At 32.1% G+C, this 144,179-nt stretch overlaps 2 protein-coding genes and 1 long non-coding RNA gene across 7 annotated transcripts; 2 read left to right on the forward strand and 1 right to left on the reverse strand.

The window, feature by feature from the left end:
• Positions 1-1,317: 1,317 nt before the first annotated feature.
• LOC127724480 (spondin-1-like) lies at positions 1,318-83,034 on the forward strand. Of its 4 annotated transcripts, none has more exons than XM_052231460.1 (14): positions 1,318-1,757; positions 37,505-37,608; positions 44,109-44,245; positions 54,423-54,496; positions 56,408-56,560; positions 64,223-64,377; positions 70,814-70,967; positions 73,919-74,025; positions 74,568-74,805; positions 76,321-76,755; positions 77,713-77,883; positions 78,570-78,929; positions 79,396-79,603; positions 80,243-83,034. In XM_052231460.1, the coding sequence occupies exons 1-13, from the start codon at positions 1,562-1,564 to the stop codon at positions 79,584-79,586; spliced, it is 2,475 nt and encodes an 824-aa protein (XP_052087420.1). In that variant the 5' UTR covers positions 1,318-1,561; the 3' UTR covers positions 79,587-79,603; positions 80,243-83,034. The 4 variants fall into 4 exon arrangements, with proteins under 4 accessions (XP_052087420.1, XP_052087418.1, XP_052087421.1 ...); XM_052231458.1 differs by having other exon boundaries at positions 79,396-79,574; XM_052231461.1 differs by having other exon boundaries at positions 1,321-1,757; positions 78,606-78,929.
• A 9,276-nt stretch (positions 83,035-92,310) lies between these two features.
• LOC127724502 (ankyrin-1-like) lies at positions 92,311-112,145 on the reverse strand. Of its 2 annotated transcripts, none has more exons than XM_052231481.1 (4): positions 112,061-112,145; positions 104,964-105,181; positions 102,151-102,295; positions 92,311-100,587 (listed from the first exon to the last, which is right to left on the reverse strand). In XM_052231481.1, exon 4 carries the CDS (start codon positions 98,190-98,192, stop codon positions 96,978-96,980), a length of 1,215 nt encoding a protein of 404 aa, XP_052087441.1. In that variant the 5' UTR covers positions 98,193-100,587; positions 102,151-102,295; positions 104,964-105,181; positions 112,061-112,145; the 3' UTR covers positions 92,311-96,977. The 2 variants fall into 2 exon arrangements, with proteins under 2 accessions (XP_052087441.1, XP_052087442.1); XM_052231482.1 differs by lacking the exon at positions 112,061-112,145 and adding an exon at positions 108,452-108,689.
• Positions 112,146-125,819: 13,674 nt separating this feature from the next.
• LOC127724860 (uncharacterized) lies at positions 125,820-128,352 on the forward strand. The gene is made up of 3 exons (XR_007992762.1): positions 125,820-125,964; positions 127,024-127,143; positions 128,154-128,352. It is a non-coding gene; the product is annotated as an uncharacterized LOC127724860 (long non-coding RNA).
• Positions 128,353-144,179: the final 15,827 nt, after the last annotated feature.

Genomic DNA, 144,179 nt, shown 5'->3' on the forward strand with positions numbered 1-144,179 from the left:
GGCCGCACGGTAACCTATATATTAATGTGTATATCTACGATATTTTAACTCCGGTGGATGGTCACGGCGTCTCGTTGGCAATCAAACCACATCTCCTTATTTTTCCTCTGACAACATCATGCCCAAAAGGTCCATGTCGGATATAAAAAATGGCATACATTAATTTAAAAAGAAGTCAACACTTTTTATTTTATTAATAGAAACGGGATTGAATGTTGACTAGGTATAAAGCGCCAACGAATAAGATGATAAATCTGTGATACCTTTAAACCAAACTCCTAAAATTGATCGATTCCGTGCCGGAACTACTTTCTTACGTGTAGAGAGGCATGCACATCGAAGCTGGAACTGCCGGAGAGTTTGACTTTAAGTAAGTCATCTTAATAACCCGCCATGTACTAGTGACTGGTACAGCTAAATACAAGAAGCATTCGGAATATGAACTGCTTTCCTTTTCGATTACCTAGGGTTACATTTACTGCTTACTTATAAGTTTTCTGTAAAGTGTTTAAAGACCAATGTTTGTTTGTTTATCTATATTTCTGGGTGTTTGTTATTATGTTGCATGGACTACTTCGATTTCTATTCTGTTACCTGTATCGGACCCTTCCATGGTTGCGTTCTACTTTTTTGTATGACGTTAAAATTGATAATTTCAAATTGCATGACTTCTTATCATATTTATTTACTATTGTAAAGGCTAATGAGTTACAAATTGTATAAAACTGAATAGTAAAATATTTCTTTCAAACATTTTTATAAAATTTCACGTTATCACAAAAGCATAATCAAGGAAATAATGTTAGAATGTTGAATATTTAAAGAGGCTAGTTGTGAATGACTTCTTTATCATACACTTACCGAAGATGTGAATGACTTCTTTAATATTTTTATTTTTGTAGTTTTTTATATGCCGTATTAAGTTGTCATCTTGAAATACGCGGAGATCACGTTTATTGAATTATGATATCTGACAAACAAATTGAATAGGAGAGTGTCAAAATATTGTATAAGAAATCACGTTAACGATCGAAATATTATTTTAATTCTTATTGATTTAATAAATATACTTATCCCCTAAACCGTTGGATTTATATTTACAATAGTTTCGGTAAACTAACCCGTTTTGGAATTTAAGTGGTCAATTTGACAGGAGCGGCTTGTCCATATGGTATATTATTTATTTTTAAAGCTCTGACTACAAAAATATATCTCGTTACGATATGTAGATAAAACATGTGATACCATTTATCAAAAACATAGAGATACCTCTGGAGGCGGAGACTAACGTTTGATTGACATCAAGTTTTGCTACCTTGAGTTTTAAACACCAACTTACTATTTTCTTCATGAAACATTCGTTTACTTTTTATAGTAGTGGGAAATAAATATTGACGATGTTTTTATGGTATCGGACATATATATGTACATTGTGGGATTACTTTGATAGAGATACTGAGACTTAATTAAAATACACATTTCGGATTCTTATATTAATCAGCATAAAATAATATACATTATTGTAGTTTAGATTGTATATTTAATTTTCATCATTTTCGTCATGGATTTTAATATTATTTCGAGATTATTATTTTTTGTTGCATTCTTAACTTTTCAAAGTGTACAGTGCTATAGTATATGTAATAGAACCCCAATTCATACAACTGCAACACAAAAACCCGGGGACAATGGATTTACAATAAGGATTTTAGACCTTCCTAAAAACGAGAAATACGTTCCGGGCGAGACATACACAGGTGAGTGTTCTTATCTTTGAAATTCTTATAAAGTTTAATTTGATTCAATTGTTTCTTAGTTCCTCTGACAGAAAAAATGATGTATTAGTACAAATGAAGTTAATAACCCATTGAATTATTGCATATCCGAACGTAATAATTATGTGTGTACCTATATATGGCATGTGTAAATATGTTTTGGATAAAAGTGATATAAATTAGCTTACTATGATGCTATAATCAAGCAAATAGAATTTTGAAGGTTTAACTATCTTCAGAATATACCAGTGGCAGCTTATAAAATTCTAATGGCTTCATATGTTAGAATTCAAGAAATTGTTTGGCAGTTTAAGTAGTTTTCATTGTTGTTGAATAGATTTTGACAAAATTCCATTTTATGTTAGATAGATCTTCCATAACCATGATCCCCTCCACCTTATATTTTTTTTTCAATAGACACTCCCGAATAAATACACGTTATATAAGTTTTAACGGGACAAAGTTTATTGAAAAAAATGAAGGATTAAGTGAAATTTCAGACTAGGAATTCATATATGTGATATCTATTTCTATTAATTCAGTTAAGCGAACATTTCTTAATAACATCAAGTAAAAGGAACAAAAACAATTTCTCTCATATAGTGATTTTAAAACCACAAACTTTACATAAATATATTTCAGGTGAAAGACTTTCTTCTACACGCTTGTTAAAGTATCTGACAAGGTTATGCACTGCTCAGAACATGTTGACACAATAAAAGATTTCATTATTGTCAACTTACGTAAATTCCTGCACCACTTATCTGCGACATTTATAAAAACACGTATTGCTTCAGTTTTATGTACATACTTTCATTTTATTAACTTTAGTTAGTCGTGTTTTATACACTAAGTAATTTTAATTTGATCGTTTCCGAACACTTAAATTTCACAAGAAGCATGTAATGAATCAGGTATACATTTGCTAGCCGTTTATACACATATACTATAGTAGTCTGATTCGTAAGGAAAGTTAATCTTGAATTAAATAATTTTTTGATGAAAAATTGCTATGATAATCTTGAACTTCATCAAACGATCTAAAAGATTACAGCATCTCAAAATTTTAAATGCAAACCAACTGGTTGAATTATACTAATTATTCGATGATTAATTGAAAAGTGACAATGGTGTGAACGATTCTAAATTAAATATATTTTATAAACCTTGCATAATGATTTATTTATCATCAACGTGGATTGCATATTATAGGGTTATGACTCAAGCTACGAATAGTTTATTTAGTAGTATACAAATCACAGTTGGATCATGTTGAAATTATCTACATATATTGTTTTAATATGCCTTCGAAGTGGGAGGAAACACACTAATCGAATAATTATATCCATTAAGAAGATATACTTTACTTGCAAGTAGGCATTTCGCTGCTTTTTTAACACGATTTATCATTGCATCAAGTTAATTAGATAGAGTATAAAGGATGATTTTATCAATATCAAAATGACCCGACTTAAGAAATAGGATAGCATATTATTCTTTGATAAAGTTTAAGTGCTTGTTTCTTAAATGTGTTGATTTAAAGTATATGCTAGGTAGATTAAAGTGTTGATTTAATGTGCATGTTAGGCAGATAAAATAAAATTCATTACGATACTAAAAACATTAGTCTTCTCGGAAATAAATAAGAAAACAATAAAGTAAGATTTATAGATAGCCTATACCCCTGCAGTCAAAAGTTTTTCAAACCCTTTTTACGGAATTGTCGAATATTTATAAAAGAAACTAACATTATGAATAGAAATGCAGGTTAACAGGCAAAGATAGCTATGACTTTTCATGCCTTTAACACTTTTTATAGGTTTCAACGTCATGATTTTCTAACAGCATTTTAAAAAAGGAAGATATAAATGATAAATTATGGCCATATTTTAACCCACAATAGTTTATTTATTGAATTTTAATGGTTTTCATTTTAAAATTTTAAGTCCGTACTGTTGGAAGAATTTATAGTCTTTTGATAACAGAATTATAGAGAAGAACATCTTGTATCTGTATTTATCACAGTATACATATAAAATAATTTATACCTGGAAAGCAAACATTTGATGTTTTAAAAGATGGTAATAGAATTGAATGCTTTTATTTAATTTAATTTTTACATTAAAATTTTTATGGTTGAAACATGATAGATTTTTTACACCACCTACACACTAGGAAAGGAAATAAAACACATTAAAAGAAAAAAACTTTTATTTATTCTTTTTAAACAAAGGTTAGCATAGTTTGTATTTAAAGTTGTACAAACTACGGATAAAGAGTAATGAGCTTATTTCCTATGATTATTGTGCACCAAGTGATTATGAGTTTGAATTCATTTTTATTCAAACACACAAGTCGAAGACAAACTGACAACATCATGGCAAAAACACGAAAAAAACGACAAAAAGACGATCAACAGTCTACAAAACACAACATAGAAGTCTAAAGACTGAGAACCGGGGGTGATCTCAGGTGCTCCGGAAGGATAAGCAGATCCTGCTCCACATGTGGCACCCGTTATTCAATTAGTTCGTGTGTTTTAGAATGTTGAGTACAATTAAAACACATTTCATGATATAAAGCAACAAGAAATTAAATTTGTTAATTTTCTCTTGAAGCAAGACAAACTTTTCTGATTTGGTACGGTACACGAATATATAAATAAAAGCAAAAATTTTCTTTCAGCGAGTTGACAATAATTTGAATAAGGGGCTCATTGATTTTGTCACATCAAGAACTGTATACACTTAAAAACTGCTAAGATGAACACTTTATTGTAAAATATAGCACACAGACGACAACATAAACAAACATCAAAGAAATTTAAGGTCAAACGTATGCATGTGGTCATAAATTATATCGCACAGACTATTGTTACGCAATACGAGGACAAGAAAACTGTTAAACGTATCATTAACGAATTACATGACTTGCATCTCCCTTTTGTTTGAACATTGAACTATGACCTTATATGCTCTGCTTACAGTACCGCTCATGTGAATGAAAACTTTCTCAAATAATTTAAACTGTACTTGTCAGAACGGCAATTAAAAATAGGAGATATACTTCATTCATCATTTACCTGTTGTTCAGTGGCTAATATTTCATTCATGTTAATCGCCAAGAAACCGTGAGATGGTTAAAAACGTATATCTGTGTTTTTAAATTTAGTATAATCTTGTTTATTTATATTGAACGAAATTTAAAACATGTTTCTTATGAATGCAGTGATGATACAATGAATGGATATATGAATTACATGCAAAATTTCACTGTAAGAGCGAAAGTTCAACGCATATAAAATGTACAAAACACGCATATACAAATACACATAACGTCTCGGGAAATGTCTACCAAATAATTTCTTATACAAGAAACCTGATTTTTTTTGGAATGTTAAATACCAAACATATTAATCCATAAAGTAGTAATTTAGTGTATCACTTTTACTCTAGGAAATAAATTATGCATACATGATGTGTATCTTAATATTATGTAGGTTTATAGACGATAATTGATTCAGGAATAACTTCTATTTGAATAATCCCAATGTTTTAACTACAAATAGGCGTCAAAAATATAAACATTTGATGAATTTGTATATTTTTCTGCATTTGTAATAGGTTTTCACGCTTCAGACGGAATTAATGATTTAAACATTCACACAGCCCCAAGCAATGAAGTATCAATACGATCTAGGTAACGATGACAATATGAAAAATAGATGTCTTCTGTTGTCATATGTTTTCTTGTTGTGTCAATTGATGATCTATTTCAATATTACGTGTATAACTTTGTCGACATACTACGTGATAAATGCACGAAATCGTCTTTCCTTTTTGCCATTGCGTTCTAAAAGTCATTACGAACGAGTCCTGTGATTATATTTTGATTTTTTGATCGAACGCGACTGTATAGATTTAAACACCCTGCAGAGAAACTCGAACGCACCGCCGATTAAGTAAGATTTGTTGTGATAGGCTCTTATTGTACTTGCAGAGAGTATGGTGTACTTCGACATATATATTGTATTTAAGGTCCGCAATTAGAACGATGTAACTTTCCATTAATGAAATATTCTTCCCATGGCGAGGGGAGCAGTTTGTGTTCAATATTTTCAAACAAAATAACACCATTTTGTTAACAACAAATGCAAAATACAGGTGACCAAAGTTAATTTGCACCCCCCCCCCCCTAATAAATATTCTAATCGTCATTTCTAATGTAAGGTACAAGATAAAAGATAAGAATTCTGGAAAGATATACATTTTACAATAGCGAATGAAAACTACCCAATGTACAAGATAAAAGATATTAAATCTGGAAAGTTATACATTTTACAATAGCGAATGATAACTATACCCAATGTAAGAAGAAATTAAATGTTTCTTCAACTTTTTGAGTGAAATAAGTACAGAGGAAAAGGCCATACGGTTCGGTATGTAAAGTATATAATATTGAGAAAAAAATTGGTAATCCTTAAAAGGATACAATAAAACATTACATCAGCCCATATTAGTGAAAGGTTACGCCATAAATTCCTGTCATTGAAAGACGATGATTTATCTCCCTTTCGTGTTTAATTCAGATGTAATAAAAACCTGAAATCTTTTGGAATGCAGTAAAGCAGACATAAAAGCAAAAACCTTCAAAAACCTCGATACTTTTAAACGATCATTACAAGCCTTTGATAAATTAGTCTCTCTGGTTTAACAATCCAAGACAAGATTTATTTTTATAAACTTGCGGTTTAATTCACAAGGGATTTGTAGTTCTAAAATATTTATTGTTCAACAATGCTTTCATTGTTAGATATGCATTTTAGCCGATTATTAATGATAAGAATATTATAAGATTTTAAGGAAGTACAGATTAACCTTCTTTATCTTGAGCTAGAGAAAATCCTCATGTAATCACGTGCTTAAAGAAAGTACTTATTCAACCTTTCTGCACATTATATGTATTCCTAATTACTCACGAAACATGTTTAACCCCGCCGTATTCATGTGCCTGTCCCAAGTCAGGAATCTCTAGCCTTTGTTAGACCTGTGTGTTTTTTTAATTTCAGTTCATGGTAATTTTCTGGCCTTGCATATCCATGGAATATATAATCATTTTCCAGTGGCAGTCGAAATTTTCGCTCTTCATCCCCATCGACCCACATTAATGGTAAATTTGTTCTCGTCCACAAAATGTATAAAATATTTGCCGCTTGACGTGAAACAAACATCAATCAATCAATCAATCAGACACAATTTGTCGTGTATATGTATTCATCCATGCAGGACCATGAACTAATGTGTTTTACTCTTTTTACTAATATAAACGTATCATACTTACGCTTTTTTCATTGGTCAGATCTAAAAAATCAATTTCACACTACAAAGTAGACAATTGCGTGATATTTAACCTCAGGTGATAATAAAACCTTGTTTAACCCACAAATAGTATTTTATAAATGATTTTACTTTGTAATGATAAAATATTATAATGTTTTGCAAACAACAGTTTTTATAATGGATTTAAATAAAATTTGGCAGGTATATTAATGTAAATTCACGTGACCTTGTGACAAGATAACTGATGACAGTTTTCTGACAGATTTATTTGATGTTATTTGTACATAGTAATATTGAAAATCATGTCGTACAAGCAATGAATAAACATATTAGACGTTGTGGTTTCTTAATAAAAGTCTTTTTAAAATTTTGTAAACAAATGTAAAAGTCTCGTTTAACGTGAATATCTGGAACAATAAACGACACGTGCTATGCAAACTGAAATATCTTTTTCTGTCCCAATATAGTTTTCAAAATACAATTACTGGTGAAAATGAAAGAGGATTTTAAAAAGTTACCTTATATGTTGAAGAACAGAGACAAATAAGAGAAAGTAATATAACTTCGGCAAACGGTTTACCTTAAATAGAGGGAATGTTGGGAAATCTTTTTTATGCACTCGATATGCTCGATGCTTTATAAAGTTGCATAAGAACTTCCACATTTCATAAATGCACTGTGTAAATAATTGTGATGGTTTATGCAATTCTGCAATTTCCCTGAAACAAAAACACTGTCAAGAATGTTGTGTATTTACCACATATCATGGCCGGTAGCAACAAAGGCCAAGTCGGCAAGTAAATTACAAAAGAAAAGTGACAATCGAATGGATTAAGACGTCCATTATCCCCCAGTATGACAAATTTCTTCCACCTCAATTGAGTATTACACCCTGTTGATAAACGACTATATATATACGTACCTATTCAAATTATAGGCTTGTTGTCGTTACGATCTTTTAAGGGATGGTCCATTTATCTTTTTTACAGTTTTTAGTTTAAGCCACTCCTTATGTATAAAAGTTTAATCGGTTTCCAAAACTAGTAGTATTTCTTAAAATTTATACCTTATAAAATTCGTCGGTGGGTTTATATTTGCATGTTGATAGATTTGAGTAGAATGTCGCAGAAAAAAACAACATGATGAAACTCAAAGTGTCGTAAAGAAGTAAGACATTGCAAGACTAAGGATGATGCATGCATTTTGTATTCGATATACTTGTTAAGTTTGATTTATCGTTGATTGACGTCTAGTAGCAAGTATTACATGCATATTTATGACGATAATATGTTAATGAGTATGAATATACTGCTGTGTAAGAACGGCACACTGAGTAGAAAATGAGTGACAGAGCACAGTCTACAGGAAGACATACACATTGTTCTGACCCCGGACACACTAGTCTTGCATTTACATATAAAGGACGCGTATTATTCATGTTTTCTTTTGTCGTTCTTGAGTAGGCAACCTGTTTCACAAAAAAGGTATTTTCTCTCGGGAATAGGGTCCTAGGTGGCCGAATGGTCAAAGTAGTTCAACTATTGTATCACTAGACTGTGAACACTGCGGTTGTGAGTTCGAACCCAGCACGTGCGTTCGACTCCAATCTTAATTAACAAGGATTGCCAGTTTTTCGGCCGAAGGTTAGTGGTCCTCCTCGGCCGGGCACTCCAACAATAAAAGAATTGGCCGCCACGAAATAGCCAATAGTGATGAAAGTGGCGTAAAACACCAAGAAATCAATCAAGAAATCAATCAATCAATCAATCAATCAATCAATCGTTCTTGCGTAGGTAACATGTTCTAGAAAGAGGTATTTTCTCTCGAGAAAGACTAAATTATATCATTTCATTTAAGAAAACATTCCACATTCTTTGTGACGCAAGTGATATGCAGAAAAAATTCCAAAATAATGCAGTTAAAAACTATAATAACTATTTCAAATGGTGATGAAAATTATTTAAACTTTTGATTATATGTTTATTTCTTCTCATAAAACATAAATAGTCGCGCTAAGCGGAAAATTTTCCGTTTCATTAGTAAGTTTTAAAAGATATATTTTCTTTGAAGTTGAGTGGTTACAACCGCTGTATGAGGTCATTAGGCAAATTATCATAGAAAATTCATAAAATGACTTTGCAGAAATATACGGTTTTTAAGTTTTCAATAATTTACAAAAAGTGCTTTTTAGCCTAACACAAATTCTTAAGATATTTGAGGTGAGAAGCCGTGAAAATTTCTCCAATCATTTAAAACAAATCTATAGAAAAATGACTTTTACCACACAGTTGGTTTGTTAACAAGGGTGGTTCCCCTGAAGTAAAGGGAGTATTATGCAAGTGGGACGGTTTGTTTGTTCGCAAGTCTATTATGTGTGAAAAGAAGTGAGATGTCCCACCGAGGATATATTGACACAGTTAATGCATCTCTCTACAGGACACAGTATGAGGGTCTGGATGAGGGGTTTACAGAATAGAGAATATTGGGCAAAAAATAAAAATAAAATAAAGATTAGAGAATAATGGGTGCTAAAATATATAAGAATAGAGAATAATGGGCAAAAAATATAAAATATAGAGAAAAAACGGCCTAAAAACTAAAGAATAAAGAAATGAAAGACCCTCGTCCTCCACATCCGCACCCTCGTATATTGATGATACTCCATCTTTAATTTCCCTCCTAGTTGGAAATTTGAAAAATAAACCTTATATTTATCGGTTGAAAATAAATCATGATTGTGACTTTGCAACAAATATTTGAAAATGGCTTTGTAGATGTGTTTTTAAACCGCGGGACATTTGACAACAAAACTACAAAGAACTACCTGTTTTTGTTGATAGTTTATAATTTTCACAGTTAGTAAAAAGATAAATAATGTTACAAAATTAAAGATTTGGATTTAAAATGAAGAATACGGTGATCCATCATATTATGCAATAAATTACTTTCCTAAAATATCTTTGCCATACAGAGAGAGCTTTATTATTGTTCCTCGTCCGGTAGCTTGTCATAATGATAAATATACGTTTTATTTAAGAGTGCAGCGCATACTATAAACATGAGAACGCGGATCGAGTGTTTTATGTTCATAGTTCGACCTAGTACCACGTGTACTAAACAACCGTTTTTAGTATTGGGTCATTGCCTGATGTTTATTAGTTATTTTGACGTTTTAATGATGACTTATCGAACTATAGGTAACAGATCTTTGGTGTGATTTTGTGTAGCGCTGTATTAAGTTAATATAGATTTATTAATAATTGTTTGCTTTATGTCCATTGGCAAATATTTCACGCATATTCAGGATGAGAACAAACTAATAATAAAAAACAAGTACGTTCTGTTCAGTTGGTTTACCTTGATTTGAGGAAGGTCCAAAATTGCGACTGCCACCCGAAACTGAGGGTATGTCGGAAAGGGTCGGAAAAGTTTGCCTTGAAGCAGGCCCCTTGGAAAGTTCTGGTAAGGGTTCTTAAAGGTACAATGAACACTGTAGATTGGACACTGAAATTAACTCCCCCATTCTACTAGACGTGGATGTGCATGTGTACATCCCGCACAGCCAACGGCCTGACGCCAATTTTTAAACATGGGTGTTTTACAGCCGGATGTGAGAAGTCTATAGGGAAGATATTTCTATATACCCAAGTCAATCTTCGTTACTGAATGTTAAGGATAGTAGGGGCTCGTAATTTATCATTTATAAATAGCATTTTTGTTTTCTAATGTATTTTATTCTAAAGTTATATTTGCTTTGGTTTTATAACAATTACATGGCAACTTATATGCATATATGTATTTATATATTTGAGTCGAAATTGAACAGAATTGGAATACCTATTGATATATACAGCATATAACCTCTACCAAAACCAGAGGACTATTAAAAAAAGTTATAGGGACAATCACCTGCATAAATTTAAATTTAAGAATAATATTTTTTTCTGTCCAGATTTTAACGGTCGTTTCTAAGATCCTCTTGGGCTTACTGAATCAGAAAATTATAATTATCAAAGTGCATATTTGATACTGAAATAAAACAGATAAATATTACAATATTTAATGTTCATTTAATGATAATGATATGTTTTTTGTGAAAAGATCAAAAACTTTAAATTCCCAACAGCAGAATAAATCATCTTTTAATATTTCGTGTATAACATAAATTTCTTAAATGTTGCAGATATCTTTATAGTAGGCGGTTTAATGTGTCACTTTTTGCCCCATTTGACAAAAATGTCAACAACATACTTAACCTTTTTTGCATTTTCAAGGCAAGATTACAGTCATGTACTGTAGTTCACTATTAAGCGAAGAAAACAAAAGTTTCAGCTGATAAAACTCACAAGACTAGATTGTTAAAGTATAACTTGCAATCTATATATACACACGAGTTAAATGAGCTAACGAAAATGACTTATACAGAGCATTGATCTACATGGACCACTCAGAATCTAGAAAAGTAAGACCCGTTCCTGTCCATTCTTAGTCTGAGTTAGCCAAGCGTTGACAGAGAACCAATATTTTAATCTGTTTGTGTCCACTAAAGAAGAAGGTTCACGAAGGGTCAATATAGGCCAAAAATATTCCACTAATTTTCAGTTTGGTAATTAAGCAAAACACTGTTGAAATATCTGAAAAAAATTATGTTGACAATACAATGAGTATGAATTTGACTGATCTATGCAAAAGTCTTGTGAGTATATGCTTCGGTCAAAAACGGCCGTATATATAGACCATATTTTCCAGATTACATCTAGTTTTTGGAGGGATTCGTGTTGCTCAGTCTTTTAGTTTTCTATGTAGTATTTTGTGAAATTGTTTATCTTTTTGTCGTCTTTCGTTTTTTTTTTTGCCATGGGGTTGTCAGTTTCTCTCGATTTATGCGTTTTGGATGTCCCTATGAATCTTCCGCCTCTGTTTTCCCAGGAGACATCTTATCGTAACATCTGATTCATTCTTATTTATCATATAGTTTCCCTTCCGGTTTTAAATTGATTTGTTGACAATAGCAGTTTCACAATATTTGTTTATATTTATCAATACTTGTACTAATTTGTCATTAAGTATCGGTTTCCTTTTATACATTTCTTTCTGTTTCGTCACCTTTCGAACGTGATCTAGTCAAATTGTCATAACTTCTCTGAAGGTGTCATGCAAACGGTCTTCTCGATTACAACGAACATGTGCATTATTTATTTATGAAAGAAAACTAGACAAAACACATAGGTTTATTTATCTAGAGTGAAAGAAATAAAGCCAATAATTGGCAAATGAATGTGGCTTTTGAGGTGTTTAATTGATGTCATATGTGTTTCATCATTATATATTTATTTTCAATATGTAATAATATGTTTTGTATGCAATTATTGACGTAAAATTAATAGCTGCTTTGCGATAGTCGATCATTGATGGTGTGAAAAAACGCGTCTTTGAAGTTGAATTTTGCCGAATTTAAAACACATCGAAGACATTCTAAATGCAATTCTAGCTGTTTTTCAATTTAAACAAATGTATTCTCATCGACGCATCTGCATCAAGCATTTAATAAAACATAATTCAACTTCTTCATTGGAATATAACTATAATCTGATCATAACACTCATGGCACAATTATAATCCTGTTTGAACTTCGCAACAGTGTGTAATTATAATGGTGTTCATTGTTGTTCTTTTCTCTCACCTGTTATGATTTACAAACTGATATACAGTTTCTTTATGCTTTACCATTAACAAGTTTATGTCTTAACAAAGGCGTTTTTACAACACATACTTATTAGCACTTTTTACAGGCCAAAAAACTTTGATTTATCTCTCGCCTATCCAAGTATCCTCAAGTTTAATGCAAAGTTCATTGATACACCGAGCATCTACTTTATTTAATCTTTTCTTTGATTGATGAAATTATTGTAGAGTAGCTACAGAAGCGGTTAAGGTTAATCTATCAACAAGTGAACGGTGAACGGTGATGAAATATTTATGTTTGATTACGTCATTATTATATGGTCCGTCGAAATTGATAGAAAATCGTTTTTCTAAGATTTGCGGCAGAAGATTCTTTATATTAAGCGTACAAAGTTGAAACATGTATATGTTCATGTTGTCAATATTATCCGAGAGTGGTAAGGACCAGTTTGCGATCCGAGATGTGTTCAGGACCAGTTTGCGGTCCGAGATGTGGTCAGGGTCAGTTTGCGGTCCGAGATGTGGTCAGGACCAGTGTGCGGAAGGACTAGCCTGGGATCCTTGGTCACTTCTTGACAGTCTGAATGGGGTCATCCTACTGATGCAAATCAGATACTAGTATTTGGTCAAGTTCTAAGGCTAGACAGTATTAAACACAACTCCTTTAAATGTTACATGATTTTTGTTGTACTTTGTTTGCAGTTTAGTAATACGAGATAAAACGATGAACTCATATAACGCTATGATATACTCGTTTATTGATAACCGTAATAAAAGTTGAAATTAATTTACACATTGTCGGGGTAAATTTACCGCCAAATAGTAACACTCACATTCTAAGAGCATATTTTTCTCCTAAATGTCAAAAAATTAATATAAAATGTTAAACCGAACGAAAGGTAACCGCAATATAGGTAATAAAATACAATTGCAAGTTTATAAAAGAATTTTACCAGAGGCAATTTGATTTAAGTCCTTTGATGCACGATGCGTTATATAGCTGAAGCCTGGGTTTTTGTATACTCATCTCAATTTAAACACAACGCGACTTTAGGCGCCACAAAATTTACTGTATGCCTGATCTAACTTAAGTTTTTTCCTAATGTATTTGTGATTTACTTAAGTGGGAGCAATAATTGTTCAAATTTATCATAAAAGAAAAAAATATCGCTACTTATTATTGCAGAGCAATAGCTGTTTTTATCTTTGAAATAAAGACTTCGTAATGTATTATGACCCTCTTCCCCATATTTCATACATTACATATCCTCCTTCCTGACAAGTTTAAAACGCATCTGTTACTTCCTTGCAATAGTAATTACTGTAATCTCTGCTGAAATATAACATATCATAAAAACATAAACTTTGCCTTTCTTCTTTCTATACTTAAAACAAAGAAAGGCATTCTCCTGTGATTAAATAAAGGTAGATATCTTTTAAAGCTAAGATCAGTAGTCATTAATTCGGTACTAACATGATTTAGAACAAACTTTTCATTAATTCTCCGTTGATAGATTAAGAAGTATTTAAGAAACTAAGGTTCCAACTACCTCAGACAGAGTTGACCTTAGATGAATTTGGCTTTTTTTTCGGTCCCTTTTGGTCATGTTAGCTCTTCACGTGTGTCGTGGGCCTCAATCCTTTTGTTGTCTGGGGGGACTATAAGATTGAAGTCACGCTTTATCGATTCTATCTCAAATGTATTCTACTGCCATTGACAAACCACGTGTAAGGCAGACGACACCAACTGTTCGCCGCCGACAAGCATAAGACAAAACAGGCTAAATTTTGTTCTACATTTCCGGTAACCAGAAATACCAAATAAGGTATACAACACGTGTTTAGGTCTTATACATTTTTTGCTTTCAAATGTTTGAGTTTGAGGTTCCCGATTAAGATGAATCAAGAAAAGCGCTTAGGATGTATGAATTTAATAAATTGTTTTTCATCAACTCATGTGACTTTTTATATATATCATTGAACAACTCAAAAGATATAATTACGCCATGAATTATCATTCTACTTGCTATTACTGCGATCATCAAATAGTTATCAAAGAAAGGTACCAGGATTATAATTTAATACGCCAGACGCGCGTTTCGTCTACTTAAGACTCATCAGTGACGCTCAGATCAAAATAGTTATAAAGCCAAACAAGTACAAAGTTGAAGAGCATTGAGAACCCAAAATTCCAAAAAGTTGTGCCAAATACGGCTAAGGTAATCTATTCCTGGGATAAGAAAATCCTTAGTTTTCCGAAAAATTTAAAGTTTTGTAACAGGAAATTTATAAAAATGACCATATAATTGATATTCGTGTCAACACCGAAGTGCTGACTACTGGGCTGGTGATACCCTCGGGGACGAAACGAGTGGGACGAAATCAAAAATATCATTGCAACTTTATACAGTCAAAACATATTAAATCGATGTTTTTACTGGAGTGGTGAAAAAATAAACAACATTTCAATAAATTATTAACATTTAATCCTCTTTGAAAGGATAGTTTCTTAAATGAAGTTGACTGCCTGCTCCAAGCTTTATCTATTCGACGCCATTTTGCTAAAGCATTCCTTTTATAGTTAATAAGTCACTTGAATACAAATTTAACATTATTTCTGCTGAATTAGCTCTCTAAATAACACCAACTGGAGTCTTTATATCAAAAGGGATATTTTTGTAATACGATATAAGATTTTAGCAAATTTGGTCTAAAGATTGACATCCCGTATGGAGTTAATGGGGCGAGAATATATGTCAGCTTTATATTGAAGAAATTTGAACTTATATGAACGATATGGAATTTTTAAAAAGTTCCAAATATTTGAAAAAGGTTAGTATTGGTGACTTGCACAATTTCTTAACGAATTAATAATTTTACTTCGTGTTTAAAGATACCACTACTAAATTGCATTCTTGAACACACGTTCTTATATGATTAGGTTTATTGTTTAAAAGTTTGACTGTTTAATTGAAAGGATTTTAAAAGTTTACACGTTTTAAGAGATAGAAGCATAGAAAATCATGCGGCTGAGCTCCATGCAAAAGTTGTTTCGAATCTTGCAATCGTATCGCTCAACACTTTAAACTTATACAGAGGACATTCAATACTAAAGTGAACAAAATATGGCGGAAAGTAAATCACCTGCGCTGATCCTGTAACAGATTATGAACTATCAATTGTATTTTTAGACGCATTTTATTGAAGGCAAAAAAAAAGGATATTGTTAGAGATAAAATATTGTTCAACAAAATGCAGGACGAATTCGAGATGGTTGAAATAAAGTCCAAACGAAACTTTATACTAAACGTTAATGGTTTAAGTGACCACTTAAAAATTAAAAGCTTTTCACGAAATACAAATATTGTCCCATAATTTGTTATATCTTGACGGTCAGTAAACCTGTCAGCGAATAATTGACCGAAACAAAAAATGACTGCCCATTCATGCGAAAGGTCATGAGGTCATGTCTTTTGAATGGACCACCTCTGGTGGATATAATATGGACAAATTGCGATATTTAAGAAGTTATTATGAATACCAATATCAATATGAGATATTTTAATGAACTCATTTAACATTTTTGGTAGAAAAATAAACAGGCGGTAGCTCGTTATCTTCCGGTATTTTGGCAAAATAGGGGATATAATTACTAAATGTGTTATTAATTGGGGGACATTTAATACATTAAATAATATTAGATGTTTTTATGCTTTAGAAAACACCCTAAATTGAACGGATGTTTTTCTTGGAAGGTGATATATCTCTAATCAATGGTATCAATGCAAAAGCGCATTTCAAGAGAATTTCGTTATTTAAAAAAAGAAACAGTTTGGTCAACTCTGCCGAACTCAAAATTTTGTGTTTTATCTGGTTTAGTTTCCATTGTATATATGTGTTCATAATTTTCCCTGCTTTGTACTAGACCGAAACGCCGAGCCGGATTTTTAACGTGCTAGTTCACAAGGTAAACAGTCCACAGGAAGACGTTATATGTTATATGTATAACTGGACTCTTTTAAATAAAAATTGTTCACGAGGGCATCGATACAAAAACAATAGAATATGTTGCTGATTTTCAGATTAATTTTGAATTTTTTTGTCGGTTTTAAAGAGCACACTTTAGCCAATGGTTAACTGGTTAACCACTTAACAATGAGATGTATACAAATCTGAGAAACAGACCTAAAATTAATCAATGTTGTTTTTGCAATTTAGCAGTATTAGGGTTGATCTGCTTTTAGCACAATCCGTCTTAAACAATTCAAAAATTACTCTTAGTTTAATAGCACTCGTTTAAATGTAAAGTTAGCATTTTACCGACACAATAAGTAAGCCTAATATAAAATGTAAATTTAGTGCACCTTAAATAGAAATTTAAAAGTCAAATAATATATACGTGTAAACTTCTTGAGAAATCATAAAACCCGTGGTTTAGTTAGGTAACTATTGTCGCCTTACTTTCAATCTTATCATTTTAATTGAAAACTTTTTAGATAAATACAGTTTTAATGTGACAGGTGAGCTTGAGTTTTAAAACTTCGATTTCAATACGAGGTATTATTAGCGGCACTTAAAAGTTAAAGTTTCCGCCTATTTTCATCAACGGACGTCCGTCATCGATTCATATTTTACACATCTTTAGGTTAGACTTTTCAACAATTAACGTGTATGAGAGTTTTATATCAAAGATTTAAATATGTTATAACCATCTTCTGGCGGTCTCTTCAGTAGACATTTTATTAATAAGTATAAAATAACATTATTTATGAGGATTAAAATATGACACATTTATTTAACAGAATACTGAATTTCACTTTTGTTATACGATCTTTTCGTTTTTATAGTGAAAAACCCAACCGCTAACCTGACGCAAAATTCAAAAGAGGTAACGCAAACTCTTGAATAGAAAATATAGTGACAAGTGTATCCAGCTGATTTTCGAACAGGTGCTTGGCAAAAGCCGTACAACGCTTAGCGTCTCATTAAATCTTACAGGGTACATGTTTCCCCTAATCATCTGTTTAAATAGCTTCACTTTCTCTTATATCCATTTCTTCTAAACCCGCCTCTCGCTGTTTCATTCTTTCAATTTTTGTCGGTGGGAATATAAACTGAGAATGTCAAAATGTTAAGAATCATCACTACCTTTTCCACGACCTTAATTAAAAAAATAGAATAGAATAAATTGAATGCCGATTTTTTAAAATGAGTAGAATATTATATCTATATATATATATATATATATCATCGTTCGTTTATTGCTTCCTTAGGATCTTTCGCTTTGATTAAACGAATTTGGAGGCTATCTTATAGTCAATTAACTTTTCTAGCATTAATATCAGTTTCCTTTATTGTGACTATTCCTATTTTGTAGTGGGTCATTGGTCTTCCGAAATTATCTGCAAGGTACAACCTGATGTTAACTTATCCCAAAAGGACCATATGACTGTCAATATCCTTCGGATCACCATGGAGACTGTAATTCTATAAGGGTGCAGCGAAGGACAATTTGTCACATGGTCTCTACTTAGGGAGCTACCATTTGATTTTAGGGGGGAGGCTAGGATGAAATTTGAAAAAAAGGCAGGATGAGCAACTTGGCAAAAAAAAAAAGAAAAAAAGGCAGGATGACAATTTATGTAAAAAAAGTCAGGATAAACTAATATAAAAAAAAAGCCAGGACCGAATAGAGTGTAAAATAAAAAAAATAAAAATCAAATGGCACCTCCATCAGCATATTATAGAGTCAATGGAAAACGAAACGAATCTGTTGCGTTCAAAACGTTTTTGTATATATAGTAAATCTTTATGAATGTTGAAACCCATAATTTTTGAAAATAAAATCTGTATAAATATAGATACGCAGCAATACAACTAATTGAGCCTAAAGAAAAAGTAAAAACCGTGAAGCATTAGCTATCTGATGAAAATGTAATAAGCTCTTTGTAAAAACAATTAAATTAATTAGTTAAGGATTTGTAAAATTGAATGATATAAACCACATGACTACCTGACGGAAAGACGTTTATAGAAATAAATCTGAGTGTATCTTTCGAAATTTTGAAGAAATAAAAAACATATTGTTCGTATGAAAATATTGTATTTAATGATCTGCCATATCTTCTAGTTCAGTGAAACTTCCAGTAATCAATATTAGAGCCGTATTCCCCATAACAAGTAAACCAAGTGCTAGGTTTAGACTAGCAACATGGTTAAAATTTGTGACTGAGACTATAGTAGACAAGTGTTAGCAATAAAGCAGGCATTCGATATACCCATGTTTATAAAGTTCATGCGTCCGCAGCGCTTTTTTTTATTTAAAGCTCAAACTTTAAACATTTGAAAGCCATGGATGTATAAATACGTGGAAATATTTGGGGCTACATGACCAAACGAGAATTAGATATATGTAGTATGTAATTCTTAGGATTTAAACCGCAAGAAACTTTCATTGAATTATATATGAATGCACTTTCTGAACTATCAAAAGTATTTCTATGGAAAAGATCTGACATAAAATTAATATGATTTCTTAAATCATCAATTGCTACTGCTTGGGTACTGATAACCTGGAGTATGAAAAGGGATAATGGTGCTAAAAGTCGTATATCATTGTCCTTAGCATTTTAAAACTGCAATTGCCGGTAATTTTGCTTGATTCAATTCTATTTATAACCCAAGCTTCCCTCTTTCTTAGTATTTTTTTAATATTAAAGCATTCCTGATATACACGGTTCGCCAACACCATTTTTCTTTTTAATACTTTTATGTGTGCTCCGTACATTTTCATGACCGTAATACAAAGCGTTTTAAATATGTGTACTAACATTGCCTTTTTATTCACATCGCATATTAATTTATGAAATCAAAAACTTTTGATTTATGTTGTATTTACAGCTACTTAATTACATACATTTGAATTTTATAAGAAGTAAAAGTTGTAATGGGACGAATAATGATTACAATGTCCAAACACTGAGACTTTTTTTTTCAAAAGTTGTGTTTTGATTCTTGAAGCATGTATGGCTAACATTTATTTTTATGGTTAGAATATTTTGAAACGTTTTCTGTTTATTGTGTAACGTTTTAAGTAAAACTTTTGGTATATTATTTTGGTCACAGATGATATAGTTTAGATTTTTTTAAACTGTTTTTGTAAGTTTCTAATGGTTAACGCTTCAAAGAAAATAGAACAAAATGACGGCCACCCTAATATGATAATTTGAAAATGAATTACGTGATATAGTTATGTCTCGATCATCCTCAACGAACATGTTTTCAACGAACATGTTTGGAATAATTGCTAGATTGCCTAAAAGAATGGTTGCTCGATTTTTTCAGCTTGTAGAATGATTTTTCAATTTCTTGGTCAGCTATAAAATAACTGTCCAATTGCTTTGTTGATTTCTTGATCAGCTATAAGGGTGATTGTTCGATTCAATGACCAGATTTACGAATGATTGGTCGATTTACTGGTCATCCAGAAAAATAATTGATTTATTTCCTGGACATCTGAAAGTATGGTTGCTCGACTCCATTGTCAGTTATTAGAATGATTTCTCGACTCCATTGTCAGTTATTAGAATGATTCTCAACTCCATTGTCAGTTATTAGAATGATTTCTCGATTTCCTGATCAGCTATAAGAATGTTTGCTCGATTACTCTGTGAGCTACAGGGGTGATTGCTCGCAATATTAGCAGCTATAAGACTCGAACAGCTTTGTCGTCAGTGCCTGCATTCTAATACATTTCTCAAATAAATTAGATAGCAACAATTTTCATTTTTATTGACTTAACTGTTCTCCTCGGAGATAACACCATGGACGATGTTAAAATAAATCAGGTAAAAAGATATGTATATAAACATTAGAAATTGAAATAAAAAGAACGTGAAACCCGAATAAATGTGATGGGGAACGATAAATAAGTTTTAGTAAAAATACCCCTGGTTAAATGGTTAAACGACAAGTTGTTTCATCTCGTCACTAATTGATGGCCAAGTTCAACTCACATATGATAAATTGTAATTTTCAGTTACTTGTCTTTATCTTTGGTGTTTGTAAAGAAGGGATAAAAGTGAAAGGTGAGAGCTAATTGAACATCGAAAAGAACGTTCAAAGTGACGGTATGACATGTTGATGAATTGCGCTCGTTTGTGTTTTGTTTTTAGGGAAATACTTCGTTTTGTTAGCTAGATAATGTTTACAAATAGGATTTTTGATAGATTTTTTTACATTAATAACAAGGGTTGGGGGAAAGGAGCGGGTGGAGAACTTGCTAGGTCAAAAAATAATTGACCTTAAATGATGCTTTTACAGGCACTTTCACACTCAAATAAATCCAGTATACCCACCTATATTGCATATCTGATTAGATACACGAACTATGCTTGAACAGCCAATCTTGTTACTCTGTCGCCGAAGAACCCTGCTTTAACCTTTACTGCGTTTAATTAAACAATGGCGACTGTATGTTTTTGTAGTGATCTGTATTTTACATTTGATAATTCTGCTTTATCATTTGTACTTATGTCTGTATTGTGTTTTTTTAATCGATATCATTTTAATCTGGTTTAGTCCTTTCAACTGCATGAATCTAGTGTTGCTCGGTTTAGACTTCACGGCAAGGTAATATCTTACGGATGAACGTATATTCTTATACATCAACATACAGGGGTTGAAAAAAACCTAATGACGATTTCTCCGGGATATGTATGAAAAAATATTTTATCTTTGATCATATTACTAAGAGATATGATCAGGATTATATTTTCATACACTGATTTATACATGATAAATGTTTAAAAGTGCAAATTGTAAACCTTCAAAGGAATAAAGAGGAATAAATATTAATGTTGATGTAAACAAACCGCAAAGGGGTGGTAACTAAAACTTAATTTCTACTTGGGTGATTTAAAATACCGAGACATAGACATAGGTGCTTAGTGTTAAATGTGAAACAAAATTAATAAAATGTAAAGTAACAAATCACATAATTTGAAATCTGGCGTTTCCGGAGATTAAACTATTTCCACTTCGACACCATCTAACTTTTACTCGTTTGTATATCCTGGGGACTGCTCTAGGTTTTTTTTTCATGCAAGACTTGCTAAATATTTCGTTTTATTATTTTTTATTGTCTGTTTGAAAGCTAATGAAAACAAAATAATAAAGGATAATATATTTCATATCTAATATCTTACATTCTTAAATATTTGACCAAATTCCACGTATAGTACAAATATTCGACTGAAATTCAAATTGTCTGTCAAATTCATGTCGCTATCTGAGCTTAAAGTTCCCTAATTTGGGATTTCTCTAACCGACCAATCAATTCCAGTCTTTTATTCTTATCACGGGTAGATCAAGGATTTGAGATTAAAACAAGGAGAGCGGCCTTAATAAAGTGTCCGAGCGGACCCGCCTGTCAAAATTTTTGGGGACTTTTTTATGCCAAAAAATGATATTTTGCCGATTTCAGGGGGTCCCCCTTGAATCCATTGTATTTCATCCTACTTAACTGAAAATTATTTCCAATTGCGGACATTGATTTAATTTACAGAGTTAATCGGATAATCGAAATGACTTTCGTGCAAGTGACTTGCTTGACGCGATAGTTTCAACACATCGTTTGAAAGTTCCATGTCAGAATTATACCAGGCGATTTTTTAAAATAAGAATAATACGAAGAACACCCTCCACCCCCCCCCCCCCCCCCCCCCCAAAAAAAAAAAGAAAAGAAAAAAAAGCAAGTATAAGTGTACATTTACGTTTTTAGAATGTACCTTAAATTTTGAATTAGTACATTTGGTTTCTCTATTCCATTAACATTTTACCTGTTTAATATCTGTCTTGAATGATATTTCTTTTGATCTTTTACAAATGTTTCACCTAAAGTAAAACAATGAACCATCTGTCATTTCCAAATGCATTTAAGAATCCCTTTTCATTCGTTTTACATGTATTTGTATTTGATAAAGAGCTATTATTCAGCATTTAATCCCTAAAATCACATACTCCTAAGGTTGATTGGCATTTTACCCGTTTTGTGTAAAACCTTGTAAATAAAGATTCACTTTTACCCATCCTTGATTTAAAGTGAAGGCCATTGATAAGAATTTGACATTCTCTCGATCCCGTCATAAGAGGTTTTGTTGCAGGGACATGCTAAATTAAATATTTATCTCGTGTCAGTTTTGTTTGGTCGAGTGTTTGTTACTACATTTCCTATTTGGTTATATACCTATATTCACCACATGTCAAATGTGTGACCCTATATATTGTAATATGATATGTAGGTCTTCAACTGTTTCTTATTTTACCTATTATACAGTAATATTTTATTTTTACCGAACTGAAATAGATGTTTTATTCACGCAAGTCCGACCCAGTGAGAAAAATACGTGTTAGCTTGTTATGATTGCACTTAGTCTTGAGTTTTTGCGATTGCAGAGAATTATAATACCATGGTCCTGACGAAAATGAAAAACAGGAAAATCTTCGTCGATTTGATTAGTTTTGCCACTTACAAATTTTGTACACATAAACATGCCGAAAGATAGACTGGGGTAAAGATCATTAGGCCTTGCGTTCATAAAAATTTCGAGCACGATCACCGTACTTAGAGTCAGAAATCAACCAATCATAGTACTATATTTGGTGTTTCGAGCACAAATTTTGTTTTTTGAGTAATGAGTGAAATTTTATGAACGAGAGCCCTGGATTTCTCCTATCCGACAGTGCAGCCAAAACTAAAGAAGGGCGTCCGTTGGCAGTGCGGGATGTTATACATACGCAGCTTTATCCGGTCGGAATTGAAACGTTGAAAATGACACCTCACTTATTACATAGAGTGTCACGCTCTCTGCCGGTTAAACTGTAAGGCAACATTTCTGTCTCAATCTTACATTCCCTTTTACTGGTGGCAGTATAATTTCCAACCCTTATTACCGGTCGAAAGACCGAAACATGAAGAATCAGATTATTGCATGTATTGTTAATTTGCTTTCGCCCTAAATATGCAGCAGAACCATTACGAAATTTCTGATTAAAGAGTGTTATATATATAAGAGGAAATATAAGACTCTACCCTGGAAGAAGGATTAATCAATCGATTGCTGCTTCCTAACATTCAATTACAAATATTCCATTTATAAGACTGAAACATTGAAATAATTTGTTGGTTTCAATTCGGTTCATACTGTAAACCATTTTATTTTTCGCGACTTCCGCGTAAAAAAACGCGAATATGAATCATCGCGAATATGCCAAACTTGGATCTTTTTTAATATGAATACACCGGCAAATTTAGAAAATCGCGAAATTAAATTTTCTGTTTAATTTGGAAGAAAGGGCTAAACGCAAAAAAAAAAAATCCGCGAAAATAAATTTGCTTTCAGCATTTTAGTTTTTCAATCAGGGATTTTAGGGGTTTTTCTCAAGCTTAATATTCTATAACAATAAGTCGTAAGTTTATCAAGTCTGTTGGTTTTTCGGTAACTGAACTTGTGTAAAAATAATCCATGACACCTCAACTTTTCCAGTAACACTATCACTGACACGTTTAAAAGGTCACGCAACTGAGAAAAAATAGAGTTGCAAATGTCGTGTTAAAACTTTTTTCCCAGTGTTCATTCTTAAAAAAAACTTTTCATTAGAACGCTGACCCATTATATTTTCCAGATCTTATGAGGTTAGTGTCTTAAGATAAAACAACAGAATTTTAGCACATTTTTATTGACCGGAGACAAATCTATCGTAAAGAGATGATCAGAGGGTACTTTAACCTTTTACACGATTTAAATAAAAATCGAAGATTCGCTCCAAAGCAGAATCACGCGATGTACTGATGTATCCAAAAATCAGGTCTAAAGAGACAGTCATTTTGTACTTAAGATGAATCTGGTAAAAAAATAATGGGTAACATGGCGGGTGCCTGTACCTAATCTATCCTTTAAAGTAGCTGAGTTCATACTCGTTTGTTTTGGCGGGAATCTTTAATTTTTTCTTGTTGCCTGTCTTACGACTTTCGATTTTTCAATTTTCCTTATAGTATTTACTTGTATTCTTTTTTTTCTCTTTCAATTTAAAAATTCAAATCTCGTTTTGAAAAGAAATAATCTTGTATCTCAATCGCTTATCAAGATATCATTTAGATTATTAAATTTTCTATAAGTACTTAGTTTATGTCCTTCTCACAAACACTCAAATGACAAAAAGACACAACTATCATACAAAGTCATCTTGACACTTTAAAAACTAGAGATACCTGAAATTTATAATTTTGTTTTCGTGATTGGGGAAAACATCCGATTATTTACTTATTCGGTTTGAAATCTACACCACGATTTGACAGCATAAACGCTAGTTTAACATAAAAACGATAGGACGTTTACATAAGAATGTATTATAAGCCTTCCCGACATGGAGATGCAAAAATTAAACAGTTGAAATGTTCACATCCTAGGGCGATTTAGATAAATAGAAGATTTTAATGAAGTTATACCATCACTGTTTGTCACTTGCACAGTGTGCAAAAATACCGACGCTAAGACCAACTGTGTGATGTAATATTTAATATTCACAATGCAATCGTTCCTTTATTCAGAAGTTGTTCGCAAGAATGTTTTCTTTTATCGAAGACACAAGTCAAGACGACCCGTCCTATCCTTCTCATGTAAACGAATTATAAATACACAAGAGTTAATATTAAATTATATTTACAAACTTAAGTTATATGACACTAATCTTTTATCAACAAAAAAGTCTGTAATTGGAGAACGAATCGATCAGTTGTCGTAGGGTACGATATTATCTGCCCTTCAAGCTGAAAATGATAAAACCATGGGAGTTTACGCATAGCTGCCCGTATATTTGCATTAAGGAGTAAATGCCTTTGCACCTATTTTCTCAAGCAAATTTCAAATCAACGAGAATCTAATTGTGTCTTTCAAAACTTTCGTATCTTTAATATACTTTCCATATTATATAGGAGGGTCTGGATAGGAAAGGGGGGGATCCTTCAATTCTGTATTCGTTAATTGTTTTTTTTTTTTTATTGTTTTAGCCATTTTTCTTTATTCTTTATACATTTTGCCCATTATTCTCCATTCTTAATATTTTCGCACCCAATTATTCTCTGTTCTTTATTTTTTTGCCATTTATACTGCATTGTATGCCCATTATTCTCTATTCTGTTAACCCAATCCAGACCCTCATATAGCATAATCCCAACGCTTAATAAAAAGGCTAAACATATTCCTAAGGAGGACTAAACAAATTTTCAGAATTTAAAACGGGAAAGAAGTTTATTTATGCTATATCCTTATGCTCAATCTTATTCGTTATTTGCTATTTCAGCGTTTATGAGAATGGGATACCTTAACTTTTCATTTCTGTTATGAAAAAAAAAAACGTTTTGTACTAAAATTAAACTATATTTAGACCGTGCTGAAAGAACATCTTATTAAAAGAGGCACACATTCTATCAACGATATTATGCATTGTTTATTTATGGAAATGATATATCAGCATATATAAGTATACAGTAAGAAGTCTATGTATATGTTTATATGAATAAACAATATTAATACAAGATTCTTAGAGGGTCAACATGGTGTCAATGTAAGAGTACATATAACAAAAGCTTAAAGTGAAAATTGAGCGAACCTTTTTTAAACAGAAGGCGGTACAACCATTTGGGATAAACAAAAACTGTGAAAGACAAATAAGGAGCATAATAAAACCCACTGTAAGCAAATGAATTAATGTTTTAATATGTATAAAGTATGTGGCAATTGCAATGTAAAGTTTATGTGGTGCATAACAAATTTTAAAACTACTACCAGCAAGCGGTCCATTATTGCATAATGTGGATTTTCAAAATAAATAATTGCATTTGAAAATATAGAATCTTTGTATTGACTTTTATATGGCCTTGTTCCTTATGTAAATATTACATATCATCTAGATAAATATATTCATAATTATAAGGTTTACCACAATTTTTTTCCACCACACCCTTTATTATTAACAGCTGAAAAGAAAAATTTAACATTTACACTTCAAACAAAGTTATTCTGTTATTAGCATTCCAAAACACTTCTCAGCAGTACACTATGTTATTAGTTCATGACACAATACACATGACTTTGCTACGTCTAAAATAGTTGTTATACAAAACGACCAGCGATGTTGCAAGATATGCACAAAAACTGCTTTATGATAATTTCAAGAATAAAATGAATAGTAGAGTTATTCTAAGTTTCTTTTTGATCTTTTTTCTCTTATTAAAAGAAGTTGTACTTGCAAGTGGGTCTTTGTTAGCGACGTTATTCTTGTATACCAGCAAGGAGGTTTACAAGTAAATACAATCATCTTCTTATTTTACATCTTCTCTTCTTGGAAATCTTTGTTTTGTGTTGAACGCAAACATCAGAAGACCTAAATGAATTGACAAGGATTTTTGCTGTATTTTGAAAAACCTTTCGGAATTTTGGGCACTCAATGCTCTTCAACTTCGTACTTTATTTTATCTTTTAACTTTTTCGAGCGTCACTGAGTCTTTTGTAGACGAAACGCGCGTTTGGCGTACACAATTTTCTGCCTAGTATCTATGATGAGCTTATAGATAAAACAGTACAGCAATGTTTTATATCACAGTTGTGAATTTGTTTCAATAAATGCTATGCCGGTTTTATAGAATTTTTTAACTGATTGTGTTACTGCTCATTAAGAACACTTTAGCAATGACTGTTTTTCTGTTTATAAAACAGAAATGATGGGATGATTGTATTACTACAAAAAGGACTATTGTTTACTATGTGTATGTAAAAACCATTCTTTTATTGACTGTGTTATTATAAGCCGGATATCTTAGATGAGTTTATACAACCACTGGATCCATGAAACTACATACTTTCGTCGCTGAGGGTATCTAAAGCCCAGTAGTCAACAATTGTGTGCTGACATCGAATATTACTGAGAGGTTCAGTTCTGTAAATTTTCTGTTTATAAATCAATTAATTATATTCAAGACATTAAGGTTTTTCTAGGAACCCGTCATAGTTTGCCTTAGCTGTGTTTGGCATAACTTTTCGGAGTTATCGGTTTTTAATGCTCTTCAACTTCGTATTTGATTTGGCATTTGATTTGGCCTCTCAATTGCATGTTTTGATTCGAGCGCCAATAACGAGTCTTATGTAGAGGAACCTCGGGACTTGCGTAGGGCGTTATAATTATAATAGCTTTCATGATTTATTTACTACTGTTTAAGACCAATTGGCAATGACTGTTTTATTTGTAAAGAATACGTTTGTAAGCTGATCACGCATATTCTAAAATGTCAGTAAGACAACAACCTAAATAATCAAATGAAACCAACAAAAAACATCAAAAGGGCAACACACATTTTCTTCACCAATTCACAATCTGTCAAGCTTTAAATCGCCCGTGTGTAGTTAAATTTTGAATAAATTTAACCGAGACTTCGAGTAAAAATACCAGTAAAAGTATATATTATAATGTACATTAAAGTATACTAATAGCATGATGTCCACATTAACCAATGACATGCACGCACTGGATCAGTATTAAAGTATTATATCGAATTAAACGTTATTATAATTATTCTTTGTTATTTTGTGAATTTTCACTGCCCGTTCCTTTGGATTATATTGCTGTCGATAATAACGTCCTTCGCCAGGTGTAATACGTGGTATTCGACTGGTATTAAGACAGATTAAAAAAAGATTAAATCCAAATTACTTCAGATTTAATGAACTGGTAGTCAGGTGTGTGATTGTTCTTAACGCTTGACGCTGATCACGCGAAATTAATTAACCGTATGGTTAGAAAACAGGACAGTCTAATCCGATATCACGGAATTCCTTTGTAAAAACCTTTATTTAAAAAAATAATCTTATTACATAAGACATGAAAACCAGTCTATTATATCAAGTAAAAGGAATGTCAAGTGGGATTTGGGGTACTTTTAGAATCAAGGATCATAGAGTAAGAATGACCAGCTGTCGTCATTCTTCTAACGTTTTTTTTCACTTTCTCATAAGCATGTCAATAAACCCTGTTTAACGTCCAGTGACAAATATCACATACTATGAATACAGTTGCCTACAGTTTTATGTGTATTCTGGTAGATCTGAACAGTAACTATACAATTGGAACAACATTATTAGATACTAGGAAATGACCAGCACAACCCATATCTTTTTTATCACGCCAAAGGATGTTTTTGCAAATATACATACTGATGAAAAGGTCAGAGTTTACATCGAGATTAACATGTTCATTGCCTTCGACCTAAACGAACCATTTCTTCCTCGAATTTTCTATGAAAAGGTCACTTTAACCTAGAAAAACATAAGAATTGTTTTCCGTCTGAACGTGAGTGGATTATCCCAAAAACCAACCGAGAATGCCCAAGAACTCACCGAAACTTGTTCATATCTATAACCGGCTGTGTGCCTATAATTATCAGTTATAACCACAACAGATTGTATTTTGCACGCAGTTGCACTGAATTATACAAAACATAACTTATAATTATTTGATTAAATATAAATTGGGTGTGACCTCTCGAAAATGAAATTGAGTTTTGTTATACAAAGAATCGCGGTGTCGGATCCAAATGTGGAACATAATTATATTTACTTATATCAAAGTTGTTATCGTTTTTGAGAAAATGTCATTTTCTGCAGATGTATATTTATGTGTTGAATAATACAAACATGCTTAGATTTTTTTTTTATAATTTTCGATAATTGTCATGATTCGAGACTGACACTTAAAAATTAATTGAATGAAAATAGATTGAGAAATATTTATATATTATCTCATAAATTTACATGGCATATCGCAATTTGTTTGTTCTGTTTAGGGCATACTTTATGGAGAAAAGTTGAAACTAGCACCACTTAAAGAAAAAATATATTTTCATGTTTGAGTATTAAAAATAACTCAATAATAACTTAAAAGAGAATTTTGATTGTTTAAAATGTCTATTTCTGATATCGTTTTGAAGTATTAATTATCAAACCCATTCTTTATGTGCCTGCCCCAATTCAGTATAGCATTACATTCAGTGGTTGACGTTTGATGAAGCCTGTCGTGTTTGTTTTTTTCGGGTATTGTTTTGTCGTTTTCTCGTTTAGGATATCGAACACATTTTTTTCATGTCGGGGCCTTTTACATAGGCGACTATACAGTATGGTTTTTGTTTATTGTTTACATCAACGTCACTTTGGATATGATGGGTAGCTGTCTCATTGTCAATCATTGTCAATCATACTACATCTCCATATTTTTATAAATGCTATTTGATTGATATATACCACTAAATGATTTTCGAATTCAATGGACAAAGAAAATGGCCTCATCATACCTTCTAATTTAGGAGTCGTACTTAGCTGACTTCTGTCAAACTTACGTCAATTTAATGTGTACTTTGCAACCCAGCTCTTTGAAAGTATTTTATAATTATACCTTTTACGCTTACAAAGTACTCTGAACATATCATCGTGTTTCTGAAAAGATGAGTAAATCATAACTTTTAGAAATTATATAATTTCTATAAAAATACATCACTAGATATAATAAACAAAAAATTGTGATCTATAATCGACAAGAAACATACAACCTATGTAAATAATAAAACTACGATTTCAAATAATGTCATCAGTTGTAAATCTTTCAAGACGAAACCTTTTATCATTTAGTCATACATTCAATTTATAACTGATATGCAGGTAAAGAAGAGGGTGGAAAAGGTCTGCATCGTGAAACGTCAAGCGCCCCCCGTTTCGCTACCGTTGCGGTAAAATGAACCTTCTGATTTTATCGAAGGTGATCACATGCTATTTTTGAGCTACCGTTAGCGTCAAACGCACTAATATATTTATCGTTTACGCTTTTTTTTATAAACTATTTACCGTTGATTGTCAGATGAGGTACCCCGTTCACACACTCATAGAAGTGTCACAAAAAAACTGGACCAGATTAGGACTGAAATATTCTGCGGGGGAAACGATATCTTTCACTTCTTCGTCCCATATTTAGAGGGATTATCAGATATTTGCGAGACATGATACTTCTGTTTGATCCGAATACATTCTTTTATTTTCACCGAGTCACTTTAACAATGCACAATTTATACAGGAAAGCAAACATACGTCTAGAACAATTTATTTTCAACGTTTATCATTTGATTTTCACGGCAATTTGAAGGAATTTCTTTGAGATCGGCACGCTGCACTTGTAGACTACTTGTGAAATGCTACGGAGAAAGAAGGAAAAATTTTAATGACTCAATTAATACTAAACTTTGTCCTAGTTGTTTGTTTAAAAAAAACGCTTAATGATGAGAATACGCATATTTAAACAAAATGATGTAAAAATAGATGTTCAAATATGTAAACACAGCGGTTTTGCTTTAATTCGAGCAATTAAATCAATTAGTTCTTTTATTTCTGAATACTTCGTACTACATTTTATTCGTGTCTTTCAACAAATAAAAACAAATCGATTTTTAAAAGTATGAAATTTTGTTTTATTATAGGCGTAGCTGTTAAGGAATCTAACAAAATATATATAATCGATTCGATCTCGCGTTTTTTTGGTCGCGCTATTTCTAATCTGGAACATTTGTACTATAAAGATTGATAGGTACAACGAAAACTAAACTGACTGATTTACCAATTAGCTTGATTGGTTTAAAAGTACACAAGAAAGGATTTTAGGTGCTTATTTGTACGTGAGACAACAATCTGATTAAGAAATACAACGAAATAATCATGTCATGAAGAAAGTGATGTTTCTAAAACATTGTTGAAACACTTGCATGTGTTCAAGTTAAAGAAGATATGTTTACGTGTAAAATTTAAAGTTTTAAAATCTAGTTGAGGATCATTATGATTAAACATATCAACATTGTACTCTTAGTCTACTACGGGGGTGTTTAACGACCTTCACTACCCATTGGGGCCTCTCACTTATTCAAAGTTTGTATCCATGCTTTATAAACATTAATTAAATCATGAGAGACATGGGTTTTATGTCTACCTATCACAAAAAAGGCTTACGACTAAAACGAATCGTTAGTTTTGAAAAAAAATCAGTATACTAGACGATAGAAGTAGTTTGACTAACAGAATTTAAAGATAAACAAAGTTTGATTCATAGAAAAATGAAAACAACACATTATAAATTTCATGTGTCCGAAGCGTCCGAAGCGCTTTTCTTGATTTTCCCCTATTAGGAACGTTCAAAGCCGAATATTTGAAAGCCAAGGGTGTATACGAACCGAAACAGTTGAAGACCTATACGGTATGACCAAAAAGGGCCTTAAAAGACCAAATCCATTTAAGGTCAACTTTGCCTGAGCGTGGAGTTGAAACCTTAGCTGATGATCTTCATAATCGTTAACCATCTAGTGACATAATCATTATTTTCCATAATTGAGAACATACTCCAGTTTACACCAACAGTAACAGTTAACGGTTTCGGTTAGCATTTTATCAGTTAATTGTCCTAACATAGGACTTCATCTTTAACATATGACTATACCCCTTGGTGAAGTTCAGTAAACCATTTTCTTAAATTATAGCAGCGTATTTAAAACAGAAAAAAACAAAATCAGATTACGAAATGACATTTTGAATTCTATATTTAGACAATATATAATTATATAAGATTTACACTGTACACACACTAAAGGATTTATCACGGGTCACCCAGACCACGAGGACATAATATGTTCATTGTGAAGTGCTGTCTGAAGACCACAATCAGGTTTTCACCCATATAGACGACTACAAAGAACCCTAGTTATTTTATTGTATTGACACGCGTCGTAAATTATTTTTATAGAACGATATGTTTTGATAACACTTGTTTTGAACATAGAAACTTGAGACAGATTTTTGTTGATTTGTTTTAGTATAGTCAACTATATATCGTAACATGCCTATTTTATAATGACAGTATTGTAAATATAAATTTAATAGTACCAATAAAAGTACGAATATGGTCTCATTACAAAATATTTCCATAAATAAAACTAACATTAAAACAGTATGGTGGTAAAACAACTTAACCTGTGCTTTTTACGTTATGATGTTTTACATTGTCCAACATTAATTTGAATATATTCCCATAAAAAAAAGAGGGGAGGCTCTCTAAGCCCAAAATGATTCCGTAACTGAATGTAGCGGTTATCGATAAATAAAGCAGAAAGTACCATTAAGTCGACGATAAGGGTCTTCTATTTCTTCTTGTTAGGTATATTATGAACTATTCAAATCACCGCGAAGACCTAGATTTCCTGCTACTATAAAGTTGACGAAAGCATTTCCAAATATTTTGAAATTTTATCCCATTAACCTGTCTTTTTCTATAGATATATCGGAGACAACTTTAATAAACTAATTCGAAATGAATTCCTGACCAAGCAAATCAATTGCTTTACTTAATGTTTTTTATGCATTATTCATAGGACCACGAAGCAACGAGGCATAGCCAGAAATCGTATATTAGTTAAATTTTGTAGCTACGAGCATGCTATATATGGATCCTTTAAAGTTTGTTCGAATCGCGCTCGTAATTAACTGCATAGGACGCATTGTTGCGAAGATTTAAGATAAGAGGACAGTTTCAAAATGGTCGATTTGAAATTTTATAATTATAAAGCCCAAAATGATTCCGTAACTGAATGTAGCGGTTATCGATAAATAAAGCAGAAAGTATCATTAAGTCGACGATAAGGGTCTTCTATTTCTTCTTGTTAGGTATATTATGAACTATTCAAATCACCGCGAAGACCTAGATTTCCTGCTACTATAAAGTTGACGAAAATCTATGGGAAAATACACCAAAAGAGAATGCACTTCGATACCTCTTTTACATCGTAATCAATTAATATATCATAAGTACATTTATTAGAGTAAGACATTCACATGAATTATATTAGTTTAAAATGTTTTCATGCAAAAGTTCATATAACTATATATTGATAATGTTTCGTTTGATTTATATTCTCAAAAACGTCAGTCTTGAATATAATAAATATTTAACCCTGAGCATATAAATATTATTAGTTTTTTAATGTATTTTTAAATGATTAAATCGAAATACAACACATCTCTCATTCTTCAAAGACTTTTTAAATTTCATTGCAAATTATTCACTTAGAGTTGATAAATAATGAATTTCAAATGATGCGCTATTCAGTTAAGATATATATTACATAAAATATGTTCGTCGAAATATAAAAGCAATTAAATTTGAAAAATTAAGTGAAACCAGACAGCGTAATGAATTGTTCACATTTTATCAAAACTTTGGCTTTGAGTAAGACATAAGCACAGATTTATATTTTAGATATGGAGTACTTCTTATACTTAAATTATTAAATGGAGCGTTAGTTGTTTGTACGTAACGACAACACTTCCTGTAAGTGAAGGTCAAAAAGATACTCCAGTGATCGCATATAAGAGTCGAGATGACTATTACAGCTATAATGTCTTTAAAAATATATAAAAACAAAGAGATGTGGTATGATTGCCAATGAGGCAACTATCCACCAAAGTTCAAATGAAGTGGATGTATGTTTCCTTTCGGTGAATTTTACCAGATTAAAAGGAAACCCAGTTACAGTATGGCATAATGTCAGGTTTTCGCTGTATTTCATATAGTTTGAATTGAAAAATAAGTCATATGGGGTTGATTACATGTGACGATATCTCAGGAAATACTGTGATACGGCTTAACAAAGAGGACATTGATGTTCTTCTTTGTAACGTCAGTGTTATGTCTTGACGTATTGGCATTGAATTTTTACTTATTTTACTAATTGAAAATAAACAGTAGAGGACACCGCAAAGGATATATAACTTGACTTAATAATACGCATTTTAAATAGGGCTCAACGAATTTTCCGGGTCCCTAAAACCTCGGAACAGTAATAGTAATGATATACAGCTAACATTTGATTTTAATAGGGGGGGGGGGGGGGGGGGGCTAGGATGAAAAATTGTGTCCTGCCTTTTTTTTAAGTTGTAATCTCTGTCCTGCCTTTTTATTTTTCACTCTATTCGGTCCTGTCTATTTTTTATTAGTTTAATAGGGGCTAGGATGAAATTTGAAAAAAAAGACAGGACAGGAATTTTGAGTAAAAAAAAAAGGCAGGATGAGAAATCTTGCAAAAAAAAGGCAGGATGACAATTTATGTAAACAAAAGTCAGGATAAACTAATAAAAAAAAGACAGGACCGAATAGAGTGAAAAATAAAAAGGCAGGAGAGAGAGAGGGAAAAGGGGGGGGGGGGGGGGGGAGGGGGCTAGGCTAAATTTGAAAAAAAAAGACAGGACAGGAGTTTTGAGTAAAAAAAAGGCAGGATGAGCAACTTTGCAAAAAAAAAAGGCAGGATGACAATTTATGTAAAAAAAAGTCTGGATAAACTAATAAAAATTGACAGGACCGAATAGAGTGAAAAATAAAAAGGCAGGACAGAGATTACAACTAAAAAAAAGGCAGGACACAATTTTTCATCCTAGCCCCCCACTAAAAATCAAATGGTAGTTCCCTTATTTCCTACTGTTAAAAATATTTTCATTCATATAAAACTTTTATATATTATATTTTTCATGTAACACACTAGATAAACTTCTGTTTTTTTTATAAGCTATATCTGTTTTATTCATGAAGAAGTTTCAGTAACAGGCTCTTGATGCTTAATGACATGTACCATCAGAAAGTGAAGAGCGTGTTATGAGGAGAAAATTAAGTTTACACAAATTCCTTTCTAATATATTTGATGATGAACGACAACAACAGATATTTGATTAATGAAACGGAACGAATTTGTAGAATGATTTAACTTTCATATGTGAATTGACAATTGCCCGTCAAGAATATTTTTTGTTAGTATACAATGCGTTTAAAAATACAATTGAAATTATATTATCAGAAAACAGTTTAGAAAATGTTTCGCTTTTTTCGCTATTTGTTTCCCAAGTAAGTTTGATAAGGTTTTTGATGTCTAATAGTTTCACAGATAATTCGGAAACCGATTTAACCGCGAGAATGGTAGTTTAATTTCACTTTGAGAACGATTACCTAAAGTCATAGCGATCGTTTATCATGTAATAATTCAGATGCGGATCCTGGATTTTGAAAAGGGGTGGGCGTGCCCCCAAAATAGACAAAGTTTTAATGGAATGGGTAAAAAGTCTAGATTAATTATAAATATGGCTCCATAATGAGGGCCTTGCACCCCCTAAATCCGCCTCTGAAATTTCAAATGCAGTTTGTCTTTTCTTATATGTTTTTATTTTTCAATTGTTTTGCCTTATTCGGTTATTGTTCCCTTAATTTCGTTTTCTCATTTTCTTTTAAAATCTTTACATTCGGTATTTTCTTCCTATTGTCTGTAGTTCACTTAACGTCATTGCATGCGCAATTCATTAATTTTGGTCAGAATAGATACTTTGACATTAAAGACCTTTATTAAAAGATCCGTTTTATATTTACAAGATTATTTACAAAAACAAAACTCTCAAATATATAAACTATTTTCTTAATATGCAATTCAAGCATTATAACGAAATATCAGATTACGCAATGTTTGCGTTCAAACATGCTATTAATGTAAGTAATAGTGTGTTGAAAAAAACTTGAAAGTATGTTTTTCTAATTGTGTCTTCCTATATTCTAACTTCGCTCGTTTTAGGCACAAGACCTACAGTAATGTGACCGAATAAAAAGATGTAACTTGTAGCATATTTACACGTAATTTTATACATTTATTAATGTGACAACACGAGTTTCATTAAAAATCACTTTCATTTTAATTTTTTAATCGTTTAAAATCTCACCTCATTCATAAGATATGATGAAGATGTACACCCATATCATTTCGTTGTTGTTACATGAATTCGGTTTAACGTTTTGTTACAAGTATCATCCGTAAATGTTCTCTTTGTTTGTTATTCGTCTACACGAAACTTAAAAATGTAAAATGTATTTGTGTGTGGGCTAGATTTGTCTCCGTGATGATTTTTAATATAGGAGTGGTTCCATAATAAAATTTATATCTGTAGCTTAGAACTGTATTTGAATAAGATATGCATGCGAAATTAGCTTGTGTAACAATTTTTGACAATTTTCAATATTTTTTATGAGTTTGTGTAACAATTTTGGATATATTTGTTAACACCCTAATTATACTTAGAACTCAACTGTTATACTACGCAGCACTCAGTACTCAGTATTCACTTTGTTGAAATGTTAAACTTATTCGGTCTTAGAATCGGCGGTGCTCCGATTTTAAAAGTGTAATTTATTGTTTGTGATTTCCTATGCATCTCTTGTCATATCTTTTCTCAAAGGCATACACTTTATAACTGTTATAGTTCTACAAAAAGCACTTTTCCTCGTATAAGTATGTGTGGAAACTTTAACATGACCAACCTTATTACAAATGTCGGGAGGCAACTTATGTTGCATGAAAAAAGGATATAAAAACTATCGTGAAACAACACAAGTTCTATCAGAATAGAAGAGACGTGTTTCCTTTATATAAAAAGAAACACAAATCTTCAAGTATAAAAATTGTAAGAGCACTTTTAATAAAACTACTGAATGCAATTTATCAGTATGCAGAATAAGAACGGATATTTTTTTTATTTTTAGTGAAAATTAATGGAAGTTACGATGACCAAATGTTAATGGGTTTGATGTTAGTAGTAGTACCAAAAGGGGCCAAAGACGAGAAGATAACGTTAGGAGCACCTAAGGTAAGACTCTATTCTTATGATGGGTAACAGGCATCTATGGTACCATATGAAAATCGAAAATACATTCAAGATTAGGTATCACCAGGAAAGCTCCAAATCGAGCTTTGATTGAAAATCGGTCGATCCTTAAATAACAAAAATATAGAAACTCCTTCAATTTAGTGTTTTATGAACTGTCGTTTCTTTTCTTTTTTGTTGTCATCGACCAGTGTTGTCTGTTTTCTTCTCCCTGTACGCCTTGCTCTATAATTGAATATGCACTTTAATGGTATCTTAAAACGCACGACTAATACAAAGATTTAATGTTGTCCATTTAAGCTATATTAATTAATGTCAAAGGAACGTATCCCTTTAATGACGTGAAAGTCAATTTACATAGTTAGATTTACTATAAACTTTGGGATTAATAGGCGTTTTGTATTTTTCAAAGTATAAATCTCCTTGTTGCTTTTTTGAAAAGCAAGGTGGCTGAATATTTTTGTGACAAAAGGAATGTAACCTTTTCTTTTAAAAACTACATGCTTTATGATTTATAAAAGTCCAAATCCCTTTGTTGATTTATTTCAAAGTTGCTGTGTTAGGGAAGCTTTTGCGACCAAAGGAATGTTATTTTCTTTAGTGACAACTACTACCAAAACAGGATTATTCAATAAAAACAACCAGAGTGTTGTTTTTGACAACATTGTTATGTCTTAATAAACAAATTAGTATCATTTTATAACAATAAATGTCTATTTATAAGATATGATTGTCAATATTAGTGTACCATACATAATTTACGACCACACCAAATCCTAGTACGGTACACACTGCCCGGAAGCTGTTATTTTGTCAAAATCAATTGTGGTATAAAGTAATGATTAATTTTGACAGTTCTTGTAATACTGTGACATCTTAACATCTAATTAATTAACTCGACTGTGAAATGATTAATTTATGACAATTATTACACTATAAAATCAAATCAAAATTAATAATTAGTCTTACAATTGAAAAAAAAGAGGCATACTAGTAATCAATATTGAGTTATAGACGGTCAGGAACCTGTTCCAGTGGTTGTCGTTTGTTGATGTGGTTCTTAAGTGTTTCTCGTTTCTCGTTTTTTTATATAGATTAGACCGTTGGTTTTCCTGTTTGAATTGTTATACGCTAGTCATTTTGGTGCTCTTTATAGCTTGCTGTTCGGTGTGAGCCAAGGCTCCGTGTTGAAGGCCTTACTTTGACCTATAATTGGTTATTTTATACGCCCGTCAAAATTTTGACGGGACGTATTATGGTATACAAATGTCGTCTGTCCGTCTATCCGTCTGTCCGTCTGTCTGTCCGGCGTAAACATGTCGCACCGTAACTTGAGAACGACTTATCCAAATTTCATGAAACTTAACATAGTTGTTTCTTATGATGGTCAAACGATCTGTATACTTTTTGGTGAAAATAAGATTAAAACTTTTTGAGTAACGGGACTTAGTAACTAAAACAGGTGTGTGTTTTTTTTTCACATGTCGCGCCGTATCTCAAAAACAGTTTATGATTATTGCTTAAAACTTTACACACTTCTTAGTTATATTAATCGTAAGATCTGTATACTTTTTGGTGATGATTCAAAATTTCATTTTAGAGATATTGAGTATTTTGTTAAAAAAGGGGGAGGTTTTTTTTTTTGACATGTCGCGCCGTATCTCAAAAACGATTTATGATTATTGCTTAAAATTTTACACACTTTTTAGTTATATTAATCTTAAGATCTGTATACTTTTTGGTTTTGATTCAAAATTTTATTTTAGAGATATTAAGTTTTTTGTAAAAAAAGGGGGTTTTCGCATGTCAGGCCGTATGTCAGAAACTATTTATGATTATTGCATAAAAATTCACACACAAGACGACGGGCGTATCATGCGCTCATGGCGCAGCTGTTTATTATACATTGTGACTTGGATGGAGAGTTGTCTCATTGGGACTCATACCACATCTTCTTATTTATATTAACGATATCTCATTTAGTTATTATAAAAACTAGAAAATAGATAATGCTATTGACAGTCATCCACCAGATACCAAATGACGTAGATGAAATCAAATATAGGTCACCGTACGACCTTCGACAATGAGCAAAACCTTGCATATCGTTTCAACTTGGAGATATATTCTCCAAATGCAGACACTGCTGAGATGTTGCTACACATAATTGGAAAGTTCCCGATGAGAAAATTGAAATCTCTTCTTTCACATTGGCAATCTCAGCGTCATTTGTTTCTGTGTTCAGAATACTGAGCATTAGTATTAACCTAAAACTTTCTTTGAGAATTGCGGTGGACGAAAGTACATTTCTTAAACAATTACCGCGCATGGACGAAGGTCGAATTATAAATTGAGCGAAAACAGGGTGCTCTAGAAGGGTAAACAGTTCCTTCTTAACAAGTGACACGTATTAAAGGTAAAATTTGACACGGTACACAAATGTATATACTTAAGTACACTACAAAGGATCTGATTAAAAAAATAAGAATAACACAATGTAAATTAGGTGCGTCCGAAGCGCCTTTTTTCTGGATTTACCCTCATCAAGAACGTTAAAAAAATGGAAGCCACGTATGTAGAAGTACTTGAGGTGCTACTTGGCCAAAAAGTCCTAAACAGAATAACCAGTCATCTAAAGTCAACTTTACCTTTGAGAGTTGGAACCTTACTTTCTTAGCAATTTCTTGATTTATCAAAGGAAAATTTAAGAAACGTAATAGATCATGTCAGTGCCGTAGCACTGACTACTGGACTAATGCAACTAGCAGTGTTGCCGACACTGTTGTAAGAACAACACTTTGCAAACTTGTAATTTAAGTGATAAAGAAGTATACTAAACGAATGTCCCCGCCCGTGCATTAACAAAATCTTAAATAAAGACAAAATCTCTACTAATAGCTCCTAGAAATGTTATGAAATAAGAATTAATGGCATAAGAAACCGTTTAAAGGAACAGATTGAAGAGTTCCAAGCTGACACAACAATTGTGATCATAGCTTTGATGAAATAGTTCTTTCTTATTACGTCTTTTTGAGAGAAGTGTCTGTGTTAAAAGTGTTTCCTAGGTGACAATGTTATTAATGTTCCCTTCGTTAATGCACCAAATCAAAGCGTTAAATGGGAAGACAATCTAGGAAACGACTGCCTTCGCCGTCAAGTAATAGAATAATCTTATAAAAGAGGCACTTTATTCGAAGTGATTTACTTAAAGAGGGTTGATAAGTTCAGAATAAGCTATTATATTATTTCGATTTATATAGATAAATCATTTTACTCATCATCTTCAAGCAAGAACATTGTTGAAATATTTTCAATGTAGTACAAGTAGTCTTGAATAATTTATCATATGCAGCTATCCCTTCAAACTATTTTTGGTGTTCTTGGTCTTTAAGATGCAACTGCGTGATGCAACGCAACCTACTCTAGCAATCAACATGTTCTAACAAAAGATAAAAAAAAAATTAAAAAAAGAATATCCTGACTGAAAATCACTATTGTTCACCTATTATAAAGTCCCCCTCCTTGTGCAATATTATAAAAAAATACATTTGACGTCTCCATACTTTTCACAAGTTTCCTCATTCTAAACGTAAAAACGGATTGATAGAATAAGTCGAACTTTATTTTGTTTTAGGAAGGGATAAATACCTCAGATTTACACAAAAGTTAACTAAAAATGACATCATTATAGGATAGCTTGTTTTATTGAAAACATATATGTTACGTTTATGAGAACCAATGTGACCCTCTGCTTTCCGACGTAGTTATTTATTTCTATGAGGCAAACTTCTTACAGGAGCTTTTCCTGCCAAAAGTCGGTTGTTCTCTCCGGGCACTCCAACTTCCTCCACCAACCACTTTGACCTCCATGATAAATCCAATAGTGATGAAAGTGGCGTTAAACAACAACACTCAATCATAAATCAATCATCAACCGGAGCTTCTTAAGTAACTGTCATTAGCCATTATATTCAGGTTCCTTTACAAGTTGAAGACCTTTCTCTTAGATGGCATGCTTGGTTACTATGCTGGCTGCATATCTCCCATAAAGGATATCATACATACAGTTAAAGTATGCTTCATGTCTTAACTCACAGCTAGAAATTGACAATAAGGGTCGGTTGCGAACTAAACTTAACGACACAATAAATGATTTTAATTTCTCATTGTGAACTCTCCATTTCTGTGTAGCAACATTCTAACGTATTGAGCATATACATCTTTCTTGTCGTAATCCATCTGTTTTTCCTCGATTGTAACATTACCGAAAGCAACTTGCCGTCGTATTTTTCGACCCACTCGAACTACCTATACAATTAATTGTTCTTACCCTGAATATGCATGAAGTATTTGAAATTTGACAGTAAGCAAACAATAACAATCATTCATTTAATTCCATTTAAAAAATTTTTATTGAAAATCTGGAAAAAAACAACAAATTTCTGATTCATTTATTAATTTATTCGATTGTTTCGAGATCGAAAAGAACGCCTGTCAATTACATACCAGAAATAATATATGGAAGGAAGTGTCATTGTATCTACACAAGTTTTATTTTAACAATGCAAATGATGCAGCACTTATTAACTTGGAAATCATTTCTAAAGCGTCTCCTTTGATATGCCCAGTTTAAAGTGGAATCTGTTTCTGAAACATACACCCTTTATTATTTATCATAATACTTATTGTCAAGTGTTATTTCTTTCATGATATTAGATATTTTTTTACGATTATATCACTCAAACATATATGTGCAGTTATATGCATTTACAATATAAATTGCGCGTGTTGCTATGACAAAAGAAATTCATGCACGTGACTCCTGGAGTTGCATTTCACATCGCTTTCTAGCAGTGATTAAAACATTTACTTTGGGGGTAATTAATAGTAAGTCCTATGAGGTTATATATTACCTTTGCAATATTCGGAGGAAATATAAACTGTATAGATGTCTGAATAGATGGCATTCATTCTTTCCGACACATTTTTACTATTCTGCGTAGTAATTTGTAGACTTACAGGAGGGATTGTGCCTGATATTCATATGACCAAGACATAATCTTTCAATCAGTTTAATTGAGGTCTGGAGCTGGCATGTCAGTAACTGCTAGTAGTCTGTTGTTATTTATGTATTATTGTCATTTTGTTTATTTTCTTTTGTTTCCTATTCTGACATCGGACTCGGACTTCTCTTAAACTGAGTTTTACTGTGCGTACTTTGTACGTTTGTTTTTTCTACATTGGCTAGAGGTATAGGGGGAGGGTTGAGGTCTCAAAAAACATGTTTAACCCCGCCGCATTTTTGCGCCTGTCCCAAGTCAGGAGCCTCTGGCCTTTGTTAGTCTTGTATCATTTTTAATTTTAGTTTCTTGTGTATAATTTGGAGTTTAGTATGACGTCCATTATCACTGAACTAGTATACATATTTGTTCAGGGGTAGCTGAAGGACGCCTCCTGGTGCGAGAGTTTCCCGCTGCATTGAAGACCCATTGGTGGCCTTCGGCTGTTGTCTGCTCTATGGTCGGGTTGTTGTCTCTTTGACACATTCCCCATTTCTATTCTCAATTTTATTGATTGTCTTTTTAACGTTTTTTTCTTTTTGGCTATGGTGTTGAATATTTTCTTCTTTTTTTCCATTGTCCCCTAGGTATCTTTAAACTTTAATTCTATAAGCGAATCGATTTATTCAAATTCCTTCATAATTTCTAGCTATTTAAATTAAAAATAACTCGCCGATTGCATGCTACTATTGGGATATTTTATAGAACTCAGTTTCAGTTTTAATTTTTGTTCTTAAATGGTTTTTAGATGCCATCTAAACTCTTCTTTTCTGACTTTGTTTGCTTCTCCCGATGGACAACATTTGGAGAAAAGACAAAACCATTTATTCATTGATATAATATAAATGTTATGAACGTTCTGATTGGCCCATACCTCAGTCGAGAGCCATACCCCAATACAGTTTATATACACAACGTGCTCTGTATTTGTTCTTTACCTTAGCTTATCATTACAGCAACTCGTCTGTGAAGTAAGTCTTGCTCGACTGCTTAGGCGAATAGTTTCGCAGCTACCCTGGTGTCTGAAAATAAGTTAAAGATATGGACTTAAAATTTAGGCGAGAGAAACACCTATTTTTATAGACCATACCCATATTTATTCCAATGACCTGCAAACGTGCAGTATATATCCTTGTGAAATTAAGCAAGCCATTGATGCCATATACTTTTGCCATAGTTAGAAGAACCATTTCAAACGTTTCAATGTTATTGTGCCTAGAAATTGCTCTCCACAGTAGATCATGTAGGACTCAAATACATGTATTTGTGTACAAAAGATTTATCAACTAATCGTATGTTTTTTTTCGTCCTGAACATGCATGACATATTTGCAACTTGACGCTAAGCAACCCACAATCATTATATTTGTATTTGACTTTATCCTTCCGGAATTTAAATTTATTTTGTCCTTTTTAATTTCAGATTTCTTGGGAATCTCAAGTGAAAACTGACTCAGATTGTGACCATACAGTTATCACCCATCACTACCTCATGCGTAAGAAGGGATTAGAATTCAAATGGCAGGCACCAGAAAAAGGTGCCGGATGTGTAGAATTCAGGTATGTCTGTTGTTCTATAGTGAAATTTAAATGAATTAAAAAAAGTCGAATAATTTCAAAATATATGTGTCATTGTCTAAATGTGTTGCCAGTTTAGTTTTTTTAACAGGATTGCAGTGAAGGAAAATAAAAAAAACCTCGATGTATGATATCTACTTCTTCTTAGTTTACGTTAACTGGTGTAAAATTTGTTTAAGTCGTTATAGTGTGATATGGCAATAGAAATTGGCAGTTTGATTTTCAAATAAGATGCCTTATACACACGCCAGTGCCTATTCCTGATCCTAAATCATCCGGAGGATAAGCTCATTAGCCGAAGTCTTAGACATGGGCTAACTTCGATGGTACATTTGATTTTATAATTTCCGTAAATACATAACGTAATTGTACTGCAACGAAGGTTGAAAATAGTTGAATAAAGATGATTGTTGCATTCTCTTTTGGGTCTTTCGTGGTATTTACGCCCTTTAATGTACCATTTTATTGACATCCAATCCAATTGCACTTAGAATTGTTTTTTTCAATTTAAGAAAGGAAAATACTCTGAATTGCAAAATGGAAAATATAATATAACTAGGCGTGTGTGGATATATCAAATATTGAAACAGAAGTAAATAATGTTTTGAGTTTCAATGATAAATATACTAAGAAAGAAAAGTTTCATAAAATCTGAGACTATTTGTAGTAATTTAGTACAAATAAATCTGTATAATCATTCCATATATATATTTCGTTATTTCTTTACTTTTTTTTGTAAAAAAACAAAACAAATACATTTCAACACGCGTACGGAATTACATCTCATAACTTGATAAATTGGTATCAGTCAAATTTATACCCACATTTTGACTTCTTTTATATCAGTAGCACAAAAGACTTGAAAATTTATTTGAAAATTATGCATCGTGAACATACATTTCCATACATTAACGAGTATTCGATATGGCGGTATATTGCAGACGATAGAAATAGCACGGCATGATAAACAGTTTTAAAAGTACAAAATTGTGATATGTAATTCGCCACTGGAACCCATGACTTAAAAGTAGTCCGTTACATTAATCAAAGATCATATAGGTCATTTTCAACTTTAAAAATTATTTTTACGTTTTCACATAATTCATTAAAACTTTATGTTATTATTGATGTCTCGTTTCCGGTTTAGCTAAAACACGACGATATGACCATGATTCATCACATTTTTATATTCCGTCTGTCTGATTAGACCCTTTCGTGGTAAAATTAGTCTTTCTCAGAAACTACGATTGAAGGTAAAATGCAACGTGTTTCCCGAAATATTTCCAGTAAAATGCAGCACTCCATAGCAGGGACTATATTGCACTATTGCCATAAACAGTTTATGATTCTCTAGAATCATCACCAGAAATGCATGTCATTTAGTGGGCTCTGGTGGAGAGTTGTCTCATTGACAATCATACCACATCTTCTTATTTTCATATGAAGTGTACCATTTACTCGTTACATATAAGACATTGCAAGTTGGTAAACAAGAGATACAAATATCTTTTACAATTATTTGTCGCATTGGATTGTTGCCTCATTGGCAAAACCAAATTTCTTTTTATATTCAAAAATATTGTTTTTTTGTATAGTTTTTGAATTTTCAAGAAAATAAAAATACAACTGAAGATTTGAGCTGAAATATTTTGCATAGCCTATTTTTTGTCATATTTCGGAACATTGCAATTAGTCACCAGTCCTGTCAATTACTTAGCGCACATTGTTACTGATCTTTTCCCATTTTTCCTTTCATTGTTTTCTATGCAATTGAATTCCTAATTTATATTGTATTTTTCATCAAACAAACAAGTGATTATTTAACGGCACGATGGCAAATAATCTCGGTAAAACTGTTAAATACAATGTTAGATCTACAAATATATTGTAAAAGAAACTTAATTTTCAATCTTATAGTAGGTATTTCAACTGACGTCGTCGTTGATATGTATGTAACACTTTGTATTTTGCTTCATTTGCAGTCGAGTTATTCGTCATCGCCGAACCATATCACACACTGTTTAGTCTTTAATTTTATACATGAAACACGTTTGTTTATTATGACAGAGTAATTAGATGATTATCCTACAAGTTGGACATTGTCTTTGATGATGGTTTTAAAATTTAGGGGAAAAAACCCGAAAGCTTCCTTTTTTCACTAATTAGTAAGAAGCATCATAGAAACTGTTGAAAGTGCAAGTTTGGCTTACGCATTCATCACTTTGCTCGTCAATGCAAAACAAATATTACATTCATGTTTCTTTCTATGATGGTTTCAATTACGTTGCCGTGCAGCCTAAACTAAGTAGATAAATAAACACAAATCAACTGTTTATAGAGTTGAAAAGAAAAGGTCTTTTTTGTTGTTTTGAGATAATAAGCTTTTCAGAGAGGATAGTTTTTTTTTTTATAAAACTCTTTAACAACCTTTTAATTGATGCAACAATCCCGTCCCCCTTTTCTTGATTGTGCAACGCCGAATGAGACTTTTCACCGAATGTGTACTTTCCATAAGGAACAAGACAGGTGCTATCTGATGACATGTGGAGATCAACTTGCTTGCCTTTATTTACCCTTCCAGATCACCTGAGATAATTTCAGTTCGTGTTGCACAGTCTCCCGGGGGGGGGGGGGTTACTTCCTATATTTTAGTGGTATGAGTGTGCCGCAAAACAGGGTCGATTTTTCATGGCCTGCTGGTTAGAACAGGGTCCCTTTTTAATGTCCTGCTGGTTAGAACAGGGTCGCTTTTTCATGCCCTGCTTATGAGAACAGGGTTGCTTTTTCATGCCCTGCTGGTGAGAACAGGATCCCTTTTTAATGTCCTGCTGGTTAGAACAGGGTCGCTTTTTCATGCCCTGCTGGTTAGAACAGGGTTGCTTTTTCATACCCTGCTGGTTAGAACAGGGTTGCTTTTTCATGCCCTGCTGGTGAGAAAAGGGTCTTTTTTTAAACAAAGTATTTGTCTACGGGAAATTGACACAAGTATGTTTTTTCTTACATTAATGAATTGTTTGGTGACAGGGTATATATTTCTGAACTAGTCTAGAACATATAGGTCTCTGTCTAGAACAAGGTATACATTTTCTGAGCGTGTCTAGAACAGGGTATACATTTTCTGAGCGTGTCTAGAACAGGGTATGTTTTCAATATTTCTGTTTAGAATAGGGTATGTTTTTCAATGTTTTCTGGTTAGAACGGGTATGATTTGGCAAGTGCTGTCGGCACAGTTATACCCGAAAGGATAGTCGTTTTTTTGGCCATAATAATGTCTTATTTTTAAGTATCTTTTTCTAATTTCTCTAAATTTCATGAATTTCAAATAAAGTGTAAAATCAAAATTGCGGTAGGCTTGCATTATGTTACAAACGAATGCAACATTATTTCTTTAGATTTCAATTTTCTGTCAATAGAAACCGATTTTTTTTAATTTATATTCAATAAATCTTTCAGGAATGCTTCACATGCAACATTAATTGGAAATAGACCAATGAAATAAGAGTTTTCAAACGTGGTCGGCTTAGAATAATATATATGCAAATGAAGCCAAATATTTTTAAGATTCCAATTTTGTTTCATAAAGACTCATAAACTATATCATCACACATGAACTCCTTTTGCTATTCTAAGGACGTACCAGGTTGGAATATTTCAAATTTAACGCTACGTTTACGTACAATAATATTGCTTGGGAGGAAGTGACGTCTTTTGATGCCTTCGTCACGCTTACACTGAATCACAACAGCAAACCGTTAGGATTTCTGTAATTAGACACAAAAATAGAGCCGAAGTTTGAATTCCTGCTGTGAAAATCTGCATTTAAATAAGTGTCAACTTAGTATGTATATTGAAACGCCCTAGTCAATAAGCATACTAATTTAGTAAGCATGATATTGCAATTTTGTAATCATATTAATTCGAAGTCTTCCAGTACCCTATGATAACAGATTTATAAAGAACCAGCAGAGAAGAATTTCGGCTCAACTGAACGTTTCTCGCAAAACATGATTCTAATGATTTTATTTTTATACATCATGGAAAGTAAAATTGAATAATTCTTTTATGATTTGCATACTAGGGAAAACGTTGATATGATTGGTCGAGAGGACTTCCGGTAGTTGATCCTGACGTTGTTTATTTTTCGATAGACGACGTTCACCGAACTACTTTTCGTAACGAATGTAAACAAGATGGCGGCGATAATAACACTTTATTTTCACTGTACGTTAATCGTTAAATTAAAATAAAAAATACACAAAAACATTCGTTTGAATGATAAAAAGAGTTTTTGTAGTTTATTTTTTATCAGATAGCAAATTTCATGGAGTACATTTTTTTGCGTTAACCAACAAATATATTCATACGCCAGGCCTATTCAATGACACAAATATACAACTTACGTGTGATAGAGGTTACGAGTGTGGAAAAATATATTCCCTATCTCTAATTTTAAAGAATTATCATAAAAGTCCGAAAAAGTCCTTCGGACTTTTATTTGTTTGTGAGTGAATCGGTCGAGTTTATACACCAATAAATTCCTTTAAAAAGGCGTTAAATCCTATAATAACTGGCATATATTTGGCAAAACCGGATGATGGTGAAATTTGGAACTTAGTATGAAACGATAAAGTGGGCAACAATCAGTTATCGTTACGCCCCTGGCTGTCTTTGTTTATATCATTGTCCCTTGGTCTTTGTGTAATGCTTGTTTCATAGTCAATTATTCCACATCTCCTATTTTGATTTATTTATTTTGAACATATGTATGTGCTGTACAAATGTGTTTTATTCCTATAACTAAACGATAATTGCTCCAACTTTGCACGTATTGTCAAAATCAAGACACCTTAAGTTAGTTTACTAGTATACGCTATTCGGGTGAGACCTCCTCCGTGGAGAACATAGGCTTGCTAAGAAAATGTAGCGACATCTGTTACGAGAATGACAACAGAAAAGCTTGTAGATTAATTAGGATCCATAGAAAAACAGATAAGGCCCAGTAAAGGTCGTAGATTGATGTTATATTTTGACACGTTTATAATACCGTTGTCATAGAGATATATGTAAATATATATCCCTATTAAATGGATGCTGTTCGTCGTTATGTTTTTATACCCTATACATCTAAAAATGTGGAAAAAAAATAATGAAATAAATGATCAATCTGATTCCAGCTATAGAAATGTCACCAGTAATGTAACGTGAAACCCAGATTTGCACCCGAAAGAACTCGAAGTTCATTTATTTAATTTCAACGTGCCAAGACTTACGAAAAATATTAAACGAGAACATAATTGTTATACAGACATGCAATTTTCTGATAATTTAATAAAATGTATATGATTTATTAGTCTACATTGCGACATCGCTGGAATTTTCATGAACTCTTCTTCGATTAAAACGGTTTTGATAACTTAAAGAATATGACAGCAGTCGTTCTAAGGTACGCAATACTTTTTTTTAAAACTCTGATAAAGGAGAAACCCGCAAATATTAAATGTTTCAAAGTTTGCCATTTAAAATCTAGTCGCCAGTAAATCTGAAGAAAGATTACATATGCGTTTACTTATTGTTAGGCCATGAACTGCACTTAGACAAAACTTAAAAGTAGCAACACTCGATAAGTACAGCGTGTTAAAAGCGACAGGACATGGAGCCAAATATTTCACCAACACCTGTTTTAACAGGTAGATAAATACACCTTGTCGGTTACCTTGACAAGTTTATATATTATAGTTTAACCTGTAAAATTTTGCAATACATTATTAGAGGGACATTTCCCATTTTTCACCTCGTTCAAGTGAAAGAAATGTATGCGGTTGACTCTGATCTTTAACTTAACGTTTGCGTATCACTAGGGTTCCCTTTGGCCACCAACTAAGACATTGTGTAATCTTTTGTGTTTGGAAGTAACAAATCAGTTTTAGTTGACTATGCTGTGCTCACTCGTTTCATATAGCGAGAAAAAAATTCTTGACACGAATAAACATAATTAAACTTTGAGTCCTTCTATAATGTTAACCGGAAGACTTATTGGAGTTTTAGAACTAAATAGATACATATGCAATGGAAATCGTTCCCTTAAGATATAACCTCTGCTCCAAAGGAGATTAATTAGCAATTTGTATGAAATAAAAAACATATCAAATTATAGGTGTCCGCAATATATAGCGGATTATCATAAAGTTGTCATCTGAAATAATAGATCTCTCTATGATAGAATAGAAAAGAAAGGAGTCTGAGTTTATCGATATTTATCTAGGTTGTAAGGTTAGTAACCTTTTACTTGTCATGTAAACATTTATTATGTTGATGTCTTACCGACTTTCCTTTCTGCGCACTAGACTCGCACCATTAAAAAACTGTCCATTGCATGGAAAGCAAGTCTCCTTATCGGACCCGGCGGGAGTCTTAACTCGCTGCCTCTTGAATAAGAGAACAGCGAAAAACCAGTCAGATGTCCAGGTGGTTTTCCTTAAGTATTTGATGGAAAAGCAGTTATATAAATGGTGTGTCAGGATAGTTCATGACGCAAAATATTTACAGACACTTGACATAACCCCCCAAAGGAGAAGGTCCGGTAAGGGCTAACTTTGGCCTAAACTTTGAAGTACATCTGATGGAAGATTTTTGACATTTTTTAAACACTTAAGTGTCTACTTTAGTCAGTTTAATTAGTTTTTGTACAAGATTGGAACTCGTTTGGTCATTAAAGACGCTCAAAATCAAGCTTAAATATGAAGAATCTCTTAAATATGCTACAAAACATCACTTTTTAGATGATTGTTTGTCTAAAATGGAGTGGCCGCATTTGTGTTTAGTCTCAACCTTTATATATGTTATGTATTATCATCAACTACAACATATATTTGAATATTAAGACTGAACACAAGTGCGGCCACTTCCATTTCAGAGAAAAACCGTTTAAAAATTAGCACAAATACTAAAATTGTGAAGATTACAGTAATTTTGCATGAATTAAAAAATGAAAACAACACGTTATGAATTTCATGCGTCCGAAGCGCTTTTCTGGATTTACCTTTAATGATGCTAGTTCCTGATAGTGAATTGTATTGTCAAAAACAGCCCATATTTATGTAACAAAAGTATTCTACTTTCCAATAAATAGCTAAAAGTTTACATTTTTAACATATTTTAAAATGCTATATTTTGGGGCTGAAAAGGGGTCTTACCGGGCCTTCTCCTTTTGATGCTGCTCTTTTTTTTTTTTTAACTTTTCAAGACTCACAGCAAGACCTACGTCTAGTTGCAATTTCGAGACGGCCCCTGACACCGGATTGAGCAGAATTTGTATTTTACTTTTGACATTTTATTTTTTGGTCGCTATGGTGGTCTTTTCTTTGTAAAATTTGACATTAATGCTGACATTTATGTTATTTTTAAAACCATCAAAGTACAAAGCTATATAATACTTATGTTTGGTTAATTAAGTTACTGCAATACCAAACATATAAAAAAAAGTATCAGAAAGCTATGACATAAAATTTAAACTGTGCATATGTCAAGCGTAAGCTTTTACATTAGTGAGGGAATTTGGAATTATACTTTCATCAAACAAATTTATATATTTAAAAGTTTGAAAAAAAGAAATTATCGATTTATCAATATAATATATGGCGTCTTAATGACGATCGATAACCATTTATACAGCATTAAATGTAATTAGAATGACATGAATTTATTATTAATAAATACATATCACTTATACTCAGACATGCCTTTGAAAACTGAAATATTTCGTTTTTTTTTTTAATCTACACTGTACTTTCCGACAATCTGGAAAAGCGGCGTCGTCACTTCACACATGGCTTACGTGCAGCGAAGCATGATCAATAATTTTGAGATTATCCACTTTCAAAAACAGTTATGTGTAAAATCATACAGTAAAAAGGGAAAACGCAGAAAAGAATCATACGTTCACGTATATCAAGACTCTCAACTATGCACACAAAATCATTGTCAAGACTATCAAATGGACACACACTTACCCTTCCCTTGTATCAACACCCCCCCCCCCCCCCCTCCCCCCCCCGAAAAAAAACGCACATTTTTACATTGTGTCTGTAACTATTTGAAGATTTTTTTCAACATCTATGCGTTTTTATAACAGTACAGCTCTAAAGTACACGATGACTGAATACAATCTGATTTAGATTACAGATACAACACTTGCATTTATCTTAAATTCTAAATATACAATTCACAAAAAGCTATACATATGGTTGTATAGTCTGGAATCAATTGTTTATTTTCATTCATTTATTTCTTTCGTGAGGCTACGCTAAATTCACATTATTTTTCAGAAAAACAGGTCGATGTTATACGTAAAAAAACAAAGAAAATTCTGATGTGGCCTTAAGACCTCTTTCTCAAGTTATAAAGTCAATCAAATGATAAGTTTATAACCCCTTTCGTTAATCTTTTAAAACTGAGAAGATAATTTCATTCTGGCATCAGAAAATATAGATTTTTTTATTACCAAGAGTCAGAGAAACCTATTTGTTGTATTAACCAGTCACTTTTAATAATTAATTTATGATATTGTTATTGCTTTGCATAATCGTTTTGGCATTTTTTTCTGGAAGCAATTTCAAAATGATTTAAAACATAGCTCTTAATTCTCCGTGCAAAATTGGCTTCAATACCACAAAAATAGCTGTTTTGACGTAAAACCGCATGTCTTTTGAAGTTAAATGGTTGTAAAATTAATATCAAAGCATTAATTCCATGTAATAAAACTGATAGTTTGTTTGCTGTGTGCAATCATTGCAGTTTTTCACTAGATAAGTCAACGACTGTTTTAATTAACAGATGAAGTTTGTTAGCCAACTATAGGCAATTACTCAGTGTCGTGGTTGCTTCTGTATATATTCGGTACTTCATTAATTAGATAAGGAGAAAATCTGTCATCATTAAAATTCCATTATGAAATTTGTCTTTCATCGCAATGAAATATGCATTTATGTCATTTGTATATTACTTAAGTGCAAAAGTAAACGCAATGATATCTCTCTAATACCTTTATATCTGTAAGTATCTGTAAGGACGTTAGTTTCTGTGATTGGATATACAGAGAGTGCCACGTTCTGTTCACGTGACTACGATTCGTAAGGGTTTTCGTGTTTTCTGTCGGTTTTAACAATTTCATTTGTACAATGAATTAATACTGCTATAACATATACTTTATAAACATATAATACTTTATATAGGATCCAGAAACAAGCAACATTGCTTATTTTTCATTATTTTATTTCTTTCGTGAGTCTACGTTAAATTCACATTATTTTTCAGAAAAAAAGCTCGATGTTATACGTAAAAAAAACAATATCATTAAACTGTCTCCATGTTTTCCATATTATATTTTCTGCTATACGGAGAATTCGCTAACACTATAGATAATACTCTCTGTTTCAAGTTGTAATCTGATTTCACCTTTAAAATGTCAGTTTCACATCAATTTCATACCTTATAAATGTATGGCTTTGTTTTGATTTGCCCTCGTCAAAGTGTTAGCAATATTTGACTATGCACGTTAAGTAACCCATAATTAATTTTCAAACCAAATTTTTCAACATTTGCTGGAAGATTGCGAGTTGAATACGATCTGGAATAACGCACAAGACTTAAAAGAGAGGCGAAAGATACCAGAGGGACATTTAAACTCATAAGTCGAAAATAAACTGACAGCGCCATGGCTAAAAAAGAAAAAGACCAACAGACAAACAATAGTACACAAAACACAACATAGAAAACAAAAGACTGTGCAACACGAACCCCACTAAAAACAGGGGTGATCTCAGGTTCTCCGGAAGGGTAAGCAGATCCTGCTCCACATGTAAAGGTTTGATAAACAAACTATATATAAAACTTTTTGAACATCTAAAGGTGCTAAAAAGACCTATGTAAACCATTTAAAGTCAACTCTGATTGAGGGAGTTGTAACTTTGGTTTCAGTGCAATTACATAATTCATACACCTAAAAATTGGAATATGTTTGAAATATTTTTACTAATGCATATCAAGCAAACAACACTTTGACATCTCGCTTGATTTTTTCATCAAGTAAAAAGCTCTTTTTGGATGTACATATATTTATTATTAATGAGTCTGTGTTTATGATTAATTTATCTATTTCCAGGGCGACAGTTGTCGAAGCTCCAGAGATTTGGTTTAAGGATGATGGAAATTTAACAAAAGTTATATGCGAAGATGGTAAGTGCCTACAGGTGCTAATGAATTACTGAAATCAAATTTCACTAATTGTTGTTTCGTTCTCCTTGCCATCAAACACTTGTTGAAATGAGCTAATTTAACAAATCCGTTTGTGAAGGTCTTCCTTTTTCACACCTGTTTCAGCAATTAATTATATATATCAAATATCTGACAGGGCAGCGTCCTTCTCAATCTGCGAAGGTATAACTGACAATTGAAGCCATTTGTGACATGTGCGAAGTTGCCAGCTTTTTCTCCGCTGGATATGGACAAACTGTCATAATTTAAACTTTTCTTGTATAATACACTGTCATGTTTGGGTTTTTGACCTCTCAATATCTTCCGTTTCCACAATGAAAATTCATAGTAAACATGTTTCCCAAGGAGATTAATTGATACAAATAAAATCACCAACCTTTAAAAAACACGCTTTTTAGGGTACACCTTTTTCAAAACTATTTGGAAAGTTAAAGATGCAATAGACCTTTTCCTGCTAGCTTGTGAACATCAATTTCAGTAATGACTTCCGCGAGGAAAATGTAACATTTTATCGAAGAACATAGTTATTTTTCGATAGAATATAGCATATCTCTCACGGAAGTACATGTACTTACTGACAAATCACGAAAAACATAATTTCATATCAATATCATATCAACAGGATATTACAAATAGACCAAACTGTTAAGATCTGACTGTCATATCTTCGTTTTTTTTATTTACAAAATTATGAAACCATCGAATACAAAAAGTCGGTTCAACTTCCTCAAACTGTTAGGAAACAAACTAAAGATCAAATAGTTTTGTAGGTAAAAAAAAATGACATGTCATCAACGTTAATGATCGACGTATGAATTTTTTGACACGTGTTACTGAAACAAGGTCAAGGTGAAAAGATTGGAAAAGCTAAAACATTCACCCGTAAAGCGAATAAGCCAGAGAACTTTAGAACGGCAGGTTTCTCTGTTTTCATATGATGACTACTTGAGATATAATCAAGTTTCCGAACTCCTTGTCGCTTCGTAAGGTGAAACTAATCGATTCTCACCTGATAAAAAGTATAATCTTAGCAAAGACATGATATCTTAGATTAAAAACAAATACTTTATTAATCTCTTTATTTATCTAAGGATCTTACAAAGAGTTGTTTTCATCCTGAAATATTTTCATTGAAAAAAGAGGTTCTCATTAATCATAATATCAAATATAACACATTATTGTATAAATGCCACCCAAATATTAAAGAAGATATACAGTTATTGAAAAGGTCGGGATTAAAACATATATTTATGTGTCTCAAATTTAAGACAAACTTGCCAATTTAAGACTGTAATATTTTGTTCTGCAAAAGGATATTTCTTTTAGTTAACTCTTGACAGTCACGTGACACCTTAAAGAATACCCGTAAACCCCTTTCAATATTATCAATACTTGTTCGTTATTGGATACATTGTAGATTGTTTAAGTATTGTAAATGTCGTTTTGAAAAAGTCGTCTAATTAATAAAGATTTCATTTCCTTTTCTTATGTTTATTTAATGGAATGAACATTAGACTTTCGTAACGGGAATCGTGTATTTTTTGTAGTAAAATTTGCATTTAACTATTAAAATTGTAATTTTTTTGCATTATCCCACGACTGTCAGTTTTCCACAATGCGTGTATAAATATAATTGGAAATTAATTGTCTGCTTGAAGATACGAGTACATAAATCAGTGTATTCTTGATCACCCGTCCTCTCTTGTAACAGTGGATTTTGTATATTGCACAATATGGAAAAATGGTGTCGGTTAATTCAGAACTTGATATCTGGCCAGCTCTCCTCCAGCTAGCGAATTGACCTTAGCTGTATATCAAACGTTTTTTTTTGCTACCGCAAAAATTAGCAGACGTCTTTTTTCTTTTATTCAGTTCCAGCAATGGCTCCATTGGGTGATGGTACTGGTGAACATCGTTCTCAACCAAGAAGCACATGTTGTGCCTGTGGGAATGCCCGATACCATATGCATTTTAAAGGAATTTGGTCCAGACAGACCCACCCAAAACATTTTCCTCTAAAAGAGGGTATGTATACAATCATTTGACATGATGATATATGTCATATCCTTACCAGGCTATTGGTACGACAGATGCAAAAGATAACACTGATCAAATTCTAATGTACACGATTGCAAATTCAATTGTTTTACGAAATTCGATATAAATATTGGAAGAATATTCCTCGAAAAGATATGAATATTTTCAAATTTTAATAAGAAATCTGTACTATGAAGTACAAATTATCTTTTTTTCCTTTTTTCCCTTTTTTTCGCCATGCGTTGTCAGTTTATTTTCGACTTATGCAGTTTGAATGTCCCTTTGGTATCTTTTGCCTCTCTTGTACTAATATTTGTTCAATCATACTGCACGTGTATTCATGAAACGTTTTTTTTTAGCAAATTTTCAGACAATGTTGCTTTCAATGGAAAAAAGTATTACAACGGTACATTTGCTTAAAAAAACCCCCATCTAAATTGAATTTGGTGTGACCTTATCATTTTCTATGCTACATATTGCTTCATTTGAAGTGTATATATATATATATATATATATATATATATATATATATATATATATAACGATGTTTGTAAGAGTGCCCTCCCTTTACTTTTAGTTTTTTCCAGCGTATACTTTATAAACGTAGATTTTATAAGGCGGACATTGTTAAATGTATTTACAAATCGGTGGGGTATTATATCTATTGCATGTAGTCTTGTATGCAGAAATTTTAAAATACGATACTTTGGACCTGTCAGAATTGTAAAAATGTATATGAGTTAATGGACGAATTGCATGTGATGTACTGTTATAGGGTTTAGAAAAAAAGAAATAGGACTATTAAGAAATGTGATATGTTTTATTTATACCAAAGATCGGGTATCAACTTCTCTCGCGTATAATTTTCACTTCAATTTTAGAGACGTTCCTTAAGTTATAGCAATGATAAAAATAAACAAAAAACACAACACAAGAATGAATTGATCTTCAGAGAAACCACAAAACAAATAAGAATTCCATTTCCGTAAAATGCAATTGACATGAAACTGTATAAGTCAAAATTATGTAATCTTAAACGTTCTCTTGTCTACAATTACAGGTAAAACAATTCATTGAGAGTATTTATTGCAGAAATTAGAATTCATTGTCATGAATACACCTTTAGAACATGTATTTTAACCTACAACGATGCACAGAAGTCGTTGACATGTCTAAATATTCAACGACCTGATTAAAATTTATAGTTTTGCACTAGAAAAGTCACAAGGAAGAGGCTAAACTAGAGATGCTTATGCTCTCATTAAATTACGATCGTCATAAAAAGTTTAAGACATTAAACTCAATTTTTACAAGCTTCATTAAAGAAAATCTTCTTCATAAAGAGAGAATATGTATTTGATTGTTTAATATCAAACGATCCACCTGCTCGTAAATAACGGTATTTTCTTTTAAAAAAGACCCCATGATGTATCATGTACTCCAAAATTGTTGATTAATTCATGATCTTATCTTTGATATATCTCGATATAAATTACATCAAGCTACAACCTTTTATTGAAGATCAGAAATGTACGTCAAAGTACTGTTGGAAAGATACAAAGTTGGAAATTATCCTTTCATTTTTTTACTATTTATTGAAAAGTGAATGATATTTATGAATAAAGTTTAACTTAACGTTCGGTTTTAACACGCATTATCATTGGAAAATACTTCAGCTGAATAATTATATTTATCTACACGTAGTTTTAATGTTGCTTTTAAAAAAATGTTGTTTAGTGCAAGACGGCGAACGAGTACGGTTTTATGTATCTTGTGATTATTCCCAAAAATACTCATATAGTTAAGATATTTTGAAAAAAGATAAGTTTTATAGATTTTATAGAAAATTTCATCATTTGATCAGCGTGTTCGACTCTAAAGAATAACTACGATCTAACCACTCTAATTCTCATTTTATATACCAAAAAAAAAAAAAAAACCCAAGAAATAATACCAACTTCCTGAATCAGCATTGTAATATCTACAATAAAAAATAAAAAAAATGTATATATAAGTATATATAGTAATGATGAAAAATAAGTTGGTCACGTGTGCACCTGATTTCAATCCAGGTTGTTGGTGGGGTTCGTATTGCTCAGTCTTTAGTTTTCTATGTTGAGTTTTGTATACTGTTTGTTTTTTGATAGTTTTTCTCAGTTTTTGCCATGGCATTGTCAGTTTGTTTTCGACTTACTAGTATGAGTTTGAATATCCCTTTGGTATATTTTGCCTATCTTTTGTGCTTCCGGGACCTTTAATAGCTTACTTTACGGTATGAGGTTAGCTCATTGTCGAAGGCTGTACAGTGTTGTTTATTGTTGTTGTGTTGTTTATTGTTGTTTCTATTCCCGTCTTTTGTTCTCTGATGGATAGTTGTCTCATTGGCTATCATACCACATTTTCATATTAAGACATGGATTACAGGTTCGTAAAAAGTTAAGAAAAAAATTCATCTCCTCGAAATATAGATCATGTGTTTACTTTTGGCATGCAAACAAACTTTATCATGGAATAACCTGAGAAATAAGGGCTGCTATCATTGACTCTTTTATTAACGGAAACCAGTGTTAATTTAGAAGGGGAATAACTCGTACTATAATGCAATCATGGGTTTGTCGGAATGAGGTATAATGTTCGATAGGAATATACAAATATATATATATATAATTTTATATTGTTTAAAAACCAATCTTGCATTATTTATTGCATAATTTAACGTCAGTATATTATATCATAAAGACATCGTATTAAGTAGATGTAAAAGGATGACGAAAATCCTGTGGGAAATATAGATCTGATTATCGTTTTTTTTTAATTTCATAATCATTTTAATTTCATTCAAATGTGAAATTACCAAATTTTCTGCATGTAAAGTACTTTGGTCCCATAAAGCACATTTTTATACCTGCAATTTATTTTTTTTGCACTTTAATGCACATTTAAAGACTATTATACATATAAATAACTCAATTTAATCATATTATCTACATGTGCATAAACCAATAAATTTTCGTAACCACATCTTTATAAATTCTTTATGTGTACTATACTTTCTGGTATATGATATATATTTACTTTTCAAATCAGCCAATATGACAGATATAAACCATATTATACCAATGTAACCCTTCTATTTTGTTTTATTTATCGGAATTATTTTATGTTTCCCTTAGTAAATTATAGACTGTGTCATTGCTTTATCTGGGGTGGTAACCATTTGTATCCATTACTCCTCCTAAACTACGCATTTATAATATACAAGCAGAAGGTTTAGCTTGCAATAAAAACATGTTTAGCCCACCATTTTCTTCAGAAAATGTCTGTACCAAGTCAGGAATATGACAGTTGTTTTCTATTCGTTCCGTTGGTAGTTTTAGCCGAGCATTTGATTTTGTCAGGTGTTTTGGACTTATGGACTTCTCCCTTTTTGAATGTACCTTGGAGTTCGGTATTTTTTGTAATATTTTTTATTACAATTTATTGCAACTTTCTCTGAATTGTAAACATGCAATGTCATTATGCAAGACCTATTGAAATGTTTTTTTTAATAATTTTTGATCCGAATTGTTGAAGGGTTTTCCTAAGCAAAGCATAGACATTATCATTGCCGCATGTTGGAACCGGGAGTATATTTCTGTGATGTTTGCTGGGCGGTACCTCTATAGTCTGGGCTTGGAATAAGAATACAACCTTGTAACGGGATTATTAAATACGATTAAAAATATCACGCCTCAAAATGACACAAAACACACATGGCAACAAAGTATGATACACATTTACACATTTCCGTGTGCTCGACATGTGTTTATTGAAAAAACCTTCTCCAGACACGCTTGAAACCAAAAGTCATCACGGCCAATAATATTAATGTTTGTAAGGAAAGAAAACAGCATCAACACAGTCTAAATTAAAGAGTAAAAACTTTTTAAGGTCGACTTTACCCGAGGGAGTTGCAATCTTAGTTTTAGTGTATTTTCCCCTAATTCATAGACCACAATTCTCCGTGGATAATATTTCTGACTGTCGTATTTTTTCCATTTCACAGCAATTTGTTTTCACCCAATTGAGAAATTTCCAAATTTTACGCATATAAATTACTTTGATCTCGTAAAACAAGTTTTTTTAGCAATTTTATTTTTTTGTACTTAAATGCATATTTAAAGCCTATAATACAGTTTAATCATATCATCTACATGTGCATAAACCAATACATTTATAATCACAGCTTTATAGAATTTATTTGTAGTATGCTATCTGGTAAACAGATATTAACGTTAATTTACAAAATCAGAAAATATTGCAGAAAATAATTAGATATCTGTAAGTATCGTTTGAGTTTTCTTTCAAAGTCTTTCAACTTTGAAATCTTCCCTCACACATTTCGTACATTACAAAAATATGGAAGTATAATTCCTTTTTGAAGAGAAACGACCCGTGCTTCTGGGATCTTCCGGTACTCTCCAGGACAAACGTATAGGAAGTCAAGCACTTGAAATATTTATTTGGAAGTACAGCTAATGCATTCAAAACAGGAGATGCTTACCCTGTCGACGCATCCGGCTCTCTCCGTTTGGAGTTCTTCCTATTCCTTCAGTTTTTGGTTGTTGCCTTGAATTGTCTTCTGAATCTATTCATGAGATTTGAACATCGATATATACAATCATTGAAACTACTCGATTTATGTTACTTGAACATCGATACAATCAATGTAAACTACTCGATTTATGTGATTTGAACATCGATACAATCAATGTAAACTACTCATTTATTTGATTTGAACATCGATACAATCAATGTAAACTACTCGATTTATGAGATTTGAACATCGATACAATCAATGTAAACTACTCGATTTATGAGATTTCAGCATCGATACAATCAATGTAAACTACTCGATTTATGTGATTTGAACATCGATACAATCAATGTAAACTACTCGATTTATGAGATTTCAACATCGATACAATCAATGTAAACTACTCGATTTATGAGATTTCAGCATCGATACAATCAATGTAAACTACTCAATTTATGTGATTTGAACATCGATACAATCAATGTAAACTACTCGATTTATGTGATTTGAACATCGATACAATCAATGTAAACTACTCGATTTATGAGACTTCAGCATTGATACAATCAATGTAAACTACTGTTGCCAAAATTTATGCCCGAAAACAATTTTAACATTTTTACGTTTACAAATATATATAGTATAAATAGAAAAGAATGTGAATTCCCATGTTTGCACATTTATGCTTTCATAACTTTATAATAATTCTTTTGAAATTGGTTTCTTAAAAAACAGCTTCAATTATATTTATGTTTACGTTAAAATGTCCCATAAATCAGCGAAGTCTCTCAGCTTACTTCAAATTTCACCTTAAAGTCAAACTGTTTTGTAGGTATTATTCCAGTAATAAAAGTATATATATAATATAGATATAATTACGTCAAAATATGATATATAAGTATAATGCAGTGACAGTCATAATTATCTCTGGGTAGATAATGCGATGATATCCAGGTGCTCGTTTTATTCCATAAAAGTTTTATTCAAAGATCAGCTGTGTTCTTTTTACAAAACATTTAAAACGTAAATGAAATTCTAAATGATGTTTGTTTGGAAAACGAGATCGGTATGAACTCAGGGTCTTTTTATAAAGTGAAGAGTTAATTTAGCTAGTTTCGCAATAATAAAGTCAACAAAAGAATAAATACCATCAGTAAAATAGCTAACAAGTAGGGGTGCATATTTCTAACAATTATATTGTCACCTAAATTATAAATTACCCGTCAAAAAAGTCTGTCATTTGATTTAAACACCTGGGGATTTATAACAAATACCTGGTGATTATAGGTAGCCATGAAAATTTGGAGTCAGTTAAGGTTGAAAAAACCGTCTCAGGTTATTTTACTACACCTTGTAAAATTCCAGAGGAAGTCACAATATTGTAATTGCAAATTTTAAACATCTTAATTTTAATGTAGGTGTAAATATCAGAAATTGACCTTATTTGTATGACAATAATCGTTTGCAAATGCACAGTTGAAATCGACATTCTTACTCAAATCTAGTTCTTGACTGAAATATTAACAACAAGCCAATTTTCGTATTTTTGAACTACATATACACGAAATGGCAATTAAGAGGTTCCTACCGTCCTATAGTTATGAAAGAAGGTGAAATCACTACATATTTCAATAAGTTTGCCGCCTCACGTTTGTGCCTCGGTGGCCGGGTGGTCTAAGTATTAGAACTACTGTATCACTAGCCTGTCAACACTGAGGTTGTGAGTTCGAATCCCGCACGGGACAGGTGCACTCGACTCAAATCTTAATTGACTAGGATTGTCAGTTTTCCTACCGAAGGTCGGTGGTTCTCTCCGGGCACTCCGGCTTCCCCCACCAATAAAAACTGACCGCCACGAAATAGCACAATAATGTTGACAAAGGCGTTAAACACCAATCAGTCAGTCTACCTTTAGTTATTAGAGAAGGTGAAATCACTACATATTTCAATAAGTTTCAGTCTCACGTTTGTGCAATTGATCAAAAGTGTTTTTATTTCAATATGAGTTATCCAGAAGTGCTACCTGTCTGTTGATACAGAGATCGTCGATAAAAAGTTACCGAATTAACTTGGCTGCTTTGTGTGCGTAATTTCACCTATTATTAAGTTTTCACACCTTACATTTTGGAATTGTATTATTCTGCTCGATGACAAAAGAAAAGAAAAGAAAAAAGAAAATAAAAACGACATAAAAGTGTAAAAAAAAAGTATGACACAGTTCTGACGTTACATTTAATTTAAACCGTCACTTTGTTAAATCCATGTCACACGAAAAGTACATTGAAATATTAACTCAATTACTAGCTAGAAGAAAAATGTTTTGAGAGGGAAGAAAACGTAGTACTCGAGGGTGCAAACTTCAAAAGAAAAGTTAAGTTTTGATTAAATTATTGAACAATATTTCAGCCAAGAAAGGTTAAAGAGATGTAAATAGATTTTATTATGGAGATTTACATTTCACTGTTACCTAGAAAAACAACATTTTATTTATTATAATATCTGATAGTATGTTTAAATCTGCACTTTTTAAAATGACAATAACACGAGACTCTTTTTAAAATATCAAAAAGATTTCACTTAAGTGAAAACTTATCAAACCTCTGATAGAAGTTGTTCATTTTTCTTTAAACTGAAGTGGCCACTTGATAAGAAATTTCTTCTTACAGTTGAAATGGATTTGACGGTCTAAATAAAGTATTGATTATTGAAAACAATGCATCAATTTTATCTTAACTTTTTACCGGGAGCTTTTCAGTGACAAACAATTTAACCTGTGTTAGTTTTTTTCTCAACTTCATATTTATTTATTCATTCATTCATTTAACATTTCTACTTGTAAAATACTTTTCGAAAAGTAGGATTTGCCACAATTAAGAAATATTAAGATAACATGATTTATAGAGGGAAAACAACGGAGTTCTTTGATTATAAACCCCTATACTTACAACCTTGTCCCTTAGTGTTAAATTGATATTCCTGGTTTGCTGTCTCATCAACAAATACTAAATAACTCCATGTATCCATAATTGTTAGGCGACAAAAACAGTTCGAATATTTTCGTTTTTTTGTTACAGAGAGAACACGACTTTTGCATTGGTCAAGTATAGTTGGTGCTTCTCACGGCGAAGACTATAGTATATGGGAGTATGGGAGACCAGCCTCCAGAGCTGTGAAGGAAGTATGTGAATATGGATATGTTAATCATATGGAACAAGAAATGAGAAGAAATGTAAGTTTTTAACTATAATTTTCACAGGATTCAATAAAATTTCGTCCGTCAGGACCGAATTGTAGGACATTAATCGAACATTGATTGAAAGTCTATTCACATATACCACGGTTGTGTTCCATTTGTTGTAGCCTCAATCCCATCCTCCTTTTATCGTTAATGACATTACCGAATACAACTGGTCACCGGATCTTTAATTGCCAGAAGCAATACGACTTGTGCAACTAATGGAGCAGGATATGCCTACACTCCGTAGAACATTAGTTCACCTCACTTTTATGTGGGGTTTGTGTTGCTCAATTTGTGTGTAGTTTATTTGTTTACGTCCTTTTTCAACTAGCTATTTGTTTTTTTTCCATTGATTTTTCAAACGAAGTGTGCATCAGTGATTCCGTTAGGCGTTTTCGTAAACTTTGAGTTTGAAATAACTTGAATTTTATGTGTGTAACTTTCAAAGTCATTCAAACATGGTGAAATTTGTAATGTTGATGTGTATATTTGGAAATTGTAAAACGGGGCAGATTGTCAGGTGCACAGAAGCTTTACAGCATCCGACAGATTCAACATTTAAGTTGACTGCTATTTTGGAACACTTGTACGGAATATTCTAGCTTGGACTGACTCACTACATCAGAATTGACAAAGTGAAATGAAATACTCTTCTTTATAAGAAATAACGTGCTTATTCGATCATGCATTCGAATTATTCGGAAATAAAATTGAGAATGGAAATGGGGAATGTGTCAAAGAGACAACAACCCGACCACAGAACAGACAACAGCAGAAGGCCATGACTTGACATCATGATATAACTTACGAAACACGTGATTTTCTCACGGAGAATCAGTATTTTACAGACATGTTAAAACTTTAAAAAAAAGTTACCATAGCAAATCGCATTGTCGTTTATATTCAAGTTTTAAAAACTCTACATTTATGTATAATGTGACCTTTTTGCACTGACCCACCTGTCCATTGAAAAGGCTTAAATTTGGAAAAAAATATGGAAATATCTGAACAGATACTAATAATCGTTTTCATCTTCTCTTTTTAAAGAATTGTTAATTCACGAGTAACTAAAGGTCAATAGAATATATAGTTTATGAATTTGATAAAAAGCATATTTGACCATATATGTAAATGGCAATATGATTTACATATTCTTGTATGAAATGGCCATAAAGGGGCGTGTATCTTAATAATAAATGATATTAATAAGATTAAATTTCCTCAATTTTTCTGAAAGTGGTTCATACATAGGTCAATAACATAAAAAATGAACCAACATTTTACACGCTTACAATAGCACACGCGAGTCTACACCTCTCTGAATTGGTTTTGGTAAAAATATTCTCCTGATTTTGTATGCATGTAAAATCAAAGTTAAATTGACTAATGAAAGAAGAAAGGAGGGCAACTTTTTTTTTATCTCCCTTTACACTTAATGTGTTGAATGAGAGAGAGAGAGATGAAAGTTAACTATAAACATCCGTTTTCCTTTTTAATCATATTTTCGAAATGTAAAATCGACTCAATATCAAGTCACCTTTTCGTGTAACAGAAAATTACTAAGTTATGTTAAAATGTTACAAATGCATTTTTTTCAGCAGACTGATTTAAACGAATTAAGCAAAATGTATACACAATTAATGTTCATTAAAAGAAAGTACAATAGGTCACCAGTTTTATGGTAACATTTACGTTCAAAGTTATATATCTTCATATATAATTTCCTTACTGAACTATTTTTGAACTATGAACGACTTTGTTAATGCAAAATGTCCTTATGTTTGATTATATATGTTAAATTAACTTCTGTTACTAAGATTGTTCAATGTACGAAACTTCCCAGAGCTTTACTTAATTTACCGGAAATGACAAATGTACATTCAAACATACAAACTTTGTAATCAGTAGGAAGAAAAGAAGCCTTTTGATGCATCAATATACCGAATGTCAATGTGTTTAACTCATCAATAAATACATCACTGACTGATGAAAAATCACTCCTAACTTTGTATGTTGTTTAGCTACGGATACCTGGTACACAAAGACAAATAATCTCGTTTTCACACCGTCTTGTACTTTCATACTTCATAAAATCTAATGTTATGTCCTTTAACCTTCAATGAATTTACTCTTTTGTGATATCTATAAATTCAATTAAATATGTGGTTTGTAAGAAAAATATTGAACATTTGTCAAATTTCATAATGGAAAACATGGTACATCAAAGAAAATATTCGCCAACGAATTATGATATGAAAATAAATAAAAAGTTGATTACAATAATCGCGAATGAATCCCACGATGGATAAAACGTTTCTTTATGATTATGTATATTAAGAAATATGTTAGTTTCTTACATGTTACAAAAAAGGTTTATGTGAAATATATAAATAACAACATAAAATATTGACCCACTGAATTTTATATTATCTGTTGGCATAACGAAACTGGGAAAATGACTGCTTTCGTAATGTAACATTCCGTCTTTATGCCCCCCTCACCGATAATGTTCATTCTACGTTAGATGTATTCAAAAATGCATTGTGCTTAATGCTTTCATTTTAAAATCTTAATTCAACAATATTGAAATTGATGATACTAGTATAGCAAAACAACAAAAGCATTTACTACGTTTTTTATAAACTTTAAGAGAACAAAAGACCCTTTTATAGAACAGATGTTACTAAAATTAACTATAGTCAAAAGCTGGGAAAATAAGGCAAAAAGACAGAAGCGCCCGAGAACCGAGTCCATTAAGCTTTTAGGCAGCCGATCGTGTAACTTTTCCGTCCCTGAACTATATTGCACCAAGAAAATAAACCAGTATGTCGGAAAAAAGACACACATGTCCTTAGAAAACCCCAATACAATTATGTTATAAATGAGCCCCTGTAGAATATTAGACTAACATGACGTATAAATCCTCATGTCAAACATTTATCAACCAGTTAATGTGTCTGTAAATGTTAAAATGTAATTTATTGCATATTTATCAAATTGCAATTGATAAATACATACAATAAATCCTTTAGAAATAATAATTATCATTTGATAAAATATATTACCAACAATTATGTGCGAGGTTTTGAAGAATTCCCCATTTTTTGCATTATCATGGTGAAATATACGCTGATAGAGAAACAGATAAATAAGATCTGTTAAAATTGTCTATCGTAAATAATTTTGAAACTACCCATACCCGTTAGTTTTCTAGTTTGAATCGTTTTACATTTGTCATTTCGGGGCCTTTTATAGCTGACTATGCGGTATGGGCTTTACTCATTGTTGAAGGCCGTACGGTGACCTATGGTTGTAATTTTTGTGTTATATGGTCTCTTGTGGAGAGTTGTCTCATTGGCAATCATACCACATCTTTTTTTTTATATATTTGAGCCAAATGGCAGGACATTTGAGCGATTAGAAATAGAAGTTTGAGCGCCAAAGTATTTTGACATTTGAGCGATAATTACACCTTATGTAAGAATCCGGGGTTTTGATTGGTTGATAGCCAGTGTATTTTTTACCAATTTACTGTTATCAAATGAATATCGTTCATTTTTTAACGCCGCCGGGGTATATACAAAAAGGATATGCCATTTTTACCCTCTCTGTCGTGGTATTTGCCAAAAAATACTCTATCCGACTGGACGCTTGTAACGTCACGATCATCAATGCGTTTTTGAACGTTAACATTCGGTGTAATTAAACAGATATAGCATGTTCTTGAGGGGTATTTGCGAAAAATACCAGTCTTGAGAATGAATTTCCCTCGCCTTACGGCTCGCGAAATTTAACATTCTTTCGACTGGTATTTTTCGCAAATACCCCTCCTTAACATGATATATCTGTTCAAAATACAAAATAAGAATAGGACATTTGAGCGAAAAAAAATTTAAGAATGATGAAGGAGTACCTCTTCTGTTCGAGTTTATAACGCACAAAGTTTAAATTTTCTTTTAATTGTAAAAAATACAAAGCACTGTCCATAAAACTTAAAACTCGCAATGACATTATTTTCAAATCAGTTCGGGCTTGAAATTTATATCCTAGGCTTCTGACATAAAAATCACTCGTTATTTCCTGCTGCCAGTACTGCGGATGAAAGTCCAGGAGATTCTTTTCCTTCGCCTTGTCTGTTCGGCTATTAGGTTTGATTGGTAAGTAGAGATCAACTCAGGACTACACTACCATTAACTACCCAGAACCGGTCGAATTAATCGGGTGTAAAATCAAATAAAACATATTTATTTTAAAAACTTACTCTCTTTTCTTACTTTTTAAAAAATATTTTGGTGGAGTTCGTGTTGCTCAGTCTTTAGTTTTCTATGTTGTGTTTTGTGTACTATTGTTTGTCTGTTTGTCTTTTTCTTTTTTTAGCCATGACGTTGTCAGTGTATTTTCTTCTTATCAGTTTGAATGTCTCTTTGGTTTCTTTCGCCTCTCTTTTCTTAACTCATATACAAGTATCACATGGAATTTCGCTCAAACGTCTTATTTAAAAATCCTGGAAAGGTTGATATTCCGGCGCTAAAATGTCCTATGATGTCGGCGCTCAAATGACCCTATGTGCATTTTTTTTATTTTCGCTAAAATGTCCTATGCCCTATTTTACATCTTTAAATAGTTAGTATCATGTTTTTGTCAAATAGATCAAGTCTGACTTTCTAAAAGAGTGAAGGTCACTATCGGAAACAAATGATTTTTCTATAATAAACGCATTTGGAGGTGAAAGGTCTTCCATTTGACACATGCTTAGGCAGACATTAAATGTGGGTTCAACTTTTATTACATTGTGTCGTTATTTTATTGTTGTAACATAATACAAAATGAATTTAGAAATTAGCTAACACATGACTTCAGGTCAACCCCCCTCCCCCCCCAACCAAAAAAAAAAAAATTCAAACAAAATATGAAAAATTTCTGCAAACTATTGATAATATAATTTCATCGTCGTATTCTTGTTTTGTTATGACATTTTGATAGTTGTTTGTTGTGCATGTATGTCGGAGAATCTACACGACCAAGGTTACTTAAAAATTCAATGTTTCCGCACTAGTTTTTAACTCTTTGCCTGATTTGACCAAATGATCATACTAAGGGTGCGTTTGGTTGACCGGAAGATACACATATCCAATGCCAATTGCTAACATGACAAGTTTTATTTTTCATTGTTACAGTTCTGTTTTTCTCAACGCATATATATTTGATTTGTGTTGTCTAGATTATCTAAACTTAAATATAAAGAAATATAAGCTTGCCTTCGGGTGCGGGATTTTCTCGCTGTGTTGAATACCCATCGGTGGCCTTGGGCTGTTTTCTGCTGTTTAGTCTGGTTGTTGTCTCTTTGACACATTCCCCATTTCAGTCTCTATTCTATGTATAAAAGATGTTGGGTGAACGCCGATGAGACAGCAAACCAACGACACAAAACTAACTTGATATATATGTATATTACATCGATGTTCAGTAATTATATCATGAGCCCAGCTATATAACGGACACACATGGAAGATAAACAATAAAATTTCTATCAACCCAAGCAGACTGAAATCATGTGCAACGAGATGGTCAACACCCATTCCATGCGTGCCTCACAGATGAAGCAGTTCTTGGGAAAATTTTTAAAGTTCAATTAAACCGACAAAATGAGGAATAAATACAATAAAAGAGACTTTCTATACCGTCTTTATTACCGACAAGGTACTGGTATTTGTCATAAAAATGATGTGGTTCAACATATTTTACTGCATTTCATTCATCTATACGAAGCACACATTTCGCGTTATGTCAAAATGCTGTCAATTATGTAGTCAAGGCTCTGAACAACTATGAGTCTTCGGAAGACGGAATAACTCAAAATATAGAGATTTTCCTAAGGTACTACAGTACGAGTAGGAGGACGTATCACACAAACAGTAACCCAAAAAGATAAGTTAAGACCGACACGAAACACAATAATCAAATAACAAAAAGACAAACAGAAACCCCCCACAAAATACCCATTTAAGAGTACACGCAGTTGCTGAAAGCTAATTCAAATCCAATTACAACTTACAAATAAATTGTGTTTTTACCAGACGAAAATGTTTGTTGATTTTAAACCATCCGATTATTAAAAGATTTAAATTAGTTAAAAATCTTCAGTTGTCTCCATTAAGAAATTAGAACTAAACATATATCTTCTTCAGCTTTATATGTGCCTTTTTCTGTGAGACATGTTCTTATAAATCTGTGATGAAATTTTTGCCCCTAACGTGTTGATATTATATCCTTTATACGATAAGCTCATTCATTGCTAAAACTTGATGCGCGAATTGCGCGAACATTATTGGGAGCATATTGGGAGTAAAGTAGTTTTCAAAAGGACAAGTTCACAAATTAAAACCTGTCGGTTGAGTAGTAGCAAAATATTTGTTTTAACTTTCAGAGTGAAAAGATACTGACAGTTGTAAAAACCCAGCCATTATGGGGTGAAAGGGACATAACCAAGAAAAGTCTAGATACACAGATCAATGTCAACCAACATAATCATTTGATCTCTTTATTGTCGATGATTGGTCCAAGCCCAGATTGGTGTATAGGTAAGTTACTAGGTCACTTTCATATTTAAAAAAAAAAATAAAAATGCAAGTAGAAAATAGATGAAATGAACTATTTCTTTAAATACATATGGTAGGTAGAAGATTTGAGATAAACGGTTTATGAGACAGCATCTCACCAATACAAAAACCAAAAAGGATATCTTGAGGTCAAAAGTAGATACTTTTGATGTTGAGATAAAAAAAAAATGGACTAGAGTCAATTTAAGGTACTGATATTTTTAAAGGAGATTAATGTTAAAATGTTATGAATCAAATTATTAGATACTTTTCCCAAAGTTTGCCAAATAAAGCACAAGATTACCGAAATAATAAATTTATTTTGTCGTACTTGCGTCTTTTTTGGGGGATCATATGTTTTATTGTCTATTTATTATAATATTGCCTGATTAAAATAATAATAATAATAAATAAAAAACAACCCCACCAGACTGAAAGTAAAAAAAAAAGGCTTTCGAAAAATCTAAAATAGAAGTTTGTAAGAGTAAATTAACAGTAAACAACATGCTTGTGACGCCTTTCTTAATGTTATTGTTGATGTGAATTTGGAATCTCTAAATGTAAAACGCTCAAAGTCAAATATTTGACAGAAAATGCAATTTTGAGAAAAGTAAACTATTAAACTTTGTAATATGCCGACTAATGACATTTTATGTTAAATCGTTTAGGTGTTTTTTTTTGTATGATTGCACTTATTTATAGACTGAATACAAACATACTCGCTGCACTTGCCTATCAAACATAATCTTAACGATTTTGACAGGTATGCAGTCCATGTACAAATTATCCATTACGGCATGTCAAACGTGCTTTTCTGTAAAATAATTTCAAATTAGACATTATGACATTGTAGGTAGAGTAGAAATGAAAGTACGATAATTTTTACCTTGGTTATGCAATAATAAATATCTTATTAATGGTTGATATTTTGAACGATGGCGATAAAGCGCCAAACATATGGAAAAAGGGACCAAAATATATAAAAGAGGTTATTTTTTTCTGAAATGCTGTCAAAACAAACTACTAATTTGATAAGTTTGCCATGTGTAATTAATAACAATATTATATGCAGTGGGAAGGAATATTGCATGTTTAATTGCAATAAGGATAATTAATCAACTAAAGTATTCAGGTTAATTTCTGAAAAGCAGTAAATTTTATCAGCAATGGGCGTGTTGCTTTTTCAAAGAATGTTGTACAATGTACACGCCTGTTGAAAGTAAAGCAAGCCTTGAAAAAGAAGAAGAATAGAGTACCATTTCAAATTCTCGTTAGTAACGTTTGAACCATATAACCAAGGCGATAAACTCGAGAGCAAGATAACTGTATGGGTCCTTGGTTTTAAAACTAGGTTCCCCCATAGTCGAACTGTACAATTTTGTTTACATTAGTTGAGTATTTAAGTTTTTCAGGAAGGTTCATTGACATCAGGCTAAAAAACTTTTAATCACACACAATTAGAAGCAATATTTTTATGAAATTTTAGCTGAAACATCAACGGTACCAGTTTTACTGCAGCATTTCGACAATTAATGTCTTTTCAGCGATGCTCGAGAACAATATATTTGAAAATTTAAGGCCCAATATAAACGTTATAGAGAAAATAAAATAGATAGGACCAGCAGTATAGCCAAACCTGGTCAATGAGTCCAATGCATGAGGGACTTACATTCACCTTTAAAAGTGTTTTTCAAAATTTGATAGCAGCAAATTTTGTTTACTTTGATAATTTCTACCTCCTCTGATATCTTGTTATTAAGGTGGTCACTATTAAAAAATTCCAAAATAAACCACTGTATTTACTATGCTTTTGAATGTTGAAGTAACGATGTCTTTTGATTTTAAATTGTGACATTAACTTCTGTTGATTTCCTGATATTTTCACAGTATTATTTTGTCGCACGTTTTAAGAGTCTTTGTCTAAACTAAACTTTGTGTTGCAAACTTGTGAACCCATTTAAGAATTAAATTCGCAAGAAGACTAACCTTGTGCAGTGTCAGTTTAACAAACAAAAACAAAAAAAGACCCCAAACAGATAACAGTTTTTGTTAGACGATTTCACTTTATAAAAGTGTCCTGGATTTAATTTGTTTGAAAGGCATTTTTGCGCCTGTCCCAAGTCAGGAGCCTCTGGCCTTTGTTAGTCTTGTATCGTTTTTAATTTTAGTTTCTTGTGTATAATTTGGAGTTTAGTATGACGTCCATTATCACTGAACTAGTATACATATTTGTTTAGGGGCCAGCTGAAGGACGCCTCCGCGTGCGGGAGTTTCTCGCTGCATTGAAGACCCATTGGTGCCCTTCGGCTGTTGTCTGCTCTATGGTCGAGTTGTTGTCTCTTTGACTCATTCCCCATTTCCATTCTCAATTTTATTTTTCATGTTTTGTTAATATCAGATGAATTTCTCCACTGTTACGTGCTCGGTTACATGCACAAGGATTTCTCTCTTTTACCCTCCTCTCCGTGGCATTTGCCAACACGTATATGCCTTTTTAGGCTAACAGAGAAAATAAACCGTCTGCGTACTCTGTTATTATGAGAACGTTCCCGATATATAAGAACGAACAACGAGTATTAAAACAGAAATAAAACGCATGATTTTTTTGGCGTGTACGGTACAGAAGTTGTGTAAATTAGCATTTGTAAAATTAAATTATCTCCCTTTCACCATATGTAAACGAAAGATAATTTAGTGCAGAAATCGGGAATACAAAATGCGTTACTACCAATTTAATAAATAACGACGAACTTGCGCTTTACATTTGTGCAAAAGAATTAATTACATTTTCCCTGATTTCTGTTTCTTAAAAAATATAGATATTTAACATCTATTCCCATTCGGAAATCTCATTATGAAATAACTCAAAGGGGGACTTCAGCTGTTACAAAAAGATTCAATTATAAAATAACAATGACTGCATCTTTTACTAGGTGTAAGTAAGTTGAACATGTGCAGAGCAGATTGTAAGTGGGAAGATGAAATAAGTATAGATCTGTACCCATGGGATGCTGGGACTGATAGTGGTCTATCATACTTTGTAAGTATATTAAAATCGCAACTTGGAAAGTTCGTACTTGGTTTATGTGTTTATTTCCGGATTATTTAATTTTGCAACGTTATATTTATTGACTTTGTGCAGATACCTTATTCTTTAAATTTTACGGATCTTATAACATTTGAGAAAAAGATGGAAATATTAAGTCAAATGATTGTTTTGAAATGTAAGTGAAAGTTCAGTTATAAACAAATTCTGAAGATCTTTTACTAAATTTCCATAACTTTTACGTATCAAAGTGTCGAATGGACACATGCTTGCTCGAAGCTAGAAGACATATATATATATATATATTTGGCCACAGCTTAATTGAACAACGATATTTGATTAATTTAAAAAATTAAAAAATCTATGGTTCTTGGTAAACGTGTTACTAGAAGGTAGGTTTTGTTTAATTGATTGGTGGTTGCTTTATGCCACCTCAATAGGAAAAACGACGTAGAAAGGTTTTGTCTCAGTTTCTTAATTTCAACATTTCAACAAATTCAATCAGTTTAGTTAACATATACAATTTTGTTTTATAGTCTCACAATATTGAAACAGACCCACCAGAAAACATCCATAAAATTTCTAACTCGTATCCGAACCACGCTGAATCTCCATTTTATGGTAAACAAAAAATAAAACCAATGGCAAAAATAGTCTTTACAAAAACAAAAGAGGTGTGTAAAACTGGAGATACAGAAGATTCGTCGGAAGATACAAGTGCAACAGATCTGATAGAAATGATGAAGAAGAAAATGATGATGAAAAAGAAAATAGGTAGGTATTCATACTATTTTGTCTAAAACATCGTATGTCAACCCTCCTCTATTTATATCTCTAAATATATGCATAATATATATGCTTGCAGTATTGAATCAATCTTATTAAAATACAGATCATGAGTCTAAGCTTTGCTTACAAGGATCAGACAACACTCCGTCGTACTTTCTGTTTTAACGGCCTTTCTGGATTCTCTGGTTTTGTCCTAATAATACACACCTTCAAAAAGTTGTTGCAGGAATTTCAGTGGCTTATTTGATAAACATCAGAACAGAAATTAGAAGGAATGGAGTGTTGTCAGATTTCCATTTCAGCAAAGCTTGGACAAAGGATATGTATTTTGATTAGATTGGTATTGAATGAACCAATCGTTGGAATGATTTAGTACAGTTTGATGTGAACGTTTTAGACAACACATGTATGTACATGTAAATTATGTTTAAAACGTAAAATGTGCTGCTAGTAAGATCATATATACATATGTAAGCTCTGTATTTAAATAAAATATCTTATCCATGGAAAAATACAGAGAAATACTGTCAGAGTGTATCGAAGGATATAAATCAAATAGCCTATGGCCTAGCTTTCTTATATCGTTTCCATTTCTGCAAGCATATTGATATTTATTTGTACAATAATTATTATATTTATAAGTTTTAAAAGAATATTTAAAGTATTTACGACACTTAAACTTAATTGTCTTTATCTAATAAGTAATTCTTAAAGATTCAGACAATGATTAAATGGAGATTTCAAAACAAAACAATGTATGATATACAATTATTTTCAAACATTTAAGGAAAACTTGTTTTATAATCATTTGGACGATATAGTCAAGACAAGAAAATAGATGCGATGTTATACATAAAACTGCATATTTATATTCCCATTTTATGTATTGTCTCCCCTTACAGCTGAGCGTTTACGGCAAAGTAAGTAGCAAGTTGTATTGCGTTTTACCAAGGGACGTAACTTCAGCATGATGCATGGCGATCGAATGCATTTTAAGTGTACATTTTGCATGAAATATTTTTCAATTACTTACTTAATTTTCAGATTATTATAAAAATTAATTTTAGGTTTAGGACGTATTCATTATATTAATAAAAACATTAAAATTCATATATAAAAGGACGAGGTAGATGGCATTTAAGATACATGGAATCTAATTTAACAGCAATGTTTAACTTTATCAGTTCTTTATTCATTTTTAAAATTTCTTGGAAAAGTATCTTCTTGATAGAAAACTTGTAAGTCGTTTTCCCTGGAGTTCGGTATTTTTGTTATTCTACTTTTTACGTTTAATTTACTCGAGGATGTGTAGAATTGTTTTTTTCTGTTAGAGATTAAGGCAACAGAATGGAAAAGATAGATGGATAAAAAAGTAAACATTTTATGAAGATATTACAAGGGCTTTACCAATTTAGACATAATTGACAAATGATACATGCCAATTTTTGTAGTGTTAACATTGCATATAATATTTGTTGATAAATAAGAAAACTATTTCAGAACAAGAAAAGTGTGCAACGAGTGATTGGACTGAATGGACAGATTGTAATAATCCATGTGGAGTAGGGTCCATAGAAAGGAGGCGATTTTTAAGGAATCCACAAATTCAACCGTCGATATGTGGAATAGATCTTACGGAAACGAAATCCTGTTTAGGAAACTGTAAAAAAGACAGAGTGCAGAAAGAGCTTCCTGACGACTTTGTTGTAAGACATGATCCAATCAGGAAGGTGGATGACATTTGTGCTATAACACCTTGGTCTGATTGGTCGCCCTGCAGTGTCACGTGCGGCCTCGGTATCAGAGAAAAGTGGCGAATGTTTCTTCGAAAAAGTAATCTCACAGATAACTGTGGACTCCATCTAATGGAAAAAGATGTTTGTGTTAGCAAAATTAAAGATTGTAAACTAGCACAAAAAATGAAAAATTTTACAGGTAAATAAACATGTTTCTATTCAATATTTTAACAGTCCTGATTTTGGTGTGTTTGCAATGTAATATATATTGTTATATTGATTTTATAAACAGTGTACTTGTTTTAAAATGTATGCATGTAAATATTGAGGTGTCAGGTCTTACTCTATCTCATCACTAGCAATATCTTTGTTTAATATACAGTTTGGCTGAAATAATTTGAAGTCATATGTTCTAGATAGAAAAATGGAAGGATGGTTTAACATGGATGTAAAACTGCTTTAACCCAAACATATGCTGTGCTCGTACCTAGTCAGGACATATGGACCATGTGATGTCCGTTGTTCTTTGTTTTGGTTGTAGGCCTGTTTTATCCGAGGAGTCTGGTGTTAGTCGGTGGTCTGGTCTGTTGTACTGTCCAGTTCTTATTTATTCTTGTTATCCTTTTTTGTGTTCCACTGTGTTTTAAGGATGTTCGCTCCTCTTGTTTTCGATTTTTTGCCAGATGTTCGGAATCCTCTGGTTTTATCCATCTAGTGTCAATACAAATTTTGCCCGCTAACCCCAACTTTTCTTTTCAAAATTTTATAATATATAGTTTGAAAAACCATATTTGAAAAATCTAGAGAGAATAATTTCCCGCCAAATTTTCAATGGCTTATATATCGAAAACAAGCACACGGACCCTTTATTTTTTTCTGCTTTTTTAGTTTTATATACTATCATTTTATAACAGTCTTTTAAAAAGCTTGTTATATTGAAACACAGTTGCGAACATCCTTACAATCTATTTTTTTTTATAATTTATACATTCAGTGTTGATTTTTTGGTGTCTTATATTTTCTGCAATTCCTGTTATCCTTTTTATGTAAAATTAGAGAAAAAATCTTTTATACTTCATCACAAAAAGAGTCTTCACAAATATTTGGGATACTTTTACATTTTTTTTCTTCTTCAAAACTGACCTTTTATTTTCAGCAATATGTTTGCAACCATCTTACAATGGACCATGTACCGGTCATTTCCTACGTTATTACTATAACCATTCACTGATGACGTGCTTGCAATTTAACTATGGTGGATGTCGTGGCAATGAAAATAAATTTGAAACTGAGAATGAATGTAACATGTACTGCAGGGATCATATGGGTACTAAAACTATTTATATATAACATTATTTTTATTAACAACTAGATCAATGATATGAATATAACCACCAATAATTGGACAAATACCATGAATATTCAAATAATAGTTCGATGATATTGTGATTTCCTCATCATAATGTAAGTGCTGACCTCCGCCATATTCGATGAGTCACTGTTCACAAAACTCGCGTCTAAAAGTACTTAATTATAAACGTGGTATCTCTCATCAGCTATTACAACTAATAGATCGAAGCAACTGATGGTAGACCTTTTGTCCCCGAAGGTATCAGAAGCCGAGAAGTCAGCGCTTTTCTGTGTAGGCATAAACTATTCTTAACACGTTCAGTTTAAAAGTGTGGTTTCAATCATTTGAAACACTAAGGTTTTCTACCCCTATGCTCAGCTTGCCTTAGGTAGAAATTGCACATTTATTTTGGAATTTTTGTTTTTAATGCTCTTCGTGTTTTTTATTGATTTGGCCTTAATCTTTTAAGTGGTATTATATATTAGATAAAACAATGCTTTTCATTTGCGTTTATTCCTGGCATGGTTTGCACGTTAAGATATCATTATTTCTATACAAAATTTTCGAAGGTGCTGGACTGCATGATATCTGGAATGGCATGGGATCGGAAAAAAAAAATGATAAAAACACTATGTTAAATTTCCACTGTTCTTTTTCTTCAGAAAAAGTTGATCCTAGATTAAACTCTGTTATTGTAGAAGAAGTGATGATTCCAAAAAAGAAAGATAAAATGTCGGATGACGAAGCCAAACGAAGGAAAAAATTAAGAATGAAAAAGAAATCAAATCGGAAAAATAAAAATAAGCGAATGCGAAAAAACAAACGCACTAAACATGACCCAAGCTTAGGACCAGCAATAAACTGTGAAGTAACTAAATGGTCTGATTGGTCAAGATGTTCGGTCACCTGTGGTCGTGGCTTAGTGACGAAAACAAGGAAAGTTATTACCAAAGATTCGAATGGTGGAAAACCATGTCCTAGAAAATTAATGAGAAAGAAGAAATGTAAATCACCGAAATGTCGTAAGTATATCTCTTTTCCCATTATATAAATGGTATCAGAGTATATGACATTTTTCCAGATTCATTGCATTTGAAACTTGTGAATAAAAATTGTCGTAATAAAAAATTGAAGGAGAAAGGACCCAAATATTACATTTGTAGAAAGGACGAGTTAAACGCATTTACTAAGCTTCACAGAGTATTCGAATGCAATACCCATCACTAAAAAATTAAGTATCTGAAATTATGCATTGAATGAAAAATAAAAACGAAAACAACACTTTATAAATTTCATGGGTATCACGTAATTAACAAGTAATTAATCATTAATTTTCGAAACTCCCTTACTCCTCCTTTTTGATTTATAAATAACTAGATTCTTACTCCGACTCTTACATGAAATTAAATAAAATTCCAAAGCTTTCAAATATGTATGACAGAAATTGAGAATTGAATATATCTTCTATTCAAAATTTTATCTTTCTAGCTATAGACTGCCAGGTTGGAGAATGGGGACCATGGTCACCATGCTCACAGTCATGTGGTGATGATGCAGTTCAGAAACGAAGGCGAAAAATACTTAAAAAGCCAAGACGTGGCGGAATGGATTGTCCTTCTCATAGACAAAAAAGACGATGTGTAGTGCCGATGTGTCCTAAAGCTGATGTAAGATCCTAAAATAAGAACCTTCAGATGTAAGCTTTGATCGCTCAGATCCTCGTTTTTTCAATTCTTTTAACAAAAAACTAACAAATTATTAACAAATAAATGATATCAATAACAAAAATCAAAACACACTGACATGAATAATAACTAACATCTAACCTGATTCTTAAAGCTTTAACTACAAAAATTGTAATAGAACATTATATTATTAAAGTAATGAAAAATGACAAAAAAGTGATACAACGTTCATTACAATATGTAAAATGAGCGTATATGAACATGAGAAAAATGGCATTTTCATATTTCACAGTAATATAAGCTACAAGTACAGCATGTAGTGAAATCGGAGTAATAAATACACTTTTTTCAGCACTCTTCTACACATTATTAATTTCTGTACAAGTTAAAAGATAAATTTAGAGAAATAATTTAGGGTGAAGTTAGTATAACAGTGTCAATAGTTATAACACTTACAGCGTACTTGGAATGAGGATGGAGATGCATAGTCATCTTAATTCCACTACAAATAAACTCCTTTGATGATCATTATTTCATAATTGTTTTGATCTGTCAAATTGGTCGATCATAACATTATTTAATCATTTAAAACTCCTTGTTTCAAAGTACCCGGATTTACGTTATCCTTAATTTGTTTTATTTGGTTTCAGATGGAGAAAATGATGAGAGATGCAATGTCTGCTTCATTTGGACGACGTTGACGCTGATTTCCTTAACAGACTTTCTATAAGTTAGTGGCAGCAGCGTAACCTCATACCTCATATCGTGTACATGTTAACTGTGTTTTCAAAACGCAACGAAATACCCATAAATGGGTACTAAATCAGGTCTTTCACTTTCAGTTGGTGTGTTAAATATGTTAAATGCAAGACATATCCAATTGCCACCAGAACTTTGCATAAACATAGCTATACACCGAGTAAGACGTATTAATGATTATAATGTATATTCTGATTGATGCAGAGTGTGACTTGATTGTGCAATTTTTAGGTTACATCTGATTTATAATGAACGTGGTAGTGGCATTCTTATTGAACGTCAATTGATAGTAAAAAGTGCTAACATAAAATAATCGGCTGACAAACTAGTATTTTGGCCAGTGTTTTGTGCTTTTATAAAAAAAAAATCACAAATAATATTATTGTTTAACGTGTAAATATGATGTAAGTTTCTATGTGAGTAAAATAGATTATGAATGAGTGTTATCCTGAGTTGGTTGTTAGGATGAGTAGCAATTGTCATGAAATTTATGTATCACAACAAAGACCGACTACATTTGTTTGCATGAATTTTATATTCCGCTTGATGAATAAAGTTTAAAACTACATCAAGTTGGAACAAATTACTAAGTAATATTGGTCAAGAAAAAATTGTATATCTTATCACATTTAATTTTGTAATTACTTCAAGTATATGTAAAGTATATATAATATCTTAACAGCCGCTTTTTTTTGGTTACACAACTTCAATGCCAGAGTAATTTTTCAATCTTTTTGAACATCTAATAACTAATTAACGTGTATGATGTATGATGTTAAACTGTTTTATCAGTGTCATTTATATTGTTTCATGAGTAACCAGTCAAATAGGTCAATCATAACATTAGCAAGTTTCTCAAAGTAATATTAACAGACTTTATTAACAGAACAAATATACCACTATTCCAAAATTATGATGCATACACTACAAGGTTGCATACTGTCTACCACTGTTAACACACCTTTTAAAACAGAAAACATTTTTTTTTAAATATACTTCATCGACTCTGAACTGAAAATGTATACAATATGATAACGTTAAAAATTGTGTAAGCTTGAGAAAATGAGATTGTTTTATAATGGTTGTGAAAGTGTGGAAGCAAATTGAATGTGTGTAATTGAATTTTTGAATGGTTTTATTATTTATATTTATATGTTGTTATATATTATATCTATTTCCATTTGTGTTTCATATTATTGTTACTTTTTATCTGTAAAATTTCAAAATGCAAAAGTTTTCGTAGTAGTCATAATTATATTTAAGCCAATATCCGAAATTGAAATCCTTTTATTGGAGACTGAACACTGCTTATATGACTATACATTGATCATGTAGCAGACTTATTAAATTAATACCATGTATGTTCACTGAAGTTTAGTTTTGTGACATGAACTGCTAGTGCGGATCTCGAAATTAAATATTGAGAAGCAGATTATAAGGAGGGCGTGGACTTTTGATTTTGCGGTATTGAGGCTGAAATGATTTTAACATTTGACAAGTTTTCGAGAAATCTGACATTTTTTTATTTTTTTGTGAAGTTTTAAGTGGGAGGACGCACAACAAGCTTCGTTTGAAAACCCTTTAGTTACATATATGAGAATACTTAACATATAATTTTCGTACTCATTGAAGATGTGTTATTCTTCCACCTAATAGATTAATCATTAACCATATTCCTGTCTAAAACTCATCTAAAATGAACTACATTATTGTAGTTTAGATATTGAATTAAGGAAATTATGATGTAAAATTTCTATCTTATTTGATTACAGATCTTGTGTACATGTTATCGTTTTGCTAACAAGGGGTTAAGTTCTGAAAACATTTTGGGTTCTCCAGTTGTTATATTGAGAAAAAAATTAAGGCCGGAAATTTCATCAGATATATTTAAAGCTTTCCAAAAAAAGGTTAAAATGTTAGGCGTATGTTTCAAGAGTTATTGTTTTTGCTAGCAGAGAAGAATAAGCACATGCATTGTCGTTATCTACAATTATACTAACTTTCACTGAGAGGGAAAATGAACAATACACGTGTGTGTAACCTTATTGCAAGAAATTTCAAGAATAAGAAAGATATGCCGTATGCAAATAATAAAAAGGCTCAATTGGGGAGATTTAATGTTATAGAAAATTCTGTCGGAAATTAAAAAGAGCTGCGAAAGTTTCCCTGTTAAGTTATATTGTTTTTCGAAAAAGGTAAAATACGAGAATATCTTCAGGAGTAGATAACCATAGATTTATTCGGCAAAACCTTTCGGAATTTGGGTCCTAAATGCTCTTCATCTTCGTGCCTTTTTTGGCCTTTTTAACTTTTTTTTATTCGAGCGTCACTGATGAGTCTTTTGTAAAAAAACGCGCGTCTGCCGTAAAATAATTTAATCCTAGTATCTAGGATGAGTTTAATCATACATTTCTTTTGCGTAATAGATTCTCTTTGATAAAAATAGTTAGGTTACACAACAAGACTTTTACATTTTCCTTTTAAAGACCGCATATTATAAAGACAGCCATGTTTTCACATAAGACCATACGTGGAGATGGTCAGGGTTTGATGTAAGACCACATATAAAGATGGTCAAAGTACAAATATCGTTAATTATCCTTGTTTCACCTCTGCAAAATAATGTTTCTTTTCATTTATATGTTTTGTATATTTTGTTCATTAAAAAGTTGTAAAAACTGAAGTTTGCATTTTTTTCATGTATATCAATCCAACCACTTCTTGTCTAAAAAAGAATTTCTATCTTCTTATTTTTATTTCTTCAATCATTATTATTGCCTGCCTGTCTGCCAGACCAAATACTTTTCTGGAGAGTTTTCTTAGAGTTTTATGTCTTCTTGACATGTTTTGGTTTTGATAGTGTCAGCCTTTTTTTGTTTTTTTTTTAATCATATTGTCAGCGCTTATAATTTGTTTTGTATGGTTGGTCAATGTGTTGCCTGTCCTCTTTTGTTGTTTTCTTTCATGGCAATATGTGTCGTCCTATATACTATATAGGATTTCGCCATTATTACTCATGCCTTCAATAAGAACGGTTACCAGGTTTTTCATTTATCTTTTGTCTGGTCTCGACGAAGTAAGAAACGTAGGTGTGTTTTTTTTCAATGATGACGGCGCCAACAATATTTCAAGTTTGGGATTAGATCAGTTTATGGGGACCACTAATGATAAGTCAATGATATTTAGTTAAGAAATGTATAAAAAGTGTCAAATATCAATTTCATATAGAATATTAGGCCCCGCGCCAAGTCATTCTCCGTTGGCTGAATCTTTTCGATAGTGTTAATGCTATCGTTAAAATTTGTGATTAGGTCAGTTGAATGGGAACCACAAACGGTACTGTATGATATTTGGTAGGTAATATATAATTTATGTAAATATACACCTTCTACTATATAAATTCTTAAAAGTCGAGGTATATCTCTGTGTCCTCAGTTCATTCCGTTAGCAATGGTGTTGCCATTCGCGATGATTTTCACTTTTAGGTTATTGAGTTTCTGTCTTATCAGTTGGCAATGGATTTGAATATCTTTAAATGAATTTTGTCATATTGTTTTTTTTTGTCCGTGGTGTTGCCGGTTGTTTTTATACCTCTTTCCTATTACTTGTGGTGTTGTACCTTCTTCTCTGTCTTTTCTATTGAATATGGTATTAATGTTCTTGTTTGTCTATTGTATCTCCTGTTTTTCTGTGTTTGGTCATGTTGTTGCCGGTATCTCCGTAGTCTTTGTTTTAATATTGCTCCTGTTTTATCGAAATAAGAAGATGTGGTACGAGTGTCAATGAGGCAACTCTCCATCCAAGTCACAATGTGTAAAAAATAAACAATTATATTAGTTCTTATTGTGGGTAATTTGTGCAGGAGTAAATGAATTTTTCACAAATTGTGCATGCCTATTATACCAACATGAACAGAATGAAATTTGTGTATTCCTCCTAACCTCACAAGTTTTCTTGACATCTAAATCTGTTGACATGAAAATTAGTACCTACTTTTATATACCCATTGTTAGTTTCAACTAATCGAGACTAAATTTATAAAAGAACCTTGCTTAACCATGTGTTGAAGTATTAACAGTACTGCGCATGAGCAAGGAATGTCTTTGTTTTGGCTCTTCAAATTGTTTTGAGGAACAGGCCTAAAACAGAATAAATGCTTAAACTTTAATTCTTAGAATACAGTAAAGAGTTACACAACACATCTTAATTGAGTAATCAGAAAACAAGTATCAACATACTTTTTTTAAGACATACTGTTATGTAAATATTCCTCCAGTTAGGTAAAAAAGATTTTGTCACACGAAAGGGGACTTTGGGTGGAAACAAAGCACTCTGAGTAAAAGCCTATCAAATCCGTTTTTTTCATCAGTAACATCGCTCATTTGTGTGTGCATAATTTAATGACCCAGGGTAGCAACTGGGTACAAAGATAATCTCTTCTGAAGCTAACAGTTGTATGATTATTTGAGTGTGTCTTCACATGTACTGTCCATCCACAACGGCAGTTAATAACTTTTCATCATGTATCGTCAGCAGCGTATTATTTCATGTCATTTGCTGAGCTTCCTGAAAATATTTTTCTGTCTCCTCACAAATTCCAAATAATGAAAAGTATGCGGAATTTCGTAAAAACATGTCAGGAGCCTGTAATTCAGTGGTTGTCGTGTGTTGCTGTATATCATATTTGTTTTTTCGTTTATTATTTTGTACGTTAAACAGGTAGTTTGAATTGTTTTACATTTGTCATTTCAGGAAATTTTATAGCTTGATTGGCAGGTATGGGGTTTGACTTACTCAGGTATCTTGATTCAAAATGATCGTTGGACATGCGAATCATTCGAAATGTCATCATTTATACTGAATGTACATATTATTCAGTCATGAGCATGGACCAATGCTGTCCCCAAAATATTCTATAAGCCATCAGAATACAACAGAAGGTCAACATGGCATTACCATAGGTACTAGTATTATATAAAAGACCTACTGTCTTAGATATTATACTAATAAGGTTGTCTAAGAAACACAAACTTGACCAATTGAAACGAAGCAAATTAGTAATTTTTTTAATCATCTTATTTTAACATAGTAAAATAACATGGAAAGTAATCCTGATCGAAGTAACGATAGCACAACGTACATGCGTGACGATGCTGTAAGCTGGGAACACAGAGGTATAGTCTGTGAAACCTGCGACAATAGTATCTTGATTGCCGAAATATTCATAACAATACACACGACGTCTTTAATGATAGCATGATTAGTTGACACTGATTGGTTTGTGAAAATCCAAACTATAGAATATGTCCTTTGGATTTGCTTGGTACTAATTCATCTATTCCATTTGAAAGCTTAATATTAAAATGATGATGATTGTGTAGCCTAAAATCGCAAACAAATACACCCATGCATTAAAAAAAAAAATGAAATTGTAACACACTATTAAAATGCAAACAAAACCTAGTACAACATGTTCTAGACAGAAATAATCATGATATTGTAGAAAATAGAAAACAGAAATGTGTCTCGATTCAACATATTGATCAAGCATTAAACATATTGAAATCTTCCAAATCTTTCCTGAAGTGTTCAAAATATGCAGACAGACCCGGAGGATCAGCAAGGTGGCTGTGTACTCATTGCTTGAAAATCAGACTTTATCAACGATGAAGTAGATCTTTAACCTTATGATAAATCTGTATTGATATGGACAAACATTGGAATTAAGGGTCACTTTATATATCAGCCTACTAGTAATACAATTCTAAAACATCAAAGGAACAAAACTTGTGGGTTGACACATCTATTAGAAGAGCTTCTCAAATAAAAATGCAGCAATATTACTTGGAGGAGACTTTTGTATCCAAGGTTAAGATTGGGAAAACAAACATTAAAACTAAAATCTACTCACAAAAAAACCCATTATGATTTTGGTGATACGTTGGATGGTATAGCTAGTCGAACAGCCACTGATGAAGGAAAACATTTTTAGGTCTTATAATAACAAACTTACTAAAATCTGGTTTCTCAAGTCGAAATCAGGCATTGAATCAAAAAGCGATATAGTTTTCATGGAATTTAATACAACAGTTTCTAAGTTAAATAAAGGCAACAGTAGTATACCGCTGTTCAATAGTCATAAATCGATTAAGCAAAAACAAATCCAGGTTACAAACTAAAATCGAGGGAAACACATCAACTATAAGAGGAAAACAACGGAACAACAGAAACACTGAACTGCAACAAAAACAAACGCCAACATACATAGAAACGGACTATTTCATAACAACTGCCATATTCCTGACTTGGTACAGGACATTTTTGGGTTGAACCTGGTTTTATGGCTAGCCAAACCTCCCGCTTATATGGCAATGTTAAAGATCAATATACATAGAAACGGACTATTTGATAACAACTGCCATATTCCTGACTGGGTTAAGGACATTTTAAGAAAAAATGGTGGGTTGAACCTGGTTTTATGGCTAGCTAAACCTCCCGCTTATATGGCAATGTTAAAAATAGAAACGGACTATTTGATAACAACTGCCATATTCCTGACTTGGTACAGGACATTTTAAGAAAAAATGGTGGGTTGAACCTGGTTTTATGGCTAGCCAAACCTCCCGCTTATATGGCAATGTTAATTAAAACATACAATAAGAAATGGTCTAATATACAACAAGGCAAACTGAGAAACTTAAAAAAAGAGGAAAAATACCTACACTTTATATTACAGACAAAGGTAAATTCACAGTGTTGAAGAGATATAGATAGAATTTAATAGTTCGAGAGCTAGCCGACTAGATATTACCAATCCCAAGCATGGCTACCAACTGCACATGTCTTCTCCATTTGCAAAGAAGGGTATATAAACAACCAAAAACATTATAGATCTACTTCTCTGACACGTTTATCTTGTAATATTAACACATGCAGACAACCATAACATTCTATATACCATCTAACATGACTTTTGAAAACATAGATCTTATACAACTATTGAAATTCGCAAAACAATCAGATGTATTAATAATGGATTTCTCTAAAGCCTTTGATAAATCAGTCATAACCTACTCATACAGACTATTCATTATGGGATACAGGGTAAAACAAACACATGGATATATACATTTTTATCACTTCGTACCCAAACATTATTCCTAGAGGATGAGACTTTATGATATTTACCCGTAAGTTTAAAAAAAAAAAAGTTTTTCAAGGTTCTGTTCTTTAGCTGACTTTTTAAAAGTTGGCTTACATTTCGTCATACACTTACTGCAGATGATACAACTGTATATCTGATTATGAAATCTAATAGTGACAGCAAAACTGTTGAAGGTATTTGGGAAAACAAATGTAAAAAGATCTTTCATCCATACAAGTTTAATGTCTTCACCATCAGCTGAAATAAAAACTCCATTACACGCAAATACACCTTAAGATACCACACTCTCGAACATGTAGACAAGACAAAACATCTAGGGGTTAAAATCCAATCGGACCTTAAATATCAGAGTCACATAAACACCATCTGCAACAAAGGAAACACCACACATGGTTTCCTACGCAGGAACCGTAAATTAAGGCGACAGAACTTTTCCGATGTTCAAATCTTGTACATCGATTAGATAGAGACAAATCAAAGTAACAAACAAAAACTGAGGGATTCGCATGAACTCCGAAAGAAGCGAAACCAGCTGCGTCAGACAGGGTAAGTGTCTCCTGCTATGCATGCAGCACCCGCAATACGAACTCAAACTCAGTCAAAATGTCACAATTAGGAATAGGAGAAAGATCAGACCTCTATACTGGTATCTAAAAATTTAAGACCGCAAAAACATGTCGCCAGTGAGTTGAGACACCGACATATCGTATCGGTCAACAAATACGTGAGGAAGCACAACAGTAAATCGTACTCCTTGTCGAGTTCCATCGTACTTCCTCATAATTCTGCTGGAGCAATTTTAGTTTATCTCTCACTAAACTTGATAAGCCCCACTACAATTTATATGTGTATCCAGTGAGCCTTGCTGGACCTTGTGTTGTATGTTGTTATTTCGTATATTTTGTTGAGAGGAGACGCTTTTTGGTTTTTAGGTTGCTCTGTTGCTGTATCCAATGATTTTGATTATTCCTTTTATCCCTTTCACTTATCGCTGCTTAATTCATTTATGTTGGTATCAGTACATTCTGAAAAGTTTATGACATGTATCATTTTTGTCACAAAAAATAAATGTTTTAAGGTCGTATATATTGTTTAAATTGAAAGAGGCAAATATAACACGAAAGTGTAGTTGAAATATGGCAATATGGCAATGTTAAAAATAGAAACGGACTATTTGATAACAACTGCCATATTCCTGACTTTGTACAGGACATTTTAAGAAAAAATGGTGGGTTGAACCTGGTTTTATGGCTAGCCAAACCTCCCGCTTATATGGCAATGTTAATTAAAACATACAATAAGAAATGGTCTAATATACAACAAGGCAAACTGAGAAACTTAAAAAAAGAGGAAAAATACCTACACTTTATATTACAGACAAAGGTAAATTCACAGTGTTGAAGAGATATAGATAGAATTTAATAGTTCGAGAGCTAGCAGACTAGATATTACCAATCCCAAGCATGGCTACCAACTGCACATGTCTTCTCCATTTGCAAAGAAGGGTATATAAACAATCAAAAACATTATAGATCTACTTCTCTGACACGTTTATCTTGTAATATTAACACATGCAGACAACCATAACATTCTATATACCCTCTAACATGACTTTTGAAAACATAGATCTTATACAACTATTGAAATTCGCAAAACAATCAGATGTATTAATAATGGATTTCTCTAAAGCCTTTGATAAATCAGTCATAACCTACTCATACAGACTATTCATTATGGGATACAGGGTAAAACATACACATGGATATATACATTTTTATCACTTCGTACCCAAACATTATTCCTAGAGGATGAGACTTTATGATATTTACCCGTAAGTTTAAAAAAAAAAAAGTTTTTCAAGGTTCTGTTCTTTAGCTGACTTTTTAAAAGTTGGCTTACATTTCGTCATACACTTACTGCAGATGATACAACTGTATATCTGATTATGAAATCTAATAGTGACAGCAAAACTGTTGAAGGTATTTGGGAAAACAAATGTAAAAAGATCTTTCATCCATACAAGTTTAATGTCTTCACCATCAGCTGAAATAAAAACTCCATTACACGCAAATACACCTTAAGATACCACACTCTCGAACATGTAGACAAGACAAAACATCTAGGGGTTAAAATCCAATCGGACCTTAAATATTAGAGTCACATAAACACCATCTGCAACAAAGGAAACACCACACATGGTTTCCTACGCAGGAACCGTAAATTAAGGCGACAGAACTTTTCCGATGTTCAAATCTTGTACATCGATTAGATAGAGACAAATCAAAGTAACAAACAAAAACTGAGGGATTCGCATGAACTCCGAAAGAAGCGAAACCAGCTGCGTCAGACAGGGTAAGTGTCTCCTGCTATGCATGCAGCACCCGCAATACGAACTCAAACTCAGTCAAAATGTCACAATTAGGAATAGGAGAAAGATCAGACCTCTATACTGGTATCTAAAAATTTAAGACCGCAAAAACATGTCGCCAGTGAGTTGAGACACCGACATATCGTATCGGTCAACAAATACGTGAGGAAGCACAACAGTAAATCGTACTCCTTGTCGAGTTCCATCGTACTTCCTCATAATTCTGCTGGAGCAATTTTAGTTTATCTCTCACTAAACTTGATAAGCCCCACTACAATTTATATGTGTATCCAGTGAGCCTTGCTGGACCTTGTGTTGTATGTTGTTATTTCGTATATTTTGTTGAGAGGAGACGCTTTTTGGTTTTTAGGTTGCTCTGTTGCTATATCCAATGATTTTGATTATTCCTTTTATCCCTTTCACTTATCGCTGCTTAATTCATTTATGTTGGTATCAGTACATTCTGAAAAGTTTATGAAATGTATCATTTTTGTCACAAAAAATAAATGTTTTAAGGTCGTATATATTGTTTAAATTGAAAGAGGCAAATATAACACGAAAGTGTAGTTGAAATATGGCAATATGGCAATGTTAAAAATAGAAACGGACTATTTGATAACAACTGCCATATTCCTGACTTTGTACAGGACATTTTAAGAAAAAATGGTGGGTTGAACCTGGTTTTATGGCTAGCCAAACCTCCCGCTTATATGGCAATGTTAATTAAAACATACAATAAGAAATGGTCTAATATACAACAAGGCAAACTGAGAAACTTAAAAAAAGAGGAAAAATACCTACACTTTATATTACAGACAAAGGTAAATTCACAGTGTTGAAGAGATATAGATAGAATTTAATAGTTCGAGAGCTAGCAGACTAGATATTACCAATCCCAAGCATGGCTACCAACTGCACATGTCTTCTCCATTTGCAAAGAAGGGTATATAAACAATCAAAAACATTATAGATCTACTTCTCTGACACGTTTATCTTGTAATATTAACACATGCAGACAACCATAACATTCTATATACCCTCTAACATGACTTTTGAAAACATAGATCTTATACAACTATTGAAATTCGCAAAACAATCAGATGTATTAATAATGGATTTCTCTAAAGCCTTTGATAAATCAGTCATAACCTACTCATACAGACTATTCATTATGGGATACAGGGTAAAACAAACACATGGATATATACATTTTTATCACTTCGTACCCAAACATTATTCCTAGAGGATGAGACTTTATGATATTTACCCGTAAGTTTAAAAAAAAAAAAGTTTTTCAAGGTTCTGTTCTTTAGCTGACTTTTTAAAAGTTGGCTTACATTTCGTCATACACTTACTGCAGATGATACAACTGTATATCTGATTATGAAATCTAATAGTGACAGCAAAACTGTTGAAGGTATTTGGGAAAACAAATGTAAAAAGATCTTTCATCCATACAAGTTTAATGTCTTCACCATCAGCTGAAATAAAAACTCCATTACACGCAAATACACCTTAAGATACCACACTCTCGAACATGTAGACAAGACAAAACATCTAGGGGTTAAAATCCAATCGGACCTTAAATATCAGAGTCACATAAACACCATCTGCAACAAAGGAAACACCACACATGGTTTCCTACGCAGGAACCGTAAATTAAGGCGACAGAACTTTTCCGATGTTCAAATCTTGTACATCGATTAGATAGAGACAAATCAAAGTAACAAACAAAAACTGAGGGATTCGCATGAACTCCGAAAGAAGCGAAACCAGCTGCGTCAGACAGGGTAAGTGTCTCCTGCTATGCATGCAGCACCCGCAATACGAACTCAAACTCAGTCAAAATGTCACAATTAGGAATAGGAGAAAGATCAGACCTCTATACTGGTATCTAAAAATTTAAGACCGCAAAAACATGTCGCCAGTGAGTTGAGACACCGACATATCGTATCGGTCAACAAATACGTGAGGAAGCACAACAGTAAATCGTACTCCTTGTCGAGTTCCATCGTACTTACTCATAATTCTGCTGGAGCAATTTTAGTTTATCTCTCACTAAACTTGATAAGCCCCACTACAATTTATATGTGTATCCAGTGAGCCTTGCTGGACCTTGTGTTGTATGTTGTTATTTCGTATATTTTGTTGAGAGGAGACGCTTTTTGGTTTTTAGGTTGCTCTGTTGCTATATCCAATGATTTTGATTATTCCTTTTATCCTTTTCACGTATCGCTGCTTAATTCATTTATGTTGGTATCAGTACATTCTGAAAAGTTTATGACATGTATCATTTTTGTCACAAAAAATAAATGTTTTAAGGTCGTATATATTGTTTAAATTGAAAGAGGCAAATATAACAAGAAAGTGTAGTTGAAATACATTTTTTTATGGTTTTTATTCCTTGATGTTTATAATAAGAACACTTTATAACAAAACAATCATTTATTGGTACAAAATGATGAAAAATAAAGTGATCCACACTATACAAAGAAATACATCTACAAAAACTCATCATAGAAAAATGTAGTCTATTCTTTAATCTTGATTTACAAGTCATTTTTAATGGAAAAACAATTACTGAATTTAAAGGAAAATAGAAATATAAAAACAGTGGAAAGTATTTGACGTTTTTTTTTTTTTTATCTCAGTTACGAAATCTGTCGACATATTTTTGGTAAAATTTTCTGAAAACTCAAATTCTAAGTACACATCAAACTAAATGTTAATACATATGCTTTGGTTGTCTATTTCCTTTAGAATTCTTGAACCAATTCGTAAACTTACAAAGTTCGTACAAGGGAAATATCAAATTGGATGAATCAAAAGAAAACACCATTTTAATCGAACTTTTAACATTAAATCATTAATACAGTTAAAGTAAATAATTATTATGATAAGAATACAACAAAAATTCGATACAAACTACTAGTAATGCATAGTGGGCGGAACCGGAGCTAATCCACTAAATTCAAATACAGGGGAATGTATGGGTGGACGTTAATGAGAGACGAAAATAAAAATAAAGTTTGATATCTAGAGGTAAACAAAGGGTCTTTATAACCCTGAAAATTATAAACAATAGGCAAAGCTCTAAATAGCTCATAGTTTCAACTGTCATCGATATGTCATCAACACTAAATTTCCTTAAAAGCAGAACAAATCAATTATATCACATTGACATCATAAGACATAGGGCAAATACATAAACATGAGTATTAGTCATTTTTTCATCTCTCTACCGCTCATGTTCTCTCGGTTAGGTGAATTACACAAGGAACATAGAGGAACATTAAATCAAAATGTGTTCTAATATCTATCAAATCTATAATACCAATATACAATATAATAAAAACGAATTTAAAATATTATCTTATTTTAGGGGGTACCCAACACTATACCCCCAAAAAAACCTGTCGTTAAATTTTTCTTGTTTTTCTCGCATTGATGTACTAGGTCTAGCTAAACATATTAGAAACATTTCAAAAGATTTGAACCATTGGTTTAAAAGATTTGGCAACTCAAATATGGCATCTTTTACATGCTAACATAGGCCAAGCTTGGAAGTTTCAGAAATCTGGGTATAGGGGTATATATGTTAACATTTTTTAAAATTAATCCTAAATTGACAATAACATAGTTTATAGTAATAACGGAGGCGAATTTTAGTTCACAGACACCCTTTACTTGTAAGTTTTTTATTCTGGATTTAAATTTTGTCCGAACTAAAAAAGGGGGGTCTCAGATTCAGCCCCCAAAAATGACTATATATGATGGGTCAAGTATTTGAAGAAGAAAATTTAAATAAAAAATGTGTCGTTTAATTTCTTTTTAAAACAAACCATCTGTAGTTCTATATCAGTCTGTTATTCTTGCAAAAATGTATAAAAATTTAACCACCAGATTTTTTTTCTATTAAAGTTTAGAATATACCCCTACCCTCAATTAATAAGAGCAAGATCCATTCTGATAGTACATATGGACCATAACTTGTTTGTCTTTTGATCTAGGCCTTAGATATTTGGCATGTAGATGTATCATCATGAGGTTTAGTGTCCTGTATCATGATGACCTTCATGTGACCTTCAAATTTGACCTCAAGGTCAACGTAATGTACTTTTTCGCAGAAAAAACGACCAGGCCATAACCTTTTCGTCTTTTGACCTAGGTCTTACATCTTTGGCATGTGGATGTATCATCATGAATTGGTGTGCCCCCTTACAATTATGACCTTCATGTGACCTTGAACTTTGACCTTGAGAACCATAAATGTATTTTTGGCAAGAAACACTGGAGCAGGCCATGACTTGTTGTCTTTTGACCTAGGCCTGAGATATTTGGCTTGTTAATTCAATTCAATTGAATTCAAAGTTTTATTTAGAGTCGATATTTAGTAAACAAATACATATTACACAAGCTCTAATGAGCTATTTAAATCGACCATACAACAATACAGACACACATTATGACATATCAACAAATTCCATGCATACAATTTACATAAAATTATCTGCTATCAAGACAAAAAATACATGTAGTTCCATAAAAAATTAAAAAAGGTATAGTTTCTATTAAGACAAAGTGTACGTAACTAACTACTCCACAGATTTGTTTAAAAATTTCACATACGGATTATGCTTGTAAAAGTACACCAGAAAATAAAATAAAAAGGGGGTAACCGTTTTCGTTTTTGAGATACGAGCTGTTGAAATTAACAGCATGAGACGCCAAAAATACAAAGGATACATAGGGAAAATCATAAAAATCGGCAGATATTTTTACATTATCAAGATTTTCTATTTTGTTGGTCCACAGATTTAAAAAAGCAAATGATATACGATTCAAAAATGAATGACGAATCCATTGGTGCAAAGAACCACGGCTCTTGAAAATTTTAACTAGGTGATAGAATAGAGCTGACCGTGCGATAATCTCATGTATAATCAAGTTCGTTAAACATAGAATTTGATAGTATTTCTGCAGAGGTTACTAGATTAAAACAAATAAGTCTTTAAAATGCTTTTAAGATGTAAGTCTTAACTCATTTCACCTCTCGTTCCACCAAATATCAAATTGCAGTAACAAGTGTCACATTACTTTTTTGGCCCGCTTATACTCTATTCAGTCATAATCTTGAATTTAGACTTGAGAAGAAAAACTTTACTTCAAAATTGCATTCACTACTTCGGAAAGATACACAAAAGCACAATAAAAGGAAAAAAATTTTGCTATCCCTTCGAAATTAGAATTTGATAAAGCAGAAATAACATGTTCTATTTTTATCATACATGTGTACTTTCAGTTTCAACCATGGTTCTAAATTTATATTTTACTTTCCCCAAAAATTGCGAACGGAATAGAAGACACCTGTTTATTTTCTACACCTGTCAAGGTAAAGTTGAAAACTGAGAGTTGAATGACATAGTTTTTTCTTATTGAGATACATGTTAGAGTGCTCAATTCTTAGTTTCTGTGTAATGTTTTGTGGACTGAATCTGATGGTTTTCTTTTGTTGTTGTTGTTGTCTTTGTTCCTCGACTTGTAATTGTAAATGATGCACTATTGCCATTGGCAATATTACTATTGGGTCGATTATCCCATTGGTATCTTCTTACTTTTTATATGTATATAAATCATGTCCTAAAATTTTAAATTGCATAAAAAACAAACATGCCAGCGTTTTTCAACACACAAATTCACATGTCATATATAAATTATTCGTAACCTACAATTTTACGCTTCTAAGTGTATTTCATTCAAAACTACGGTTTTCAAAAAGAGTATATCGTGGAGTCAATTCTGGTTTGATTTTGATCAATTCTGGTACGAATAGAAGCAGAATTGTCCTCAGTTTATTTTTTTATTTGGTTATAATTTTATTGTTAGGCATTTTTACTTTCTGTTGATATAAACATGAGTTAATTGTGTACCCTCTCTGTGTATCTAAAACAAAAACGTGGTAATTATATAGAGTCAGACTAACTATAACAATAGGATACTCAGACTTCTGATTGGAGTCATTCTGATAATTTCATAGAAAGTTTAGGACAGCACAGGCATACCTTTTGGATTCGTTATAGACCGCACAAAGTCATTTCTCTTTCGTGAGCCCATTTTTCCTTCCTAGGAGTAGGGGAGATCATTACAACGCCGCTAAGCCCAAATAACTTTTCCCCTACTGTATTGGATAGGTGGAGAGGGGACTTGCAAATCAAACAGTACATATTATGCCTGATGCAAGCAGATCTAGTTCAACTATTCTTCTCCCCACAAGTAGGCACAACCTAGGACTGTGGTTTCCCATAAAGGGGATCAATAACCTCAGTCTCTGCTGCTATATCAATGAAGTTATGAATATAGTTGTAGTGGTCATTAAAATGCAAAATACGTCTGGGTCCTTCTGTTTTCCTTCATTTGCCCATTTGAAAAAATCTGACCTCCTGCTTTTCGATTTTTTCTTTTTTAAATTCATTTTGCTTTGAAATTTTCCTGTTTGGTCTCTGAAGATTCATTTATGGAAAATGTGTTACTATAAATGGATTAAAAGATTAATTGAATAACAATAGGTGTACATCTGCTCTTGGCAACAATGTAAGCATTCTGATATGGATCTTTTAAAATCTTGCATATTGCATGTGATTTTAAAACGCTGCAATGAAACAGACTATGAGTAAGAGTTATCTTCCTTAGGTGTTCTGTACCCCCCTTAAGATGCTGAATAAAGGCAACAGTAGTATACTGGTGTTCAAAAGTGATAATGATAGTGATTGAACGTAATCCCTAGGTATAAGACCTGATGATATCAAATCTATATATGTACCATAACAAGTGATAATAGATACGACCAAAAGAAAATTGCATAACATTGTAATGAAGCAAAAATGAAGCAAGACAGTCGTCTTGCTTCTAGGTAATGTAGAAAAATAATCTAAAAAGAAATAGCATTTGAATTAAAAAAGATAAGTAATTAGCATCTTTTGGAAACAGTGACTACGTTTTATTAAGCTTTAAAAAATTAACTTGCACAAATATTTTCCTTCAAACGTTTTTATCAGATAAATTTACCAAATATAAGCATGATACTTAAAGGCCGTTATTTGGAATCTGTATTCCTTTTTTGTAACAAAGCCAAAATGTCTTTATGCCCGTTTCGTATTGCTATGTCTACACATTTTTCGTTTTTTGAATTACAAATGTTAGGATTGCAGTTGTTGGCTAATAATAATTTCACAATTTCAACATGACCATGATATGACGAAATGTGGAGCGGCGTTTCATTTAAAACATTACAAATGTTTGGATCACTTTTGAATTCTAACAATAGTTTCACAGTATCGATGTGACCTTTATCTGAGACAATATACATGGCTGTTGTTCTGCGTTTATCTGTTAAATTAGGGTCACAGTTATTTATTAATAAAAGTTTAACAATTTCCGTAAAACCGTGCACTGAAGCTACGGTAAGAGGTGTTTCATTGTCATTAGAACAAATGTTAGGATTACTCTTATATTCAAGTAATATTTTCGTCAGTTCAATATCATTTCTAAAAACAGCTAGAAAGAGCGGTGTTTGATTATCATAGTTTGCAATATTTGGATCCCATTTATGTTCTAAGAATAACTTAACAATATCAATATATCCTGCCCATGTAGCAAGAAGGAGTGGTGTTTGAATATTAAACATTATTGAATTATTGTTGTGCTCTAAAAATATTCTTTTTTGCAATTTTGAATCGGTATTGAATTTCAGTAACAGCTTTACAATCTCTGTATGACCAAGATATGTAGCTATACACAAAGGGGTTTTGTGATACCATTTTCGAAAGCAAGGGTCATAATTGTGCTTTATTAACAAATGTACAATCTTTCTATGGCCTTCGATTGATGTTGTATAGAGAGGACTATCATTTTCTTTGTTACTGATATTCGGGTCAGAATTATGTTCTAACAGAATTTTCACAGTGTCATAATGACCGTGATACGAAGCCTCATGGAGTAGTGTTTGGTAAAATTTATTGCAAGTATAAGGAGAACCGTTTTCTAACAACAGTTTTACAATTTCGGCATGACCGTTTGACGTAGCTATAAAAACAGGCGTTTCATCGTTCATATCAACGATATTAGGATCACAGTTCTTTTCTAACAACAATTTTACAATTTCCTTATGACCTAACATAGACGCCATATATATAGGTGTTTTCCCGCTTTCACTGAAGATATTTGGATCACCTTTTGCGTCTAAAAGTAACTTTACAATATGAGCATGACCCATCTGTGATGCTTTTAACAGCGGTGTTTCATTAAACATATTAGCATTAGGATCACTGTTATGGTCTTATAGTAAAGAAACAGCATCATAATGGCCTACCTTTGAAGCGATAAACAATGCTGTTTGTTTATACTCAATTAGACTATTATCGTTAACATCAACATTTTCCTTTTCTAAAATGGATTTAAACCTATCAGTTGCACCATATTTAGAAAAAAGATACAACAGAGTTGAACACATATATTGAACAGGAACCGATTGCAGGCTTTGTATTATCGTTATCGAAAGGTTTTTAAATTTATGTCCTTTTTGTAGGGATATAAAAATCGGTGTTTTATTGTGCACATCGAAGCAATAAGGATTTGCATTATGAAATAATAATAAGTGTACAATTTCAATATGACCATTTTCTATAGCAAAATGTAGGGATGACCTTTTGTTCCAACGAAAAGTGATATCAGGATCAGCTTTATGAGTAAGTAACAATTTGACTATTTCAATATCTCCATTTTCTGAAGCTATACATAGAGGAGGTTTGTTTTTATCATCGCCGCTATTATTAGGATCTGCGTTGTGAATCAACAACGATTTTACAAATTCGGTATTTCTTTTCACTACAGCCAAGTACAAAGGAGTTCCGTCACAACCATTAATATTAGGGTCTGCTTTATGATTTAGCAAAACTGTAACGACCTCAGAACGATCTTTTGCAATAGCTGCATGAATAGCCGATTTGTTTTCTTGATATATCATTGAAGATGGCTTATTTATCAAGGGAATGTATTCACTAGAAAGTCTGCAATCAATAATAATATTCGGATCACTTCCATAGTCTAGTAATAATTTTACAACATCAATATAACCATTTTCTGAAGCGACATACAAAGGAGTATTTTCATTTCTTCTCCAAACAGTTTTACTAGGATTGCTTCCATGTTCAAGCAGTAATTTTACAATTTCAGTATAACCCTTTTCTGAAGCTACAAATAGGGAAGTTATTTTATTTCCTCTTTGAACAGTATTACTTTCTTCAGGAGCAACATTACGATCTAATAACTATTTCACAATACTAGTAGATCCTGTTTCTGTTGCAATGTTCAAAGCAATCAACCCGTGAATATCTAAATCAATATAATCCACCAAAATGGCAACTATGTCACAAAAGTTGTGACAAATCATTGATTGTAACAATGAGGATACTGTTTCTATTGGAAGGTTTCTAATTACATCCATAAAGTTTAAATCGCTTTTAATTTTTTCAGAAATTTTGTGGCGAAAGCTAGGATACTTCATTTGTTTATTATTCATAACATTTTGTACAAACCCATCATTTACATCTCTTATTAGACGACTGAAATAGCTAGATTCGTTCTGTTCTTGAATATCTATAAAATGTTTGACGTAGTATACATTATGTTGTTCTGTTTCATTATAAGATTGTAGTAGAAACATGTCACGTATAATATCAGTATGGGCAAGATCAAGTAAAAGGTCGAACTTGTATTCACCTAAGTACAATACTAAAATTTCATATAATTTGTCATGCTGAACCCTATAGATTTGTCCTATCTTTTTAACGTAAGAACGGTTCAAATTATCCAGCTCTGATTTAACACATTGAATTGAAAAGCATTGTTGCAAATGGAAATTATCTGAAATAGTTTCCAGAACCTGTGTTATACCTGAGGTCCCAGATAATAAAGTTTCGTTTATAGTATTGTTGTAAACGGTAAAAAGCATAAGGGTAGCAATTGTTTTTTGATCATTGTCGTTCATTAAAAGAGTCAAGTCATCTCTAACAACCTGCACAGGATTTAAAAAAAAAAACACGAATATTCGACAATTTTTGCGTTGAAAAAATGTTACAAAGAAGAGGAAAGAAGTCAAATTGGTCTGTAAATACGGTTCCATGTATCAGTTTTATTTCATCTTTTGTTAAATAAATACTAGCAATTTCCTTTCTTTCATCACGTGTCAATCTATAATCGCATGTCAAATCACATGATATTGAGAAGAAAGAAGAAAGCTTTTTGAATAGACGATTTTGGAAAATATGAGTTCTACATGATGATAGAATTTTAACCTGTTGAACCTTTAATATTTTTTGGATTTCAGTTAATTGTCTTTCCCAACAATTAACAAGATTTATATCAATGGTAGATTTCCCACATATATCATCTATTACATAAACTTGTTTACACTCAGGATTATAATAATGTCTCACTTCCTCCGGGCTGTGTACAGGTTTTATATCATAACCCTGCTTATGGTATAGTTGAAGAGCCACGTAATGAATTGAAGTAGATTTACCACATCCCGATGATCCCACTGCCATCACAAAATTTCTTTTCGATCAGCTCAGCTATGCGTTTGATAGCTCTAGTTTCCGCTACTTTTCCTTTTCCCCAGTCTTCAATAAGTTCGCAGTTTATTCCTGAAGCAATGCAGAAAAATCTGGTAATGCGAGTTAACATCCTTATATTATATTAAGTTTATGTACATTCAAATAGTTTATATTTGATTTTCATATGGTTTTAACTAGAACTCAATCATACGTCTGTCCTAGTTCTAACATTGGATATCTTATTTCATGTTTTTCATTTTCATTGCAGTAGATTTTAGATAAATATCTATAAAAGTAAAAAACAGAATCTTACAATGACAATTATCTTTTTTTGATTTTATATCTGTGTTTATTGATATTATGTTCTTCTACATAAAAAAATTCAAAGTTATAATTTAGTTTGTAATGGTTGTTCTCGCATTTTAACCCTCAAATTAAATGCATAAATTTCTTATTTTTTATTTTTTATTTGTTTTAAATACATTGTACATGAACTGTCAAGAGCGAAATATTTCTCGTTCATTAGACTATTTTTGAATTCTTGATTATCTCTTTTTCATGTTTGTGTTAACCGCCATAACAAAACAATTAAAAATAAACAGGTATTGGTGTTGTGTGCATCTGGAATTAGATCATTGGCAAAAGTATTTTACCAATGTTCAAATCTCATGAATCCATTCAGAACAAATTAAAGTAATATAACAAAACCTAAAGGAATCAAAATAACTGAAGACGGAGCTATAACATGCTATACATTTATCACCAGTATAAAAATGTCACGAAATTGTAAAAGTACAGATTAGACCACTATTCTCACATCTAAAGATCTAGGACGGCGAAAACATGTCATGAGCAATTTGAGACACAGACACATTGTATCGGTCTACTAATTTATCATGGTGACCGTAAAATTTTGTAGTATCAATTTCAGTCGTTCTTCTTCATAAAACTGTTAGAACAGCTGTAGTGTTAGTAGGAAATCCTACTAGTAAAAATAATATATTCGTGCAATAGCGAAAAGTAGAAATAGAGATATGTTAATGCCAATCGAGGGAACGGAGAGTAAATTACTGCGAGAAATGGAAATATGTCAATGGGAAAGCTGAAAATATTATGGTTGTTATATACTATTTTAGTTTGATGCCGTCTATAAAACCAGGTTAAATTCATCATTTGCTACATAGGTAAATGCCTGTACCAAGTCTAGAATATGAAAATTGTTTTCTATTCGTTGAATGTGTTTGAGCTTTTGATTTTGCCATATGATAAAGGGCTTTTCGTTTTGAATTTTCCTTGGAGTTCGTTTTTGTTGTTATTTTACTTTTTAAATATCAAGAAAAGATAAATGTGTAGTACAACTGATCAATTCAAAAGCTAATTTAGACCCCACAAAGCGTATGAGGAAACTTTTATTTTAATAAAACATGGTAAATGAAACTTTTTCTCATTTTTCATTGCTGGCTATCTTAAATAAAAATTGATAAGTTATACATAAGGACAATGCAAACATCAGTGTAAAAAATATTTTCTTTTGCCTGTATGTACTTCCTACTAGTAGTGCAACTACAGTTTATTATGCGAAACAATAATAATTTAATGGATAAGCCCGATGTGCAGCATTTGCTCTATAAACTTACTACACAAAACACTTACTTCTTACACCTTTTGGAACAGGATCACTGGATCTCTCTTGATTTCTTAGTTCTTTCAATATTTCTTTATCACTATCGTTCATTCTGCTGACCTTCAAATCAGAGCATCTTTGCTCAAAGCTTGTACCACCTAATCTTATTATTGCCTTGTAAAAGAAGAAAGATGTTAATAAAGTTATTGTTGATGAAAATGATCTGAAACTCTAAGTTTACTTATATTGCCGCTCAAGTGCGATAATTCTTCATTAAAATTCTTTTCCAAAATATTGACATAATTGAATTCTACATCACCGAATTTTACAATGAGTAACGTGACGGATGAAACTAGTGAAGTAGAAACTAATAACACACATAATCTTTTGTTGTCTATGTAGTGTTTTATAGAATGTTGTTTGTCTTTTCGAAGTTTTTGTTTTTGGCCATGGTGTTGTCTATTTTTATTAGACTTTGATTGCACGCTTCGTATTTGGTTCTAGATGAATAAATTCAAGGTCATACTAACATGTAATTCTGCTGTCGTTCAGAGTATATACTTTTATGCTTAATATCTTATTTCATATTAAAAAAGAATAGAGACAATGCAAATCAACAGACTTTTCAGATAGTATGATATTTCAACATATTTTACTAATGTCAGCGTTGAGAACAATATTATGTTCCATTGTTTTTAATTCATTATTGTATGTGGTTTTAGATGGAAGTCCTTACTTCATTTTTAATAGTGGAATTTTTATCATGATTCAGATTGTTATTTTTAAGTGGTTATACTTATATGCAAAGAGTGATTAGTTGATATCCACAATAAAGCAAGTAACACATGAAATGAAAGTTTATAATCTTAATAAACTTGACATACTTTGCTTTGTATATAGTCTATTTAATAACAGCAATTATTGGTACATAGATATAAGAAGATGTGGTATGAGTGCCAATGAGACAACTCTCCATCCAAGTCAAAATTTATAAAAGTATACCATTATAGGTCAAAGTACGGTCTTCAACACGGAGCCTTGGCTCACACCGAACAGCAAGCTATAAAGGGTCTCAACAATTACTAGTGTAAAACCATTCAAACGGGAAAACCAACGGTCTAATCTATATAATAAACGAGAAACGAGAAACACTTATGAACCACATCAACAAACGACAACTACTGAACATCAGATTCCTGACTTAGGACAGGTGCAAACAATTGCAGCGGGTTTAAACGTTTTAATGGTACCAAACCTTCACCCTTTTTCTGAAACAGTAGTGTAACATCACAACATAGAAAGACACACTATAAAATATCAACTGAAATAGCTTAACTCAATCAACGGACATATAAATACCAATGAACATACACTGAACAAATAAATTTGACCTATGATACAATGTAAATACAAAATAAATGAACTAAGGGAAGAATAATAAACATGTCAATAAACCAACAACCTTATTTGGACTCGTTTTTGACATCCATTGTCAATAACACGGCTTTCATCTTATATATGTCATACGCGATATCGTCAATTGTCCTCTGGTTATGACGGTTAAAGAGAAAATCGCGCAAAAGATAGATACTTGAATGGGTTTAGAGTTAGTAAGTTAAATTATAATGTAAAATAAATTCAGTCTACAGTTCATTCTTGAAAAAAAATATACAGTTAAACAGTACATTTACTTTGAAGAATAGGATAAAATGAATAACAAAAAAGGAAAGAAAATGTTCAAGATCACACTTTTTTGAATACATGTGGGCGTAACGTTTTAACAGTAATTCAGGAAAATATAAATTCTGGTTTTTAGAGAGCCCCTTTTTGAGTTATTACTTACCAATCTTGACATTGATTCAAACATTTATAAGTTTCTATAAGTGTTTTTAAAATTAATTTAACACTTTTGGTTAATAAAAAGTCACTTCCGGTGTCATACCCTTCATTATATATTTCACAAACGCCTTGAGTATGGCTGTTTCATGGTACATCATGCAAAAGTAAAAATGTCAATAATAAATACTTATTCATCTTAATATCCATGGGGCAATGGCTTTTGTCCATGTTCATTTATAGGCATTTCATAAAAGAATCTTACCCAGGAAATGTACCCTTTATATCTATATAATATTTAAAATGTAATACATATATATTGAGGTTAAAAATGAACGTGAAAGTTTAAATTGGACAAAATAACTAATCCTTTTCATCTTTTGCTACCGAATTACATATCCTAATCATATGTTATTCATTTGCTATGTATATCTGTTGCGAAATAAAAGTTTGGCCCGTTTTTATTATGCACCATACTATTGAAAATACACTCATCACAGATACAAGGCTAAAAATTCTGTACGCCAGACGAGCGCTTCGTCTACAAAAGACTCATCAGTGACGCTTCAATAAAAAAATTTAAAAAGTCTAATTAAAGTACGAAGCTGAAGAGTATTGAGGACCCATAATTCCGAAAGGTTTTGCCAAATACAGCTGAGGTAATCTTTTTCTCGGGAAGAAAATCCTTCGTATTTCGAAAAAAACTAAATTTTAACTTTTGTAAAAAGTTAATTTATGATATATACCATTTCAATGATAATTCATGTCAACACAGAAGTACTGACTACTCGGCTTGTGATACACTCGGGGAGGAAACCTCTACCAGCAGTGGCATCGACCCAATGGTTGTAAAAATTCTCATCTTAGATAACAGGCTTGAAATGTTGTACGACAGACGCGCGTTTCGTCTACAAAAACTGATCAGTGGCTTAAACGTTTCATATGCTTTGTTTATCATTTATATGCAATTTATAACATTTCATTTAATCAGATAACTTTATAATACCTGACATATTTCGGTCCAGCACTCTTCAAACTCTTTGTCTGATAGTATACCAACTTCACAGTGAACTATCTTGTTCCTGTAATGTTTTAGCCTGGATAAATCAGCCCCTGGACTTGTATCTGAAGCGACTGGTAATGCATCTCCTATTGCCATTGTTGTCAGATTTCTTATTAGACAAACCATTTAAGTCAAATCGAATGCTGTTGAACATGCCGACCCTGCAATATTATTTAACTTAATATATTATTGAACGCAGCTGTCAAGGAAAGAAAAGTAGTTCTTGCTTCGCCAGTTGCACAGGTCTTGTTTAAATGTATATGTACTTTGTCATTTTTAAACTAGATATTTTGAATCAGGGTTATTAAAATCATATGAAACTTCAAATTTAAAAAAAAGTTGAATATGTTTTATATACTTGAACGGCTAAGTATACTATAAAACAAGTGTATGCAAACTTTCTTGTTAAAGAAAATCCTTTACGCTATCAAAATTTTCATAAATGGACTGCTATTGAATTATTGTCTTCCCGTACACTAATTCGCCGATATTTTCCCGTATGCAGTGACCTTAACTACGAGACCTCTCGTTTAAACTTCGGCCATCGCACAACGGACGTGCAATGGGTAAACCGTAATGACAAAATGTAAACAAACGTGCACTAGCTAGAAGGTAAATAGTAATAACTGACTCTAAAAAAACAAATTTTATAAACAAAATCATTTAACAACTGTTAAGGAAAAGGAAAAGTTCAATTAGGAAATGGGAAGCCATGGAAAATATAAAATGCTGTAATAGTTATACACCGAGGGATAGGTGTGTCTGGATAAGAAACCCCGTCGGCCGTCGGCCGGAGGGGTTTCTTATCCAGACACACCGTATCCCGAGTTGTAAAACTAACTTACACCCCATTATAAACCCTATATTTGTTAACATTGATTATTAAATGAAAAAAAAACAAAAACGATAGCATATTTATTGATAATATCAAACCATGATTTATAAGAATATTTTTTGTTACATGAAACCCCACTAGTAACCTTTCTTTGGCTATCTTCGTTCAAACTTTGACAAGTGAGTATATTTTTCAAATGTCAAGTTGTTTTGCATATTCCCGTTAAATCCTGTGCTAATATGGATCAGCAGGTCAAGGTTGACTGTTTCGTGTATTCTTATTACAAACAAAAAAATACATCATGCTCCTGGTATACAGTTGTCAATATGGACGGGTATAAGACGGACGACATTTTGTGGCAAGCGTCGGATTTGGTAGAAGAGACTAAAGATAAAGGCAATGTTATTACCCAAAGTATCAGTCTGATAAAGGTAATCATAACTGTATTTTATATCTTACGATTTTATCAAAAACAAAAGCCCACCCTCCCTCATCTCGATAATAAACAAACATTCATATTCGAACATACTAAGGAAAAGGTGTGTCTGCATTAGAAACCCGACTACAAGACACGCTCAACATACAATATTTAAAATTGAGGAACTCCCTTTTTTGAGGGCAATCAGGGGCTGATCCAGCCGGGGGTTCCCAACTCGAGAAAAAAGGGGGGGGGGTTCCAACCATTTAAATGCATTGATCTTTTGAATAAAAAACCCGCGGAACCCCCAACCCCGGATCGGCCACTGGGTAACCGGGGGATGGGGGTCCGGGAGTTAGAATCCCAATTTTTTTTTTAAAGGATCAATGCTTTAGAATAGAGACTTATGACTGGGATAAAAAAAATTACCTTCAAGCAAAAAAGTATTTAAAGGATTATCTTTGTATTCCATATAGATGCTTATTGGAATTTCCTAAAATGTGTTTTTTTAATATCATGAAACAATTTGTAGTGAATACTATAAGAAATTTCTTATGTTCATAATCAATTTCTATTGTTACGAATAACAATGGGCTTTGTTTGCGGGATGTAGAAGCAGGGGTTTCCAGAAACCCCGCTCGTCACACCCTGTGGTCAAAATCCATTGTTATTCGTAACAATAGATCTATTCAATTTACACTTGTTTCAGAAATAGAAACTATGAAGTATAACAATAGAACTGGGGTGTAACGTTTAAATCACTTATTTGTCACATGCTCTGTGCTCGTTTATCAATGTCACGATCCGGTAAACTTCGGCAACAAACTCGAAAGTTAATTAGCTATCGATCAACAACCACTGTATGAAATATTATTTGTCAATAATACGTTATAGATTCGTAATAAATATAAAAAACGTGCACACAGGACCTAGTTTAGTATATATATTCTTGCATTGGTTCAATAATTTCGATAACATTAAAATTACAAGAAACTTGTTTCATATGACTTTAATGTAAAAACGACAAAAAATTTAACAAGAGAATATTTGTGTCCAATAGACACTACTGTGTTTCCAATTGGTCTACGGACACGAACACTGTTTCGGTCTGTCAGTTATGATTATGAAACTAAATGCTTATATTTAAAAGATCAATACCTGGAAATATAGAAGTACAATAAACAAAATCTAAAATACAATATGAGAAATAATCGGAAAAAGATAGCAATTTGTTCTGTAACTCATAATTTACTTATGCAACTATATATATGATGCAAACAAAGAAAGGATCATATGCATTTGATATTTATTATCTCTCTCACTGGCCTTATTTTTTTTAATGTATTGAGTGAATATATAATTACTGTTGACGGCAGACACGTGATCTTGTTTAGTGACTTGAAGTACTTGAATATTTTGATTAAATATAAAAATAGTTATAAAAAGAAATCACGATGCCCTTTAACATCTTTAACTCCGTTATACATTTTATTTGTCGCATCTGCATTATCTGACAAAGAACATGTAGCAAATGATTTATGTAATTTTGAAAATATACGACCAATAATGAGCCATTAGTATGGTATATATTTTTATAAAATTTTCATTTTTTGTAAGGGTTTTAAAGTTCAAGGTTTCAACTGCCTCATGCAATGTAACTTTACATGTCTTTGGTTGTTGTTTTGGAACTGTGTTTTTTTTTATCCATTTGTGGTTACCGTTTCTAGGATGATCTATTGAAGGTAAATTTTGAAATGTGCAATAAGCATGACAAAACATAAGATTCATTACAATTTAACGGACAATGCATCAATACCACTGCTACTAGACTGCTAGATGCAATCGTTCGCATAATAGCTAAAACGCTAAAGATAATTATCATGAGAAGAATCGGATCGCATTAGGTTTGATATTATCAGCAAACAATGAAATCCTTATTTGTTAAAAATTAAGCAACCACATGCTATATTTCAAATAGAGCTGTACAAGTGTATCACTAAACTCTGTTTATAGTAAAGCTAGTAAGTAGTTAGTATACCGGTGATTCTAATAAAATTAGAATTTTGTGAAAAAATGTTTTCCACTTGATTGCGTTAAATATGAAATGTATTGGCTTATAACGACTTGTTTCCGTAATAGTTTTCAAAAGGATTTTCGTTATTAATTGTTTTCCTTTACCTGAAATTGGAAAGAGTAAATCCCACTGAACTTTACTGATATATCTCTTGTTTTTCAGTGGCTCTATCACTTTCAATTTGTTCTGATAGAGTGTTTTCTGTAATACTGCAGGATCCAACTCTTTGTCAAACTTTTTTTACAGCTTGTGGAGCCACTCTAAGTATCAAATTCGATAATCGTAGGTAGTTTATTTCTTCTGATGTAAGTGCAGATATGTTTCTGTGGCTTGGTGCAGATGTCATATTCCTGTAATAATCCCGATGTAAACATTTCTTTAGATAAATGTTTGGACATGTAACAAACCTGAAGCTAAATGTAATTTCTTTTTTGTCAAGTACATGAAATCAGGGAACCATACTAGAAGCCAACATTAAAACATTTCAGTAATTACTTTTTTGAAAGTAAACCCCAATCTATACCGGTTGCCTGCGATGGCGTATTTTAGTACATTTAAATTTATATTTCCTAGGGAAACATCTGAGTGCCACAAATTGTTGTGTGCCAAATCTCAATCTTAGATTATTCATTTGCATAGTTCAATCGGTCATCAATCTTTAATTTTAGTATAATCAAAACCTTGGTCTATCATAAAATAATAAAAAAAATATCTTTATAAATTGTATGTGTCCGAGGCGCTTTTATTAGATTAATCTTCCTCAGGAACACTCAAAGCCAAATATTTGAAAGCCAAGGATGTAAAAGGACCGAAAAAGTTGCAGAGCTATATAACCACAATGAACTTAAAAATAATAGTCAAATCCATTCAAGGTTAACTTTGCCGGAGGGAGTTGAAATCTCCTAAATTTATAAACGATAATTTTCAAAAGGTTTTTAATATATCATGTCAATGCCGTAGTACTGATAGTCAAACAGTAGCGGTATCAACCCTGTGCTGTAAAACATTGAATATATCACCCTTTAAAAATAATTTTTTTATAACAATCCAAACGAAAGAATCTCAAGTAAATGTTAAAGTACATGGCAAATGTAAGGAACCAACCTTATCAAAAGATTCTGATAATATTTATTCGGGTATTAGAAACAGATAGAACAAGAGAGATACAGGAATATATTTCCAAAGATATGAAAATTGACAATCAATGCCTATGTAGTAAAAGTAAGCAGTACATGTAACATATTGTTATGAAAGCAAAATGAGACAGAAAAACAAGTCCACTATTCGATATTAGGTAAACATTTAATATGTTTTAATGAAAATACTGATAATAATAATAAAAAAAAATTACCAAATTACCAGGAAGGTTTTGATTTTTTCAAATTTCGGTACTTAAATTAAATTTGTCGTTAAACAAAAAGAAAATACCCAACCAGCATTCAAACAACAGAAAAGTCAAATTTAAAACAACAAGAGAACGCTATCGTCAAACAAATTACAAAATCACTAAAAGAATATAACAGAAAACTGAAAATAAAAAAGATTAATGTTTTGAACATGTTGAACTGGAGGCTAAGAACTGTTGGTATTTTACGTAATTGACAGATAGCAGTATAAAATACCTTAAGTGACACCTTATAGACTTTTTCACACTATTTGCAACATTTGAGCCAATTCTCATTAAAGCGCGTGCATTTCTTTTAACAATTTACAAATGTAACAGAACAAACAACTGTCGATGAAACCTTGTTCCTTATGATTATTAATTGGACTCGAGATTTTCGTTATTCGGTTGTTATGTCAGACTACTTGCGAAAGACACGTGTTTCTGAGAATGATGATATCAAAACATTTGGAGACTATATACATGATCATGAATCGAAATGTTTAAGGGTTGAAATATTAAAAATCATTGAAGTGATAACTTTTGACACTTCATATTTTATAGTTTATTAAAAAATTTGTAAGAATGGAATTCAGTATTAAATAATTGTCATTAAATACTACATATCAAGCAATAACACCAGAAACATGACACAACGTTAGTGCGTGAAGACAAAGACGAAGTAGAAAGAAGAAAGATATAACAATCAGACAAAATGCATTTAAACAACTTGACAGAAGAACAAGGTAAATAACTGAAGTGTACATTTAAATAATTTCTTATAGAAATATTGTGACAATAATCCATGATCTTGTAACGGAATATTTTGACCCCAAAATGCAAATAACAAATTTAATTATTTTGTTTTCATTTTATTGAGACATGCCTGGATTATTTCATTATTGATTTGTACGCAATTCAGTTTAATGTTAGACTGATAATTGTTAACTTTCTCGTTGCATATGGTGAAGTAAAATTGGTACCGTTAATATTCTTACCTTTTCCTGATGTTTTATATTTGATTATTTTGCATGAACTTGTTTTATCTATTTTGATATAAAAATAAGAAGATGTAGTATGAGCCAATGAGACGACTACATGTAACCACCAGAGACTACATAACGCAGATTAAAGCAGCTATAGGTCATTGTTAATTCTTTACCAATGAACAAAACTCATATCGTACATTACGCTATAAAACACCCCCGACATTACAAAATGTACTGTTTCTTTTTTAGGTTAAGTATATGTCTCGCGTTACGGTTATCGTCAGTGGATATGCTGAACGCTCAAACAAATATAGAATAACTATATAATGTCTAAACTTATAAAATATATTGATATAAGGCTAAAATAGAAAGAATGCGAGGCTGTGCCGAACATTTCTTTCAAATTTCGAGCCGGGTAAAGATCGGAATTGCGGCCCATTCGTTTCGGCATTGTAGCAGCTCCGCATGCACTGTTTCAAACGTCCATGACCACTCGCCCGACTAGGTCATATTAATGAACAGTTGATATTAGTCGGGTGATGCCTTTCTTCGCTCGTCGGCTTAATCTCATATCGGAACACAGATGATTGGTGGTAACGTACATGGAATACCTTGCAGATCAGCTGATTTGGTCAGTTGAAAAGGATATAATTACATCAAATTTTTTTTTATTAATCCTTTTATCCTTTTTATAGATCACACAGTGAAATCAATATACATTATTAAATACGTCTAAATATATGATAACTCTACGACAGATATCCCCATCGGAAAACCAAGTGTTTCACATAGGTGACTCCACACATTACATATGATTCATTTGCAATTTAGCAATGTAAAATCTAAAAATTTTTGTATAGAATGACTGACATGCTCAGAAAGATTTCCCAATGTTCGAAATACACTGGAACATGAAAATCAAACAAATCAAAATACATAAAATGATAGTGCACAAAAGTATACGAACTAGTTCTTGTGCTGATAAACCAAATGTCGAAAGAGATAGGTCGATTGCAATGTCACCAATACTTCCAAGAAAAAAATAAAAACATTTGGAGCACTGCAAATATTTCAAAACAGAATAATTACTTTTTTCATACATTATATGATACTAAAATAAAATGACTATATATAGTGTGCAACAAAAGAAGTATCTTATTGTTCAAAAGTCGGCCTTTTAAAATATATCGATATAAATGTAACAAGATGCCGGCAAATTGAAATTAGACATTATATTTCTCTTGTACCTTTTGTGATTTGTTCTAACAGCCTGAATCGGTGTATATAAATTTAGTTCAGTCATAAATGTTAAACAATTAGTTATTATTTAGATATCTTACCTCAATATATGTGAAACTGATGCCTCTGACTAGCACTTATAACGTAATATTCATTAACTACATGTCTCTAAGGTAAACAACTGGTCCAATCATTTAAAAACGAGTAATTGCTTTACAAAATAGCTGGCCATTTATTGATTAACTCTCATATTAATTTTCTATTATTGAAGGATATTTATAGGCAATCAGTGTAGAAAGCGGCAGATACAACAATAACAATTAAAGAAATTCGACGTTTCCACATAAGCGAGATATGCTGCACTACCTCATAAAAGAATGGTACAATCTTTCTATTAACAAACCAAAAATAAGTTGCATCACATTTAAAGTTATATGAAACGAGTTTCGGGTTTTGTGGCCGAAGTTTATCATCGGGAACTTGATAAATAATCAACGAAGAATCATAGAGCACGAATAAAAGAAGTGAGTTGATCGAGCGATTTTTTTTTGTAATACATTGTGTATGCTTTTTGTTTTGAAAATTAAACTATGTGCTAAAAGTTCGTAAATGATTTGATGTATTGTATATCTTTTTTCAGAATCAATTAACACTATCTATCTTCTAGTGCACGTTTATTTACCTTTTCATTTAGCTCAGATCATCCATCGCACTTGCGCTATGGGGTTGCTGAGGTACTAATAAGAGGTCTTGTCGTTAAGATTACTGCATACAAAAGCTATCGGATAATTAGAGTACGGGAAGCCAATCATTCAATAGCAGAACATTTATGAATAGTTTGATAAGATCAGGGAATTTCTATTAGAATAAAGTCGATGTACACTTGTTTTATAGTAAACTTTTGAATTTATAAAACATACGTTTTTAAATTTTTACGTTCTAAGCGTTTTAAATATTATATGTTCAAAAGTTTTCTCGTTTGAATTTTATGCAGGTGATTTCATCAAGATATATATTTCGTTCTTGAATCGGAAACGACGTTGAAATAAAGAATACACTGATACCAAGGCCAAAAACACCGAAGTCCGTAGCATACATTTATATCAGAGGAGACAAGACACGATTCTAAAATTTTGTTCCAAAATGTTTATTTATTAATCAACGGATTTGTTCCAGTTTTTGTACCTACAATCCCGTCTTCTTTTTCTCGAATGTGACCTACCGAATTACACTTATCACCGGCCGGGTTTGTACTCACATGAGAAATACGACGGGTGGTACATGTGGATCAGGACCTACCTACATGTACCCTTCTGGGTCACTTAAGATCACCCCGGTTTTTGGTGGGATTCGTGTTGCTCAGTCTTTAGTTTTCTTTATTGTGTTTTGTGTACTGCTTTTGCGTTGTTTTTTTCATGGCATTGTCAGTTTGTTTTTGACTTATGAGTTTGAAAACCCCTTTGGTATCTTTCGCCTCTTTTTTATTTATGATAGCCCCCCCCCCCCCCAAAATACATCGATAGTAGTAAAAGTGTCAAATAATTGTTAAAATGTGTAATTCAAATCATCGATCTATCGACCTGATAAAGATGCACACACATTTTCATCCCGGAAGTCACTCAGAGCGAGGGTGCTACGTCACTAGTTCCAATAATTCATATTGAAAACGGTAATAACTAAATTTATTTCGATTATTTACTCTCAAAACGCATGACGGTTCTAACAATGATTATGTGTACTGCCGCTAGATGCAACAATAGAAGTATGAAGAATAGTGACATGAGTTTTGTCCGTTTTTCGTGAAGATGGACTTTGTAACACCCTCAAATTACAGACCCTGGTCCATCCACTTTCAATGGCATGTAACGATCGTGACCTAGACCTGGGGTATCACGGGTGTCATACCATTAGGCCATCATAGTTCATAGGTGTTCTGTACAGGTGATTCCGCAATTCTGGGCTTCGTTATATGAAGTCAATTTTTAATTTTAAAATTGAAATCGTCTAATTTGACTTTGGTACTGAGATGACCACTGTAGTCAAATGCGATGTTCATGTTAAAAAAGGAAGATTAGGAAGTTGTATCTGCGGTTTTCTTAATCTCTAGTCAGGACGATGTGTTAATGCGACTCAATAGGAAAAGTTTGGATCGTAAATGGAAAGAAAATCATTTAAATACCTGTATATGCAATTAAATGATGTATCTTCTCTGATTTTCTTGTTTTCATTTACCATTGTTGCACCAATGAAGCACCATTCAAGATAATTATTTTATTATGTTCTAACAAGATTTCAAGGTTTGTAAAGATATGTTGAGGCGGATTGAGTTGACGAAAATAAAAAAAAAATGTGTGATTTTCCACTTTTCGTCGGTTTTAGATGTTTAAAGTAATATTAGTCGGCAAAAGCGGCATAACTCAGATCTTTATAGGTGAAACTGTTTATGTTGTTGTTCTCTTCGTTATCGGTCCGGTACCTAGTTGAAAAAAAAAATGAAACAAAAAGTGATAATTCGATTCTTTTATGATATTTTAAATCTGTGTAAAAAAAAGAAACAGTGATCAGTTTCACAAAAATCTTACGACTAAAGTTGATCGTAATTATACTGAATTGTTAATGACTAACGATCAACTTTAGTCGTAAGTTTTTGTGTGAAGCTGATCACAGAATTTAAGAAATGATTTCAATTTTAGATGTGTTTGATAAGAATGATGGTGTTTACTTTTAAAAGGAATAGAATCGTCAGGGATTTAATAAACTATAGGTCACTTTACTCTTCAAAGACTTATTCCTTCCCTGTTATGAATCGCATGTTGTAACTATAAACGCTAAATAAGAAGTGATGTATGTCTATATTTGTTTTGTCTTACAGTAACCAACAATCGACATCTTTTTTCTGTATCACAAGCCAATTAGTGAGAATTTTTGTGTCGACATGAAATATCATCCATATGTTCATTGTCTGTAAATTTACTGTAGCCATATATGATACAATTTTCGTAATTGTCCGATGTTGGTGACCTTAAACTTGATTCATCTTTCCAATTGTTCAGCTCGAGTGCCCCAGATAAGTCATTTGAGGATAAAACGCGCGTCTAGCATTCCAAATTAATAGACCGGTATATTCGATCAACTGTTTCCCTTTATGAATTTTTATTCATCATTAGGAATTTTATACCACCATATTCCCGACATGGTACAGGCAGTTTCTTATGTAGAAAATAGTGGTATAAACCCGGCCCAACAGCCAGTAAAACCTCTCACCTGTATGCCAGTCACACAGAATTCTACAACACCGACAACAATGTGCGAGCAAACCAAACAGACACAATAGGTCAAAATGCCAAAAACCGGGGCACAGCAACCAACACAATGCCATAATCCCAATCACTATAAAAACGAACAACCACCTGAACAAAGAAAAACAGAACGGCACACAGACACTCCACAGACAAAGCAAACAAGCAAAAATGAAAGACAAGAAAACAAAAATGACCACACAATAACACAACGGCGGAACAGCAAACACCCAGCCACGCCAAAAGTATATACCAAAAATGGACTAATCAGCAATCATATAAAACATGTGTTCTTTTTCAAACTTGGTTTCATTCTAAAGCGTACAAAAAGTTTGATTACTTCTGATGTTAACAGTAGTCTGGTCTCCTGACACACTATTCTCGATAAATTAAGCGGACTTATTATTGAAGTAAAGCTTGCGAAATTGTAAATGTTTCACCAAGACAAAGATTATTTTTACAATATTAGAAATTGGATTAACAACAAGAGTTGTTTTATTTCAAAATGATAATAAACGAGTCTTTGGTGAGTTTTTCTATGAAACGGTCTTCTTTTAGTAGCCTTCCAAATAATTCTAATGATTCGAATTACAACTTACATCAATTTCCTTTGATATACGGTGGATAGTTGTCTCAATGAAAATCGTATCACATTTTGCTAAGGAAATACAAATCGGACAATTTTTTAAAACTATATTTTGGTACATTTGAAATTAAACAAGTATACTTTAAATATTTTCTCTCATTGTAAATCGGAACTGAAGTAGTTGAAAATAGATCTGAAAATACATAATGACTTGTATTATTAAGTTCAAATTGGATTGCAGATGTTATTTGTACAGTGCCAATCGTTGGTTAATGAAAGAGTCAATGGACAAAGCCCTCTATTGTTATTAAGATTAATTTACAATTTGAATGATAACACAATGATAACACAATACAAATATAATTTCCTAACACAAAATGTTTGTAATTTAAACCTCTTTACACATGAAGTTGTCTCATTGGAAATCATATACATCTTCTTTTTAGCTCCCCTGGCCGAAAAGCCAAGTGAGAATTTCTCATCACTTGGCGCCCGTCTTCCGTCGTCGTCGACTTTTACAAAAATCCTCTCCTCTACAACTACAAGGCCAATTTAACCAAATTTTTACCACAATCAATCATAGGGTATGTAGTTGAAAAAATTGTCAGATGTGCCTGCCTGAAAACAAACATGGCCGATATGGTTAAAAATATTTCTTAAGGGTTCAAATGCAAGTTTTGTCTATTATCTGGAAAACCTCTATGATTATGGACAATCTGATCTACCTGCTGCCAATGTACGTCAGAAGAGGGACGAAAGATACCAGAGGGACAGTCAAACTCATAGATCGAAAACAAACTGACAACGCCATGGCAAAAAAATAAAAAAGACAAACAGACAAACAATAGTACATAGAAAACTAAGGACTAGGAAACACGAACCTCATCAAAAACTGGGGGTGATCTCAGGTGCCCCGGAAGGGTAAGCAGATCCTGCTCCACATGTGGCACCCGTCGTGTTGCTTATGTTATTACAAATCCGGTAAATAGTCTAATTCGGTAGGTCACATTCGTGAAAAGGGAAGGGTATTGTAGTTACGACATAAAGAACATATCCGATATCATCTGTTAAACGGTTATTCCTTAACGGTCAACCAACTCGTGATGGCGTCCGTAAAATTTACGAAGGGATAATTTCAACTTCACCATTTGGAACTCTTTGTTTAATAGCTTCCTTGTGAGCAGCAATCCTCTATCAAGGAAATCATGATAGGAAATACAAGCCAGGGAATATCGTATCAATTGGGAGATATATACTCCGTATGCAGGCGCTGCTGGAATGTTGCTACATAGAAATGGAAAGTTCACAATTGGGAAGCTGAAATCATCTCTTTTGTCGTAAAGTTTAGTTTTCAACCAACCCTCATTGTCAATTTCTAGATGTAAGTCGAGATATGAGGCAGATTTTACTGTATCTGTAGTATCCTTTATCTCTAGTTCGATGGGATAGATTCGTTTAACATAGTCACCAAATTTTGTATTATTTAGTGAGAGAACATCATCTTTATAGCGGAACGTAAAGTTAAAGGATATTGCTAACTTCTTATCTTTTTTCCTAAGAAGTTCCTGTATGAAGTCAGCCTCATAATAATAAAGAAACAAGTCGGCAAGAAGAGGGGTACAATTGGTTCCCATTGGAATTCCGACAGTCTGTTGAAAAACACGTCCTCCAAACGTAACAAATGTGTTGTCAATCAAGAAATCAAGCATCTTGATAATGTCAGTTTCAGAGAATTTTTTGTTTGAAACAGAGTGATTCTTTACAAAGTAGGATTTATCCCTCCCCAAGACAAGATACTTGTCTCTACGTTCGCCATTCTTTTTAATGAAGCAAAGTAATACCAACTCTTTCAATGTGTCTTTTAGTTTGGAATGGGGAATACTTGTGTAAAGTGTAGAAAAGTCAAATGTTTTAATACTATTGCAAGATGAGAGAGTCTTAGATTGTATGTACTCTAAAAGATCTTTGGAATTTTTTAGTATCCACATCAGATTCACGCCACCTCTAGAATAGGCAGTTTCACAATAACTTTGGAGCCCGGCTTTGATTGCTGATAAAATAGATGTTAATAATTTAGAAAGAGGTTTCGTGGAGCACTTGGAAGGCCCAGCAATATACCGTTGTTTGTAAGGACACTTATGTAGTTTAGGTATCCAATACAGTGATGGAAGATCCAGTTCTTCATCTTTGGTTGAAATTCCAAAGGAACATAGAACAGACCTATGTTTATCCAGGATTTCCTCTTTGGTAAGTGTCGTGAGGGTATATGTTGGGTTTCCAAATGAATTGTCAATAACTAATTCATTTATCAAGCAGTTTATGTCTGTCAGACGACTTCTTGTCGGAGGTATTGCCCTTCGTGTCAAATTTTACTGCTGTTTTCATTTTCATGATTATTTTGAAAACAAAAATAGATAGAGAGAAAATTTAATAAAAAAATGATCAGAAAGACAAAATCTACAAATAGGTCACGTAGCTGAAATCGTCAGACGACTCCTTATTTGAGTTATCGTCCTTTTATGAAGAATTTTATCTTTTTATCTTTTTGGGGTTTTGGATTAGTATCATACAAAACTATTCTCCTCTGAAACTATCATTATTAGGGTATCAAGATTAAAAAATGTGTCCGATGTACATGCCTGAAAACAGATATGGCCGAAATGGCTAAAAATATAACATAGGGTTAACTTAAAGTTTTGTCTATTATCTCCTGAAAACCGCTATCAATTGAGAAAAATCTGACATGGGCAGAAACGTTAAGGATGATGAGCTATACCTATTGTCTATTTATATCAAAACTATAAAACAACATCTTATAGGAGTTATTGCTCTTAAAAAACATTTTTTTACATTTCATCTTGACAAAATATAACTGATAGAGTGCTGATGGTCAGCAGAGCATGATCTACAAATAAGTTGTACAAGGTCGAAAAAGTCAGACGACTCCTTATTGGAGTAATTGCCCTTTAAAGACCATTTTTATTAATTTGTGTGTTTTTGTTAATAACTATAATATATAGATAGAAACTAAGCTAGCAAAAATGATCAGCAAGACAAGATATACAAATAAGGCAACATAGTTGAAATCATCTGACGACCCCTTATTGGAATCATTGCCCTCTAATGAAATATTATCTTGAAAATTTTAAATCATAATAGATGTATAGAAACTTTGAATGGCTGAAAAATGATCAGCAATACAAGATCTACAAAAAAGCCATCATAGCTGAAATCTTCAGTCAACTTTTTATTAGAGTTACAGATAATTTTTACCATTTTTTCAGTTTTTTTCTATTATTTTGAAATATATAATAGATACAAATGTACATAAAAATTTAAAGAGCAAAAATGATCAGCTGGACTAAGCTCTTCAAAATCATCAGCATGACTGAAATTGTCAGTAAACTCTTTACAGATTTATTGCTCTTTCATGATGCCTTTTACCAAAAAAATGGCCATTGTTGAAGATGCAGGTGAGCGACACAAGCTCTTTAGAGCCTCTAGTTTTTAAATTATTGTCGGCAATTGTGTTAAGGAAGATACTCATTTGACATTATTGAATATGTAAGATTTTAATAACTATTTTGATCTGAGCGTCACGGATGAGTCTTATGTAGACGAAACGCGCGTCTGGCGTATTAAATTATAATCCTGGTACCTTTGATAACCATTTACACCACTGGGTCGATGCCACTACTGGTGGACGTTTCGTCCCCGAGGGTATCACCAGACCAGTAGTCAGCACTTCGGTGTTGACATGAATATCAATTATATGGTCATTTTTATAAATTTCCTGTTACAAAACTTTGAATTTTTCGAAAAACTAAGGATTTTCTTATCCCAGGAATAGATTACCTTATCCGTATTTGGCACAACTTTTTGGAAATTTGGGTCCTCAATGCTCTTCAACTTTGTACTTGTTTGGCTTTATAACTATTTTGATCTGAGCGTCACTGATGAGTCTTATGTAGACGAAACGCGCTTCTGGCGTATTAAATTATAATCCTGGTACCTTTGATAACTATTTACACCACTGGGTTGAAGCCACTGCTCGTGGACGTTTCGTCCCCGAGGGTATCACCAGCCTAGTAGTCTGAATATCAATTATATGGTCATTTTTATAAATTTCCTGTTACAAAACTTTGAATTTGTCGAAAAACTAAGGATTTTCTTATCCCAGGAATAGATTACCTTATCCTTATTTTCTCTTCAACTTTGTACTTGTTTGGCTTTATAACTATTTGATCTGAGCGTCACTGATGAGTCTTATGTAGACGAAACGCGAGTCTGGCGTATTAAATTATAATCCGGGTACCTTTGATAACTATTATCATTTAAACATGCCCGATACGATTTCATTGCAGACGATTCAAGATTCTGGGATAAGATCGTACAAGAATCTGTCAAATACTTCCGATACGAGAAGGTTTGATTACAACATAAAATATATTTACAATAATAGAAATTAAATTAAAAAAGTTACCAAATTATAAGCCTGATATCTTTGACGAGGCTGACAACAATTTGGTCGATTCTACTACTGGTGTACATCTCGATCCGTTGTTGTGTTTCGGTTGGTTGAAATAGTCGAGCATTTGGTTAAGTCAGATTTTGTGGACTTCCTCTTTGTAAACTTCTTTTGGAAAAATCGGTGTTATTGTTAATACGTTTTTTTTCAGCCCGATAGTTTTACCAGTCCAGTATTCAGCGCGGATGTGAACATTAAATATCATTGATGTGTTCATTTTTATAAATATCTTAATAAAATGTTGAATTAATCGAAATACGAGGGTTTTTATCGGATCACTAGCAAATCAACAAACGGTCATTTTGATCTTAAAGCCCTTAAAGACTGAACAAATAAATTATTATTAAGTATTTTTCAATGTTTTAGTAAATATTCAGACTGGTCACTATGATAAATTCCATACAGTTCAGGCAATTTGACTGCAGTCAATTAAAATCTGTTCAGTATATTTTCAGACTGTTCAGTAATTGTTATTAACCTGTACACCTTACATGTAACAACATACTGAATTGTCTGAAAACTTACAAAAATACTACATGGACTGAATTAAATTGTCTGATTATTACTTAATTAATTGCCGCAGTAGATCAGTATGACAATTGACTGAAATACTAAAGATACCTTAATAATTTATCGTTTAGACATTTCAAATGATGTTAAAATCAAAATAACCGTTTAAGATTAAAATTCGTATAAAGAATGCCTAAGCAGGTTTTAGCACATTTGTTTCAGGTTTTAATACTAGTGAATTAGCCCTTTTAACTGCTTTATTTCAAGGGCCACTGGTGAATTTTATGTAGACTTAACGAGTGTCTGTTGAATGAAATTATAACCATGGTGTCCCTGCTAAGTTTAACAACCACTTTTGGTGGACGTTTTGTTCCGTTGGTTTATAAAGTCGAACATTTTTTTCGTCCTGAGGGTTTCTACAGTCCATTAGGCAAAAGTTTGTGCTGACATGAAAGATCCTTTATTTGTTTAGTTTTTTTGTAAACTCACTGCTTATAGTAGCTTGAATTATTGTTTTCTACCTAAGGTCATAGGTTGCCTAACCGCGTTTCGCACATTTTATTAATGCTATTCGACTACATATACATATTTGATTTTACCTTCCAACTGTTATATTTCGAGGGCCACTGACGAGTCTTACATGGTTTAAACACGAATCTGGCGTAGCAAATTATAAACCTAGTATCTATGATAAGTTTTTCGACAACTGGGTCCATGCTTCGGCTGTCGACGTAATCATGAGCCGGAAGTCAGTTCTTTTGTGTTTACAGGAGATATCCACCATACACTGATTTTATGTAAATTAAACTGTTTATAAACTATTGAATAATTCGGAACACTTAAACAGACGTCTTTTGTACAATTTTTCGGATTTTTTTTTATTTCTTATGATCTTTAACTTCGCATTATTTTTGCAAATTGTTTTAATTTGAGCGCAACTGATGATGTTATGCAGAAAATATGCGCTTATTACAAACATTGTTTCGAACTTGATTTTCCGTAAATCACCAAGATTTTTTATTTAGAGATTATCAGAATCAATTTGTTTTTCTTTACTTTATTTCCCCTTTCTTTCTATTTCTATTTTGAAAAAGACAAAGAATATTGTTGTTTTCATTGTCTACTTAATAAATTCAACAGCAATCATTTGCAATTATATCTTATAGAATAAATCGTACTAGTTAATCAATATTTTTCTGTAGGTTTATCTCTTCAACAATTTGTATAACTAGTAAGATTATTTTTTTAATCTTGTTTATGGACAGACTGCCGAGAGGGATAAAACGGATCTGGACATTAAGTTAAAAAAGAGATATTCGTTAAATCGTACTATACCGCAAAAGTTGTTCTCTGTCACCATCGGGATGATATTATTTTACATAATTATGAAGTATACAACTTTCTTTTACTTGAAAATTGAAAATACACGTCTAACTTTAGTAAATTAAATATAAAAACAAATGTATTTATGTTCTGGTAATAATTTAACTGAATCATTAATGGTGCATGCCACAAAACCAGGTTCAACCCACCATTTTTTTCTTAAAATGTCCTGTACCAAGTCAGGAAAATGGCCATTGTTATATTATAGTTCGTTCTGTGTGTGTTACAAATTTTAATGTTGTGTTTTTGTTGTGTCGTTGTTCTCCTCTTATATTTGATGCGTTTCCCTCAGTTTTAGTTTGTAACCCGGATTTGTTTTTATCTCTATCGATTTATGAGTTTCGAACAGCGGTATACTACTGTTGCCTTTATATAAAACTTTAAATAATTTTTATTTCATATAGTTATGAAAACAGTTGACAAAGAGGTTTTACGTTGTTTAAATTAACTTGCTAATAAAACGTATTCATCTCATTTCTTCAAACGCAGACTTAAAAATGTTTATCAAATTTGTCAAATCTACACGTGAAAACTCCAAGCAATACATTCCATCACATTACAACATAAAGAGAACACAAAATGTTGTCATTACAGAGTGTTTGAAAATTATCATTCAGACATTGACTTAAAACGGAATATATATGAAGTAGTAAAGCGAATTTATTTGTAAAAATTGGGTTGAATATACAGTTTCAACCTAAATAGGATTTGTTGGTTGTTTTACATACATATTAATATCAAACTTATCGAACATGGATAGTTAAATGATCAAACTGTTGAAACCAGTTTGATTGATATTCCAAATCAGCAATTTTATATAACAAAATACGGATACAGTTTTTTTTCACTAGTTTCAAACAGTTTTACAAAACAACTCAATTGTTAAATAAACCACTTTAAAACTTAAGCTAGTTTCACATTTACAATTGCCGTAACCACAAGGCTGTCTTCTTTTCTTCGAATATGACCTACCTAATTACACTTATCACCGGGTTTGTACTTATATATGCATCACTACGGGTACCAACAGTCGAGCAGGATCTGCTGAACACATGAGATCACCCCGATGTTTGGTGGTGTTCGTGATACTCAGTCTTTAGTTTCTATGCTGCGTTTTGTTTACTGTTGTTTTCTTTTGGTCGTTTTTTTCGTTTTTTTTGCCAAGGTATTGTCAATTCATAAGTTTGTTTGAATATCCCTTTGGTATCTTTCACCGTTCTTTAACAACACAAAGCTAATATATTGTCAGTTTCATTTAGTACTGAAACTAAGTCGATACCTTTGCTGGTGAACTGTAAGTTCCCGAAGGTACCACAACTCAGTAATAAGGGTTTTAGTACTGAAGTAATTTTTAACATACTTTTATTGAATTCTCCTATGAAAAATTACGAAATTACTGAGAAAAACTAATGTTCCATATCCCATTGGGCGATGCTGACCTGAGGATATATCTTATAATGCATGGCATATAATCTTTTGAGAATTATTGTTTTACAAACAAATCTGCCCGTTTTATAACCGTAGATTTAATAGATATCGAACAGCAGTTACATCAAAACTCCATGCATGGCAGTTTTCTTCTCATATGAATAATGCGGTTAAAATATGCGCATATATTTTTTACTACCTGATCTTAAAAAACAACCAGGCTCTCGTATAACAACTCATTTCTTAGATAAACTAAGGTTTGTATTGTAATTCAGTATTTATTTTCTTCAAATACAAATATTGACATACTTACTATGCTCCATCAATAAAAGTTCTACAATTATGACGAATAACAATGCATCTATTAATTTATAAGGTAAAAGACCTGGACGTTTTAATGCATGCATTGATTCCGAATTTGACAATTAGATTGTCAGAAAAGTAATGTCATATTTTTCCTACTTTTCTTTATATTATGTAATTTGTTAATATTATACCATATTTTATAATTTGATTTATAAAATACCACATTGTGGTCCATTCAATCTAATTATTCCGTTTAAAACGGTCTTGCGGTGTGAGGTTTCATCACGTGTAGAAAGTTTCACGGCGGTTTTGAAAAATAGAATAGCAATAAGGAAACTCATTAAAAGCATGTACTGAATAAATAAGCATGATCATTTTTACATTGCAATATCGTCCGCATACGACCGCTTATCTGTATCATGTGATCTGTGTTAACTGTCATAAATCACTTTTAGAACAAATCAATAGTCAAAATGCATATAGACAACCTGTTAATTACTATCAATCTTTCAAAGTGTGTCAAATCATCAACGGTACCAATGTTTTGTACCAGGTGTCGGTTTTTTCATCCTCGCGGTTTTAAGTACACGTAGGCCGTCCTATTACTTTTCTTTGTTTAACAAACAATTGAAAAAATACCGATTAATGCTAGGAATAAAAAGTATACAAATTTGTACGTCTTGTTAAATAATCCCTTTTGTAATATTTTATAAGTAATCAATTACAAGTTATAGAGTTACTTTCTTTTTTACAGTCTTTACACTGAGGCTAGCCTATATTTTTTGTCCGTTAAATAAGTGATTGAAATAATAAAGATAGGTTATTCGGAATGATATATTTTTCTGTTACAAGGGAGAGAGAGAGAAAGTTTGTTTGTTGATTTAGTTATAAATTGTTGATCAGATGGTATTTTGGTATCATGTTAATAACAACTTCCTCATGCAAAGTTGACCATAGATGGATTTGCTATGATGTTTATCGGGTTTATTGGACAGACAAATATACAAAATTACTTGCAATGTACTGGTGGTCCTAAAATCTAAAGATGGCCGAAAATGAGTATTAAACATACCAATTCAAAAAGAGGAAGTCCATAAAAGCTTACAAAATCAAACACTTTCAATCAACGGAAGCCATTTTTCTTACATGTATCTAGTACAGACATGATCCGAAGAAAATGGTGGGTTAAGGGGTTAATAATTCAGAGGTTATGCAATAACTTGGTTATTGTATCCGTTTAGGATGTGCTGATCTTGATTAAATTCCATGTTTACGATTTTAAATTGACAAACAACGAATATTAAGTACCAGTTTAATTTCAATGTTTTTAAAACATTCCGAATCTCTACCAGTAAACGAGTTCCCTCTAAGGAATTTATGATTTTATGATAACAGGTTTTGTAAGTAATGATTTAAAGTAATAATCTTTTATAACCAAAGGTTTGTTTTAGCGAGGATTTTGTTGCCCATATTCATGATTTGGCAATAAAAGCCTATCTCTACAATGATAAATGATTTTTTATGTGCAGAACAACAGTGTTTATATAGAAAAGTGTTTCGAACGCATGAAATTTATCACAAAGTAAAATAACAAAAATAATGAACTCCGAGGAAAAATCTATTTCTTTTAATGAACTGGTAACTCTGTTGTTTTTATCAACTTATTTCTTGGTATTTTATACAAACGGAAGGGACATTAAACTTATTAAACTTATATAGAATAGGATTGGCCTTATAGTAAATTTTATTTTTTCTTGAACTTAATTACCTTGATCTGTTGATCGATGCATATATTTTTGCAATTTACATATTCACTTAAACAACACTCGTCAAATAATTAAGCATGGGATATTTGACAGGTCTTTGCATATAAAAGAACGTAGCTTCGATGATAGTTTCACAACACAATGACGACAATGAAGGTTCTGCTAACAGTGTTTCTTCTTTCAACATTGATTGGAATAGGTAAGTTTTATGTATAACTTAAATAATCGTAGTTGCAATAATTGGCTTGTCTTTCCTTATACTTTATCTTATTCTAAAACATATTCACATGTATATTAAAAGCTTATAGTAAGATTTCATGAAACCGGATAGAAGTGTTGCTTTTTTTATTTTGTTTTGTTTTATTGGGAGGCAGAAATTAAACAATCGATATAGCTTAATTATAGTTTCCGTAATATCTAGCACATTTTCACCAGACTTTCGAAATTATGTTCCGCTTAATCAATTCTTTGTTAAAGTAAGATTTTTTTCTGTTGATAGCTACTTAATGCTTGTGTATTTTTTTGTAAGAAATTAAGATTAAATAAGTGCACCGGGAGGTTGTAAGTAACAAAAAGTAAAATCACAAAAATACCGAACTCCGAGAAAAAATCTAACAAGTAAAGCTGGCTCACGCATTACTACAATTATATGCCTTTGCCAAGTCTTTATCTGGGTATCTGGACTATGAACTCTTCGTTGTTTTACTAATAGAAAAACAAATGATATGGGGTTACGTTTGTTTCATTTTGGAGTGTCCGTTATTGAAAGTAAATGTGTCTTTTTTTTACTGTTCAGGATGTTTGTACTGAGGTTTTTTTTAATTATTTTTTCTCTTTCTTTCAATATATATCATTGTCAAATGAATATTACGACTGCTACTGTTCACCTGGAATGTGTGTTCCTTTAAAAAAAGAAAACAAGTTCTTATCAATCATATTTTTCTTATTAATCTATTTTTTTCTAAAATATGTATATCTGAGACATTTAAAATTTGAAAAAATCATGTTTGTGTTCATATTTTGTAATTCTTTTTTTAATTTAGTTTTTACTTTTGTCCTGTATTTTACGGCAAATAGATATATCTTTATACATCTAAAATATCAAAAATTAAGTTGTTTCTGTTATATTTATCTTGTATATCAAATTAGAAATTATATTCAAAAACATACTTGTCTTGATAAAAAAGTTTTGCAAATAAAATTTATAATATGCGTTACATTGGTCTTAAATTTTATCTGGTTATATATATTATCTAAGGTTGTGCTAGGACCTGTAGTAGCGTAGGGGGATATTGCAGTAATGGAAGATGTGCTAGAGGGTACTACGTGGTAAGAGGTGTAAGCGGCTGCTGGAATAGACAAACTTGTTGTGCTAAAAGTGAGTAAAGTGTGTTCACTACATGCACTTAGACTATTAACATTTATTTTAGACACAGGGTTTACTAAGTTATCTCATCAATGTTGTTCGGAATTGAGGAACATTTATGTGCACATATTGCTTTTAAGATAAATTATCATGCTAATACATACCTATCAGGAATACAGTCAAAATATCAGATTTAGGAATACTTGCATTCGCTTGTCAAGGATAATATTATCAATGGCATGAATCACAAAGACTAAAATGGTTTTACAAATACATATGTCTTAATCAAAACTAAACTTTATATAAATAGATTATGCACAGCATACAGCTTTGTGAAGATACTTCAACCTCATTAAACAAATCCCACGACATGTCACAGTAAATAAAATACAATTGTCTATACACATGAAAGAACCCCTACCAACGTTTTAAACACACGACAGCTATGTATCAGTACAGATCAGTTTCCATCATTTATTGATATATAAAACATCAATGAAAAAAACTAAGTCTTGAAGATAAAACAAGAATGAAACTTGATCGTTCTTAGCAGACAATAAAGCGCTACAGACACACAAAATTTGTATTAAGTGTTATTTTCCTTTTGACACCCATACTTCTATAAATAACACAATCTTCGAATTGCACTTTAAACAAACAAATTTTAAGAGGGGAGGATGGATAAATTTCTTTTAAATCTTCTAAACGCTCCTACGGCAAATATAGAATTCATTTGGTAATCAGATGGTTGTGAGTAACCCGAACACTTTGGGTTTACTGTTGAAATAACGGTCTTTGAAGTGTAATATTTGGCACTACTTTTTGGAATTTTGGGTCTGCAATGCTCTTCAGATTTGTAATTGTTTGGCTTTCTAACTATTTTGATCTGAGCGACTCTGATGAGTCTTATGTAGACGAAACGCGCGTCTGGCGTATTAAATTATAATCCTGGTATATTTGATAACTACTTTGTACATGTAGTTTATTTATTTTTTAAATTGTTGTTTTTCGTTTCTTTGTAGGCTATAATAACAACGGATGGGATGGGGATGATAGATATGAGAGGAATGATAGGAATGATAGAAATGATTGGGATTAAGATTTTGACCTGACGAAAAAGATTGAAAGCATTTTGAACTTGTATGCATATGAAAATTGTGTTCTTTGTTTCTATTCCTTTGGTTTGTTGCAAAGAACTTTATTAAACATATTTTTATTGATTTTATGACTAATAGGATTAATTTAAAATTGAAAAAAATATTTTCCAGAGATAAAAAGAAAAATCAAAATTCTTATGTCGAAAAGAAACCGACAAAACACTGAGAAAAACGAAACCTAGAAGGCAATCAACAGTCTTGAAAACTAAAAACAGATCTACACAATGACATACATAATACTGAGTTTAATTGTATAGGTTTTGCATTTTCACCATCATTTAAGCATTGTTCTTTCCCTCCCGTCACACACTATATTTTTGCTTTCTGTTTGTACCTTATCATCATATGTATATGGATACGTTGATACATTTGTAAGTCTAATTCTGTGACAATCTAGAAAAGCGGATAGTATTGTGGCTACGACACATGGAACATATCTCTGGCCATCTGTGACAATGTTGTTTAATAACGGTTAATCAAATCATAATGACGACTTAAATACTGGCTAACTTCATCTTTTTACAAGTGGGAATCGTAAATAGCGTCCTGTGAGCAGCAAACATTTTATCAAGCAAATCATGATAGATTACGCAAGCTCTTGAATTTTATATCAATTCGGAGGTATAAACATAATAAGCAAGCGCTGCGACAATGTTGCTACACCGAAATAGTAAGTTTTCAATTGAAAAGCTGATATCTTGTCTTTTGACGTAAGTTATTGTTATCTGTCAAGCGATTGTCTTTCGAAAAACAAGTACTGCAAACGTAACAAATATGTGTTGTCACTAAAACAGTTCCATCATCTTAAAGATATGTTCTTTATATGATTGTTTTTCTTAATCAGAGTGCTTTTATACACAAAACTGGTTTATTCCGTCATAAATCGAGTTTATTGATTAACGTTTTATGAAACGAAATTCACCAATACTTCGAATCTGTTATACAGTTTTGAATGAGTAATACTAGCAAAGTGTAAGGAAGTAAAACTTTTACAAAAGAAAACATATGCAGATTGATTCTGTACTAATCTTATCTTTTGAATTTTTCTTATTTCCACATCTGATGCACATACGGGGAACTAGTTTCACAAATACTCTGAATCCAGCGTTTGATGGCAGTCTATCATCTTTCCAATGAGACAACATTGATGATGAACTGCTAATTATACTAAATATAGGTTTCAAAATAATTATAACGATTATTTACATAATGCACTTCTGGATAGGCTCTACTTACCTTTTCAGAGTACACTAGTTCACCATCAGTTTTTGTTATAGGGTTTGTGTTGCTCATATGTAAGTTTTCTGTGTAGTGTTTTGTGGATTGTTGCTAGTCTTTTTATCATTTATTTGTTTCATGAAGGTGTTGATTTTAAGTACTTTTGGTTTTCAATCGCTTCATTTGTTTCCCCCAATCGTTATTCATACAAAATGAAGCAATAAAAAAAAAAGAAAATAAAAAAATATGAACACAAAAGATTGAAATTTTCTTAAAAAGCTCTACAGATAATATAACACATGCGAGAGTGGTTCATTAAAACCACTATTTACTTATAGATATTGCACTAGAAAACTGTTTCTAAATCTTTAACCGTTTCACATGTATATGTAATTGACTGTCCCTTTGGTATCTTTCGCCCCTCTTTTGTAGATTTTGAGAGTTTTCCTTTGCTGCTTGCAAAAAGAAGCATCCTTCAAGTTAAATGTTGTTTTATGTTCTAACAGTCTTTTAAGTTTTGGAAACATATGTTGATGAGGGTTGAAAGAAAACAAGGAGTTTAAAATAACGAACAACATTACCAACTTTTGTATTTGTTAATTAAAAAAAGAAATATATTGAAAAAAAAATTGATAAAGAAAGACGACACTGAAGGACAATTAAAAGTTATATTTTTTTTCCCCCGGAAACTTTAATTTATTTATGTTATCAGGATACACAAAAACAAAATTATTAAACGGAAAGCTTTTGATCTTGTTAAACTGATATATATATATATATATATAGATTTGTATGTCATGTGCTGCTATTTATAGGCACTTATATATATATATTTATATATATATAAATCTTGGTATCTATGATGAGTTTATTTATATATAACAGATAGCAAAATAACAAGTACAAACAAATTAATAGTACATATCACTATTTATAGACTACAAGACATAATACTCACAGGCAGCCACAAATTACTTTCCTTTAAAACTTACTTATAATGAATAATGAAATCGTTGACTGGTTTGTAAGAGATTTCGGCAACGCCAGGAACGATGTAGAAGACATAATTTTGTTGACAAAATATACAGTGTTTTAATGTTGAAAAACGAACGAAACATTTTATTTACTCTTCTTGTTCCCATTGTTGAAGGTACCACATATAAAAAAGGAAACAAAAATACAAGAATTTGATACCTTTATCATGTTTATGATATTCAAATTCATGTCAAAATTATGTATTCGTTTTACTAATCAAAACTAGTAAACACAACCAGTAATACATGTATGTTGTATATGATCTAATCAATACGACATCACACAAAGAAAACAAAAATACACTTCGGACGTATGCAATTGAAAAAAGAGTTATTTCATTTGTTCCATTGGTTGACATTAAGGTACAACGAGTAAATATGAACTTGTTAGTGGGGTTTTAAAGTACGGAGTAAGGATCAAGATATTTCGATCGTTTACAACATACCCCATGAGAAGAGTCGTTGACTATGTATACAAATGCTCAAATTTATTCTGTTTATGAAACCGCATCAGTTGTCTCGTGGTAGCACTTTGGCCGCGAATGCATGAGGTCGCGAGTTAGAAACCTGGCTGGTTAAATTAAAGATTTTAAATTGGTATTCAGTGCTACACCACGGTATTCAGGAGTAAGAATTTTGACTGTTGGGATCGGAGTAAGAATAATGTGTTACATAAGAAAATGCCTGTACCGAGTCAGGAGTTTGACAGTTTTTGTCCATTTGTTTGATATGTTTGAGCTTAGGTTTTGCCATTTGATTTACATGATTAAGGACTTTCCTTTTTGAATTTTCCTCGGAGTTTAGTATATTTTTGTGACTTTACTTTTTACCTTTTGAACATGGACGTTGAAAAATCGACTCATCGTGTGAGTCTTGTATACTGCATGGTTATTTTCATATTGCATGATCATACTTTTGGCATTTAAGTACACTTGAGAACTCATTTTTTTGCTTCATCTGGCTTTATTGAAAATGCTTATATATTAACGACAATATGAATCCTTTAATAAGATTTGATTTGTAGCTTTATCTGCATATATCACTTGTTTTCGAAGAACATAAATGTATAGTTGCATAATTGGAAAAAAATAATCAATTTATATATTACAGTGGCGCCATTTTAATTAAATGAAGCGCCAGTTTGATTAAATGAAATTGCACTATGATTTCGTAATTTAAATGATGTTACTTTGGCGTTGAAAAAGTCAAATTGTCAGAAGCCATAATTTGTCCGATACGTCTAAACAATGAAACGAATAAATAATTATGACATGAACTTCAATATCATAAAGGTTTTAGAGTTTGTTTTTTTGTTTCCTTGTGGTACATGTAACAAGGAGAACAAGAAGAGTAAATGACATTAATAGCTTAAGACATTCGGTGTTTACCTATATTAATACTTGTTGTGTTGCTTTAGCAGCAACTATCACTTGTAACTGTTTCGTCTTAATGGGTTTCAAATATTCAGCTTTGAACGTTCCTGATGAAAATTAATCCAGAAAGCGATACAGACGCATAAAAATTTGCTGCACCAGATGCGCATTTCGAAAATCAATGTTTCTCAGTGATGATCGAGGCCAAAATATTTGAAAATCCCAAACTTATTAAAAAGATGGAAAAAAATTCTTTCAATCTTAAGGATAAATAAATATATGGCGAAAAAAAAATATTTATAAAAACTCATAAATCTATTAAAAAATATCCATGAGTTATATGATAAAGGTACATTTAAAGACTTTCAATCAAAATTGGCAATGAAAAAAATCATTTTTCAAAAAACAGTTGAAAGTCTTGCCACCATTGAATTTTTGTTCTTTTAGATTGAAAGAATTTTTTTCCATGTTTTTAACGGGGATAGGGAGTTAGTTTTATACAACATTTATTTTTTTGTGGAAGAGTTTCGTAGACAATTGTTTTTTTTTAATCGTCTTGTTATCAAGGAGTTGCATGTCTGTTTCTTTCCTTTTTTAAAACGTATTAGTTTTTTCAGACATTTAATTTTTGGCCCATCATTTAATCATTTCTTTTAAATTATTCACAATGTTTCTAAATTTACATATAATCCGTGCCTTCTGGCATGTATTGACATTTATATGTTTTTATGTTTGATGTTAATTGACCCTAAATGATTTTATCATATATGATTAATTGTTTTTGTGACGTTAAATGTTTACTTTTGAATTCTTTTTAACTTTGTATAACTCCGTTCTCTTTGTAAAAAAAAATGTTGTCGTATGACTGTAAACTAAAGTGTAATAGATAAAATAAATATGTTTAAAAAGTCATGATTTATGATAAATCATGGATTTTGTTCATCAATATATGTTGACCTTACTTCTCATTTTAGTGAAATCACTTTTGTATTCATAGCGTCAAATTATAGGTTGTTTCATAATGATTTTAAAAAGATGTGCTTTCTGTATGCTTTTTACATGAAATAAGAGAGATGATTTGGTACTCATGTTAACAAGAAGGGATCAAGTTTCTCTAGTATTTGCTGCAAAATGAGGAAAAGTTTGCTATTTTTGCTATAATTTGCTTCTTCAGGTTCACCGAAAGTCACTTCTGCTTAACATTTAACAAGATTTTTTTTCATTTATCATTTTGCAAATGGCCGCAAGGCTTTATTTTGTATCTTATTGAAGTAGTAATCAATTAACCTTTAAATTGATTTTTTTGGGTGCAATTATTCCTATTAGATGTCATTGGGTTGTTTCTAGCAAAATGTATTATTTTTAATACCGCATATATACGTAGCGGAGAAGCAACAAATACCAATTTTATATCTTTAGGTTGACTGACCGATGAGTTATGTACTCATGTAGAACTAAATCCCTTGACCCCAATCCATACTTTAAAACCCAACTTAAAAGTTCCAATTTATTCAATTACTTAAATTTCAACCAATGGAGTTAATGAAATAATTGCGTGCATCCGAAGCGCTTTTTATTTATGTTATGTTCAATTGATAAGACCATGTACAAAATGCATGCATTAATGGTTGTATTTACTAATTTCCAGAAAGGAAAACATAAAACTGTACAATAATGTATTCACAGAAACTTGATTCAGTCGTAACTATTTTTGTTAGTTTGGACGGTTTTGCCAAAAGACAGGAAATTTAACATTGACATATGTATCAATTGAACAATTTAAAACGTATTCCTGCATTGTTGGAACATTACTGTAGTGGCCGTTAAGATTGCAACAGATGTCATGCCCGATTTTAAAGACTATGCAACGTACTACATATTAAAAAAATGAACTACTAAATCGAGATTTTATTGTTATTCCTCAGTTTTACTATATCAAAGCTAACAGCAACTATAATATTATTCTTAATGTATTAACACTGACGAACAAACATCCCTCTATCTCTCATACACGGGGTTATGAAACAGATATTTTGTGAATATTTTACAAATAAAAAAATAAAGATTAGTGACGAGGTTACTTTGATAATGGTTGAGCGTAAAAGCGGCTATTGTAGGAAAAGTGTACCATTAAATCAAAACGATTTTGGCTTATAAATGAATAATAACTGCATGTTAAAATGGGTGAGTAGAATGATACAACTGCAAGCAGAATTAAAAAAACGACATTCTGAATTCGGAAAAAGTATCCATGATTTTACAATGTGGCATCAGGAAACAAGACTTGCATGATATAATTGACGTTAAAACCATCGTAAATGGTACGGATTACCTCTCGAATAAAATTCGTTCACACCTGTGTAGGGTTCATATAGCTCAACATTTAGTATTCTATGAAGTGTTTAGTAGATTTTATTGTATTTTTATCTATTTTCATTTTTTCACAAGGTTTTGTCAGTATATTTCGAGTTATGAGTTTCGAATTTATATTTTCCACTGCTTATTTTATTAAAGTTCATATCTGTATTTTAATTACTGTGATTGTGCATATTTTAACATGGAGCTAACCTTAATAAAAGTAAAACAAATAAAAAGACAAGATCATAATGGTAAGACCTGAAAATTATTTTTTCTTAAGAAAATTCCTCAAAACACAGCAAAAAAGCTACTTTGCGAGAGCTGCAGTTGACTAACAGAGCTAGCTGTGTATTATTAGAAAAAAAAGGAATGATCTGTAAAATGTTATTTTCGACGGCTTATGGTATCGAAAATATTACCCCATTACAAATAACTGGTAAATGGTAAATATGGCAATTTACGTCATTTGATAAACCTTTGATTGGAAATATTTTCGTCTATGTGCTTACTTCACAATATATAGTGAAGTTAAGACTCTGGTCTCCAGCAAAGTTATCTCTCGTTCAACTCAAGTTTTTAAGGACAAAAATTGGAAAAGAATTAGTTTACCCCTTTTTCTGTATTTTGTTTTGAATTATTATTACATGTCCACTTTTGTAAGATTTTTATATCCCCAATATTTGCTGGTAAAGATAGTTTTGATTATTTTTCTCTATAAAGTTTGATTTAAGAAGTCTAGAAGAACTAATATATTCAATACTAGTCAGCTATGCATGCAAGTAATACATACAACACAAGACTATATTTAAAAACCAAAATGTATCAATACATAGATTTCACAAATGTCACGTGATTAGGGAACTCCCCATTCATCCGCCATCTTGTAGGTCAAGCTATTTAACAGTTTAACTGTGTCATTTACATATCGATTTTTATCTGCATTTAAATAATGAGTGACAAACAAACTGACAAAAGAAACACCAAAGGTAACATACCAGGACAGTTTAGATGTGGTTACGAGGGCACGATATCTAGAAAAGTTAATTTAATAGTCAATAAAGACCCGTACTTGATTTCAAAGAAAGAATGGTCAAAAGATCCCAAAGATTTGCCCGATATTCAAAATCCAGACATGGTCAATTACTTATTTAACACTGTCAGTGCAAATACTTTGAACGACATGAAAGCCTATAAATCCTTGGAATCAGACAACCAAATGGTCTGCGGTTGGGTTAAAGAAATTGGACTTGTAAATTTTGGAGAAAAGTGCCTTGTGTCTGCACGAGTTCGACATTCCCAGAGAATGAATGAAACGCCCCTTCATTCGTGGTTGATATCTGAGAAAGGAAGAAACGTTCTGACTGCCCACTGCAACTGTATGGCAGGTCTAGGGGAAAGCTGTAGTCATGTAGGTGCAATGCTCTTTGCTATTGAGGAAAAAATAAAGTTAAAAAATTCCAAAACAGTGACACAGGAAAAGGCATTTTGGTTGGTTCCTTCAGCTGTACAGAAAGTAGAGGGGAATCCTGTCAAAGATATAGACTTTACGTCGGCTAAGTCTAAGAAAAAAGCAGCTTGATACAGCTATAAGTAATTGTAACAGTTCAGGAACATCACTTCAGACTAAACAACAGAAATATGTACAGAAAATACCACCACCTAGTGACGATGAACTATCATATTTCTTCAAGGGTCTTCACGAAACAGGAACAAAGCCAGTTTTGCTTTCTTTCGTTCCACAATATGCTGCGTATTATAAACTAAAAGCCTTGGACAAAAAATGATCTTTGGTATTGTCTGAACTTAGAGATGAGAACTTTATAAGTGTTCAAAAGGAGACTTTAATGACACATTGTGAAGAGATTTTTAGAACTTTATCTGTAAGTGAGAGGAAGCAAGAAATGTTGAAGAGGCAACGAAAGAACAGTCTAGATGCAGAGAATGACACCGTTTTAGAACTGGAAGAATCAAATAATCTAAAATGAAATCGGTTTTTCATATATCAACAGATAAACCATCGCAGAGTTTAATAAAATTTATTTGCTATCCTTGAACAATTAAATTTAGCAAAAAGCTACCCGCCGGGGTTGTGATCATGAACAAGCTGCCCAACAGGAATATATTGACCGTATGAAAGACAACCATGAAAATTTTGAAATGAAGGATAGTGGGTTAGTTTGAAACTCCAAGTTTCCATATCTTGGAGCATCTCCAGATGGAATAGCCAATTGTGACTGCTGTGGCGAGATTTGCATCGAAATCAAATGTCCATACTGCAAGAGGGATGTAAAACTAGACGCAGCACTAGATAAGCGAGATTGTTTTGAAATGCGTGATGGTAAATTAGCATTTAAATAAAACCCACCAGTATTATTATCAGGTCCAATGTCAGCTGTTAGTCTGTGAAAAGGAATATTGTGGCTTTATTGTATGGACTGAAGCTGATTTTCATGCCGAAAGGATAGAAATTGATAATGACTTTTGTGACTCACTTCTGGTTAAATCAAAATTGTTTTTCTCGAATGCAATTTTACCTGAACCTGTTGGAAAACTTTACTCTAAACCGTCAGTTGATACGTCTGTAAATACTGAAGTAGGAGATCAAGCTTCATCAGCCTGTAGTAGCGTTCCATTGAGAGATACCTCCGTAAATGTTGATAATTCTATTAATTCATGTGACAATTCAAGAACTGGATCAAGTAGATTAATCATTTGCATTTGTCAGAAGGAATATATTCCTGAAAAAGATGATGTTATTGGCTGCGGCAATGAAAATTGTCCTTACATTTGGTTCCATTTCAAATGTGCAAATATCAAACGTGTACCTAAAGGAGATTGGATGTATCCCGCTTGTCGAAAGCTTTCTAGTAAAAATAGGTAAAAAATAAAATTCTGTGTATAGGTTATAAAATCTTCCTACCTCTTAATTTTTTTTTTTAAATCAGTGTGAATTTGTTAATGTCACATATTTTGTGTACAGTTGCATAAAAAGGTAATAGAGGGTATTAATAAATGAGACAGCAATCAAAACTTGACACAGATTCAACCTAAAGATAACTAGAAAACAACTCATCTTCGCCAACAATTATAATTTGCTTATACAAAATGCCACAATTATCACAAATGATTAATATTTTCGTGTCTACATGTATTACGGTACAGTTTTAAGCTGGGAGATTTTATGTTTAACATTTTGTTAGAATTGGCAAGCCTGAGTGACATTAGCTTACTATAGTATACAATATAAATGATTGCCAATGAGACAACTCTCCTTCCAGGTCAAAATGTAACTATTCTAGGTTACTTTACAGCTTTCCATACATACTGGTCTTGGCTCACACTGAACAGCATTGAAGCCTATAAAGGTATCAAAATTACACGTGTAAAACAAATTAGACATGAGAAAGAGCAGTCTTCGACTTGATCTACAAATGTATATACATGTACATGTGTATTATATGTAGGAAACCAGAAAAAGGAAAACGCATGAACTTCAACTACAAACTTTAACCATGGAATAAAAGGCCCCAACTTTGGACAGATGTATATACAATGCAGCAGGTTTATATTAGTATGAAGATTGCTCATTGTTGAAGGACATAGAAAGCCCCTGGCTTAGGACAGGTGCATATAAAATGCAACAGGCTTATAAAGGACAGATATTGCTCATTGTTGAAGGGCATAAGTTGGTCTTTTAAACAATTGCTTAAATTTACTTAATTTGGTTTCTTAAAGCTTGAACAAAGTTGTTTCATTGGCAATCATACAAAAAGTCAAATTTCAAAATATGAAAACAAACTGACAAAGCCATTACAAAAATGAAAAACAGGACAAGACATTTATAAACAGACTACAAAAACCATCATGATAACCAAAGAATTAGCATATAAAACCTTAACAAATATGAAGTTATTATATTCAAAGTTTACCAAGGAAATAAACAAGCAAATGCTTTCTATGCTAGCATGTATTTACAATATATTTAAAAAGTATTGGTGTGATTCCAGATGCTTAATAACTTAAATCATTTAGAATTGTCAGCTGGCTAACCAGAGATAGAAGATGATTTTGTGTTCAATTTGTTTATACATGTATATGGACATGTGTAATGATAAATTACAATTCAATCAAATGGTACCACAGATTCACATAAATTTGTCAACGAAAACCAGACTGCCACAATTTCATTAACAAGAGGATTCTTTCCTTCGTCACTTTGCATGAAGTCTATTGCCAATGTATCTTGCAAAATGGTGTCCAATTACTCTTTCAACATGTATGAGGACATATGCGATTTTTCTGGTTGACTCTACTTCAAGTGGAGATAGCTGACTTTTTCCCTTGGTAAATGCCGGAATTTTAACTTCAGCGCACATAAGCCCTACACTTTCAGAAATGTTAAATCCTTTGTCTGCTAATATAACATCTCCTGGCAAAAGCTTGGATAATAATCCACAATTTTCGGTTATATTTTGGTCGATCCCAACCTTTAGACAAGAATGAAACAGCTCCCTGAGGAGTTATTCCAATCAAGAACGTGACTGTGTTATGGTGTTTGTAACTTGACCAGGTTTCAGCACGAGCAAGTAAATTGGACGGTCTCTCAAGAAAAAAATTCAAAACAGTCTATGATTATTGCAACTTTTAGACCAAAACTTTTTCTAAATTTCATTGGCATGGTCAATTGCAATTGTTCCCTGTCTGGCCAAAATACAAAATCCTTCATTCTTCCATACATTACATGGATAACAGAGTTAAAATTCTTGATACTGTTGACTTAGATACTTCAAACCTGTATGCTTAGTCCTGTATTGGCAAGTTCAGTCTCAATTTCATCAAAACCAGCATTAACTTCTCAAATTTAGGAATAGGAGATCTTGAAGACTCGGGAATATAAAGTTCCAGTAGCTGAAAAACTTTCATAAGAGTTAGATATTCTGGTAGTCCTGTTAGATACTTCACCTTATCCTCCTTTCCATACAAAGAATTGGGCGTCAACTTCATATCTGACACTCTTTCCTTCAAGTTAACATTTTCCGTTGTCAATCGCTGAAACTCACTCCTCATCTTCTCCATTATTTCTGATTCTGATGCTTGTGTAGTTTCAACTGTATTCCCAGATTCAAGTTTTCCTAGCAATGTGAAATTACAGTGTATGCCTTCCATAGCCTCCTCGTGCTCCTCAAAAAGTGTGCTTAAGTCTAGCAAAGTCTCAGTAATATCATGCTCCTCCTTTTTCTTTTAACGCTCTTGAACCCTTGAATACCTGAAAAGACGAATGATATGAACATTTATAATGTTAAATATAGAAAGACATAACTTTACAGAAATGTTAGGCATTATGTATATTTATTAATCACACTCAACAGATTTTGTACCCAATTGAGACTGTTAAGATGAAGAACAACAATTTAAGCCCTGTGCATGTATTGCTTTTGTGTCCTGAATGGATATGCATGTACAAGTATACATATTCCCGTTTGAATGGTTTAAACTAGTAATTTTTTGGGGCCCTTTATAGCTTGCTGTTCGGTGTGAGCCAAGGATCTGTGTTGAAGACCGTACCTTGACCTATATATATATATATGATGTTTTACTTTTATAAATTGTGACTTGGGTGGAGAGTTGTCTCATACCACATCTTCCTATATCTAAATCCGTTCTTTTAATTTGAATATAATCAAATTTTAAATAAATAATAATTTCTCTTCCAAATATAAACATAAAATATGTAATATTATGTACACAACAGCCAAGAATTTAAAGTATAAAAATCATAAGCCAATCAATCATGTTAAAATTCAATCGCAACATATTACGACCTTAAAAATAATTAAGAAATAATTCAAGCCCCATGAAATATTTCGATTCTAATAGGACAAATACGGCAATTGTTTTGGATCGATGGGCTCTAGATGAAGGCATTATTTGCCGTTCCCATAAATAAACGCACTATCAAATTGACGTAAAAGACCGGAGCAAACTGAATAAATGACATGCGTAAACTATTTACAATAACATATTTAGATAGGTTTGGATGAATCTGAATGATAATTGTACTTATATGTCTTATATGTATACAAAAAATGGCTTATATAACACATTTTAGCATCGTTTGTTTACGTTTCCTTGTTGTGATGATTTTCGGTTTCACATACGTGTATTTTCCCGTAAAATGCTTATATTCTTACGTCATCGTTCTATGACGTCGGGTAGCTCATTCATAAAAAAGCATATGACGCGGGAGTACGATCGGAACAGCCTAAACAATATATTCATATTTTACCACGGGTGTGTACTCAAAGCGTTTGAAGAACGTCATGTTAGAATATATATATTATTTTATATCTACATTATGAAATTGCAAATAAACAGGACGAAGCAAAATAATTTTGTTGTATCCAATCCTTATTTTTTTGTTTTTTAACATTTTCCTGGCTCTTATACAATACATTTATATGACATTGTGGCAACAGTTTCAATTAAAACATGATTAATTGTAAGATAACGAACCTTTTCATTGACTTTGGATCACTGTCATGATTGTTACTAGAAGTGGCTTTTTCAAGACCTAGTTTCTGTGATAGGGCCCAATCTGGATGAGTTTGATCATACAGGGCTGATGGTTTTCCTGAAAATAAGACATCTATGTAATTTACACTTACAGACTACACATTTTACTTATACATGTTATATATCATGATGTATATATTATAAATACATAATTAAATAGTCATTGCACACCATACAATGTACACCGGGTGTCAATAATAACCATACATGTATGCAAACTATGCACTTAAAGTGCATAGTATGGCATGTGTTTGGGACCTTTGTGCTTAAAATAAACACATGCATGTTATCCTATATTTGTACTAAAAGATCCTATAGGTGTTCCAATTTATTTTTTCATATGAATTATTATTATAGCTATCAGCCCAAAATCCTCGTAAAAATCTATAAAATAAAAAATAATAACGGTGAAACTTGTATTTCTACCCTGCACTCTTGTGCCATACGTGTATACTGCATCGTCATGCATGTGTTTTCGTATTAGCTAATTGTACTATGAAAGGGACAGTGATCGTGTAAGAGGGAAAAACAAAACTTACCAGTTGCAATGTGGTCCGAGCAAACTTTGGAATATGCTGTCGGCATCCATTCTTTCCTTCCAATCCTGCATATCCACAATTCTCTCCGTTTTGTTGACAGTTCTTTGGTCATTTCTCCTTGGCTTAAAACAATTTTCTGGACAGCATGCTACGATCTTTTGACTTCACCTCGATTTGATCTGTTGCGACTGTTATAAATAACACAGGTATTAACCATTGTTTTATTTATTCTAAGCTTAAGGCGATTTAAATGTCTCTATCTCGATACTAAGGTAAACAATTTATAGCGTGCCCTACAAGACAGCGGCCGACCTTTTGAACTCAGGGTGCTGACGTCACATGAAATCTATGTATATGCGCATGACATGGTTCATTAGGCACAAAACAAACACCTTAGGGAGGGGAATTTTAGTATTCAATCTATTTTTCACTTCTTATTTTGACTGATGAATGTAATCAAAATTACTTATACAGTGACAAAAATGAAAGTGCATTTTACAGAATCAGAGACAAAATGAAATTTAACTGTAAATGTATTTGATGTTCTAATTATAGAAAATCCATCATTTGCTTTAAAGGTCAGTATCATATGGCAAGAGGACGTCTATTTAAATCTTATAAAAGTTCTTTAAAACAAGAAGTAGCGGGAATGTACCTTATATTATTCTAGTACCGACAAATATTCTGTTGAACATAAGTTTAAAGAAACTTTTTTTTTTAAATTCAAGAATGTATCTTAAACGTTTACTTGTCCGGATTTTGCATTATTTTTGGTTCTTATTGAATATACAATACCGTTTGTATTCTATTTTGATTTCAAGATATATTGGCCTTGATCATTACTTTGAATTTTAAAGAGTCGAAATAGGATGAACGGATCATATAAACCCGAAGGAAAATATAATACAAGCCCAAACGATTAGATTTGGATTTGACGATATAGAGTAGCCAATAAAGAATTTAGATGGCATTGTTTGGAAAAAATATCGATTCATTCATAGAGTCTTTGCAATGGAAATAAACAAATTTATTCAAAAACCAGTTGTTGAAATGATCATGATGATAAGGATCATGTTCTTCTCGTATGATTCATGATGACATGATACTTCACCACTAACGAGAGGGATTGTGGTTGATTTTAACATTATGAAGGAATAATCTTTCGATCAGTTTAATTAAGGTCTGGAACTAGCATGTCAGTAACTGCTAGCAGTCCTTTGTTAATTTATGTTGATCATTTGTCTGCTATTTAAGTTCAGATATTTATATCTTATCAATTTATAATAGTCTTGTATGTCGTTATTAACCCCAAACCTTTGAAAAAAACTGTTGTCAAATCATAATAAATGGCATGATACTTCATCACTAACGAGAGAGATTGTGGTTGATTTTGACACGACAAAGAAGAAATAATCTTTTGATCAGTTTAATTGAGGACTGGAACTAGCATATCAGTAACTGCTAGCAGTCCTTTGTTAATTTTTGTTGATCATTGTCATTTTGTGTAGTTTCTTCTATTACCTTTCATACAATCGGACTTGAACTTCTTTTAAACTAAGTTTTACTGTGCGTTTCGCTGTGTGTTTAGTTATTCAACACTGGCTAGAGATATAGGGGGAGGATTGAGAAGCATGTTTTAACCAACGATATCTTTTTCGTCTGTCCCAAGTCAGGAACCTCTAGCCTTTGTTAATTTTGTGTGTCTTTTTAAATTGTGGTTGGTTTTTATGTTTTGGAGTTTAGTGGGGCGTCGATTTTGCTGAAACTAGTATACATTATTGTTGAAGGTACAACTGAAGCCAGCCGCCGTGTGTGGGGTATTTTTGCTGCTGCGTTGAAGACCCATTGGTGGCCTTGGTCTGTTTTCTGTTCGTTGGCCGAGATGTTTTCTCTTTGACAACTTTACCGTCTCCATTCTCTTTTCTATTTTAAAATGCTTATTATTTTGAAACAAAGTAGCAAACATCCGTGATGGTGGTATTGACTACAATGTTCTTCTAGTATGGTTTATTCAGTAGTTAACGACGTTTGATGTTTTAATATTTTTTTGCTATAAAATTGTGTTTCTCTTTGTATTTCAGTGTAAAAAATAAAAACAAAAGTAAATTATAAGTTTGACCTGTTTTTGAGATTCTCTGATTATAGGCATATTTATATCTTGCAGTTAAAGTTTCATTTATCCGAAAGTATGATTGAAATTAGGTGGAATTTTATAATTCGTATAGTTTGTTACTCCGTCTGAAAAAGATCAGCTTAGCTGAATTTGGTTGTTTCTTTCAGATTATTTGTTTTGGTGGAGCTGATACAAAGATACATTTTATAGCTTTCTTGATTAATGCATATCTGTGTGTGTTTTTTTGTTTTGTATTTTTGGCATACAGAGGAGGGTATGAGGAAAACAAGGACTTAAGCTAGCAAGACACTTATATTATTATCGATGACAAGTGATAAAGCATATTCGACAGAATTACTTTTTATTTTGAACTAGCATAAAACAACTTATTGCCACATTTAGAGCAGATTTTAACCTAGTAGTATCAATTGATGTAACCTTTGAATTGGAAATCGTTAAGTCCTATATTTAGTTTCAATGTCTTGGCTTTTGTTCATTCCATACGTTTTATTAATCTCTACCTGAAAGTACTGTATTTGAATAATGTGACAATACGCCAGGTAACTTCTTACTCTGTCAACCATTGCATCTTCTCATTAAATGAAAATTATTTTTCCGAAATATGTCAACTTTCCTCAAAAAAAAAAGAAAAAAGTCAACATTATCAAAATATAATATTTAGT

This window comes from Mytilus californianus, unplaced genomic scaffold, assembly GCF_021869535.1.
Source record: "Mytilus californianus isolate M0D057914Y unplaced genomic scaffold, xbMytCali1.0.p SCAF_14, whole genome shotgun sequence".
NCBI lineage: Eukaryota > Metazoa > Mollusca > Bivalvia > Mytilida > Mytilidae > Mytilus > Mytilus californianus.

What these genes read in the sequence shown, in the direction of transcription:
- LOC127724480 (XM_052231458.1), top strand. Translation starts at nt 1,562, where the DNA reads ATGGATTTTAATATTATTTCGAGATTATTATTTTTTGTTGCATTCTTA. An exon ending in ACATTTTCCTCTAAAAGAGG is followed by an intron (nt 56,561 to 64,222) that starts GTATGTATACAA and finishes TTTTTGTTACAG; the next exon opens with AGAGAACACGACTTTTGCAT. An exon ending in AAAAATGAAAAATTTTACAG is followed by an intron (nt 76,756 to 77,712) that starts GTAAATAAACAT and finishes TTTTATTTTCAG; the next exon opens with CAATATGTTTGCAACCATCT.
- LOC127724502 (XM_052231481.1), bottom strand. Translation starts at nt 98,192, where the DNA reads ATGTTTAATGAAACACCGCTGTTAAAAGCATCACAGATGGGTCATGCT.